This window comes from Lemur catta, chromosome 8, assembly GCF_020740605.2.
Source record: "Lemur catta isolate mLemCat1 chromosome 8, mLemCat1.pri, whole genome shotgun sequence".
NCBI classification, from domain to species: domain Eukaryota; kingdom Metazoa; phylum Chordata; class Mammalia; order Primates; family Lemuridae; genus Lemur; species Lemur catta.
In genome coordinates this window covers 92582779-92717552 of record NC_059135.1, presented here as the reverse complement: position 1 = coordinate 92717552, position 134774 = coordinate 92582779, and the positions used below count along the sequence as shown (strand labels likewise).

The 134774-nt window shown below is 46.6% G+C and overlaps 2 protein-coding genes and 1 non-coding gene across 5 annotated transcripts; 1 reads left to right on the top strand and 2 right to left on the bottom strand.

Moving 5' to 3' along the window:
- The first annotated feature begins 19004 nt into the window (after window positions 1–19004).
- SCTR (secretin receptor) lies at window positions 19005–94573 on the top strand. Of its 3 annotated transcripts, XM_045559145.1 has the most exons (13): window positions 19005–19337; window positions 50059–50179; window positions 60604–60711; window positions 65890–65993; window positions 70676–70773; window positions 72014–72146; window positions 74266–74419; window positions 80813–80873; window positions 82005–82074; window positions 85736–85827; window positions 87958–88084; window positions 92991–93032; window positions 94162–94573. In XM_045559145.1, exons 1-13 carry the CDS (start codon window positions 19266–19268, stop codon window positions 94309–94311), a joined length of 1332 nt encoding a protein of 443 aa, XP_045415101.1. In that variant the 5' UTR covers window positions 19005–19265; the 3' UTR covers window positions 94312–94573. The 3 variants fall into 3 exon arrangements, with proteins under 3 accessions (XP_045415101.1, XP_045415103.1, XP_045415102.1); XM_045559147.1 differs by lacking the exon at window positions 85736–85827 and having other exon boundaries at window positions 19037–19337; window positions 88032–88084; window positions 94162–94303; XM_045559146.1 differs by lacking the exon at window positions 60604–60711 and having other exon boundaries at window positions 19040–19337.
- On the bottom strand, window positions 43266–43372 carry LOC123644181. Its single transcript, XR_006737008.1, has one exon. It is a non-coding gene; the product is annotated as a U6 spliceosomal RNA (small nuclear RNA).
- A 1485-nt stretch (window positions 94574–96058) lies between the features above and the next one.
- On the bottom strand, window positions 96059–102186 carry TMEM37 (transmembrane protein 37). Its single transcript, XM_045559148.1, has 2 exons — window positions 102096–102186; window positions 96059–97442 (listed from the first exon to the last, which is right to left on the bottom strand). Exons 1-2 carry the CDS (start codon window positions 102114–102116, stop codon window positions 96870–96872), a joined length of 594 nt encoding a protein of 197 aa, XP_045415104.1. The 5' UTR covers window positions 102117–102186; the 3' UTR covers window positions 96059–96869.
- Between the last annotated feature and the right edge of the window lie 32588 nt (window positions 102187–134774).

Below are 134774 nucleotides of genomic sequence, written 5' to 3'. Positions count from 1 at the left end.
CATACCCGGCCTCCTGGCTTTCTTTATGCGTATGCTTGTATTTGTAAGTTTACCTCTTGTTTAAAAGCCCAAATTGCTTACTCTTCTGACACTTCTCTCTTCACTTAAAAATATATCTGGATGATCATACCATATCTGTACATGAAGTACCTCTTCATTCTTTTTTATGGCTGCATAATATTCCATAATTTATTTAACCAGTCCAATATTGTTGGATATTTAGGTTGTTCCTGATCTTTTGCTATTATAAACAATGTTATAATTATTTATATAAATGTATGCATCTTTTCTAAAAATTACACATACATCCATTCACATATACATGAATATATCTGTAGAAAATGTCTCCAGAGTTGAATTGCTAGGTCCCCAAATCTCTGCATTTGTAATATTGATAACTATTGCCAAATTGTTTTCCATGGGTGTTGCATTAATTTCTACTCCTATCTGTAATGCATGAGAGTGCTTATTTCCGTGTAGCCTCACTAACAGAGCACACTATAAAACTTTTATATTTTTGCTAATCCTATAGGTAAAAAATAGTATTTCAGTGTGGTATTATTTCATATTTCTCTAATGATGAATGAAGGTGAGCATGTTATCATTTGTTTAGGAGACATGTGTGTTTCCTTTTCCGTATAGCCATTCCCCTGACCCATTTTTGTCCATTTGGTTCTTGGTCTTTTTCTCACTGAGTTGTTGGAACTCTTTATATATTAGGGAAATTTGTCTTTTGTTCTGTGACAACTATTGCAATTTTTTCCCCAAGCTTGTCATTTGACCGTACAGAATTAAAGATTGGCTTTTATCTTACAGAATTAAAAAAAATTATGCTGTGTTTATTATCTATTGCTCCGTAACAAATTATCCCAAAACTTAGTGACTTGAAACAACTATAATCATTTACTCTGTCCCACGGTTTCTCTGGGATAGGAATTCAGACACGACAGCAGAGATGGTTTGTTTCTGCTCCATAATGTCTGGGGGCTCCGTTGGAAAACCTGACCGCTGGGAGTTGGAATCATCTAAAGATATTATAGAGGTCGAAGGGAATTTTTCCCTTCATCCTCTGAAGGTTTGAGTCTTTAAGTCTGCAGGGATAAATGGGCAATGGACAGATGAACAGGAGAGAAAACAGACAAGTTTATTTTCATGTGGGGGCAGGGGTATCACAGGAAAGTGAGTCCCCAATAACTCAATGAGGTCAAGAAGATTAAACAGCATTTTTAGTGACAGAAAGAAATAGTGAATTAAAGGCTTCTAGAGGGTGGTGGTTACAAACTATGGGAGGATGAAGGGGAAACTGCACTGCAAACAAAGGTTGTCTTGCTATGCAGGTAAGGTCCCTCAGGTAGCAGCAATCAAAAGAATAGGTGACTGTGTGTGGTCATCTCTGCTGGGGGAGGTATCAGACCTTTACCCACCTGTAGGCAGATAAAGAGGCCTCAGAGAAAAACCTCTGCTTGCATCTGCTCTTTACCTAACCAAGGTAGTTAGATGTAAGTTTCTTTTACAAAAGGATAGCTTTTCAGAGCTATTCCTGTCTGCAGTTATACTTCGGGTGGCATATTCTGGCCTCCCACAGCATCATCTTGAGGTTGGGTTGACGAAGCTGGGAACCTGAACAACTCTTGGCCAGAGTACTCGCCTGTGGCCTGGACTTCCTCACAACATGGTTCCTGAGTTCCAAGGGCAAGTGTCCCAGGAGAGAGCAGGGCTTATGCTGTATTTCCTTTTATGACCTGGCCTTGGAAGGCAGGCAGCATCACTTCCACCAATTCTATTAGTTGATGCAGTTACAAATGTCCACCCAGGTCTAAAAAGAGGGACATAGACTCCACCTTTTGATGGGGAAGTGTCAACATTTTAAGCGAGTGCCACATTCTCTGCTCTTTTGGTGTTGGTTGTGGATGTGAGGCTATAGAACTGCGGTAGCCACCTTGCCACCAGCCTGAGGTTTTCCAACTCCAGGGAGAGTTCTGGGATCCATGGACAGACAGGATCCATGAATGAGTCCAGCCTGAAGCATGCGGATCTCTGAACTCTCCTTGTGTGAGCCAGTGCACACCCTCATTGCTGTTTAAGCCAGGTTGAGTCAGGGCTTGAATCCAGGTTTGTCTCTTGGCAACATTCTTCTCTGTGTACCAAATGCCAGAAATGTGGGGAGTCTCTGGCATGTTGGGGTGCACCTGACCTTCCTTTTCTCTGACCAGTGAAGATAAGGCCATGGGAGCACTAACAACATTGTCTTTCAGATGTGGTTTTATTTGCTCTCTTTTATTTGATCTGTTTTAACTGTAATAATTCATATAAATATTCAAAAGGTTACTGACAAATGGAGGAGGAAAATAAGAAAAGTAAAGAAAAAATTGCTTTCCTGAGAAAGCCAGCCCACATTTCAAGAGTGTACACAGTGAGCTTGGACCATAAAAACCTCATTAAAATGTCAGCATTATACTTTTGTACTTCAGGACTGAATAGGAAATCACGCTTGTCCCATTATTTATGGCTCATCAATAATACATTAGCTCAGCTCCCAGTAAAGCTGACATTCAAGAGAGGACAGGTCTTTTTGTTTGGTTCATTCAACACCCGGAGGGGCAGAGCAAGTTCATTGCACTTACGTAGTCATTTGGTGAAGACCTTAGACCCAGACACACATGGGTAGCTAATTTCTCCCTCCCTCCCCAGTGCTCTCCTTGCCCCCACCCCACACCCCCCCTCCTGGCCCCAAACTAGTCCCTTCAGCTCAAAGATCACTTCTCCCGGGAAGCCTTCCTTAAGTGTAAGTTAGAGCTCTTTCAGTTACAAGTGCTGGAAGTGGATTCAAACTGTTTTTTTAAAAATGTATGTGTGTGTACATATATATGTATGTGTGTATAGACATATATATATGAGAGAGAGAGAGGAGAGAGAGATGGGGGGATTTCCGTCACAGCTGCATCTAAGTGCTGGATGCTGGTGTCAGGGTTTGTCTCTCTTCATCTCTTGGTTCTCTCCAGTCCAAGTTGGCCTCATTCTCAGCCAGGATCTTCCCATGCCATGGGAAAGACTGCCATTTTGTTTTGAGCTTGATCATAATGCCAACACATAGGTTTTGTTGGTGCCACTCCTGTTGGCCCAGGTTGAGTCAGGTACCCATCCCTGAACAAATCACTGTGGTTAGTTGGTTGGGTATGGTGGTGACCCTCCTTGCCCAGGCTGGGGTCATGTGCTAATTCCTGGGGCTGCTTCTGGTGAGAGCCCCACCCAAGCCACATGGTCTAAGAGTGGGGAAAGGAGGTCCTTGTACCAGAAGAAGGGTGAATAAGAAGGGTGAACGAAGGCTGGACAGCAAAACCAAGAGATGTCTTTTAGCTTGACCTTATAATATTGTTGATATTCAAATATATTTGACCTGCAAAAGTAGTGGGTGACTGATATGACTCAAACTAATACATTAATCTGTCAGGCTTTGACTTGTATCTTTACTGTCATAGAATTTATCATAATTTGCAAGACCAGCCACTACACTCTGCAGTTGCTTATGTCAGCCAACCAATAGGTTTGCTAAATATGTGGTTATGCAAGTCTCTTAAATCTTGAATACAGCCTCAGTCATCTTTCTAAGCCTCCTGGGAGGGGGATGCAATCATAGCACGATGGCTTTATTCACTGGGCTGGGGTTGCCAGTCTCTCAGGCCTCTGTCATCTTAGCACAGCACCTAGAACAGAGTAGGTGCTCAGTAAATATTCACCAAATGAAGGTTAGTTCTCCAAGTGTTTATTGCTGTTGGAAAAACGCAAAGAAACAGAAGACATGGTTGGAAAAGTAATTAAAAATAAGATCTCCTGCCAACCCGGTGATTCTTCTTCACAAAATGAGGAAAACAATGAAACTGCTTTATTATGGAAGAAGCATCAAACCAGACTGTGATGTACATCACTGGCAATCCATAAAAGAGTTTGCAAAGACAAATAGAAATCTCACCCTTTTATATGGCCAGGCAGATACAATCCTTTGCACACATGTTAATACAGAGATTTGCATACATCTCAAAGACACAGAGAAAAAATTTCTTTTGTTTGTTTTGTTTTTAAAATTTTTTTATTGGTACATAACATTTGCACATATTTATGGAGTACATGTGATATTTTGTTATATATGCAGACCGTGTAATGATCAAGTCAGAGTATTTAGGGTGCCCATCACCTTCAGTATTTATCATTTCTATGTGATGGGAACGTTTCAAGACCTCTCTTCTAGCTATTTAAACATATATTATATGTAGGCACTCAGAAAACAATACCCCGACATGAAGGCCTCAGAAGGAAAAGTTCTGTGACCTGCTCCTGCCCTCCTGTCTCTCAGTCCCGTTCTCCCCCAAGGCTAGCCATACAAACTAGACTCCCTCTTCCCCAAGATGGGTCGCAGAAACCAGAACTCCTTTTCCCCCAAACCAGCCATAACACGTAAAAATATTACCCTAACTTTCCCTTCACCTTTCTGTATGACAACTGGCCATAGAGAAATGACCTGGCCTACCTTGTTTGACTGTAAGTCGTGAGCCCCCCGCCCCCATTCCAGCCCAAGCCCTGCACCACACCTAAAGGAAGGAATCTAGACGTGCAGGCTTTGATGGGCACTTCCACTCCTCAGTGTAGTAACATTAGATCCTACGCTTTTTGTCCAATCATGCTTCTACACGACTGTCCACACTTTGTTGAACCTAAGCATAAAGATGGACAGTTTCCCCCGTATCTTTGGATCTTCATTAGGAAGACTCCTGTGTACATGTTAAATAAATTTAAATGTCTTTTCTCCAATTAATCTGCCTTTTGTGAGTCGATTTTTCAGCAAAACTTCAGAGAGCAAAGGGAAAGCTTTCCCTCGGCACCTGCAGTTTTGGAGCAGTGAGCAGGGTCACCAAAGCCACCCTGCTCCTCTGGAAGCGGCAGGGAAGGGAACCCAGACCATCAGCAGCCACATAAGGGTAAGAATTTCCTCCAGCCAGGCCCCCGGCTTCTCTCTGTGCAACCTGGTCAAGAGAAAAACCTGTCCCTTTTCCTCCGCAAGGTTTTCATTAATGAGAGAAAAGGATTTGTGTGACTAGTCTTGGTGTAGAGATTCCGGTGTGCTTTTTGGTACTTCGTGGCATGAATATTTATATTGTTTGATCTATTTCCTTCCAGAAATAATCTTTACCTTTGTCTTTGTCTTTCTGTGTTGTTCTGTCTGGTTTTATGTCCTTAGGAGCTTGACTTCTGGCGAAGGGGAAGGCCTCCCTCTAGGTCTCTGTCATCTTGGGGGGATGATTTTTAGGTCACGTGGGGTGGCCAGACTGAAAATGGCTGGGAACCCGAGACTTGGTTTCGAGTGTGTCAAACTCTCTGGAGAGTTTGTCTTAGTACAAAGTTCCATCCATAAGCAGCTTTTGTCATCTTAGCCCTTGTTGCCTGGGGTTAGTGCTGGGAAAGTTTAATCCCAGGAGGGCCTACCTGGTGTCCCAGATTAATGGGTCTGTGTCGGCTCCTCTTCCACCTCAAATTTGTGGGTTGCTGGAGGCAAACACCATCCTTAACCATCTGTGGCCACCAGGATCTTTGGCTATATTAGCCTATTCATGGAAGTGAATTTCTTTTTGATGGGGAGAGCTTTGGGATTGTTTCTTCTACGCATCTCCAGGAAACACCTCTTTTTGTAAACCTGGAAAATTACAAACTGGGCTTTCCATGGGGAAGCTATTGGATTGAGTCACTATTGGAATAAGTATACCATTGCATATTCAACGACCAGAAATGGATCGTTTAAATTAGACTCCTAAATTTAAAACAACCAAAAAGATTCTAGAAATCTCTTATTCTAAACAATTAATGGGAGGATCAAATTAAAAGACAGACACAGAATAGTGTCATGGTTAGCCTTAAAAATTCTCTTAACTAAATTAAAGCACAAGAATCTGGCCTAAAACACAGTTACAATCCTTTGTACGGTCAGACTGCCTGCTCTGGACCCCTGTGGGTTCAATGATGAAGCCTGCTCCACCTTGTCGTCCAATAGAGTTCTGCACTGTCACCACCACAGCTTGGGTTTGATTCCAAGTCAGGGAACTAGCCCCTTTTGGTTTGATATTTGTATGACTTTTGACTTTTTGGAATACCCATTAACCTCTTTGGAGATGCCTCATGTATCCTTGCTAAAGTCATAATCTTGGCTGAGCCTTACTGATTTCACTTGGGAGGGTAACTTTGGTAAAGCAAAACAAAACAAAACAAAACACAAAAAACCATAACGATTTAAAAGCCAGAAATATCAGGTGTTTATCCTGGCTACAACCTGATAATAAGAGATTTAAAAGGATTTTCTTCAGAGTTCTATAGTCAAAAGTTGACTTAATTAAAACTGATATTTAAGCCACATATATACATAGTGTATGTATGTGTGTGTGTGTGTGTGTGTGTGTATAGTTTTAAGGCCTCTGTTCTCTGTAAAACTTCTGAGTCCACTGAACTCCTCTCTTCTCTTCAGAACTAACCGTATGTGCTCCCTCTGCTTCTCCACTTACTTCTGTTTCTCCCTCCTTCCTCTTGCCACCCCCAATGCCACGTGATGGAACCCAAAACTATTTTGAACAGCCTGGAATCCCTTAAGGAAAATATAAAAGGTGCCACAGACGCTTCTTTTTGGGAGAAACCTCTGCTTTTCCTCATGGAACCCCAAGAGTTGTAAGTGGACAGAGTCCTCTCAGGTCTAAAGCTCTGCTCTCTTTCGTACGGCATTACCTGCTCTGTTTGGGTTTGCGGGGTGCCAGAGATTACTTTATGCTTTGAGAGAGAACCTGGCCTTGGTGTGTGTATGACCGATGAGTCACTGGCAGGAGCTGCAGTTTTGAAGGTGGCTGACAGCAGGTTACAGTGATTGGTTACGCTACGGAGGCTCCTCATTTCTTTGCGTGTTTAGATAAGAAAGGCATGGTCCAAAACCTAGAGAAATGTCTTTATGGTAAAGTGCACTGTGGAAGTGTCACACAGCCCTGTCACATGGTTTCCCACTTTTCAGGGATCTGGGATGCAGTGTAAGAGTGAAATCCATGATTTTTAGAGGTCAAAATGCTCTGCCTTTTAACTGCACCTACTTTTCAAATATTTAAATTATTAGACCCTAAAAACTACAACTGCTTTGTTGTCCCTGTTTCTTAATGGGCTCTGTCCTGAGCTGAATGGTCCAGGTGGAAAACAGAGACTAAATTAAAAGCTACCTATCTAAATGACATTGGTCTCCTTATAAAATCCTATGGTAAATTCCTGTGGTTTTGTGTTACCTTTGCATCCATTTTTCACGTTCCTCTAATGCACCAAACCCCTTCTTACAAAAGCTTAAATGCTCTCTCTTTCTGTGGTTTGAGATGTCAAATTGCCACTCTGTTTTCTCTAAAACTTGGTAAGGGCTTCTCCAGGGGTTTTCCATTTTCCATTTACAAAGGCACGGTTTGAATCTAATTGTCCTTTGAAACTAGTGAGTTTTATTGGTCTCATAGCTAAAATTTGAAAATCAAAACTATAAAGTTTTTCTGTCTGTCTATAACTTTTTTTTTAGAGACAGAGTCTTGCTCTGTTGCCCAGGCTGGGGCGCCATGGTACAATCATAGCAAACTGCAGCCTTGAATTCCAGGGCTCAGGCAATCCTTCTGCCTTAGCTGTGCACCACAATGCCCAGCTAAAATTTTTATTGTTTTTGTACAGCTGGGGTCTTGCTATGTTGCCTAAACTGGTCTTAAACTCCTGTCCTCAAGCGATCCTCCTGTCTTGGCCTCCCAAAATGGTGCGGATTACACGTATGACTCACCACACCCAGCCTGTCTGTATCGTTACGTGTACATGTATGTATGTCTGTCTGTATACTGTCTACATGGGTATCAAATTAACTTATAAATAAATGAATAATCATAAATGAAATATCTAGCCCGAATGTTTTTCAAGTTCACATGATTTTAGTAATCTTTGGTAAATAAAGATAGTTTTAAAATGAAATAGAAACATCTTCAGAATTTTGTTTAGACATTTTTGCCTGGATCTGTTGGTTAGACAGGTTTACACAGTCTCTACTAAATATTTCAGGTCATAAAACGGTTGCTTCTATTATATTTTTGATACTTGCTTAATTTGTCTGTGAACTTGTCTTTGGATTTAGCCTTTAGCTTCTGAGGTCTAGACAGATGACATGGTGAGGCCTGGGCATGACACCCAGGCTCCATCCTCATAGGAACAGGCACAGGCATACAAGCTGTGCCTCTTGGCCATGCTGGGAGGGGTTAGATCCTGCAGGCATTGTCTTCACAGTTCTGTCCTTTGTCCTGGACGCTGCATTTGGTATATAATTAGGATTGCTTACTTTCTAGGTTTTTCTTCTCTTCCTTACAATACCAAGAGTGTGTGTAACTACACTTGAACAGAGTCTTTCATAAGGTAATGTCAGTCTCTCAAACTCATCCAAATTTCAAAGAGAACTATTTACAAGTCAGTGTCTGTTCCCCAATCCACTCATTTTTCCTCCTTATCATTTATTGCGGAATTCCTCTTCTCTCCCTTCCTATAACCCATTTTGCCAGGATCCAAGCCCCCATTCTTTCTGTAACATCAAGATGGTGTAGAGGCTTCCTTTCCCCATTGAGGGGTTGGGTCTTCATTGTGAAGGCTCCCGTGTACGTGTAAAATAAGTTTGTGTGTTTTTCTCCAATTAATCTGCCTTTTGTTTGAGTCAATTTTTCAACAAACCTTCAGAGGGCAAATGGGAAGCTTTCCTTTGATCTCTACACTTTGAAGGCTGGGTTGTAAATCATGATTCTGCCAGGTGTGCTCTGTCTTAGAATATGTACCTTTGGAATTATGAGCCACTGTATAAGAAGTTCACCCATCTTGAAGCTGCCTGAAGCTGAGATTCATGGAGAGAGCACAAAGAGATAGACAGAGATGCATGAGGAGCCCAGTGAGAGTCCTGAGCCATCTGAGTCTTCCTGCCCAGCCCCAGCCACGTGAGTGACACGTCTTCAGGTGACTCAGTCCCAGCCACTGTCTGACTACAACCATGTGACAGACCCCAAGTGAGAACTGCCAAGCTGAGCCCAGCCAACCCCCAGAAAATAAATAATTGCTGTTGTTTTATACCAGATCCCTAGATTTGGATGTAATAAGTGTGATGGAACCGCTCAAGGCTAGGAATCAAAAGACAAAGGTTCAAGTACCAGCAACCCTATAAACCCAGCTGTATGATCTTGAGTTGTAGTCTCAGCTGATCTCAGGTTCTCCATTTGTTAAATGAGTATAATGATATTTCATAGAGGAATTAATTTCATTTTGCCTCATCCCTCCCACATCAATTTTCTACCTTCTTTACCCAGAAGGTTAAAATTTATGCATAGTTTCTCCCCACCTGCCTTAGTTCTAGCTTCTGGTCAGATTTGCCGAAGAGCAGAATTGTGATTTATGAACTAGCCTCAGAAGAGTTAAAGAAAAAAATTATTCAATGATACTTGTTAATGCACAGTAAGGAAGACTTTATTCAGGACCACTGTGATAAGTACCGGGACCGTTGCATGAGGGTCTTGCAGTAGGGGAGAGATCAGGCTCAACTCTAAATACAGCATGGGAAAGTGGGAATTTATAGCCGAGGAGCAGGCTGAGGGTCAGTGGATGGAAAATTATTAACAGGAAACATCAAGAGTAAGGGCAATTCTGGCTGGACCAACCCAACAGTATTCTTGCTAAAGACAGGCCAGGGTGATCAGACATCACCTAGGGCATAATGGAGGATGAGGCACCTGTTCAGCTACTGAGGATGATCACATGTCAAGGAAGGAGGTGGATCCTGGCTAAATGGACTTAGCAGTGTTCCTTTGCTAAAATTAGATTTACAATGAAGTGCACACATGAACTTAGGAGAAGTTTCAGAAGCCTGACTAAAGGTTGGCCAAGTGAAGAATCTCTGTCAGAAGTCACACAGTGCTACTCTGCTGCTTTCCATCGTCAAGACAATCACAAAATCCTGCCCAGGTGAAGGGAGAGGTCAGAGTCTATTTCGTCACTGAAGTGCCGGGCTACAGTTTTGATGGTAGATGCATTCCTCTGTGGTTAAGCAACTATGGGTGTGCAGGAAATCAAAATATATTACTCCAAAATCCATCGTATATTTCTTTCACATATTTTTTGATAGCTGGCAGAGAGCCAGAAAACAGAAATGGTGTTTTGTGGGAGAAATTTGCATCTGTAGACAATCTGCATGATGCAGCCAGGCCTTCCCTTATCTGGATGCAGAAAAGATTAACTGAGAATATGACACCTTCAAAGGCCAGAAAGAAACATTTAGCATCATTCTCTCTGAGGGCTGCTACCTGTAAGGTTTTATTTACATTACAAAGCTACCTTTGCTAGCCACCCTCCTCTTCTTGTTGTTAAAATCACAAAGGGATTTTGGTCTAGGTCCAGTTACTCCTGGCATGAAGATCCAGTTATTGAGACAATGAGGATTGCCACGGAAGAAAGGAATTTTTAATACAACAGATGTCTTGTTGGGAGAATGGGACAAACTGCCTCAAATCTGTCTCTCTAAGGAGGTCATGGGCTCTTAAAGGAGGGCCCATGTGCCCGGGGGCAGATATTAGTAGCAGTGTAACTCACGAGGGGCTACATATATTAGGGCAAGTTGTTGGAGATGGTGAATCTCGGCATCCAGAAGCCTGCCCGGGGCCTTCAGAATCTCAGCTCCTTTGTCTTGTAGAAAATCCATCATTTCAGGATGAGAGTGGTGGTTTATGCCTATAATCCCAGCACTGGGAAACTGAGGTGGGAAGATCACCTGAGGCCAGGAGTTCAAGTCCTTCATTTCTGGAAAACAACTCAAAGGGTCAAGTAGTTAGTTAAGGGAGAAGATTATAAAAATATGTGTATAGGGGTTCAGGGAGCTGGCTATATTCTCTTTCTCCCATAACCTGTCTTGCCACTATCACCTCATTTACCACCATAACCTGTTTTTAGCCATACTCGGAGCCCATTCTCTCTGTAACCTCAGGATGGTAGGTGAGCTTCTGTACCCCATTGGTGGTGAGCAAACACTCTGTGGTTCTCTCATGTGCACGTTAATAAATTTTATAGTTTTGTATGCCTTTTCTTCAATTAATCTGCCTTTGGTGAGTTGAATATTCAGCAAATCTTCAGAGGGCAAAGTGGAAGTTTTCACTTTAGCCAGGAGACTGATAAAACTCACTACTTTAAAAGAACAGTTGGATTCAAACTGTGCCTTTGTAAATGGAAAAGATTAAAGTTTATCTGTTTCACATGTCCAAATCCCTTATTGAATTTTAGAGAAAATAGGGTAGGAAATTTACATCTCAATGCACTGAGAAAGAGAGAATTTAAGCTTTTTTCAAGGGGATTAGGTGTTAGAAAAAGATTTAAAATGAATGTTAAGGTAACACAAAATCATAGAAATTTACCATAGGATTTTATAAGGAGACCAATCTCATTTAGATAGGTAGCTCTGTTTTCTAACTGAGCTCCAGGCAGAGTCCATTAAGAAACAGGGACGGCAAACCATTTGTAGTTTTTAGGGTCTAAGAATTAAAATATTTGAAAAGCAGCTGCAGTTGGAAGGCAGAGCCATTAGACCTTTAAAAATCATGGATTTTACCTTTACACTGAATCCCAGGCCCCAGAAAAACGAAAACGCCATAGGACTGGGCCATGCAATGCTTCCACAGTGCACTTTGCTATAAAGACATTTCTTTAAGTGTTTAAACTGTGCCTTTCTTATCTAAGTGTGCAAAGAAATGAATAGCCCCCTGCAGTATGCCCACTTACTGTAAATGACTTCTGTCAGCCACCACTAAATCTGTAGCTCTCACCAGCAATTCAGCAGTCATCACAGACGCAAAGTTCAAGTCTTCCATTATGACAGGAAATGATCTCTGGTACCCCCCAAAGCCAAAGAGATCTGGTAATGCAATACAAAAGAGAACAGAGTTCTAGACCTGAGAAAAATCAGTCCATGACTCTTCAGACTCCATAGGAATACAGAAGACCCCCAAAAGGGGTGAATAGTACCTATGTCTGTGTTCTTTAATGGGTTTGAGTCATCAGGTGCCCCCCTAGATCCTTTCATGTGGTGCCAAAGATGGCAAAGAGGAGGAAAGAGCAGGGAAGGGTAGAAGGGAGAACAATTTGTGAAAAAGCCAACAGAGGGACCAAACACATAATGTAAAAAACGTTTTCAGTCAACTAAAGAAAAATTTTAGGCTGGGCGTGGTGGCTCACGCCTGTAATCCTAGCACTCTGGCAGGCCGAGGCAGGTGGATCACTCGAGGTCAGGAGTTCGAGACCAGCCTGAGCAAGAGTGAGACCCCATCTCTACTAAAAATAGAAAGAAATTAGCTGGACAACTAAAAATATATAGAAAAAATTAGCCAGGTATGGTGGTGCATGCCTGTAGTCCCAGCTACTCGGGAGGCTGAGGCAGGAGGATTGCTTGAGCCCAGGAGTTTGAGGTTGCTGTGAGCTAGGCTGATGCCATGGCACTGTAGCCCGGGCAACAAAGTGAGACTCTGTCTCAGAAAAAAAAAAAAAGAAAAGAAAAAATGTAAAATAGGATACAAAAGAGAAAAAGTAGAAAGACCTTTAAAAAATATATACATCTTGACTATCAGCTTTTAATTAAATTGACCTTTAACCATAGTTTACATAGGATTTTAACTTTGCTTTAGGTCAGATTCTAGCCCTTTAGTTTAGTTAAGAGAATTTTTAAGGCTAGCCATGACACTATTATGTGTCTTTCTTTTACTTTGATCTCCTCATCAATTGTTTGGAATAAGAGAGCTCCAAAATATATATTTTTTTTAATTTAAGAGTTTAATTTAAAGGACCCATCTTTTTTCTGGCCATTGAATTTCCAATGGTGTGTTTAATCCAATAGTGACTCAATCTAATAGCCTCTTCATGGAAAGCCCAGTTTGTAATTTTCCATGTTTACAAAAAGAGATGTTTCCTGGAGATGCATAGAAGAAAGAGTCCCAAAGCTCTGCCCACCAAAAAGAAATTCACTTCCATGAATAGGCTAATATAGCCAAAGACTCTGGTGGCCACAGACGGTTAAGGATGGTGTTTGCCTCCAGCAACCCACAAATTTGTGAGGGGCCTCTGGTCACAGACCTGTTAGTCTGTTAAATGGAATAGGCCTTCCGGGGATTAGACTTTCCCAGCACTAACCAGGCAACAAGGGCTAAGATGGCAAAAGCCCCTGATGGATGGGATTTCTTATTAAGATAAACTCTCCTGAGAGCTTGAAACACTCAGAACAAAAAGTCTTGGGTTCCCAGTCATTTTCAGACTGGTCACCTGATGTGACCTGAAAATCATACCCCTCCCCTCCAAATGGCAGAGACCAAGAGAGAGGGTTTCCACTTTGTCACAAGTCAAGCTCTTAAGGACATAAAATAAGACAGAACAACACAGAAAGACAAATACAAGGCAAAGATTATTTTTGGGAGGAAAGAGATCAAACAATATGAATGTTCATACCACAAAGTACCAAAAAGCACTCCAGAGTCATTACACCAGGACTAGTCACACAAATCCTTTTTTCTCATTAATTAAAACCTTGCAGAGGAAAAAGAGAGTGACTTTTCTCTTGACCGGATTGCACAGAGAGAGAGACCAGGAGCCTGGCTGGAAGAAATGCTTGTCCTTATGCAGCTGCTGATGGCCTGGGTTTGTTACTGAAAGCTCTGCATTTGTCCCCAGGGCTGCATCAGAAGAATGAGGACAAGTGGTTTGAGGAGAAGGAAAGAGAAGTCTATTAATTTGCTGGCAAATGAGGAGGTTGGCAGACTCCCATCTTAAAGTACCAACATCCTGCTTCTGGGCAGGAACACAGAGCTTTCGAAGGAGAAGTTTTCAGCTTCAGGCTATTGCTGTTCAACTGTAGTTGTTGGTATCTCATGACAAGCTCATGACCTCTGACTGGACAATTCCCTTGAGCCAGCTCCTGTGGTAGAAGAACAAAGACACTCCCCTGCCTGTCTTGAGCACTGGTCTGGGGCAGGGAGCCAGGTTTTAATCCCCAAAAAGAGTGGGGGAGGTATTAGAGAGACAGGAAACATTTTTGTCCTTTTTCAGGCCATTCCCCCGTTACAGGTTGCCTTCCCTGCCACTTCCAGAAGAGCAGAGTGGCTTTGGTGACCCTGCTCACTGCACCAAAAGTGTAGGTGCCGAGGGAAAGTTTTCCTTTTGCCCTCTAAAGTTTCACTGAAAAATCAACCCACAAAAGGCAGATTAATTGGGGAGAAAGGACACAAATGTGTTTTATGTACACTGGAGCCTTCAGAATGAAGACCCAACCCCTCAGTGGGGCACAGAGGCTTATACACCATCTTGACATTACAGAAAGAATGGGGCGGGAAGAGGAATTCTATCAGAGGGGCAATAATGATTACTAGGGACAATGAATGGATTGGGGAACAGACATTAACTTGTAAATAGTTCTCTTTGGAATTCACATGAGTCTGAGAGACAAACATTACCTTGTGAAAGGGTCTGTTCAGGTGTGGTTACATTCTCATTGTCTTCTCTGAAATAGATAATGAGATAACAACTATTGCCCTTGGTGCATCTGGATTTTAGGCAGATAGAGGAACATCAGAGAACAACTTCATCTTATACTTTGGGAGAGATAGTGGTGGCGGTGGGGAAGATCAGAGGGATGTTGAGGATTCTTCAGTTCAACATGTCAAAATGTCGTATTTTGGGATGTCAGTTTCTGAGCCTCAATAGCCCTTAAATGTGACCACTCTCCCAGGGACAGCTCTTGCCAGCTTCTGGGAACACTGCTTTCTCTCCTTGCCTCTTGTTAAAGAAAAATTATTCTGACACTTGCTAAAATGGTAAGGGAGACTTTATTCAAGACTATTGCCATAGGGGTTGAGGAAGAGAGATTACAATCAATTTCTAATACAGCAAGGATTAATGAGGATTTATAGCCAAGGAGCAGGGTTGGGGTCAGTGGATAGAAAATTACTAAGAGGAGATATCAAGGCTGGGTGTTCTTGCTAAACTTACTTAATAGGATTCTTACTGATGGCAACCCAAGGATTTACACATCAAAGGTGGGGGATGAGGAACTTAATCATATATCAAGGGTGATCAGATACCAAGTACAGGGTGGGGGTTCTCACTAAACTAACTTATCAGGATTCTTGCTAAGACTGAGCTAGGGAAACTGAAGTTAGGACAGGAGCCAAGGTCAAGGCTTAGTTGAGAAGAGGGCTAGAGGACCCTGACTAAAGTGTGGTCAAGGAGAGAGTCTTTTTCACTCTTCAGCCCGACTGCTGCTGATTCCTGGAGCCTCACCACCCTCTGCACATAGTCCTCTCATTGAACTTCCTTCAATTAAACCATTTGCGCAATGGTTTCTCCTTCTCTTGCCAAGCCCCTGACTGCTGGTCCCTACCTACCTCACAGAGCTCTTTTTGAGAATCAAATCAGACGATGTGTGCAAAACAGCTTTGGAAGCCTGGAGGGTCAGAGAGTCATCTTCATGATTGAGAGGAATTCCAGTACAGTGAAAAGGGCTGTAGGGGCCAAGGGAAAACCTCCTCTTTGCCCTCTGAAGGTTCGTTGAAAATCAGCTGACAAAAGGCAGATTAATGGGAGAAAAGGCATACAGATTTATTAATGTGCATGGGAGTCCTCAAAGAAATGGCCAGATGGATGATGCTTTTATACCATCTTGAGGTTACAGAAAGAATGGGGGCCTGGATCAGTGGCAAAACAGGTTATGGTGGCAAAAGTGAGGGGGAGAAGAGGACTGGCTAGCAAAGGTGGTCTTGTTGTGCAGAAGAAACTTTACATGTGTTACTGAAACTGCAAAGGAAGTTTCCGTTTAAGTCCAGTTGCTCATTGCTCAAAGATCCAATTATTGAGACAATGAGGATTGCCAGGGAAGAAAGGGATTTTTAATACAAAAGATGTCTTGTGGGTAGAATAGGAGAAGCTACCTTGAATCCGTCTCTCTTTAACTAAGGGAGATGGTAGGCTGTTTAAGGAGGGGCCACATGCTTTGGGGCCCAAGGGAGATGGTGAGTGTCGGCATAAGGAATTCTGCCCTGGGGTCTTCAGAATCAGAACTCCTCTGTCTTGCAGAATATCCACCATTTCTGGGAAACAACTCAAAAGGTAAATAGTTAGTTAAGGGAGAGGACTATAAAAAACATATAGGGGTCATTGAAATTTGTTCCTGCAGACAGAACAGATGGCAAATATTTCTTTCAGACCTTGAAAGATATCAGACTCTCAATTAATCCTTCCTAGATCTGGATGAAGGAGGGCCTCAGAGGAAGCCTGGCTGCATCATGCAGATCTCTACAGTGCAAATCTCCCCCACAAAAGACGGCTTTGCAAGGCTACTTCTATTTGCAGGCTCTCTGAACAGCCATCTCAAAGTATATTTTGGGTGCAATATTTGGTTTCCTTCAGGGCACAGGCTTGGGCTCAGTCCTGGGTTCATATCCTGGCTCCCCCCTTGTTGAGGAGGCAAGCACTTACCTTTCCTAGGGCTCAGGTTCCCAGCCCTCATGTAGTCCAGGAGCACTGGACATAAAAACACACCCCGAATTCTAACAGACTCCCAGCGTATGGCCGGCCTTCTCCTCCTATTATGAAACTGTTTTCTCAGGCAGGTTTTACAAAGCCACTAATTACATCCACGGCTTATAAAAGGGCCTTTCACAGAGCTCTTCAAATCCTTTTTTCAACTCTCTGAGAGGCAGAGCTTCCAATTTAAGGGAGAATGGCTTGCTACAGGCCAGACATTTATTGAATTGCCCAGAACAAATGTTGTTTTGCTTTTTCATCGGAGATCATGAGGCTCTGGTATAAAGTACAGATTGCATTTTTGTGTTGTTTTCTTTTTATTGCTTTCAATCAAAAAACAATACATAGAATCATTACAGAAAATATTCAAGCAGCTCAGAAGTATATATACAGTAAAAATTACAAGTCCTGACCTCATGCACTTTCTGATGTACATTTAGGATGCTGGGGTCTGAGGGGCCTAGAAAATAACATTTTTCTTTTCTAGCCTAAATCTTGACCCAATTGAGAGATAATGTTAGGTAGATATTGAGGGATTCCAGGTCTCCTAGGGACGACAATGGGTGCTGTTGCCTTGGTGCAATTGCCCCATCTGGCAAGAAGGACAAGGGTGGGCCCCTGACCCCGGTCTTGGTCCTGCACCACCCTAATCCTGTCCTGAGCTACTGCCATACCTGGGGGAGGAGGGAATACCCTATGAGTCGGCCAATCAGAACTTAGTGCGCCAGCTGCAAAAGAATGCAGAGGACTGTCTAGCCCATGGGCCAAGCAGCATAGGTACCACAGAGTCCGGAAATTCACCTAGAACAACCTGCATATGTAGTAAGACAGGTCATGAAACTCCTAACTGTCCAATCAAAGTGGCTCTATGACCTCTGAACCATGAGGGAGGTCCCAATCTGGGCACTATGAAACAAGAGGCAGACCATAACCAGTCCCATTATTATCTTTCCTTTTGCTCTTCTTGCTCTCCCTTTGCTGCAACAATGGGTCTGGTGGTCATCTGTGATGTAAACCTATATCTTGCTCTTGTCCTATAACCCTATCTTTCGTTCCTCAATAAACCTCATTTTCAGGCTTGCCTAACTTCAGTGTGTCTGGTCATTCTTTGGCTATGAGCACGTCAAGAATTGACATGCTCACACTGAAACCTGACAAGACCAACTTTATTATTAATAACAGTGGTATTTGGCCCCCTCTGTTTTAATCTTAATGTCAGGGCAATTTCCAGACTAGAAGTTCCTGGAAGGGATCACTGGTTCTGTATACTTTAGGTTGATGTGTACTAAGCCTTGATTTTGGATCTAGGAGCTGAAAGCATTTTTGTTTCCCCTGTTTTTCTGCTGGGATTTACCAACCTCAATTTATTAATAGTCTCTTCTGGAAGGAAGGGCTACTAAGGAGGGGTGGGGAACCTGAAGCCTTGGGGCCACATGTAGCCTTCTTGATCCTTGTGTGTGGTCTTTTGACTGAATCCAAATTTTACAGAACAAATCCCTTCAATAAAGGGATTTGTTCTGTGAAGTTTGGATTCGGTCACAAGTACCTGGCCACTTAATCGATCCTCCTCCACCCCCAATGCCTTCCTCTGTCAAACGGGCTTGATATCACCTAGAGGACTGGGGGAGAATTCAGTGAGGTGCTGTACTTAAAGTGCCTGGGAGGAAGGTCAAGAAAGGAGGAGAGAACAAGGGGAAGGGAGTGGGCAGCAGTACAGAGAAAGAAAAAAATCCTTCTACAAAAGCCATTTAGGGCACCTTGTACTTAGACGTGAAACGCCTACCTCCAGGACAGACGAGTAGGACTCAGGTTAAGCAGGCTACTGGGAATATCTGTCCTAGGCTTAACTAGCCCCCCAGGGATGCCAGGAAGCGCCCCAGGCGATTCCTTGCCAGCAGTCCCCAAATGCCTGGTGCACAGAAGATTCTCCTTGGTCTCACCGGACCATCCAAAGGCTTCTGTGTGATGGCACTCGTGGGAGTGAAACTTCCTAGCATGAGCGCTCATGACTTTAATAATGAAGAAAAATAAGGTGAAAATCGGAAATCAAGTGCAAGGCAGCTGCCCCTCGGGAATAGATGTCATGGGCGTTTACCGAGCACCTGCTGGGTCACAACCCTCTTCCAACCTGAGTGTTGTTAGGGATGAGAACGCCGAGGCTCAGCCGGGTGGCCTAAGTTGCCCAGGGCCCCCAGCAAGCTTGTGGCGTAGGTCCTAGACTACGGAGAGAGTGCTCTTTCGGGTGTCGCGGTGGGAGGCGGGGTTGCAGCGTGGAAGGCTAAGCCGGCGTGTCCTCCCCGGTCTCCTCCGCCCCAGGCCAAGCCTGCGGGGACTGGCTCGAGGCCCCAGCGCCCTCCCTCTGCCTCCTCCCCAGCCAGCCCGCGCGCCGGCCCCCGCCAGTCCCGGCTGGGTGGAGGCGCGCCGGCAGCGCCGCGTCCTTATCAATGGGCCGGGCGGCTTAGCGCGCGGCCGCCCTGTCGGAGGGGGAGCATTGCCCCGGCCCGCTGCGGGTCAGGTGGCCCAGCCATGGCTCCTCGGGGCGCGGTGGCCCGCAGGGGCTCGGGACACCGCGCGGGGTGCTGAGCTCCCGAGCGGGCCAAGCGCACGGGCTGGCGGCCGTCGTGGCGCCCGCGGAGAGCGCACCTGGCACCATGAGTCCCCGCCCGTCCCCGCCGCTGCGGCTGCTACCGCTGCTGGGGCTGCTCGCTTGCGCCGGGCACACGGTGAGTACCGCGCCTCGCGGCGGGCAGGGGCCGGGGGCCGGCGGGCTCGCCCCGTCTCTGGGCTCTCGTGGGAGGGGAGGGCAGGGGACCAGCAGAGCTTCCCTCCCACCCTCCCCAGCGTTAATCTCTACCAGCTCTTCTCCAGCCGGCCCCCTCCCCAAAAGATAAAAACGGTGTATGCCCCTGGCGAGGGCAGCTCTAAGACAAATCCCCCTGCCCTCCACCTCAGCCCTCCCTCCAGCCTGCGCCTCTTGGTCCGTCCTAGACGGAAATTCTGGGGCCGCCCCCGGCAGTGCCTGTTGTGTGCTGGGCAATTTGCCTCCAGTATTTCATTGAAACCTTGTAATCGCTTACCGAGGCTAGTATTAGCACCCTCGCTTCATAGACAAGGAAACCAAGGCTCAGAGAGGGAAAAAAATAAAATAAAATAAAAAATCTTGCCCCAAGTCAGAAAAAGAGGATTGAAATCCACATCCGTCCGCCCCAAAGCCTTGACATTTTCACACAGGCCAAGCTGCAGATGGGAAAACCTCAGAGAATGCTGGCCAGAGCTTCCCGGTCTGTGATGGGACCGTTTGCAGCTCTCAAGCCGCCACCCCCGCTCCTCCGTTGCCAGTTGGCTCCCTGGTGTCTGCATGTCTGGTGGCTCCTGGGAGCTGCTGGTCCCCACAAGCCAGGCCCAGGGAGGGGCTGGAAGGCTGGAAGGGAAAGAGAAGGCGACAGGGTGGGTGGTTTGTTTTTCTTTCCCACAGAAACTCCTGGGTGTCTGGGGCTTCTCCCTCTGGGATTTGAGAGTGAGAGAGTGGCCTCACCCAGATGGGCGGGGATGGGGAGGGGGCACGCGGTCAGGCGTCGGGGGCAGATTCCAGAATCATGCCTTCCCTCTAGCATTCCCTCTGGCATTCCAAACTAGCCCCTGAGGCCTCTGTTCTAAGAAACTCTTCTGGGAAAGCACTTGGGGACCCAATTCTGAGCCACCCGTCTCTGTCCTGGACAAGGTTCTCCTGTGTCCAACAACCTTGCCTTCCTGTACTCTGCTCCTGTCTGATTTTAAGAAAAACCTCTGCTCCTTCAGCAGATGAGAGCGTTGACACTCAGGAGATGCCCATCTTTCTGGCAGCTCTGTGACATTCCAGCAGTTGTAGGTTGGCAGAATGCAGTCTGGAGCTCATTCGAGCTCCCTTCCAACCTTGGAGCTTCTTGTCTTCCGTGGCAGTGGTGACAGGGGAAGGTGCTAGAGCAACAGTACCCACTCTAGTCTTAACTCCCAATTTGAGGAAATGCCACCTGGGACATTGGGGGACAGTTCAAAAGCAGGTACAGCCTGCAGGTGTATTATTCCATGGCTAGGGGCAGGAGAGGCAACATCTTCTTTCTTAGGTCTTTCCCAGCCTCCTTCTTAAATATTTGTAGTAACCCTGTGGCTGTCATAACTAGTACCTGGCCTGCAGGACTGATGGTCAGCCTACGTTTTTATCTCAAGGGGATCCCCAGTTTATCTCAAACATAACAGAGGGGAAAATGAGAGCCTTTGCTTGGTTCAAGTCTTCAGTGTATCTTGGAAGGATGCTTCATTATGCTGTGGTCCAATTCTTCATTTTATAAGTGAGCAAACTGAGATCCCCAGAGAAAAGACACCTGCCTGAGGTCAGCAGGTTAGTAGTAGAGCTGGGACGAGCACCAGATTTCTTGATTCCCAACCACCTGGGCTCTGTCTATTGCACCTTGGATTTACATGTCATTTTCACACACTCGTGTACTGCCTTATATTATTATAAGATGGTTTCCTGTGTATAACTGTGATCCGCTGGTTACTTTATGGGCTTACCCAGACCTGAGGTTGTATCTCACACTTCTTGGCAGAGAACTCCTTTAATAAACAGGAGTGGAACTGACCTACTTTGGCTGGAGTATTTGCCAGCCTCTGAAATCCTGCTTTCTTTCTGTTTGTTTGTCTCTGGGTGGGTAGAGATTTGGTTTTGAAACTTAAGGGTATTCACATTGTCTTTATTCATTTGGGGACCCCCCCTTGAGGGAGATCATAGGCATCTACCTAATGGGAGGTCATTGAGGCCAAATTGCTTATTACTACTCCCCGCTCCATATAGGGAGGTGTCAGAAGGGTCCCTTGCAAGAGGAAACCAAAAAAGTGGTGTGGCCAAAGCCCACCCCCACCCCCCACCCCCACCGCCCACAATAAGAAACACTGAGCACACTCCTTTTGCCACTCCTACCCCCATACAGCTCATGGGAACTTTTACCTGGAACATTATTGTAATTATTTACTGACACATCTGTTCCCCCCCACTACAGACACCCCCCCAGTACACACCCTTGAGCTTGAGCACTGAGACTTCTCTGAGACTTCTTTTAGTTCTTTTTTTTTTTTTTTATGCCCTGTATTTGAAACAAGTTTCCCAGATGATTGTTAGGTACACCTAACTGTAAAAGCACTGTCTTAAATCTAGTCTTGAAAATATGGTGGTAGTGGTAGAAGCAGGATCTGAGCTAAGATCTTCCCACCTTTTTTTTTTTTTTTTTTTTTTTCAAGATATAAGGTCTCATTCTCTTGCCCAGGCTGGAGTGTAGTGGTCTGATCACAGCTCACTATAACCTCAAACTCCTGGGCTCTAGCAATCCTCTTAACTCAGCCTTCCTAGTAGCTAGGACTACAGATATATTCCTCCATGCCTGGCTAATTTTTTTATTTTTTGTAGAGACAAGGCCTTGCTATGTTGCTGAGGCTGGTTTCAAACTCCTGGCCTCAAGTGGTCCCCCCACCTTGGCCTCCCCAAATGCTGGGATTACAGGTATCAGCCACCACACCGAGCCACCCAGTCTTCTTACTTTTAAGTTACACGCTTTCTAATATGCTCCAGGCTGAAATACTCAGTGAATGCTCAGGCTGGTTAGACACCACTTTGTTAAAGGAACTGGACTCAGAATGTCCCAGATTATAACACTTTTGAATCTGGAATCTTAGTTACTTTTAGATTAATGGATGTCTTCAACTCTTACCCTGTCTAGAACTCTGATCTCTGCCTATATACACCTCTAACCCAATTCTGCTGCCCAATATTCAGGTTTTCTTGGGTCAAAATCCAATATTTATTTAAAGTTTTTAGAAAAGGGAACGCTGTTTTTTCCCAAGGCAATTAAACTCAATCTCGTCATTTGTAAAATGTAATTCTTAGGAGGATTAAATTGGTTCATTCACAAATTAATATATGTAAAGAGTCTAATGTGGTGCTGGCATCTGATAAGCTTATTTAAAAGGGGGATAATTAAGAGAGCCTGCACGAAGTGCAGGTCTTACCACTAGCCACCCACCCCTGCAAGTGGTAGCTTACATCTGGGACAAAGGCACCATCCCGAATCCTGGCTGCTTAGTCATCATGGGTTTCTTCCTTAATGTAAACGAGTCCTAGAGTTACAGGGTGCTAACTTAACCATTTCCTTCCTTAAACTCTTTCTGCTTCTTGACAGCAGACGCTGGGGAGCTTAATAAATCCTTGACAGTAACGCTGGCAGGTGGAGGCTGTCACGCTGGCCCCACTGGCTCGGCCTTACCCCACCCTTCTGTGCCTGCTGCCTCTAACAGAAACCCTCATTTCCAGCTCATTACTTGTGATTTTTCCAACTCCACCGGAGTGCCAGGGATGTAAGAAAAAAGTTCTGGGAAACACCCAGCGCTTCCGAAGAAACTGGCCTCTCTCTTCTGCCTTAGCGCCCCCAGGCAGTAGCCTGATGAGAAGGGGTGTTTCGGCTGTTCTGTTCCTTTCTACCATGTTCACAGTCTACTTTTTAAATTGAGGGGTGCTGACTAGAGGGGTTGCTGGCTCTATCATCCACTATCTCCATTGCTTGGAGCAACTGATGTCCTGGGGCCAAAAGTCTGGAGATTTCAGAGTAAGGAAGGCACGAGTCAGGATGAAGAGGAGAAAGCAGAGATAGGAGGGGAGAGTCTGGGGGTTGTGACAATCCACGAGGACAAGAGGGCGAGAAAAGAGCATGTGTAAGGGCTGGGTCGGACCAGGTGAAAGTGAGCGCTCCGGGATCTGACTCGAGCCGGCTACCAGGCACCCTCCGACAGGGGTGGTCACTGGCCCTCGAGAGAGGCAGCTCCAAGGGCGCGGATACTGGGAGCCAGAGAGGGTGCGAAGACCAGGGTGGGAGCAACAAGGTAAGGGCCTCGGAGCGTCAGCGCGAGGTGAGGTGCCCGACGTGTGTGCGCCATGCAGGGAGGTCAGGAGGCCCCGGCAGAGAAGACACAGTTGCTCATTGTTTATTCCTAGGACCTGTCATGGTGTAAGAGGTGTTGAATGAATAACGAATGAATGAGGATGATACAGCAACAAGCAATGAAGAGTCACATCTTGAAAGCAATCATTGCTTGCTAAATTGTACATAAATGTGTCAAACAATGAAAAATAATCATTCAAGGTAGGGCTTTTTCATCCATGGCACCTAGTAAGCTGCCAACCTGACAACCTTAGTGAGTTAAGTGAGGGGTCGGGGGATGTTGTTTGCCTTTAAACAGGGTTTCTCAACTTTGACGCTATTGACATTTGGGCCAATAGTTCTCTATGGTGGGAACGGTCCTGTGCTTTGTGTGATGTCTGATAGCACCCTCGGCCTCCACCCACTAGAAGCCAGTAGCATCTCTCCAAGGTTATGACGACAGAAAATGTCTCCAGACTTTTCCAAATGTACTCTGGGAGTAAATTGCCCCTGCTTGAGAATCGCTGCCTTATTGTCATATTTCAGGAGAGACACATTACCAGAGCTAAGAATAGGTGTTCATTTCATGTTAGATTCAGGGCACTGGGGTTGGTGAGAGGGCATCTGAGTCAGAGGACAGAAATAGTCTCCAAACTGGACAAAAGACGTCCGCGGGGAATGGGTTCCTTGATCTAGTCTGCCCACCCTTCCCGTCTTTCCCCTTCGTGTCCCCATCCCTCCCAGCTGACAGCTCAGACACATAAAAACGCCAAGTGCCAGGTCTGGCACATAGAAGCCACATGGCAGTCCCCTCCCCATTCTGTGGTGCATCTGGGTCCAGAGGCTGACAGGCCCTGTGGCGGCACAGTGAGCAGAATCTTGGGGAGGCCTGCGAGGGTCCCCTGGGGAGCTGGCTATTGAGACTCTTCAGAAGAGGGTCCCTGGGGATTTTTTGTGTATCTGAAAAATCACTTCCTAATTTTCTGAAAAAGTATTTGTGGATTTCTTTTGAAGTTTTTATTATTCTTAAAATTTACAAGTAAATGATGGTGATGATGCTAAAGGCTCCCTTATTGAGCTCTTATTTTATACCACACTCTCTGCTGGGTCCTTCCCAGCACCAGCTGATTTAATTCTCATATCAACAATTATTGCCCCCATTGTGCAGATGAAGAAATGAGGCTTGTAGAGACATTAAATCATTCACTCTCAAGGTTGCCCAGCTGGACACGGTGACATGAGGACTCAAACCCAGGTGTTCTTAGCCAGCACAGGTGTCTGCTCCAACAGAGAGGCCTGCTTGGGGGTGTTGGTGCCCAATGGGCTGTCATAAAATTCTTTCCCAAATCTCAAAATGACATTAATTTTCACTTAATCTAATCAATTAAAGAAGCATAAAAAATGATGAATTATACACAGCATTTATTGAAGGGGCCAGAGATGAGCATGGGGTCACAAAATCAAACAGCAGGAGGTACACTTTCCAAACTGTCTAGGGGAGTCCATCTCTTGGCTTTGGCATCACCTTTTGGAGTCCCCAGAGAGCCCCCCTCCCTCCACCCTTTGTCCCCATTATCCCCATCCATCTGGGAGGGACCAGATTTCCTCTCGTGCTGAGAGAGGGCATAGCCTCTCTTCCTGGAACCCCTTGTTGGAAGCCCAGATTTAATAACCAGGGGTAGAGCCCCACTGCCAGAACTTCCCCCTCCAGTGGGCCCCAAGTTGGTCCCTGCTTCCCTGTCCTTAGCAAGCTGAGGGTTCTCACCACTGACCTTCACTTGGGGACAACCTGCAGCCCAGAGTAAAACCCACAACACTTAGATCCTATCTACTTGCTTACATTACACACAGAGGCTGCCCAGCGTGCACGTGGACTCGAGGAAATGAGACTCTCCCAGGCCCACCCAGCCACAGCACTCTGTGTCCACAGATTCCAAAAGGGGCCAAGGGGCACCGGGGAGGGCCATCCCTGGTTAATTGTGCCCTGCAGTCCCAGCTCACTGTGTCCCCGGATCTCCTGAGGTTTCCAGCCCTCTCCAGATCCCCACATGTCCCCGGTTTCCACACCCACGGCTCTCAAAGGGGCTCCCTGATGGCCACGTGTCCTCTCAAATTCCTGACCTCCCACCTCCCACTCATTTTCAACAGATGGGTTTGCCTTCCGTTTTCTGAGAGTCGAGACTGCTTCGATGAACTTCTTCTGACCAACATCTTGCCCTTTAGATTAATGGATGTGTCTAAACTGTACCTTCTGTTCCCTCCCTTCCCATTTGCCTTAGCCAGGGGGCTGTCATAACAAAATACTGCAGACTGGGAGGCTTAAACAACAGAGATTAATTTTCTCACTGTTTGGAGGCTGGAAGTCTGAGATCAAGATCTGGTAGAGTTTGGTTTCTTGTAAGGGCCTCTTCCTGGCTCACAGATGGCCACTGCAATGGCTCGCAGATGGCCAATTAGGGTGACCACATAGTTTTCAAGAGAGAAGAGATACTATAAATAGTTACATTGAGACCAAAGGCTGAAACCAGCTGTCCCAGGAATCGTGGGCCATGGGACCCCAGCCTCTCGGAGGCACGAGGTGCGGGGCACTCACTCCCTCCCAGCCCTCCCTCCCTTGGCTTCTGCTCTGCACGGCTCCTGGTTCCCGTCCTGCCTGTAGTGCTGCGTCTTCTCAGCCCTGTGAGAGTCGCTCCCCGGCTCTGTCTTTGTCTGCCATTCTCCGCACTCAGCTTGTTCTCACCTAGTCATCTTCCTTGGCAGTCCTGTCACGTCAGCCACCCAACTTTTCTTATCTTACCCCTACTCCCATGCCTACTTCTCTTTTCCCCGTCTTTCCTGTTCTCAAAGCTATCAAAGCACCCAGGCTGGACTTGTGAGAGTCACTGTCTCCTGCCCTCACCCCCATACTCCGTTTGCCACCTGCTCCCCCAAATCTGCCTCCTTAATGTCTTCTTTGCGGGGTTTTGCTGGATGCTGCTGCTCTGGATACAACTGTATTGGTCAGGGTTCTCCAGAGAGACAGAATCAACAGGACAGACACACAAACACACGCAGTCATGTGCTAAATAACATTTTGGTCAATGATGGGCCACCTATATAGTGGTGGTCCCATAAAGTTATGATGGAGCTGAAAAATTCCTATGGCCTAGTGATGTTGTAGGCATTATAACATAGTAGTGCAATGCATTAGTCATGTGTTTGTGGTGATGCTGGTGTAAACAAAACTACTGCGTTGCCAGTTGCAGTCGAGGGCTGTCCTGAAAGTAGCCAGCCATGCAACCATTCTCGTTATATTAACAATGGCTGGATATTTTCTGGACAGCCCTCGTATAACTATAGCACATACAGTTATGCATAGTACATGGTACTTGATAATGACAATACATGACTATGTTGCTGGTTTATGTATTTACCATGCTATACTTTTTATTGTTGTTTTATAGCATATTCCTTCTACTTATATTTTTTAAAAGTTAATTGTAAACCAGCCTCAGGCAGGTCCTTCAGAAGGTATTCCAGAAGAAGGTATTATTATTGTAGGAGAGCACAACTCCTTGCTGTCATGCATGTTATTGTCCTTGAAGACCTTTCAGTGGGATGAGATGTGGAGGTGGAAGACAATGATATTGATGATTCTAACCCTGTGTAAGCCTAGGCTGATATGTGTGTTTGTGTCTTAGTTCCTAACAAAAAGGTTTAAGAAGTAAAAAAAATTAAGAATTTTAAAAATATAAAAAAGCTTATAGAATAAGGACATAAAGAAAGAAAATATTTTTGTACAGTCGTAGAAAAGTTTTTATGCTTTAGGCTGTGTTACCCCAAAAGGAGTCAAAAGTTTAAAAATTAAAAATTTAAAAAGTAAAAACATTACAGTAAGCTAAGTTTAATTTATTATTAAAGAAAGAAAAATATTTTTTATAGACCTATGTAGCCTAGGTGTACAGTGTTTATAAAGTCTATAGTAGTGTACAGTAAAGTCTTAGGCTTTCACATCCACTCACTCACTGACTCACCAGAGCATCTTCCAGTTCTGCAAGCTTCATTCTTGGTAAGTGGCCTCTACAGGTATACCATTTTTTATACCTTTTATACATATTTTTGCTGGCCTTTTCTATATTTAGATATATTTAGATGCACAAATACATACCATTGTGTTGCTGTTGCCTACAGTATTCAGCACAGTAACGTGCTGTACAGGTTTGTCACCTAGGTGCAATAGGCTGTACCAGATAGTCTAGGTGTGTAGTAGTTGTACCATCTAGGCTTGTGTAAATGCACTCCATGACAGCATGATGACAAAATCACCTGATGATGCACTTCTCAGAATGTATCGTGAGCAATACATGACTGTACATAGATATATGAAGGGGGATTTTTTGTGGGAATTGGCTCATGTGATTACGGAGGCTGAGAAGTCCCACAATAGGTCATCTGCAAGGTGGAGAACCAGGGGAGGGAGGAACATGGCTCAGTCCAAGACTGAAGGCTTCAGAACCAGAGAAGCCAGTGGTGTAACCCAGTCAGAGGCCAAAGTCCTAAGAACCGGGCAGGGGTCAGGGGCAGTGGTGCAAGTCCTGGAGTGCCAAGGCCAGAGGACCTGGAGTTCTGATGTCCAAGGGCAGAGAAGAAGGATGCCCCAGGTCCAGGAGAGGGAAAGATCAAATTTGCCTTTCCTCTGCCTTTTTTGTTCTGTTGGGGCCAGCCAATTGGATGGTGCCCACCCACACTGAGGGAAGATCTTCCCCACTCAGTCCACCAACTCATGCCAGTCTCCTCCAGAAACACTCACAGACACACCCAGAAGTAATGCTTTACTGGCTGTCTAGGTCTCCCTTAATCCGGTCAAGTCGACACCTAATATTAACCATCACAAAGACAATCCTCACTTTTTGACTAAATGATCAAGCCAGTCCTGGGCTGGCGAAAACAAAATATTCATTATGTATATGTGCGAAAACAAAATATTCATTAAAAAATTCCACAGATAAAGATTGGATAGTCACATGCTGAAGAATGAAACTAGACCCCTGTCTCTTAACATATACAAAAATTAACTCATGATGGATTAAAGACTTAAACATAATACCTGAAACCATAAAAATACTAGAAGAAACCCTAGGGAAAACTCTCCTAGACATTGGTCTAGGCAAAGAATATAGGACTAAGACCTCAAAAGCACAGGCAACAAAAACAAAAATAGACAAATGGAACTATATTAAACTAAAAAGCTTCTGCAATGCAAAAGAAATAATCAACAGAGTGAAAAGACAACCTGTTGAATGGGAGAAAATATTTGCAAACTATTCATCTGAAAGGGGATGGATGCCCAGAATATGCAAGGAACTCACACAACGTAACAGGAAAAGAAAATACCAATAAAAAGTGGGCAAAAGACATGAATAGACATTTCCCAAAAAATGAAAAAATGCTCAACATCACTAACCATGAGGGAAATAGAAATTAAAACCGCAATGAAACATCATCTTACCCCAATCAGAATGGCTATTATTAAAATGACAAAAAATAATGGATGTTGGTAAGGACTCAGAGAAAAGAGAACTTTTATACACCATTGGTGGGAATGTAAGCTAGTACAGACACTGTGGAAAACAGTATGATGATTCCTCAATCCAGCAATCCCACTACTGGGTTCTACCCAAAGGAAAATAAATCACTATATCGAAGGGATGCATGCACTCACATGTTTATTGCAGCACTATTCACAGTAGCAAAGATATGGAATCAACCTAAGTGTCCATCAAGGGATGAACTGGTAAAGAAAATGTGGTGCATATACACAACGGAATACTATTTGGCCATAAAAAAGAATGAAATCATGTCATGTGCAGAAACATGGATGAAATTGGAGGTCATTATCATAAGTGAAATAAGCCAGACACAAAAAGGCAAATATCACATGTTCTCTCTTACATATGGGAGCTAAAAAATTTGATTACATGCAGGTAGAGAGTGGAAAGATAGATAACAGAGACTGGTAAGAAAAAGTGGGTATGATGGGGAAGGGTGAAAAGAGTGGGGTAGAGGACACAAACATACAGTTAGATAGAAGGAATATATGCAGTGTTGGATTGCAGAGTAGGGTGATCATAGTTAAAGAAAAATGTATTGTACTTGGGTGATGGACACCCTAAATACCCTGACTTGATCACTGTGCATCATACACATGTAACCAAATTTCACATGTACCCCATAATTTGTACAAAAAGAAAAGAAAATTTTCAAAAATTTCAAGGAATTTTCTAGAAAGAAGATCACAAAGACAAAATGGTAGAACAGTAGAGAAAGATGAAAAGATTAGAGGATCAATTCAGATTGTCCAATATTCAACTAATATGAATTCCAGGGAGACAGAATGGAGAAGATGAGGGAGGAAATAAGAAACTGAAAACATATTTTTTTTTTAAATTTCCAGAAATGAAGAACATGTCTTCTGAAATGCCACTGAGTATCCAATTGATGGATTAAAAAAGAACCATTTCTTCAAAGAATTTCAAAATAACTAAAAACAAAGAAAAAATCTAACATATTTCTAGAGAGAAAACAAAAAATTTTTATACCAAAGATTTGGATCCAAATTAGATTTCTTATTAACACCACAGGAAGAAAGAAGGAAAATGCCTTCAAAATTTGGAAGGAAAATTATTTCAACACATAATTTTCTGTCCAAATTATTATTTTGATAATTACTCAAATTCATAAAAGCTTTTTCATTTGTGCAAAGATTAAAACATTTACCCCCCTGTGTACGCCTTCTTAGGAAGTTACTAGAGAATTCTGTGCTTCTGCAAAGCAATAGAACAAACCAAGGAAAGAGGTGGCGTCTAAGGAAATGAGGCTCCAGCCAGGAGATGGGGAGAGGGTTCCCCACCACAGCCAGGTAGCAGGCCTGGGTGAAGCAAGAGGAAGGAGGACCCGAGAAAGAAGCCTCCAGAGGGAAAACAAATAGTACTGTTGATAGATGTACAACGGAGCTGTGGCAGCACTTGGAAAAATTAGCCATGTGTACATAGAAAACTAGTCAAATAAAAAACAGTAATTATTGACCTCAGGAAAAAACAAAATGTACAAGAAGAGACACATAATCATTTTGCATGACTTGACTCAGCAGCGAACAATATTTCATAGTCAAAATAAGTCTTTATATATACAAACCATTCATTTTACTAAAAAATGAAGAGAAGCATGTGCAATACATGGGGAGAGAAGTATATGTAGGGTGAGTTTGAAGCATCTAAGTCTTTATTTTCCATAATAGGACATTTTGGATGTCTCAAATTAATAAACCAAGAAATAAAAGTGTAAGAATATAATTTTGGCCGGGCATGGTGGCTCACGCCTGTAATCCTAGCCCTCTGGGAGGCCGAGGCGGGTGGATCGCTCGAGGTCAGGAGTTTGAGACCAGCCTGAGTGAGACCCCGTCTCTACTAAAAATAGAAATAAATTATCTGGACAACTAAAAAAATATATATAGAAAAAATTAACTGGACATGGTGGCACATGCCTGTAGTCCCAGCTACTCGGGAGGCTGAGGCAGGAGGATCGCTTAAGCCCAGGAGTTTGAGGTTGCTGTGAGGGGGGCTGACGCCACGGCACTCACTCTAGCCCGGGCAACAAAGTGAGACTCTGTCTCAAAAAAAAAAAAAAAAAAAAAAACCAACAACAAACAAACAAAGAATATAATTTTGAAATATGGAGGTAAAAATGAAAATAAACAACCAAAAAGTTGAAAACGATTGCCTCTGGAGAGCAGGTAAAGTTAGGAAAGGGAACTGCTGTTTGTCATTATAAACTCCTTGGTACTAGTCCAAGCAAAAGGTAAAAAAAAACCATGTACTTACACAAACCCATTGTTTTTCTGTTTTAACTGTTTAGCTTTAAAGGGATCTTTTTAGAAACTGTAGCTCTTGTTTTGAGGAAAATTTTATATGAAGTTCAGCAATTCTTTCATCTTCATTTGTTTTTCCTGTGAATTTCAAGTAAAATTATGTTTAATACTTTTAAATTTAGTATTAGATATAAAAACATGTATGTAAATATACATGCATATAGCTACTAAATATCAGCTTCTGCTCCCCCCCTCTAGGTTATTAGGTAATAAGGGGGCTTGTTTCACATCCTCCCACCCAGGCATTTCCCAGGTGGTTGCCCCATCCAGCAACCTGCTCTTCCCAGCCACTCCCAGCAACGCTGCGGACTCTGCTCCTTCCCTGCTGGTCACCACCTGGAAGTCATGGACTCAGTCCTTTCCGCAGAATACTGTTCCTGTCACACAGACACTGGCGGACACCACATGTTTAGTTGGCATACTACTGCCACACAAAATTATCTTGGTTTATTACCTTTTAATGGAAGGATCAAGGACAAAAGGAATGTGGGATGATCAAATCCTGCCCATTAGAGTGGCCATTATAAAACAACATCAACAGGAAGAGAAGAACAAGTGTTGGAGAGGATGTGGAGAACTCGGAACTCTGTGCATGGTGGGAGTGTAAAATGGTGTGGCAACTGTAGGAAACAGTTTGGTAGTTTCTAAAAAATTAAACATCGTATTACCATATGATCCTGCAATTCAGCTTCCGGGGATACACCCAAAAGATTTGAAAGCAGGGACTCCAATAGATGTTGGTACACCCTGGTGCATAGCAGCATTATTCACAATAGCCAAAAGGTGGACGCAAACAAAGTGTCCATTGGATGGGTAAGCACAATGTGGCATATCCATACAATGGGATGTACATTCAGCCTTAAAAGGGAAGGAAATGTTGATACATGCTACAACGTAAGCCAGATGTAAGAAGGACCAATATTGTATGACTTCACTAATACGAAGTACCTAGAGTAGGACAATTCATAGAGTCACAAAGTAGAATAGAGGCTACCAGGAACTGGGGGAAGGGAGGAATGTGGAGTTATTGCTAAATGAGAGTAGAATTTCTGTTGGGATGATGAAAAATTTCTGGAAATGGATATTAGTTATGGTTGCACAACATTGTGAGTGTACTTAATACCACTGAATTATACACTTTGAATGGCTAAAATTGTGAATTTAACGTTATGTGTATTATACTACAATTTTTAAAAAGAAATGTTGGATGAGAAGAAAAAGTTGAACTGTCCTCTGGTTGCTATTTTTCTACAGTCCCAAGGAAAAGTACCAAGAATTTTGAATTTTTCTTGGATTGGACTTCCTATCCTAAGTGTTCTCCAATTTCTGGCCTTGCTCTGATGCCCTCAGGAGAGTCCTCTTTTAGAGTACCCCTTTCTTTAAACTCTCACAGTGCAAACTGCCACCCACTTTTGGGAAACCCCACCCCCTATCCACACACATTGATTCTGCCCTAGAATCTAGCTCCTACCCTGTGTCAGTCAGCGAGGCTGCATAACACAAATCTTGGTGGCATTCGGCAACAGTGTTTATTTCTCTCTCTGAATTTACAGTTGAGCTAGGGTGGGTTTGATCCAGGCTGGGCTCCTCTGGCTTGGCTTCAGGCCCTGGGTTAGGTTCAGGTCTGCTGCACATATCATCATTCTAAGACGAGTAGGCTACCCTAGGTGTCAGAAATGCAAGAGAGCAAGCGCAAGTGGGCAGGCATATTTCAAGCCTCTGCTGACACCAAATCTACTAACGTTCTGTTGACCATAGTCATACGGGCAAGCCCAAGCAAAGAAGTATACTTTGCCCACCATGATAGGAGTCATATGTATAGACTCCTATAGGGAATTGGGACTGGTAATTCTAACTACCGTAAACTCCTTTTCCTGTCCCTGGCAGGAAGTTTCCTATGTCGGAGTTACTTTGTCTACTATTAACATCAAGGCAATGTGATATACAACATGATGACTAAAGTTAATAACAATGTATTCTTGAAAATTGCTGAGAGTAGATTCAAAGTGTTCTCACCACAAAAATAAATAAATAAATAAATAAGAAGTATGTTAATTAGCTTGATTTAGCCACTGCACTATGTATATATATATTTCAAAACAACATGTTGTACATGATAAATATATACAATTTTTAATTGTCAGTTAAAAATAAAATTTTTAAAAAGAAGATGTGGTGGAATGTGGAGGTTTGGAAGCAGAGTCCAGGATGGGTTTGTCCTTTGGGTCCTCAGGAGAGTCAAGCCTAAGGTGCTGCCCTTGTCCCCGTGGCTGAATGTGGCTCGCCACCATATCCACACATGGAAGACGGGCAACCTCCCTTTCTTATTAAGGGCATGTGACAGAATTTGCACCTGTGTTTTTCGCTCCAATCCGTTGCTAGAACCTAGTCTCCTGGGCACACTTAGTTGCAGGGAAATTGGAAACTAGTCTCTAGATGGTAACCACGTGCCCAGTTAAACTCTGATCCCAGCAGTGAAAGGGAAGAATGACGACTGGAGAGACAGAGCAGTCTCTGCCAGAAGAGGTTACCCCTGGAGGTAGGAACAGGACCAGGAGACAGAATGGGGACTCGTGTGACATACGTTATGCCCATAGCAAGTCTGACCCTCAGTTCCCAACCCCTGATAGGAAGAAATAGTTTCTTTTCTTTAAACTAATACATTAACTGCTTCTGAGCCCTTAGCCCATCTCACCAGTCATGTTCACAGGACACTCTTCTCCTATTCTCCCAACAAATGGCAACTCTGTTGACACACTCACTTCGTGACAGGTGAGGTCAATGTGTGTACTCATTGGTTAAGTGTCTATCTTCCTCTGTATATTTACATATTATTTTAAAAGTTTATGATAATTTAGGCTAGGCATGGTGGCTAATGGCTATAATCCTAGCACTTCAGGAGGCTGAGGTGGGAGGATCGCTTGAGGCCAGGATTCGAGACCAGCTTGAGCAAGAGCGAGACCCCCCCATCTCTACAAAAAATAGAAACACCAGCCTGGGGTGATGGCACACACCTGTAGTCCCAGCTACTCAGGAGGCTGAGGCAAGAAGATCACTTAAGCCCAGGAGTTTGAGGTTGCAGTGAGCTATGATCATGCCAGTACACTCTAGCCTGGGTGACAGAGCGAGACCGTGTCTCAAAAAAAAAAAAAGTTTATTATAATTTTCATAATACTTTCATGTATTTTTTCTAGATTTTTCTCTAAAAAGTTAGTACATTTAATGTTAAAAGTTAGTACATTTAATTATACTGTAAATGCAATTTTGTGTCTTGCTTTTCTCATTTAACATCATAGTATTCCCAGGTCTGTCCAGAAAGTATCCAGCCATTGTTAACATCATGAGAATGGTTTGCACGACACTGATGTAACCTGGCAGCCAAGGAGCGTGGACTGGAATGTGCATGCGTGAACAATGACACCCTCACTGTACTAGTCAGTGGGGTGCTAGACACCATTGAGTGAGCGTGTGTACCATGTGGCTGCCATGTTCAAAATGACTGAGCAAACAGAGCAAAGAATCTGCATCAAATTTTGTGTTAAGCTTGAACATTCCTTCTCGGAAAGTATTTGGACGATTCAGATTCAGAAGGCTTTCGCAGATGATGCAGTGAGTGCAGCACAAACAGAAGTATGGCGCAAACGCTTCAAAGATGATCAAGAATCTGTTGAAAGTGATCCACGTTCTGGAAGGCCTGCAACAGGCAGAACACCTGAGAATGTTGTACGTAGACGGGTTAGGTTAAGAGACGCTGGGAGAACTGTGTGAGGTCCTGAGGTGCCTACTTTGAAGGGGACTGAGGCATCATTGTCCTATGTATGATGTTTCTTGTATCTTCCTCAATAAATGCCTCTATTTTTAATATTACATGGCTGGATACTTTCTGGACCGACCTCGTACTATTAATAGTCTGTACTGCTAAATAGTCTTCTTAATCATCATGTGTGATGGCTGAAAATATCCTGTTCAATGGATTCACCACAGTTTACTTAGCTGGGTGTTTCCTTATACTCAGATAATTAGGATGTCTCTTTTTTAAAAAATTAAACTTGTTTATTTTGAGATAATTGTAAATTAACATGCAGCTGTAAGAAATAATACAGAGAGATCCCCCATAACCTTTGCCCAGTTTCTCCCAATGGTAAAATCTCACAAAAGTATCTATAGAGTACAATATTACAACCAGGACATTGACATCGATACAATCAAGATACAGAACATCCTATCACCCAAGGGACCCTTCGTGGTGCCCTGTTACAGTCATCCCCACTTCGGTCCTACTCCTACTCCTTTCATAACTCCCTGCACCACTAATCTAGTCTCCATTTCTACAATTTCGTTATTTCAAAATGCTATATAAATGGAATCCTATAGTGTGTAACCTCTTGGGATTTCCTTTTTTTTCTTTGTTGGGGACAGAGTCTCACTCTCTTCCCCTGGGTAGAGTGCAGTGGCCTCATCGTAGTTCACAGCAACCTCAAACTCCTAGGCTCAAGTGATCCTCTTGCTTCAGCCTCCTGAGTAGCTGGGACTACAGGTGCACACTATGACACACACCTCATTTTTCTATTTTTGGTAGATATGGGGTCTTGCTCTGCCTCAAGCTGAGGATTTCTTTTTTTTTCATTCATATACTTCATATATTCATATACTTCTCTGGAGATTCATCTAGGTTGGTGGATGTATCAGTGGCCTGTCCTTTTTTATTGCTAAATAGAGTTCCATAGTATAAATGTGCCAGTTTAACCATCTACCCATTCAAAGACATCTAGGTTGTTTAAGTTGAGGGGCTACTGTGAATAAAGCTGCCATAAATATTTATGTACAGATTTTTGTGTGAACATGAGTTTTCATTCCCCTGGGATAAATGCCCAGGTCTGCAATTGCTGGATCATATCGAAGTTGCATGTTTAGTTGGGGTGTTGTGTGTGTGTGTGTGTGTGTGTGTGTGTGTGTGTGTGTTTAAAAGACACTGCCAACCTGTTTTCCAGAGTGGCTGTATCAGTTTACATTCCCACCAGCAATACCTGAGTGATCCAGTTTCTCTACAGTCTTGCCGGCATTGGGTGTTGTCACTAGTTTTAATTTGAGTCATTCTGATGGGTATGTAGTGATATCACATTGTGGTTTTAGTTTGCATTTGCCGAATACCTAACAATGTTGAACACCTTTTCATGTGCTTATTTGCCGTCTGTGTATCTCCTGTGAAATGTCTCTTTATAGTCTTTCACACGTGTTTTAATTAGGTTTTTTGCTTGTTTACTATTGGGTTTTGAGTGTTCTTTATATATTCCAGATATTATTCCTTTCTTAAATCTATAGTTTGCAAATTTTCCCTCAGTCTGCCTCTTTTCTTTTCACCTTCATAGCATGGTTTTTCATGGGGCAAAAGTTTTTAATTTTTATAATGTCCAATTTGTCAATTTTTCCCTTTATGAACCGTGCTTTTGGTGTCAAGCATAAGAACTCTGCCTAGCTCTAGTTCTTTCTAGTTCTTGAAGATTTTATTCTATACCTTTTTTTTTTTTTTTTTTTTTTTGAGACAGTCTCACTTTGTTGCCCGGGCTAGAGTGAGCGCCGTGGCGTCAGCCCCCCTCACAGCAACCTCAAACTCCCAGGCTTAAGCGATCCTATTGCCTCAGCCTCCCGGGTAGCTGGGACTACAGGCATGTGCCACCATGCCCAGCTAATTTTTTCTATATATATTTTTAGTTGTCCAGATAATTTTTTTAATTTCTATTTTTAGTAGAGATGGGGTCTCGCTCAGGCTGGTCTCGAACTCCTGACCTCCAGCGATCCATCTGCCTCGGCCTCCCAGAGGGCTAGGATTACAGGCATGAGCCACTGCGCCCGGCCTTATTCTATACTTTTTAATAAAAGTTGTAAAGTTTTATGGTTTGAATTTAAGTCCATGATCCATTTAGAGTTAATTTTTGAATAAGGTGTGAGACTTAGCTCAAGGTTTGCTTTGTTGTTGGCAAATGTCCAGTTTCTCCAACGTCATTTGTTGAAATGAGTATCCTTCTTTCATTGAATTGCTTTGTAACTTTGTCAAGGATCAGTTGAGCATATTCACGTGGATCTATTTCTAGGTTTTATATTCTTTTCCCTTGGACTTACTTGTCTATTCTTCCATTCATAACATGATGTTTTGATTACTGTACCCACGTAATAAGTCTTAAAATCAGGCAAAATGATTCCTTCCACTTTATTCTTTTTTTTGAATTAATAGAGTTTATTTTGTTGACAAGTTTAAGGCTTACAGAAAAATTGAATGGAAACCACAAAGAGTTCCCTTATACCTCCTCATCCTTCCTGTGTAGTTTCCCCTATTAGTAACACCTTGCATCTTTGTGGTTTATTTGTTACAATTGATGAGCTAATATTGATACATTACTATTAACTAAAGTCCATAGTTTACAACAAGTTTCATTCTTTGTGTTGTACATTCTATGGGTTTTGACAAATATATAATGACATGTATCCACTATTACGGATTCATACAGAATAGATTCACTGCCCTAAAAATCCCCTGTGCCCCACCTACTCATCCCACCCCATTTATCCCTCTCTCCCTCCCCTGGCAACCGCTGCTCTTTTTACTGTCACAATAGTTTTGTCTTTTCCAGAATGTTATATAGTTGAAATTTTTTAGTATGTAACCTTTTAGATTGGTTTCTTTTACTTAGCAACATGTACTTAAGGTTCCGCCATATCTTTTGTGGCTTAATAGCTTATTTGTTTTTATCACTGAATAATAATCCATTGCATGGATGTACCACAGGTTTTTTTTAATCCATTGACCTATTGAAGGAAGTCTTAGTTGATTCCTAGTTTTAGAAATCATAAATAAATATTTTACTTCCCAAAAAAATCCTGTTTTAGCTATTCTCATTCTTTTGATTTTCCAAATAAATTTTAGAGTAATCTTGTATATATCTTCAAAAAGCTTGCTGGGATTTTGGTAGGAATTGTGTTAAATCTGTATATCAGTTTGGGGAGAATTGGCATCTTTACTATATTGCATCTTACGATCCATGATCACTGTCTTTGTCTCCATTCATTTAGATCTTTGATTTCATTAATCAGCATTATGTAATTTTCAGCATACAGGTTCTGTACATGTGTTGTTAGATTTACACCTAAGCATTTCATTTTTTTAATCAATTGTAAGTGATATTGTATTTTTAATTTTGTGTTCATGTGTTCATTGCTAGTATGTAGAAATACGATTCATATGTTTATATTTAGCTTATATCCTGAAACCTTGCTGAACACACTTATTAGTACTATGACATTTTTTGTATATTCCTTGTGATTTTCTATGTAGACAATCATATTATCTGTAAATAGGTGTTCCTTTTTTTCTTTTTTGTATTTTTCATTGATATATCATAGTTGTACATATTTTAGGGGTACATGTGATATTTTGATACATGTTTAAAAATGTGTAATGATCTAGTCAGATTAATTGGGATATTCGTCGTGTCAGATATTTATTTTTATGTTGGGAACATTACAGATTTTTTTTAGCTATTTTGAAGTATATAATAAATTATTGTTAACTATAATTTCCCTATTGTACTATTGAAGACTAGAACTTATTCCTTTTATCTAACTGTATTTTTATACCAATTAACGAACTTCTCTTCATCCCTCCCTTTCCTGCCTTCCTTTCCCAGCCTCTGGTAACCACTATTCTACTGCCATGAGATCTACCTTTTTTAGCTCCCAAATATGAGTGAGAACATGTGATATTTGTCTTTTTGTGTCCAGCTTCTTTCTTTACTTTCTACATTTTATTATAATTTTTAATTTTATTTTTTATTGATACAAAATAGATGGATATATTTGGGGGGTACCAATATAATTGGGGGTGATAATTTAATACATTCATATAATTTGTAAAGATCAAATCAGTGTAATTGGGATATCCATCACCTTAAATAGTTGTCTCTTCTTTATGCTAGAAACATTTGAATTATTCTCTTCTAGCTATTTTGAAATATACAATAGATTATTATAAACTATAGTCACCATACTGATCTATCAAACACTAGGTCTCACTTCCTCCCTATCAAACAGTAGTATATTTCTACCCATGAATCAACCCTTCTTCATCCTCCTCTCCTCTTACCCTTTCTGGCCTCTGGTAACTACCAGTCTCCTCTCTGTCTTCATGAGATCCACTTTTGTAACACCCACAGATGAGTAAGAACAGACAATATTTGTCTTTCTGTACCTGGCTTATTTCACTTAACATAATGACCTTCAGTTCCATGCATGTTGCTGCAAATGACAGGATTTAATTCTTCTTTATGGCCGAATGATATTCCATTGTGTATATATATCACATTTTCTTTGTGCATTCATCCATTGACGGGCACTTAGGTCAATCCACATTTTGGCTATTGACAATAGTGCTATAATAAACACAGGGGTGCAGATATCTTTTTGATATATGTATTTCCTTTCTTTTGGCTATATATCCAGTAGTGGGACTGCTGGATCATACAGTAGCTCTATTTTTAGTTTTTTGAAGAAACTCCATATAGTTTTCCATAGTGGCAGTACAAATTTACATTCCCACTAGAAGTGTATGAGGGTTCCCCCTGCTCCACATTCTCGCCAGCATATGTTATTCCCTGTCTTTTTGATAAAAGCCATTTTAACTGGGGTGATATGGTATCCCATTGTGGTTTTGATTTGCATTTGTCTAATGCTTAGTGATGTTGAGCATTTTTTCATACACCTGTTTGTCTATTTAGATCTTTTGCCCCTTTTTTTCATGGGATTATTTGGGGGGTTTTTGCTATTGAGTTGTTTGAGCTTCTTATACATTCTGGTTGTTAATCTCTTGTTAGATGGATAGTTTGTAAATATTTTCTCCCATTCTGTGAGTTGCCTCTTCACTTTGATGATTGTTGCCTTTGCTGTGCAGAAGCTTTTTAACTTGAAATCCCATTTGTCTATTTTTGCTTTGGTTGCCTGTGCTTTTGAGGTCTTACACAAAAAAATCTTTGTCCAACCCAATGTCCTGGAATGTTTCACTGAAGTTTTTTTCTAGTAGTTTCATAGTTGCAAGTCTTAGATTTAAGTCTTTAATCCATTTTGACTTGATTTTTGTGTAAGGTGAGAGATAGCAGTCTAGTTTCATTTTTCTGTGTATGGTTATGGTGTTTTCCGGCACCATTTATTGAAGAGACTGTCCTTTCCCCATTGCATGTTCTTGGTACCTTTGTCAAAAATGTGTGGATATATATCTGGGTTCTCTATTCTGTTCCATTGGTCTATGTATTTGTTTTTATGCTGGTACCATGATGGTGTGGTTACTATGACTTTGTAGTAAATTTTTTTAATAAATTTTTTTTGTACATCATATTTGTACATATTTTTGGGGTACATGTGAAATTTTGTTATATGCATAGATGTAGTCAGGTCAAGTCAGGGTATTTAGAGTATTCATCACCTAAGTATTTATCATTTCTATCTGTCATTTCAAGTCTTCTTTTCTACTATTTTGAAAAATACAATACCTTGTTTTTAGCTATATTCATCTTATTTCACTATCAAAAATTAGTATTCCTTCTAACTAACTACATGTTTGTACCCACTAACCAACCTCTCTTTATTCCCCCTCCCACCCATATACACTTCCCAGTCTCTGGTATCTATCATTCCACTCTCTACCATCCTGTGATCAACTCTTTTAGCTCTTACATGTGAGTGAGAGTATGTGATATTTGTCTTTCTGTGCCTGGCTTATTTCACTTCACATAATGACCTCAAATTTCATCCATGTTGCTGCAAATTACATGATTTCATTCTTTTTTATGTCCAAATAGTATTCCATTCTGTGTGTGTGTGTGTGTGTGTGTGTGTGTGTGTGTGTATGTATATATACACACATTACATTTTCCTTATGCATTCATCACTGTATGGGCAATTAGGTTGATTCCATATCTTTGCTATTATGAATAGCGCTGCAATAAATGTGAGAGTACATGTATCCCTTTGATATATTGATATGTTTTCCTTTGAATAAATACCTAGTAGTGGGATTGCTGGATCATATGGTGGTTCTGTTTTTAGTTTTTTGAGAAATCTCCATACTATTTTTCATAGTGGCTATGCTAATTTACATTCCCACAAACAGTGAATAAGAATTCTTTTTTCTATATATTGTTGCCAACATCTGTTATGTTTTGTCTTTTTAATAATAGCCATTCTGACTTGGATAAGATAGTATCTCGTTGTGGTTCTGATTTGCATTTCCCTGATGATTACTGATGTGAGCATTGTTTCATGTACCTGTTATCCATTTGTATATCCTCTTCTGAGAATTGTCTATTCATGTTCTTTGCCCATTTTTTAATAGGATTATTTGGTTTTTTCTTCCTGTTGAGTTTTTTGAGTTCCTTGCATATTCTGGATATTAGTCACCTATTGGATGAGTAGTTTGCAAATATTTTCTCCCATTCAACAGGTGTCTCTTCACCCTGTTGATTGTTTCTTTTGCTGTGCAGAAGTTTTTTAGTTCCATTTGTCTGTTTTTGTTTTTGTTGCCTGTGCTTTTGAGGTCTTAAAGTCTTTGCCTAAACCAACTTTGGTGGCTAAAGACTTCACCATAAAAACTTTAGCCATAAAGTCTTTGCCTAGACCAAGATACTGAATAGTTTGCCCTGTTTTCTTTTCTTCTCTTTTCTTTTCTTTCTTTCTTTTTTTTTTTGAGACAGAGTCTCGCTCTGTTGCCCAGCTAGAGTGAGTGCCATGGCATGAGCCTAGCTCACAGCAACCTCAAACTCCTGGGCTTAAGCGATCTTAACTGCCTCAGCCTTCCAAGTAGCTAAGACTACAGGCATGCGCCACCATGCCCGGCTCATTTTTTCCGTGTATATTTTTAGTTGGCCAGATAATTTCTTTCTATTTTTAGTAGAGACGGGGTCTTGCTCTTGCTCAGGCTGGTCTTGAACTCCTGACCTCGAGTGATCCACCCGCCTCGGCCTCCCAGAGTGCTAGGATTACAGGCGTGAGCCACCACGCCCAGCCTTGCCCTGTTTTCTTTTAGCAGTTTTATAGTTTCTGGTTTTATTTTGAAGTCTTTAATCCAGCTTGAGTTGATTTTTGTATATGGTGAGAGGTTGGGGTCCAGTTCATTCTTCCTCATATGGTTATCCAGTTTTCCAAGCACAATTTATTGAAGAAGGTATCCTTTCCCCACGTATATTTTTGACAGCTTTGTTGAAGATCATTTGGCTGTAAATATGTGGATTTATTCTGGGTTCTCTATTCTGTTCCACTTGTCTATGTGTCTATTTTTATGTCAATACCATGCTGTTTTGGTTACTATAACCTTGTAATATATTTTGAAGTCATAATGTGATGCCTCCAGCTTCGTTCTCTTTCTTTGGCTATTCAGAATGTTTTGTGGTTCCACACACATTTTAGGAATTTTATTCTGTTTTTGTGAAAAATATCTTTGGTATATTTGGTAGGGATTGCATTGAATCTGTAAGTTGCATTGAGTAGTATTGACATTTTAGTAATATTCATGCTTCCAGTTTATGAGCATAGAATATCTTTCCATTTTTTATTTTTATTTTTATTTTTATCTTTTTTTATTTCAGCATATTATGAGGGTACAAAAGTTCAGGTTATATATATTGCCCATGCCCCCCCATCCCCCCGAGTCTGAGCTTCAAGCGTGTCCATTCCCTAGACATTGCACATCGCACTCATCATGTAGGTATACACCCATCCCCGCCCCACATCCCCCCCCCCCGAGTCAGAACTTCAAGCGTAAAAATATGGAATGCTTCACGAATTTGCGTGTCATCCTTGCGCAGGGGCCATGCTAATCTTCTCTGTATTGTTCCAGTTTTAGTATATGTGCTGCTGAAGCGAGCACTCTTTCCATTTTTTATGTGTGTCCTCTTCAATAATTTTCAGCAGCCTTTTATAGTTTTCCTTTATAACTCTTTCACTCCTTTGGTTAAACTGGTTTCTAGGTATTTTATATTCTCTGTAGCTATTGTAAATGGAATTGCTTTCTTGATTTCTTTTTCAAATTGTTTGTTGGTGGTGAATATAAATGCTACTGATTTTTTTAATGAATTTTCTTTTGTATCTTGCAACTTTGCTGAATTTGTTTATCAGTTCTAACAGTTTTTTGGTGGAGTCTTTAGGTTTTTCCAAGTATAAGATCATGTCATCTGTGAACAAGGCTAATTTGACTTCTTCCTTTCCAATTTGGATGTCTTTTATTTCTTTTTCCTGCCTAACTCCTTTTGCCAGGAATTCTGGTATTATGTTGAGTAAAAGTGGTGAAAGTAGGCATCTTTGTCCTGTTCTAGATCTTAGAGGAAAGGTTTTCAATTTTTCCCCACTCAGTATGGTTTTAGCAGTGGGTTTGTCATATATGGCCTTTATTATTTTGAGGTATGTTCCTTCTATACTCAGTCTGTTGAGGATTTTTATCATTAAGGAATGTTAAATTTTATCAAATGCTTTTTCAGCATCTATTGAAATGATAATATGGTTTTTGTTCTTCTGTTAATATGCTGTATCACATTTATTGATTTGCATATGTTGAATCATCCTTGCATCCCTGATAAATCTCACTTGATCAAGGTGAATGATCTTTTTAATGTGTTGTTGAATTTGGCTTGCTAGTAGTGAATTTTTTGTAGGCAGCATATAGGTGGGTCTTGTCTTTTTTTATCCATTCAGCCACTCTATGCCTTTTAATTAGAGAATTGAGTTCATTTACATTCAGTATTATTGACAGGTAAAGACTTACTACTGCCATTTTGTTTCTTGTTTTCTGGTTGTTTTATAACTCCTCTCTTCCTTTCTTCCTTTCTTACTATCTTCCATTATGATTTTCTCTGGAAATATGTTTTAATTCATTGCTTTTTATTTTTAGTGAATCTGTCATAAGTTTTTGCACTGTGGTTACCATGACACTTACAAAAAAAGTCTTATAGATGTAAGAAGTTAAAGAGAGAACAACTTATCTTAGATTATCACAAAGAAAGAATAAAAACAAACAGAAAAATGGAAAAAAACCTCTACATTTTGACTTTATATTGTCTTAATTTACATATTTTGATATTATTTGTCTCTTCTCAGGTTTCTGGGTATTGTTTTTGATATATTTGTCTTTTAGACTTCATTCTAGAGTTATGAGTGTATTGCATACTATAATTACAGTATTAGAATATTCTGGGTTTGTCTGTGTACTTAATTTTAATAGTACACTTTAAATTTTACACTTTAAACAGTACACTTTAAACTTTCAAATGTTTTCTTTTTGTGTGTCAGGTTTTTTTTTTCTTTCATATTGAAAGAAAGCATTTCTTGAAAGATGGCTCTGGTAGTGGTGAATTCTGTCAGCTTTTGTTTGTCTGGGAAAGACTTTATCTGTCCTTCATTGCTGAAGGATAGCTTTTCTGGGTACAGTATTCTTGGATGACAGGTTGGTTTTTTTTTTTTTTCTTTCTTTCAGCTCTTTCAAAATGTCTTTCCACTTCTTCCTGGGCTGTACGGTTTCTGTTGAGAAGTCTGTTGCCAGACAAATTGGAGCTACTTTATATGTTATTTATTTATTTTCTCTTGCTGTTTTTAGGATCCTTTCTTTGTCCTTGACCCTTGAGAGTTTGATTATTATATGCTTTGGAGTATCCTTGTTTGGGTTGAATCTGCTTGGTGCTCTCTGACCTTCCTATACCTGTATATTTATCTCTTCCTCAAGTGTTAGAAAGTTATTTTTTTGAATAAGCTTTCTACCCTTTACTCTTGCTCAACTCCCTCTTGAACACCAATAATTCTTAGATTTGGCCTTTTGAGATAATTTTCTATATCTTACAGGCAATTTTTGCTCCTTTTTATTCTTTTTTTTTTTCTCCTCTGACTATGTATTTTCAAATAGCCTGTCATCAGGCTCATGGAGTCTTTCCTCTGTTTGATCCATTCCACTGTTGAGAGCCTCTAATGAAATTTTCAGTTCAGCAAATGTATTTCTCAGTTCCAAGATTTCTGTTTTATTTTTAATTATTTAAATGTCTTTGTTAAATTTCTTTGACAAACTTCTGAATTGCTTTTTTGTGTTATCTTGGAGATCACTGAGTCTCCTTAAAACTGCTCTGTTGAACTCTTGGTCAGAGTTCACATATCGCTGTCTCTTTAGGGTCAGTCACTGGTTCCTTGATTTTTCTGTTTGAGGAGATCATGGTTTCCTGTTTGCTGTTGTTTCCTGCGGATGTACCTCTATGTCTTTTCATTGAAGAATTAATTACTTATTCCAGTCATCTCTGTCTGGCTTGTGTTGTTTTTTATTGGGTATGTTTGCTTAGAGATTCTTTGTAGTTTACTTGTTGGTTTTCTTTCTTTTTCATTCCCATTAGGTCATTGCATCCATTTTGGCACTGGGTAGCACCTGAAGCCCAAGTTTGCCTCAGTTCTTTTAAACAATTAGAATGCCATTCATCTTGAATGGGGGCAGTCCTAAAGGGGATATCCAGGTAGTGTGGGAAGGCTGGCTAGGGGTTCTTCTTCCCCAGGGGACCTGTGGAATGAACCTCCTAGTGTGTGATGCTATTGAACGGCCACTCCGATTTGGTGTTTCCTTTTGCTGAATTATAGAGCAGAGCTTCCAGGGCTGGGAATGGTAGTTCCATCTCCCTTCTTTGTCTCTTTGTCCTCAGGGATATTTTTCCCTTCAGGAACTCCTGATGCTTCCTGTGGGTTGAGACAGGGACAGAGCTCCTGCCAGGGAACCCAAGGTGGTGGGAAAGTTGGTTGTCCACTTTGATGTCACTTTTTCCAGTGTAGAAACCATGAGGTGGGGGAAATTTTCCATGCACTTGGTGCTTGACAGATTGCGGGAAGGGGAATCATAGATATGGAAGTCCGATTCTATCATTGTCTGCAAAAAGTTTTTTTCTCTTCTCTATGACCCTGGGAACTATCTCATCCTTGTATTTGAGTTCTACAATTGCTGGTGATAATCTCACTAGTGTGTATTTGTTTTTGGTTTTCTATGGGAAGAATGAAGCCAGCTCACTTCTACACTGCCATTTTGGAGCCAGAAGTCCTTCTGTGCCTGGCTTATTTCACTTAATGTAATCACCTCCAGTTCCACCCATGTTGCTGTAAATGACAGGATTTCATTCTGTTTTATGGCTGAATGGTATTCCATTTTGTATGTATACCGCATATTCTTTATCCATTCATGTGTTGATGAACACTTAGATTGATTCCATATCTTTGCTATTGTGAATAGTGTACAGTAAACATAAGGGTGTTGATATCGCCTCAATATACTGAGTTTCTTTCTTTTGGATATATACTCAGCAGTGGGATTGCTGAATCCATATGGTAGTTCTATTTTTAGTTTTTTGAGGAACCTCCATACTTTTTTCCATAAGGGCTATAGTACTTTACATTCCCACCAACAGTGTACGAGTGTTCCCCTTCCTGCACATCCTCACCAGCATTTGTTATTTTCTGTCTTTTTGATAAAAGTCATTTTAATGGGGGTGAAATGATACCTCATTGTGTTTTTTTTTTTTTTTTTTTTTTTTTGAGACAGAGTCTCACTCTGTTGCCCAGGCTAGAGTGCCGTGGCGTCAGCCTAGCTCATAGCAACCTCAAACTTCTGGGCTCAAGCCATCCTCCTGCCTCAGCCTCCTGAGTAGCTGGGACTACAGGCATGCGCCACCACGCCCAGCTAATTTTTCTATATATATTTTTAGCTGTCCATATATTTTCTTTCTACTTTTAGTAGAGACGGGGTCTCACTCTTGCTCAGGCTAGTCTTGAACTCCTGAGCTCAAACAATGCACCCACCTTGGCCTCCCAGAGTGCTAGGATTACAGGCATGAGCCACCGCGCCCAGCCTTATTGTGGTTTTGACTTGAATTTCCCTGATGATTAGTGATTTTGAGTATTTTTTCATATACTTGTTGGTCATTTGTATTTCTTCTTTTGAGAAATGTCTATTCAGGTCTTTTGGCTATTTTTCAATTGAATTATTATTCTTATTATTTTTTGTTATTGAGTTGTTTGAGTTCCTTATGTATGTGTTCCTCCTTTTTGATTTGCATGTCTTTATTTCCTTTTCTTACCTTATCACATTGGCTAGAATTTTCAGTACTTTGTTGAATAAGAATTATGAGAGTAAACATCCGCGCCTTAATGCCATCCAGAAGGGGAAAGCATTCAGCCGCTCAACATTAACTATGATATTAGCTGTAGAATTTTTGTAGGTACTCTTTATCACATTTAGGAAGTTCCCCTCTGTCTATTTTCTGAACTATTATATAATATTCAATATAATATATTAAAATTATTATGAATGGGTGCTGAATTTTGACAAATAATTATTTTGTATCAATTGATATGAATATGTTATTTTTCTTTAGCTATTAATATGGTGGATTACATTGATTGATTTTCAATATTGAACTCATAGATTGTTTAGAAATATGTTGCTTAGTTTCCAAATGTTTGGAGATTTTCCTGTTTCATTTCTGTTATTATTTTTCATTTGTTTCCATTGTGATTAGAGAACACTTTTTATATGATTTCAGTTCTTTTAAATTTGTCAGGGTTTGTTTTATGGCACAGAATATGGTCTTCTTGGTATATGTTATATAAACACCTGATAAAAATGTGCATTCTGTTGTTGTTGGGTGAAGTGTTGGATAAATGTGTTCATTTATAGGTTGTGTTGTTTTATGGTGTTTTTCTATGTCTTTGCTGATTTTCTGTCCAGTCATTCTATTAATTGTTGAAAGAAGAGTGTGAAGTTTTCAACTAAAATTGTAGCTTTGTCTATTTCTCTTTTCCGTTTTATCAGTTTTTGCTTTATACATTTCACTGCTTTGTTGCTTGGTGCATACACATTTAGTATTGCTATGTATTTTTGATGGCTTGTCTTTTTATTGTTATGCAATGTTCCTCTTTGTCTCTGGTCATTGCTAATGCACTACACTCTACTTTATCTTATATTAAGTGGATCTTTCCACTCAAGCTCTTCTGCTTCCTTCACTGAAAAGCAAGAGAGTGCCAGAGACTATGGGTTTCAGCAAGGACTGGATGATGCCCCACAAAGAAGAGGACAAGGGATGAGTGTGTGGGCTGTGTGCCAATACCAGCTCTCTTGACAATTGCTATATTTCTAGGGAAACTACTTGTTTCAATGTAAGAGTGTAAATGACAAACAATGTGATTAAGACATTTGCTGAATTGTGTTTGGAGTAAAATGGAAACACAGGTCTGAAGGGGGGAAAGGAATGAGCACATTATGATCTAGAGCTGGATGGACCTGGGTGATTCTGTAGCAGCATGCTATGGCTAACCCCAGGCTCAGGCCAGGGAGGTGATGTGTGTGTTTTGTGGTGACCATAAACCCTAGCCAGTTGGTATCGGAGGTGGAGGGAGAGGAATGGTTGCTGAAAGCTGGCAGATTGTTTCTGACTGCATTAATGAAAGGTAGTAAGTTGTGGAAAATCCACAATAGGAGATAATCAGAAGATTAATCATGTTTGCCTTTGGAGTCATTTGAAGACAGGACTACCTTAGCTATCCTTCTCTGGCCCAGAGCTTTTGTTTATTTGTGCCATTTTGGAGTGTGACTTTATCTCCAGGGACTTCTCCCCCTGCTCCATTATGTTGGAATTTCCATTTATGAAGCATTAGTGGGCGATTGAAAAGAGGATATAAGACCTGGTTCTTGAGCTCATGGAAGCAATGGTTGTACAACCCTGGTCATAGCCTCTGACCACCATGGGCCTCAGATTCCTTTTATGTGTCTTATCATGTTATTTTGAGAACTTATGAATTTAAAATGTGTGTAAAAGACTGTGTAATATTAAAATTCCATGCCTATACTTTGTAAGGAAAGTAGGAGTCCAATTCATTCCCGTGATCAGTTCATTCATTAATTCATCATATTTATCAAGTCTCTGGCACCTCTGAAATAATGGAGCCATGCTATGGAGTCTACTCTGGGAAGAGCTGGGACGTGCCGGCCCATCCTCCACAGTGCTGCCCAAGTCCCCAGTGCAGTTGCTGTCCTTTTAGGTTGGATGTATGCTCTCTTCTATGGGACTGGGAGACGGTTAAGAGCAGGTTTCAAAGAACTTTTATTGGGCAGGTGTGGTGGCTCATGCCTATAATCCTAGCACTTTGGGAGGCCAAGGTGGGAAGATTGCTTGAGGCTAGAAGTTCTAGACCAGCTTGAGCAAGAGCAAGACCTTGTCTCTTCTAAAAATAGAAAAATTAACAGGGTGTGCCAGACTCATAGTAAGGTACCGAGAAAGCACATGTCTCACTGAACTCAGGAGCCTTGATAAACAAGAGCAGGATTTGCAGTGGACAAGCTACAGATCATTTGGGTGTCCCGGCTGTGTTTTGAATTCTTTCCCAGGAGTGGTTTCTCCACCTTTCCTGTGGAGCTCCTTGCAGAAAGGAGCTTTGCATTGCTGGTGGGATCCGCATTGTTTGACCCCATTCTTGCCCAGAGAAAGTCCTTGTGTGGTAGGATGGAGTTAGTGCCAATGATGAGCACCCTTGGTTTTGGACTCGTAGGTTGGAGCCCTGCCTCGGCTGTGTGACGTGCTGCGAGTGCTGCAGGAGGAGCGGGACCAGTGCCTGCAGGAACTCTCCAGAGAGCAGACGGGAGACCTGAGCATGCAGCAGCCAGTGCCAGGTATGAGGCTCACCTCAGCGCCATGTCCACCCTTGCATATGGGTTGTGTCTGGTCCCACTGGATGGGGGAGCTTGTCCTCTGGGCCAGGATGAGATGTGGGGGCTGCTCTGGCTTTATCCACTTAGACAATCAGCTGGAGGTCTGGAGAAATCTGGAGAGCAGTCTACATGGACCCCAAAGCTGGATCTTCCCCACACCTCCCTTCTCTGGGCTTGTGAGTACAGCCAGAGTTTTCTCACCATCAGCGTCTGTGTGGCTTGGTTAGGGTAAGAGTTTGGTGGGAATTGCTTTGCAAGGCAGCCTCCCCCTTATCCATTCTTCTACCTCCACTGCCAGCTCATGAGTGAGGAAGTGGGGAAAGCAGTGTGGGGTCAGAAAAACGTGGGCTCCGACGCGGGCTGACACTCCCTGGCTGTGTGACCACAGACAAGTGATTTAACCCTCTGAGCCTGTTTCCTCATTTACAGAGTGGAGGTGATGATGTCTACTTCAGGATTATATTAATAAATGAGATAAAGTGTGTTAAATGCAGATGCTTTGTAAAAAATGCAGGTTTAGATATACTTATTATTAATCAACAGTTTAAATATTGATTTTATATTTAAATGTTAATGTTATTTCTTTTCCCTTCCTTAACTTATCTTCTTTGTTATTTATCATCTAAGAGTTAGGCGGAATATAGTATTAAGAAAAGAACCTGTTGCAGGTACTCAAACAAACCTCTGTACACGGATGTTCATAACACTCCTATTCACATTAACCAAGAAGTGGAAACAACCCAAATGCCCATCAACTGATGAATGGATAAACAAAAATCTGCTTTACCCGTACAGTGGAATATTATTCAGCCTTAAACAGGGAGGAATTACTGATACATGCTCCAACATGGACGGACATTGAAAACATGGTGCCAAATGAAAGAAGCTGGATATGAAAGGTCACATATCGTATGATTCTACTCACATGAAACATCCAGATTAGCCTAATCCATAGAGACAAGTTAGATTAGTGGTTGTCAGGGGATGAGGGGAGGGACAATGGGAAGTGATTGCTTGATGGGTGCAGGGGGTTTTTTTGGGGGTGGTGGTGAAAGTATCTTAGAACTAGATAGAGTTTGCACCAGAGTATACTGTGAATGTATTAAACGCCACTAAATTGTACATGTTAAATGGTTAATTTTATGTTATATGATTTTATGTCAATTTAAAAAGAAAGACAGAAAAAGAGAGCAAGATAGAAAGACAAGAAAGAAAGAAAGGAAGGAAGGAGGGAAGGAAGGAAGGAAGGTAAGAAAGAAAAAAGAAAAGAACTCAGCCTTTTAAATTAGACAGACTGTGTGATCTTGAACAAGTTACTTAATATCTCTGGGCCTCAGTTTCACATCTATTTTATAAGATTGGTGTGAAATTAAAAGCATTTGTTCAAAAAACACTTATTTAGCACTTAGTGGTATTGGGTGGGAATGGTAAGAACAAAGGATCAAAGAAGAGAAGGAAGGAACACGGACCCTCTCCTACCACTTAGGAATGCACTTTGCGGTACGGGGCAGGAGCTTGAGGAATTGGTTTGCTGCACGTTACAAAAAGTCCAGAGCTGGTGCAAAGTTCCCGGATGTCATCATATTCCAGATTCCTTCTGTCTTTTGGCTGAATGTGTGGCTCCTGTCCTCATGGTCGTGCAATGGCTGTTGTACCTCCAGAGAGGTGAGGAGAGGACCTGTTTCCGGCAGGAGGAAGAAGAAAGTCACAAGAAGGTTCCAGGAGAGATTTTGGAAGAAATGAACAGTGAAACAAAAGAAAACAAAAAGAAAGTCACAAGAAGGAAGGGTGAGATATCTTGAGAAGCCAAACTTTCCTGAAACTCTCCAAGTGCCTTTTACTTCTACTTGATCAGCTGGAACTGGACTGCATGGCCAGTCCTGGCTCAGTGGATGCTGGAGGTTGAATTTTTAGCCGTGCATGTGGCCTCCTTGAACAAAATCAGGTTCAGCGAGAGAGAAATAAGAGAATAATGGCATTGGGCAGCCTTTTCTGTAGTCATCATGACTCTGCCTGGTGAGGGAGACGTGAATCAAATCATCGCACATTCGTGTAAAACAATGGCAAGATGAGGACAGGGTGCGGCTCTGGCTGAGTGTATAACCAGGGGTCTTGGCCTGGTCTGGGACTCCACGAGGGCTTTCCTGAGAAAATGACGTTGGCACCAAGGCCCGGCCATGCCTAATAGCTGCCGGGCACACAGATGCAAGGGAGCCTGCCGCAAGACGAGCACACAGGGGCTCCTTGGCCCCGTGGAGGGGTTTCATCCTGATCCTAAGAGCGACGGAAAGTCCTGAAGAGCCTTAAGAGGCCAGTGGTGTCACCATCTGCATTATGAAAAGATCTCCCTTGCCGCAGCGTGGGAGGTGGGTTGGAGAAGGAAATGAGAGAGACCCACTGGGTGCTGGTGGTCTGGGCGAGAGACAGTGATCCCTGGGACCGGATGGGGTGTCTTTGTTTGGGCTCCTCAGAAGCTGATGATTCCAGGCAAGAGCAGCAGGGCCGTGGAACTGAGACGAGCAGGGAAGGAAGCTGGGAAATGTCGCATTATCACTATGGGCACCTGGAGCTGGGGCCACGGGCCCACTTGAGGAGCCAGCGTGGAACACACACCTCGGAGTGTCAAAGGGGCTGGAGTGCGTAGCCACCGGTTCCCATCAGTCAGAGGCAGGGCTGCAGCGTTCCTCCCCGTGCTCTTCCACCTGCCGTGCTGGGGGCCAAATGGCTCCCATAGCGGAAGAAGCCCCCAGACAAAGCGGGGTGGCGTGCACAGGAATGGGGAAGACCAGGAGCTACAGGCAGGGTCTGCTCAGAGGGGTGCAGGGGAGCAGACACGTGGAAGAGCTGTTCCAGTGGGAATGTAGACCAGACAGGGCAAGGAATCGGATCGGGAATGAGGTGGGAGAGGGAGAATCCAGGATGAGCTCCAGGTGTTTGACTTGAGCAACTGGAGGAAGAGGTGAAGGAAGACCGGGTACTTGGGTGAGAGGAGATGGAGATCACAACTGCAGCCTTAGATGTGTGGGGTGGAGGCTTCAGAGGTGGGGTCAGGGCTGGGGAGAAACTTCGAAGGTGGCAAGTGAGTCCACGGCTGCGGCTGCGAGGGAGAGAGTGCGGGGGTGGAAAGACGAGAGGACCCGGGGCGAGCCTCAGGCACCCCAGCCCTCATCCATCAGGAGCAGCTGGAGGAAAATGAGGGTGTGTGGGTGGCAGAGGCCAAACAGTGTGGACGCTACAAGTGTGCTTTAGCCAATGCACTCAGCCACCGTGTGAGGGACAGAGATGTGACAGCCGACTCTTTCATAGTTTGAGCCTTTCCTTCCCTCTACTGGCTCGACAGCTGTGCTCGGGGAGCCAGACTGTGTGGTCTTCTGTCACTCGCAGGGGTGCCACTGAGAGCCTCCTGCCACCCCCAGGAAACATCTGGAACAGCAGGAAGCAAGGCACCGACAAGGCCAGCCTGTGGCACAGCTGCCCTCGGCCCCATGGCTCCAAGGAGTTGCCTAAAATTCCAGTGACCAGGTGCCCCGAGAGATAAGGCCTAGAATGCCAAGCCTCTGGGAGAGATGACCGTGAACTCCAGCTCACACTGAGAAGGAAGGGATGGTTATTCTAACATCTGACTGTTTAAAATGTCCCCACTGCTCTCCAGTGGTTCCAGCTGACTCAGCCTCTGACTAGTGACCCCGTTGGCTGGGGCCTGGGCGGCATCTGGGTGCCCCGGCATTCCTGTTGGGCTCCCGCGGTGCAATGACTAGACGCGCTCCTGCAATGGCGGGAAGGCCTGTCGCGAGGCTGGTGCCAGGCTGGATCTGGTGGGACGCACAGGGGCTGGGCACAAGGCTGGGGGCAGACAGAGTCGGCCGGATCAGGGTCGGCATTGCTGCTTCCTCTCTGGGGATCCGGGCTAGCGGCTCCCCTTCTCTGCTCTCTTTAAAATGGGGATGATGATCTTACCACCTTCATGGTGCCGTTGTGGGAAACGAGCGAATTAATATCTGAAGAAAGCAGGTGTCTCATCACAGCAGGAAGCTCCTCTCATGGCCGCTCTGCCCCAGCTCCTTGGTGCACCCAGGCGGGTGAAAGGGTGGCCAGGCGGGCCCCGCCCCACCCCGGTCAGCTCAGGCCACGGGGATCTGTTTCACATATTGGCCTTCTGCAGTTTTCATTTAGGAAGAGGGTCTGCTGCTTTGAAAACACAGTTTGAAAGCCCCTGAAGCAGAGGGTGTCCCAGGACCCCGGCTGCTGGAGAAGACGCCAGGCCTGCCCTGCTGCAGGGGTGAGAAAGCCGGGCCAAGGGGCCACCGGGAGTGTAGAAGCGAGAGTGGCTGAGGGGAAAGTCCCTGACAGGCTGCGAAGAGAGGACAAACGGCCAAGGGGCAGAGCTGGTGCCCAGAGGCCTCCACCCGCACCAAGGCCCTGTCCTGGAGCCGGATCGGGGCGGGGGGCTGCGGGACTCTCCACTGGGGGTACAGGGTTAATGGTTAAGCTGTCCGGTCCTCCCTGGGGTGCAGGTTAATGTTTGAACCTCAGACGGGTCACAGGAAATGCCGCTCACGGAGCTGTCACCGAGCCCAGCACACTTATCACAAATAAAAAATTAACTCTTCAGCTATTCCGGGTTAGGTGGCCAAGGTTTTCCCAGCATTTTGTGGGAATGTTTCAGCGTCACCCTAATATCTGCATGGCCTGGACCACTGGGCTATTTATTACTTTGTTTACAGAAGCCTGTACCCCCTCAGAGCTGGCTGGTAGATGGGCTCTGGCTCTCCCTTGGGGAAGAATGTTCCAGAAGGACAGTGTGGTGGCACCGCAGTAGAGGTGCGTGCTCAGCAGTCAGACCCGGGCATGTGTTCTGCTCTGTCATGTAGGTGCTGTGTGACCTCGAGCACAACACTGGTCCTCTCTGGGCCTTAGTGTCCTCACCGTCAGATGGGGACATGCCCCCCCTGTTCCTTCCTGTCTCTGTCCTGCTGGTTGCCCACTCCCCAGAGCACCCGCAGGAGGAAACAGGCTTTTTATTGTGTGCCTCTTAGTGAGTGACATTCTCATAACATCGAGCATTTAAAGCGAACAATTCCATGGCATTTGATACATTCACAATGCTGTATGCAACCACGAACTCTAGTTCCAAAACACTTTCGTCACCCCAAAATAAAACCCTGTACCCACTAAGTAGGGATTCCCCATTCTCTCTCCCCAGCCGCTGGCAATTACTAATCTGCCTTCTGTCTCTATAAATTCGCCAGGTCTGGACATCCCATATAAACAGAATCATATAATAGGTGACCTTTTCTATCTGTCTTCTTTTAGAGAGCCTAATGGTTTCAAGGTCACCCACGATGTGGCATGAATCAGTACTTCACACGTTCTGGCTTTTAATGTGCTTTTCTCTGACAAACGTTCCCAGCTCTGTTCGGGACTCCCCCGGGCTCCTGATGCCCTTTGGCAGCCACGCCCTGTCCCCCGGGGGCAGGCTGCAGCTGAGCTGGCAGCACCCTCCGGGCCTCCCGTTCCTGCAGGGCCTGGGAGAGGAGGCCAGGAGTGAGGTCTGAGATGCTCCGCTTGCACCCTGGGAGCAGCACAAGGGGGTCCCTGCAAGCAGCCAGCAGGCTACAGAGACCACCCAGCTGCCCCAGACCACATTCCCTCCAGCCCAGCTACAGCCACGTGCCACTCTACTGTGATTTCCTTCATATTTTTTCCTTTAAATCAATAGACTCTTAAAAAATTCAGCCTCATCCTAAATAATAGTAGCTATAAAATCACAGATGTGATATGCTAGTTTTGTAATTTTCTAATGCATGTTAAATTTTCTAAAAATGTGTAATTATTAAAATAAAGTATGCTCAACCGTGTACCAGCCAAAAGCACAGGCCCCCTGTGTGTGATAGGGTCATCGCAGGCTGGGGAAATCTGGGTCTGTTCTGTGCCCAGACAGTGGGGCCAGGGCTGGGAGAGAGTGACACCGTGTCACGGGTGCTCAGGGAATGAGGGACGCTGTGTGGGGTCAGCAGCCAGGCTTGCTGCCACCGAGGGCCTGCCTGGTGGGTGGGCACCTGCCCTGGGCTGCAGAGATGGGAAGGCTGGGTGGGGTCCCAGCCCCACCATGACCAACTCTGTCACCCTGCACTTGTCACTTTGCCTCTTGGATCCTCAGCCTCCTCATCTCTTACTGTGGTGCAGTGACCCCTGGGCTGCTGTGAGCACAGGCCTGGCTCATCCCCAGTGTCCCTGTGGGGCCTGCCTGACGTGACCCAGGTCAGGCAGCCTCTCAGACTTCCTGGCACCCCCGCATCTGTCTGGCCATCAGGCATGTGTTGGCAGCCTCATGGCCTGGTGCCCTGGCTGACCCGGCCAGCCCCAGCCAGCCCTGAGCCCATTTCTCCCCAGGGAGGTAGGAGGCTCCTGCTGTTTCCGTACTCTGGCACTGCCCCCCTGCTTCCAACACAAGATGCCGGCCTGAGCTGGCAACAAAGTGGCACCTTGAACGAGGCGTCCTGCTGCCGCGCCGAGATGGCTGCATACAGAGTGAGGTCTCCGAGTCAGCCTCAGCCTCCTGTGACTCTGGACACCGGAATAGCTCAGGGTAGAGAGACACAGCAGGCCACCCGTAAAGGGCCATCCCAGGCTTCCCAGACCAAGTCACCATCCCACAGGCATCTGGGGAGGCCTGCCGAGTGCCGGGACCCTGCTCAGGCCCGGCGAGCAGCACCGTCTCTGGGATCGTGGCAGAACCCTGCCTGGGGGAGTTCAAAATAGAGAGGACCTTTCCCCCTCCTCTGGCAGGGCGAGATTCGAGGTGAAGATTCAGGAACATCCAAGGAGTTTCTCGTCTCCCATATTCCTTGAAGGACACAGAGCCCTGGTCCTTGGCCTCATAGATGTTTCCACTGTCCTCGTGGGAGCCCCATCCAAACCCTGCCTTCTGCCGTCTATGTCCATCTCCAATTCCACCCTGTTCCCATACCCTCCCTTGCCCAGGGCCCCAGTCTGCCTTTGTCACTCCCAGGGCTGCCTCACTTTCAAAGCCCCCACCAGGCATCCTGATGTCAGGCCCGGACCCTCCCACGTCCTGGTCCCCTTTAGGGGCTGGTCCTACCTCCAGGCAGAAACGGGCCACACCTGCCTCAGCTTCCCAACTCTCCAGTCGGCCCTCCCCTCTGCATGCCCCTGACCCAGCCCCTCCTGGCCCAGCCCACCCCTTACCTCCCCGCCTCCCTGCCTCTCCCGCCCCCAGAGCCTGTCTCCAGCAGGGAGGGCTCCAGGCAGCTGGGGTCCGTGTCACCTGGAGACAGGTCCGGTGAGTAGAGGGCTGGAAAGGTCAACTCTCAGCCCCTCCATTTCCTGGCTGTGTGACCCCCGGAAACCCCTCCTCCTCTCCCTGCCTGATTGCTGCCTGTATGAAATGGGGGTAGGGCAGGAGCCTTGGGATGGATGCTGCTGTGGGGTTAAAGGAGCTCATGTACAGGAAGCACAGGGCTCCTCCCCATCAGCACCAAACCACAGATGGCAGGTGTCAAGGTGAAAGTGCATTTAGGAGGATGCTTGATGGGGCCTGGTGTGGCAGCCAGGGGCTCTGGCATTCGTCCATTCATTTGTTCCTTTGCCACGAGTGTTGAGCGCCTGTGCTATGCAGGCCCAGGGGCCCCAGCAGTGGGCTGCCAGAGTGTTCCTGCTCTTGTGGGCTCTCTGCATCTGCGCCCAGGCCCCAAGGTGGAGACACTGACTGGCAGTGACCTCCCCCGGCCTTGAGGGGTGGGTCCGGGCCTGCCTGTCTGAGGGTCTCAGAATTGCTCCCAGGAGCCAGGCTGAAGTCTGAGCCTGGAAATAGGGCGCCCTCAGCTGGGGGAGGAGGGAAGTGCAACGTGGAAATTCACAGAGCAAGGCTTGTTGACCAAGAGCAGCTCCAGGAGTTCATAGAATGCAGAGTCCTGGGTCTGGCCTCATGAGGACTGAATTAGAATCTCCTGGGGTGGGGCCCAGAGATTTGCAGCCTCTGACACGCTCCCCTGGCTGGTTCTAATGAATGCTGGAGGCCAGACTTCTGCAGCGGGACAGGTGGCCAGGGAGACTTCACTCAGAGGGGAGGAAGGCATCAAGGAGGATACTGATGCTTTGAGCCTGGTGGGATCAATACCTTACAAAAGCTGGGGATTTGCTCTCTGGGGACTCTAATGACCCCTGCAGGCTGCACCTACCTCCCAGTTCCCGGAGCTAAAAACTGCAGTTTGGAGGACCCAGCTTGGCTCACCCTTTAGATGCCAGGATAAAAAAGGGACAGGCCTTGGGCAGACAGTGGGGAAGGGGTTCCATCCACCACTGCCTACTGTGTGTGGGCTCCATGGGTGGGCTTTGAGCTCCTCCTCTGGACAAGCTCAGGAGGGAGGCACTGGTTCTTCCAGAAGAGATGGGGGAATGGGGCTGGGGCAGCTGTCATGGTGGGGCAGGATTGGAACCCAGGTCTGCAGGCCCAAGAGTCCTGGCTCTTTGGGGTGTTGTGCTATGCACTGTATTTCATTCTCCAAGCTAGATAAAGGGTGCTCACTTCATGAGTGTCCCTCAGCTCATTTCCGGCCCTCTCTAAACCTGCCCCAGGGATGTCCTTCCAGAGGGCACAGGTCTCCAGAGCTTGTTGCGGGAAGCAATTTCCCTGGGTTGCCACCATCTGGGATCAACTTCGGGAGAATTAGTGGGTGGTTACGTGAAATGATAACTCTTTTTTTTTTTTTTTTTTGAGACACAGTCCCACTCTGTTGCCCGGGCTAGAGTGCTGTGGCGTCAGCCTAGCTCACAGCAATCTCAAACTCCTGGGCTTAAGCAATCCTCCTGCCTTAGCCTCCCGAGTAGCTGGGACTACAGGTGTGTGCCACCATGCCCGGCTAATTTTTTCTATATTTTTAGTTGGCCTGCTAATTTCTTTCTATTTTTAGTAGAGACGGGGGTCTCGCTCTGGCTCAGGCTGGTCTCGAACTCCTGACCTCGAGTGACCCACTCGCCTCGGCCTCCCAGAGTGCTAGGATTACAGGCGTGAGCCACCATGCCCGGCCAATAACTCTTAAAAGACAGTATAATTCTAACTCGTATACAAATATAAAATGAATACTTGCCAAACATTTTATTTTATTAGTGGGAAAATCAGGAAGATTTCACCACTGGTTCATAGAATTCAAAGCACCATACATATAAAGCAGAACAGTAAAATAAATTTACAAATAGATGTAAAACTAGCTGAATACGAGGAGAGGAGAATGGAAATCAATTGTATTTCTACTGGACAAGAATCATTTGCATTGCTACCAATTATCTACAACTTACAAAACTGCAAAATAGCTCAAAGACAATAAAAGGCCTGAGACCCCATAGGATCAGATAACCCAGAAGGCTGTGCTTAGATAATGTCTAATTTTGCATTGAAAACACCCAGCAATCTTTTTGATTCATTTCAAAATCTTTCCATTACCAAAAGTGGCCACAAACCTGGCCCTGAGCTTCCTAGCAGCTGAATCAAAGAGGAAACCAGCTTCCAATTCAGTGTCTATAAGGACAGATATATATTAGTTGTTCACAGTAAGTTCAGCTTCTCACTGCATTGAAAGCAGGTTCTCCTAACTCCTTGGGACCAGGAACCAGTGGTATCTACTGCATGAGGGAGGGGCCTCGTGTAGGAACACAGAGAGATAGGAAGCAATATCCTCAACAATATTCGTGCCACAAACACAGTGGTGACTGGTGGAGCTGCCAGGGTGGTGGTTCTCGAAGCATCAGTAACACCTGGGAACTTAGAAATGCATGTTCCCAGGCCCCACCCCAGACCTGCTGAGCAATCTGTGTTTTAGAAAGCCCTCTGAGTGATGCTGATACAAGCTGCAGTTTGAGGATCATGGGACATCACGTTAGAATTACCTGCAAAGCTTTCATAAGATATCACACCTGGGCCCCATCCAAACCAATTCGATCAGAATCCCTGAGTGTTGGGCACAGCTGTGTATACTTTAAGGCTCCCACGCAGCCAGGAGGGAGGGCCACTGCTACTGAGTTGTTTAATGCAAGCTGAGGCCACGAGATGTGCCATCTTCTGCTCCAGAGAAATCCAGACCTTCACTTGCAAGGCCTATATGAGATGGTATGTGTGCTTGCCTGCCACCTGCCTCCTTCCCTCCCTCCCTTTCTTCTTTTATGTCTTCAGCACTCAGCACTCACCCTGGGAAGGGGAATTAGACACCATTGGTTCCTGGTCCCAAGGCGTCAGTACCTGATGGGAACTTTGGAAGTGTCTAGTGGGAATTCCAGGCAGGCAAGGGTGTCAGGGATGGGAACAGGGTGGTGGGGCAGCCCTTGGTCCACGCTCCATCCCTGTCTCATGCTGCTGCTCTTCCTGGCAGGCTGCATGGGGCTGTGGGACAACACGAGCTGCTGGCCGTCCTCTGCGCTGGGACAGACTGTGCAAGTGGCCTGCCCGAGGTTCCTCCAGCTGCTCACGAGCAGAAACGGTAACCACGCGGCCCATGGGGCCTGGCTGGGAGGCTGAGGGGTGGCCCCCTGCGTGGGGCCTCGGCCTAGAGGCAGGAGGCCAAGGAACCTTCTCTGAGGACAAGTAGGGGGTAAAATGATGGGGGCAATTTTTGTAGGGGATGGAAGCCTTGCTTGAGAATGTAGGGTGGGCTCAGTCCTCAGGTCCCAGCAAAGGGGCGGGAGGCAATGTGCTGGGAAGGTGAGAACGGAGGCTGGGCTTGCTTCTCTCTGCCCTGTGCCCCCCATTCAGGGGATCCCCTCCTTCCATCCATGTTTCTGCCCCTTTAGCAGCCAGTGGCCTTGTGCCAGCCCCTGTGTCTGGATCCCACCCTGGCAGTGCCAGGCCCCCAAATGTCCTGGCTTTCCGTAACATTTCCTTCCTCTGTGCCCATCCTGCCAGGCCCTGCTGATAAACTGTGGCCTCCCTGAGAGTCCCTGCCCTCCTGGGCCATCTCCTAACCCCCAGCTGCAGTTTTAAGGGTTTTCCTAATTGACTCACATTGGTTAAAGGTTGACCAAGTATTTTTTTTTTATATACACGGGCTCATTTAGTCATCACAAACCCTGCAAATCATGTAACTTTTCTCTTGACCCAGTGAAGAGTAATAATAACAGGGACAAGAGAGGCTTAGCAGTTTGCCTCAATGTTCATAGCAACAGGTGGAGAAGTTAGGACTCAAACCTGATTCCTCCGACTTCAAAACCAGTGCTCTGACCTTGAGGTCATGGTCAAGGCAGGTCTACGGCCCTGTGGTCAGGGTGACCCTGGGTGGAGGCAAGGTAGGTTCCTGGCTTTTGGTCCTGCCCTCCATGGGGTCCTTTATCATCTGAAGCCTGCCCTGGCCTAGCCTGCTGTCCCTCTTCCTTTGTCCGTGCAGGACAGAAAAAGCTGCCTGCTGAGGCCCTGAACAAGAACAAACTAAAGGATGGGTGATCTAGCACTAAGACCCACCCGCCTTCCAAAGCCAGGCAAGGCCAGGGTCACCATGGGTCAGAGATGGTGGGGGAGGAGTGTAGATTCTTCTCCCTGTAACTCTCCAGTGCACGTGGGTGCACACGCACGCATGCGTGCACACACACACACACACTCACATACACACACACGCACACACACTCACATACACACAGAGATTTGGGAACATGTTGCTCACTGGCCCTTGCAGCCGCAGTCAGCACCCCATCCCGTGGGAATCGGAGGGGCCGAGGCAGGCAGGTTGGGACCCCACTCCTCCTCTTACTGGTTTGGTAGTGCTAGCTGCTGTAACAGACAAATCCCCTGAATCTCAAAGCCTTTGTACGATAGTTGTCCACGTAAAGTCCCAAACAGGTGACCCTGATTAGCAGGTGGCCCTCCTCCATGCGTGACTCTGGCATCCCCACCTCATAGCTGTGGCTTCGACGCAGCTTCCAGGCCGACTGGGCAGGGGACAGCACCCAGAGGACCCCACGGAGGGAGCTTGGAAGGGCCCGGCCTGAGAGGGACACCACTCTGCCCACGTTCCTTCGGCCAGAACGCAGTCATATGGTGACACCTAACTGCAAAGGACACGGGGAAATGTCATCTAGCTGGGTGCCAGTCAGCCTCAGGGCCCAAGTTACTCAGTGTCTCTGAGGCTCAATTTTCCTGACTATAAAATGGAAAGAATAAATAACACCTGTCCTGCAAGGTTGTGCTTGGAAATAAATTTTAAATATATTCCTCTGTCCCTTCTCCCCCACCTCGTTCCTGTCTTTGTTCTCCTCCTCCTCCCATGCTGCCCCCACCCCACGCACATGCTGGCAAAATGACCAACAGTTGTTACCTCTTGGCATGACCCCTCCATGTCTGGGAGCTCAGGACACAGGGCAGTAGTCCAGACGGGGCTGACCTGGAGCAACATGCCAGTCTGGTGCAAGGCCAGGGCCGGACTCTGGTTTCTGACTCCCGTCCAGGGCTCCTCCACGGCTGGCCAGTGTTTCTCCTGCAGGAGAGGACTTGAAGCTCTCCTCCTTCCCAGCCCCAGCTTCGCGCCTTCCTGGGGTCACAGTGCCTCTGCCCACCCCACCCCCACCCCTCCTGCCCTTCTGCAGGCGGCTAGGCAGAGCTGGTGTTGCTTGTGGCCACAGGGTGCCCAGCTGCCAGTCCTGTCATATACTTCCCCAGTTAATGGCTTGACTGTCTCATTCACTAGAAGCCCACTGCCTCCCTCTTGAGGCTCCCCCACCCTTGAACTGCTCACAACCCCCCGGGGGAACCCCAGAGGGTCAGGAGGGTCAGGGGGTCAGTTCCATGTCTGCACATTGTGAGGATGGAAGCTGGAGTCCTGTGCCTGCCGTTGTTTCAGTTTCTCCTCGCCGCCACACGGTGTCACTGTGGGGCCGCAGGTCCACTCTGAGGCCCTGCTTACTGGGTGCCGGGCGCAGCTCCTGGGGTGGTGGGCGCGTCCGTCTCACCCCTGGGGGCCATGCTGCTCGCACACAGTCTCGGGGTGCTGGCCGGCCCAAGAGCAAAGGTCAAGACTTCTCCGGGTCAGTGCATCACCAAGATCTCCCACTGACCCCACCTTCTCCCCAGTAGACCTAGGGGCTAGATTAGCACCCTGCCCCTGACCTCCGCTCAGGAAGGAAGCTCCCCAGGTGGGGTCCTCCTCCCCACCCCAGGGTGGAGCGCACAGTGAGGACAAGGTGGTATTCTGGACCATTCCTTTCGAAAGAAGAAAAAGAATAATAAATTAATTCTTTCTCAGGGCATCTACTGGACGGGCCAGACAGGATGGGTGTCCACGTGGCTGGGTGAAATACAGCCTGGATTCTGCCCCCAGATGTTTCTGTCTTCCTGCCAGGCCTAGCATATTCTCTCTGGGATGCATTCCTTTGATTCTTAAAAGGGCACTGGTCTTCCAGAGTTCCTTATTAAAAAACACATTTCCTGGGGGAGTCAGGCCTGGGCCCTCTTTCTCCCCTGTCTTAGCTCAGATCTGACTTGAAGCAGTTGTGGTTCCCGATCTGCGTAGGGTCCTGGAGCCTTTGGGAAATCGGATGAAAGCTTTGGACTGGCTCTTTCCCACACTGCACACATGCATATGCACAAACACTGACTGTACTTCCAGGGGTCCCCTGAGGCGTAGATGGCCTGCACCTGGTTAAGGACCCCTTACCTAGTAGGAATTAAGCTCTGGGAAGTGCGTGGGGCTGAAGGGACCCCAGAGAGAGCCCAACCTGTCTCCTCTGCCGAGCGCCCCATCAGCACGGGCACCTAGCCTGGATCCCACGCAGCATCTGTCTTGGGGATCCTGCCGTATCAGGGAGGAGAGGCCCCCAAACAGGCAGGCCTGCTGCCCTGGGTGAGCCTCTGGGCTGCCTGATAATCTTCCACTCTGGCCTTGGGGCTGTTTGTGTTCCCTTAACTCGACTTCCCATCCAACCAGCCTAAATATGACCACCATTCTTTCCAGTCTGACAATCTAGCTCCCTCGATGTAATTCTAGAAACCTTCCACCCCTCCCCTAAATTCCAAGACTCCAAGCCCCGCCCATTCCTGCCTAGTTTAGAAAGGCCAAAAAGAGAGGGGGGTAATGCCTCGGTGCCCGCTCTGTGCCTGGCACCAGCCTGGGCATTTTGTGTGTGCTGTCACGTTTCTGCTCACTCCCGCAGCATGGGCGATTATCTCCCTGTGGCACAGAGAAGTGATGCCCCTAAGGTCACACAGCGACCAAGGGGCAGAACTGGGTTTCAAACTCAGATCTGGCAGCTTCTAAACCTGTGCTCCAGCCCTCCTGAGCCTGCATAGTCTGCACCTGCCCAGAGCCCAAAAATCACCATCTCCTGGGACCGCAGGGAGAGGGCCAGGTGGGAGGGCGGTACAGTGATGGGATACACCTGGCTGGGCACTGTGCCCCCCCCCCCATCTGGGCCTTGGTTTTGTGGTCTGTGTATGGGCAGGAGCGCCTCCCTCAGTGGGACACTGTGAGAATCCGTATGTAAAGCACTCAGTGCAATGACTGGTTCTAGAAAAGCCAGCCATATTTCTCCAGCTCAGTGGTGACTGTTTGACCTTAAACCCTGCGAGCCAGTGTCCCAGCTCCTAGGGTCTGTGGGAGAGGAGCATGCCAGGCCCATTGGGGGTTGTCAAAGTGCCCCTGGACAGGGCTCGTGGGACAGCAAAGGGGCAGCAGGGCTCCTGCCCACAGGACTCGGGGGTCGGCATCCTGCACCTGCAGCGCCAACACCGGGCAGAGCTGGGAGCTGGATCTCAGCCCTGCTTTGCAGCCCAGAGCACAGAATGCAGCTGGGCCGTTCAGCCAAGGAGGGGAACTCCTCCGGGTGGCCCTCCAGGACTTCCTGGCTGGTGGCTCCCTTCCCCAGGCTGGGCCCCCGCTCTGAGAGCTCCGGTGAGAGTACGCTCTCCTCTCCTCTGCAGAAGGGCTCAGAGCAGGCTCCTCATCCCCACACATCCGCCTCTCTAGCCAGCCAGCCATCGTCTGATGAGCCAGGGCTCCGGGCCGGGCACGAGGGAGGCGGGGAAACCGTTGTCCGCGTGGTGAGAGGGGCGCAGCGTGCAGCCTTGTGCCGGGGGTGCAGGGCGGTGAGCAGCAGAGCGAGGGTTGTGGTGGTCTCGTGATCTATCACGCGGAGAAACGCAGTGGGCAGCCTCGTTGTCCTGGCTGGAGGACTAATAACTCCATCCCTTCTGTGAGAGGCGCTGCCTGGAAGCGTTTATCTCAGTGGCATTCTGGTGGTTTTCAATGACTGGCCGAGCAGGGCATGAAGTTACATATAAAACTGAACTTTCTTGGAGCGGAGGAGTGACAATGGGAGCCTGAGGAAAGATCATCATGGCAGTGGTCAGGTCCTCGCCAGCCCCCACAGACTCCCGGGAGACCCACCTGCTAAATGGCAAAGGACCCGGCATCGGGGGAAGCACTGGCGGGGTCAGAAACGGGGTTAGTTCGTGGTGTGTGGTCTGGCAGGTGGGCTCTGGAGCCCAAACCCCAGGGTTCAAATCCCTTTCCCCCATTTACTAGGGGGTGATCTCGGGCAAGCTATTTAACCACTGTGTGCCTCGGTTTCTGCAACTAGGAGGTGGTTGGAGTATTTACATGTTACAGTAGATTTCATCATAAAAATAACAGTGCCCAGCCCCCACTGCTCACCTACAGGACGCTTGGCACCCACAGGTTCCATGTTTCGAAACTGCACACACGACGGCTGGTCAGAAACCTTCCCCAGGCCTGACCTGGCCTGTGGGGTTAACGTGAATGACTCCTCCAACGAGAAGCGGGTAAGCCTGCCAACCTCCACCCCCAGTCCCGGATGGGAGAGGACAGGGTGGAGCCAGCCTGGGGCGGCGGTCAGGACCTGGGGGCTGCCCTCTTCCCCCCACACCCCGGCTCGCCTGCGGTCCATGGGCTGCTTCACTGACCTTGTCTATCAACCTAGAGATGACATCCAGGAACTGCCTTATATGAAGACAGGGGCTTATGTGTATCAAATTTGTAAAATCTATAAAACTAAGAGAGGACATTCTTATGACAGGTGGCAGGATGGAGGTTCAATGATATGCTTTGGGCTGCAAATAGCAGAAATTTCTAAATGGTTGAGTAAGTAAATGTGGCTCACGTAACTGAGATGCAAACAGTGGGCTTCAGGATTCTTTGATGAAGCAGCACCAGAAAATCTCCAAGGACCAGATTATTGCCACCTCTCTTCCTGCTATTCCGGGGGCTTCTTCCTGAAGCTGTCACTCCTTCCACTTTAAGGTGACTGCCGTCAGCAGGCAGTCACCAATTGCAGCCATAGAATTTTCCACTACTGCTTGTCCAAGAGGAGGGGCAGCCTGGTTTCCTGTGGTTCTTTCCTAAGAGCAAGAAAGCTTCTTTCTCAAACCCACCCCCTAAGCCTGTCCTCACATCTCATTGGCCCAAACCTGCCCATCCCTGAACCAATCATTGGCAGAGGGCAGTAGTTCTCAAACTTTTGGGCCTCAGGACCCCTTTACACTCTTATGAATTACTGAAGACCCTAAAAAGCTTTAGTTTTTGTGATTTGTATCTATCAAAACCACACAATGAGAACCGCTGGTTTAGACTAATCAGCTGGGAAGAATGGAGTCTGGCGCCCTAACCACAATGTTCATGGCAGGATTAAAACTAGAAAATCCAAAACCTAAGATTTAACAAAGGGAAATGTAAAGTTCTGGACTTAACTCAGAAAATTAATTGTCCAAAAATGGTGGAAAGGAGACCTAGCTTGGCTTCAGCTCACATAAAACAACAACAGCAAAAACAACTCTAAGACTGGAACAGTTTCCAGACCACGTGGTTCACTGGTCCCTATATACTGGTTCACAAACTGGCACAAAATTTTGTTCTTTATTCTGAGATTTGAACCATCCTATTTCTTATCATTAAAATGTCTTCTTTTTGTCAACTGATGGTGAAGATATGCATTCACTGGTTTTGTTTGTTTCCTCTTTTCTTTTTTCAACGTCCTTTCTTGGCACACACCACTATACTATTGACAAACGCCAATAGTGGACTCAGATTGGCAGAAAGACCAAGCATAGATGCCACATGGGTAAATATTATAAAATGGGGTTTGCTTATCTAGAGCAGGGGTTGACAAACTACAGCCCTTGGGCCAAATGCGGGCCCACCACTTGTTTTTGTAAATAAAGTTTTATTGGAACACAGCCAAGCCATTTGCACCACAAGCCTTCTTTTGCATGACAAGGGCAGAGCTAAGTAGTGGCAAAAGAGACCAACCAAGAGGCACCCAAAGCATAAAACATTTACTGTCTGTCCCTTTAAAGAAAGTTTGCTGACAGCTGACGAAGAGGCTACAGAAAGCAGGTGTACAGTTAGGACACACAGCACAGAGAGGCAACAGTATCCCGCACAGTCGGCAGTGAGGCTTCTGGACCCCAAGGACTCTGGGGGTGGTGGGATTCACAGATGTTAGGAGCTGAGGGACGAGGGTCCCAGCAGGCCTCCTAGGAGAAGGGCTCTCTCTGGGTCAGGCCTTACAGATACAAGGCAGGAAGAGCTCTGCTTGGGAGCCAGGCTGCAGGTCACCTGGCAGACAATGACTACAGCCACAGGACGGTACAGAATACTGTGTCTAAACACTCCACGCCTGTCACCCTGCGCCTTGTCAGGCTCCTGCAGGCTGGTCTGGGCATCCCCAGGAGCGAGGCTGACACCCTCAGCTGTGGAGCTCAGCCTGTGCATGGCAAGATTAGAGGCTGACACATTGGCCCCCAATTTTTTGACATATCACAGAGCTTTGACGTCCCAAAGTCTATAGGGACCATTAATCTAAGGCAACCTACTGCCCTTCAAGGCCCTTCCCCTCATCCCTGAGAGGTGACTTCCGGCTTCTGGGAGAGTGGTTATGTCAGTGGGGAGGCTCAATGTCACATGGCAGCCATCTGTCAAAGGCCACCCTCCGTGGTCAGAACATTTTTGGTCACCCTGAGTCAACGTCTACCTCCTTTCTGGTAACTGTCCCCCACTGCAGTGCACGTGAGGTCTGGCCCTTCTGCATGTCAGTCACTCTAATACTTTTGTCCCCAAAGTTTGTTTTTCTCCCCTCCAAGTGTAACGTAATCGGTTTTCTTGGGCACTCTTCAGATGACACAATCACCCTCCTCCAGAAATGCTCCAGTTTATTAATGTGCCTCTTAAAATAACATGCCCAGACCTGGACAGAACACTCCAAACATTCCTACGTCGCCAGCTGCTCACAGCCCTCCATCAGTGTAACTGAGAATAGATCTAATTTTTAGCAGCTACATTATATCTCAGACTTCATACCATCTTATACCGGGACTCACTTTGAAGGGGGGTGGTGGAATGGGGAAAAATTACCATGCACTGAGCGTCTTCTAAGTGCCAGGCTTTGTCTAGATATTCCATTTGATACCTTATTTGTTCTTCCAACAAGCCTGCAAGATAGGTATTATTATCCCCATTTTGCAGATGAGGAGTCTGAGGCTCAGACAAGTTGAGTAATTTGCTCAAGGTCACACAGCTGGTGAGTAACAGTCCTGGGTTTGGAACCCTTATCTCCTGGCTTTGACGCCTGTGCTCTTTCTCTACAGTACACTGCGTGACATCATGGAGCTGGGGCCATTCTACCCTCAAGGTCATTTTCATATGAACAGCTGTCAGCCAGGTTTCCCTATACTATTCTTGTGCCTTTAAAAAAAATTAGTTACCCTTGTCTTTTGGTTATAAAATAGCACTTACCCATTGTAGAAAAGTTGGAAGTATAGAAAAATTACAAAAGAAAATAACCACTCTATTCATAAACCTATTATACAATGTAGAATTGACCATTATTAACATCTAACATATCTCCTAACAATCTTGTTTCTATGCGTGTATAAGATTGAACCACAGGAAATGACTGATATTCAATTATTTCTGATCTACAAAAAAGGGACAATTTCATGTAATTCAACCTAACACTTTTTTACATAAAGCTGGAGTCACGTTACACATGTAAAATTTCTATTCTGCCTTTTCATATAACAAGACATCATCAGTATGTCCTGACTTCTTTTAAACTCTTGGTAAACAATATTTTACTAGTGGTATAACATCAAAGCTATTTGCATTTAAAATAACTTGGTTAACTATTCTTCTTTTGTTGGACATTTGAGTTTTTTCATCACAAATAATTCTGTGATAAACATCTTTATATATACATATGCTTTTATATTTCTGATTGTTTCTTAGAATTAATTCCTGGAGGTAGAAGTGAGGTCAAAAGGAATGCATATTTCAAAGGTTCCTTTTTTTTTTTCAAGCCAGTCAAATTTAGCAGTGGGGGGTTGAATACCAATGTTAGTGACACTAATGTTAATCAGTTCTGATAACCCACTACCATCGGACCAGCCTCAAAGGTTCTTGATACATATTTCCATATTACTTTCCAGAAAGAGTAGAGCAATTTTCACTGCCACTAAACTCTTCAAAGAAAATTATTACTTTTAAATATTTGTTAATTTCATTGGTAAAGAATGATATAGCATTATTTTTAAAATTTTTATTTCCTTGATTCTTTTTAAGACTATTGTACTATTTATTTTTTGAACCTAAATGCAGGTTTGCAATCTCTATATTTCAGTTTAATTTTTTGCTCAATATTCTAGTCCACTGTGATCTTTTGGAACCAAAGATGAGCCGACAGAGTGAATTGGCTGCTGACAGTGAATGCCTGCTTGGCTACATTAACAGAAGTGCAGCAGGTAGAGCAGGGAGGTGATGGTCCCCTTCTATTTCTTCCGAATCAGAGCATACAACTGGAGCTTTTCAGCTGTGTGGTTCTGGGTGTCTTATTTAAAAAGGACATTAACAAACTGGAGCATATTAGTTGAGCAAAATGGTAAAAGACTGTGGAAAGAGGTTGAAGACAAAGGGCATGTTTAATGCTGAGACGATGAACCAGGGACAGACGGGCAGAGTAGCTGTATTAGAAAATGACAGGCCTCCGTGTGATCTTCATAACTTTTTTCTATAAAACAGGCCTACGTTTTATATTAATTCAGTTTATTTTAAGCAGCTCCAAAAGACAGAAAAGGGACGAATAGGTGCAAGTAATCAGTTCTAGCTTCACATAAGAAAAAAAATCTAATATTTTGTACTGTTGTACATGAAAGGACTTCCTCAAAAGGCGTGAGCACCTTGTCCCTAGAGGTGTGGGAGCAAAGGCTTGAATTCAGAATGTCGGGAAGGGGCCTTGTACGTGGGGTGGAAGTTTAAATTGGCATCAGATGATCCCCAAGAGCTTTTCCAAAGCCAAGATGTTATAAGTCTGTGAATTGGTGTCCTTGGGGCAGGAAGAGAATAGCAGGCAGCGTTGGTGGGGTTCAAGCTGCCTGCAGCAGGTGCACTGAGGCAGAGAAGGGCAGAGCCAGCCAGGTGGGCAGGTGGGGCTGACACGCACCTCTCTCTGCAGCACTCGTACCTGCTGAAGCTGAAGGTCATGTACACGGTGGGCTACAGCTCCTCCCTGGTGATGCTCCTGGTGGCCCTCAGCATCCTATGCGCCTTCCGGTGAGAACATGCTGACGCCTTCCATCCCCCCAGCCCTCTCCAGCCACAGACTTTTGGTCTCTTCTTAATTGCTCAGGACAGAAAGAGGAAAGTCTGGGTGAACTACCTTGTCACCTCTTGATCTAAAGGTTATCTGTGGGAAAACACTGAAGCTCCTGTAACCTCACTCATTTCTTTATTTGTTTAACATTTACTAAGCATTACTGCGAACTCGCTGCAGCCAGTTGCTTTACGTATACTATTTCTAATTTTCACACAGTGCTACGAGGTAGGTAACATTACCCCCATTTTCCAGGTACATTAGCCAGATTCTTGGTTGCCAGAGACAGAAATCCACCTCAAAACAGCTTAAGAAAAGCAAAGGTGACCTCATCTACATAAGTGACAAGTTCAGGGGCATCTGCTATGGGCATGGCTGCATCCAGGCGCTCAGAGGTATCAGCAGAAGTGGGTCTGTCTCTCTCCATTCCCTGCTCTGCATGGGCCTCATCCTCTGGCAGGCTTTCTGCAGGGGTGGCCGAGACGACCACCAGTAGCTGCAGGGGTATACGCTACCGGCTCGGCAACATCAAGTGCAAAGAGAGAGTGTCTCTTCTCCATTTGTTCCGGTGAAAGTCCTGGAAGTTCTCACAGGCCTGGCTTAGGTCAATTGCTCAACTCTGAGCCCACGACCATGGCCAGCGGTGGTGCGCTCTGATTGGCCAGGTCTGTCACAAGAGTGAGGAGGGGGAGCCGTTTCCACCCATGGCTGGAATGGGTTCCCGATCAGAAAGCCTATTTCTACCAGAAAAAGCAGAGCAAGTAACAGCCTTCTGGCCCCTACAGGAGAGGAGGAAGCCGAGGCTCTGGGAGGTGCACAGGCTCGCTCAATGTCGTATAGCCACTGCAGAGCTGGAGTCTGCTTTCCCCCTCGGCCGTGTTCTTTCTGTGCTGCTTGCCCCTCCCATTCTGGTTACCCGTCCTCCCCTCAAACACTTCTGTGAGTTGGAGACGGTGCTAGGTCCAGGCAGAACATAATGTTGCCCCAACAGTCCCAGCTTTTATTTATTTATTTTTTAACTGCAGCATGAGGCACCTGGGGGCCCAGATCCTCATTTGGGTTCTGTTCACAGACAGGTGTCACCTGGAAAGAGCTGATGTCCAGGGACTTGGTTTCCCCAGTGCACTGAGGGTGGGCAGGCTTGGCTGGGTCCCAGCCCCTCCCGCTCTGGCGCTATGGCCCTGCATTCTCTCCCTCCAGGAAGCTCCACTGCACGCGCAACTACATCCACATGCACCTGTTCGTGTCCTTCATCCTGCGTGCCCTGTCCAACTTCATCAAGGATGCCGTGCTCTTCTCTTCGGATGACGTCGCCCACTGTGATGCCCACAGGGTAACAAGCCTGGGTGCCCCACTGTGTGGCCAGACCTGCCTGCCTTCCACACCCTAGCTTTGGAGAGGGTAGTAGCCCAGTTATCCTTCCCCCAGGTCTGCTGAGGCTGCACTTAATGCCAAGGGTAAAGCGGCTGGGCCAGGAGGTTCAGGGAGCGCCCGTGGCCACACACGCACAATCTGGGTCGCGTATGACAGCAGTTTACTGGGGAGCTGTGGGGGTTGCTGCTCAACCACGTGTCCAGGAGTGAATTAGTGACTCTGGGAATTAGATACACAGTGAGACCCCTCTTTTCCCTGCTCCTGCCTGGCTGTAGACAAATGACCAAGTGCAGAGAGGTTGGGGTTGGTTGGAAAAAGAAAAGGGTGAGCATGTGCCTGTATGTCTGTATGCATGTGTTTGTAGGAAAACAATTGTGTTTCATTAAATCTAACCCCCTTCCTCCTTCCAAATGCCCAGATGACTCTTAATTCATCTCAGTCATCCCATGTGTCAGTTGGGAATTCCTTTGCTGCAAATAAAAGGAAACTGTACATTAGTGGCTTAAACAGATGGGGACTGTTTCCCACAAAAGCTGTCCACAGATGAAAAGCCAGAGGAGGCATAGTGGCTTCATGATGCTATGAAGGACACACTCTCTTTCCCTCTTTTTGCTCTGCCATCCTCAGTGTAGGCCTTTGAGCTCATGCTTCACACCACGTGGTTGCATTATGGCTGCTGCAACCTGTCTCATTGTCCGTGTTCCAGGCAAGAAGAAAGAAGGTCAAAGATGAAGGATTTTTTCCTTTTGGGTGGCTTTGCCTTTCTATTTGGGAAAGGATGCCCTCCCCGGAGACTCCTACCTACATCTCATTGGCTAGAATTATGTCATGTGACCACACTTAATTGCAAAGGAAGCTGGGAGATGGCGATTTTACTATCACAGTCCTCATAGTAGAGGCAAGCACGGGAGAAAGAGATTGAAAATTGAGATTGGTTCAGCCAACCTGCCTGCCACTTCCCACCACTCACACCAGTTTGTGTTGTTTCTAGTTTGTGTGTGTGTGTGTGTGTGTGTGTGTGTGTGTGCGCGTGGTTTCTGACTCAGACTGAGAAATCCCTCAAGTAGGATCCAGGTCTCTCAAGGAGATCTCCAGGATGAAAGGAGAGCACTCAACTGGGAGTCAGGAGCCTTAGATTCTGGCCCTACCCTATCCCTGACCAGCAGTGCGCAAGTCCAGCAGTGCCCAATAGGGAATCCTCTTGGGTTTCACCAAACATCAGACTCGCAAGCTGACCATGGGCCTTGCTGGGAATCGGAGCCTCTGGGAAGCTGTAGGGCAAGAAGCACAGTGGCCTGCTGGGCAGCACTGGGTGCTCCTCCTCAGGCCTGTCCTCGCACAGTCCATGCAGCAGCCCTAGGGCCATCCCAGGAGCCGTCCTCTCCTCAGGGGACAGCTCAGTGTGAGGAAGGCAGACTCACCACAGCACAAGTACAGGAGCCACGCTGGCGTGGAGGCCTCATGCCCCACAATCTCGTGGGCATAGCTTCCAGGGACCCCTGCAGGGGACATGCCTGTTGAAAGAGTCACTGCACTGGGGAAACTCAACATTATAGCAACCCTTGGGGACATCTGGAGGTCTCTAATCCTCATGCAATGTACCAGTCAGGGGCCATTTTTACCATAATTGCCTCCTAGCATAATTGGCACATCGTTTCATTATCTGTTTCCAAGGAAACTGAGCTTGGAAAGGTTTTGTTAACCCTTTGCTCAGAAACCCCTTCCCTCTCTAGGCCTCAGTTTCCTCATCTGAAAAATGAGGGGTGTAGGCAGTATCTGACACAGTTCCTCATCTAGCCTGGCAGCCAGCTCCCGAATTCAAACTCATTTTCTGCTCCTGCAATGGCTCGTTGACCATCTTGGCTGAACCCACTGGGCCTGTGGACTTCCACTCTCTAGAGAATTCTGTGGGCCTGGTATGCTGATGGGGGAAGGCCACAGGAGATGGCCTTGAACCCCAGAGGCTCACTCTGTGGCCTGGCTCCTCTCCCCAGAACACCCTGTTGCTTTCTTTGGGGCTGGGCACTAGGGGGAAGGCCAGTCACCCAGCCTGGGCTCACCTGCCTCTCTCTGTCCAGGTGGGCTGCAAGCTGGTCATGGTCTTCTTCCAGTACTGCATCATGGCCAACTACGCCTGGCTGCTGGTGGAAGGCCTCTACCTTCACACACTCCTTATCATCTCCTTCTTCTCAGAAAGGAAGTACCTCCAGGGATTTGTCGCCCTCGGGTGGGGTAGGTTTCTCCATGGATATGGAACCTGGGTTGTTTGTGGGAAGGGGCAGCAAGTTGAGAGTCAGAAAGATTTGGCTGCTAGTTCCCGCTCCACAGTTAACTAACTTGTGTAATATTAGGCAAGTTGCTTGATGATTAACCCTCTGGTCTCAGTTTATTTATCTGTCAAATGGGAAATAATAGCTAAAATGTAGCCCCAATTCCTGGCATCCAAAGCCTTTCACAATTTGGTACCACCCAACACTGTTGCCTCATCGTCCTGAGACAGACATTCCTATGTCCTCTTTCTTGCTTCCTTTCCGTAGCAGGATGCTTTTGACTGCTGGTGTCAGAAAATTGGGCTGAGACAGGCTTTAAACATAAAAGAAATTAATTGGTGCATGTAACTGAGAAGTCCAGGGATTGTCAACTTCAGGCAGCACTGAATCCAACAGCTTAACAATGTTTCTTTCTGTCTCCACTTTGGCTTTTGTAACATCAGCTTTGCTGTTAGGCTGGTGCTCCCAGCCTAACTGCCAGCAGCTTCTGCTACTGGCTTCCTTGCTGCTGAGCTCCAGTAGAGGAAGGAAGAGACTGTGTTCCAGCGTTCTGAGCAAACATTCTGAGGTTCACTCTGATTGGACTGCTTAAACTCATACACATCCTTGAACCAATCACGGTGGCCTAGGAGTAAAAAATATGCTGATTGGATTAAGCTATTCAAACCGCATGGCTTTTCAAGGAGAATTCAGAACTCAGTTTCCAGGAAAGAGGGGAAATGACGGTAAGACGGCCAACTGCAGGCCCCCAATCCATCTCTTCCTTTCCTTTCTGGTCACTGAAGATGATAACAACCCCCCTTTCCTGAGCGCTTACTGTGTGCTGGGCACTGGGTTCCATACTTCACACATATCATTTAATCATCACAACAGCCTCCAGAGGCCTCTCAGAGACCTCGGCTCAGAGATGTGACAGAACATGCTCAACTCACACCGTAGACAAGGGCAGACCCAGGACTCAAACCAAGGCCTGTCTGTTTCCAAAGCCCATTAACTTTTATCCTGCCATTAACAAACAGCCATCCACCCAGCCACCCACCCATCCACCCATTCCTCCATCCATCCATCCATTGTTCATCTGATAAACAAATGTAAGTTACCCACTGGTTCTACACAGAGAGCTAGGTTCCTATGAGTAACTCACAGGCTTACAGTGATAGTCATGTGCCAGCCATTAGCTTCCTTTAGTTTCTTCTTGGTGCCTTTAATTAAGAGGTGTCCCTGCCAGGATGCCCTCCACTGCCTTTTCTGCTTGTCTAAATCCTTACGTGCAAGGGCCCTGTCTCCTCATCAGGGAAGCTGCCAGAGCTGGCAGAGCTTACTGAGACCCCCTGCTTCTGGATCTTGGCAGCCTGGTTAGCACATGACCTTCAGCCAGGAGGAGCTTGTAGGGTTGTGCAGATGTTTGCAGAGGCCAGCAGTCCCAGAGCACCCAAGGACCAGGGACTTGCCTTATACAACTGACTCTGCCAGAACAAGTACTCAGTTTGGAGCCCAACTCACTGAACTTTAAATCTCAGATCTACCAGGATTTAGCTGTATAAACATGGACAGTTTCCCCACCTATAATATCAGGATTGTAATTGATTTAACATTCTTTGAGCACTTCTCTGTATTCAGAGATTATTCTCTCTCTCTATATATATATACCAGTTCCATTACCTAAAGAATTTGTAGTCTAATGGGGAGATAAAATTGCACTTTGAGAATATCTCTGCCACAGGTTTTTAAGAGGTTGGAATGAAATAATGAGAGCCTTCCTTTCTTTCTCAAATATTTACTGAGCCTCTACTATATGCCAGGCCCTGTGCTGGGTGCTGAGGATTGAGTAGCACATAAAGCAGCAGTGATTCCTTTCCTCCTGGCCTTTCTGCCTGCCAGGCCCCAAAGAGACCCTGAAAGAGCCCTGGGAGGCCTGAGGCCCCTCCAGCCATCCTGAGAAGCCTTTCTCATGCAAAGGTGATGGTCCCAGCCTCAATTTGTATTAGGTTGCCTAAATGGGTACATATCCATTGTAAAACTTTGCAAAAATAATTGCTTTTTAAGTAGAAAAAAAAAATTACTCTAGTCCCATATAGTGAACTTTTTCTGGGATTTCTTTCCAGGCTTTGTGTCTACCCACAGTTTTTCCCCATATAGTTGTGGTTATTCCGTGTGTAGAATTTGGAATTTTGCTTCTTTCCATTAACACATAAGCGTGTTCTGTATTATTTCAAATCTTTCACATTTTTAATCACCATGTAGATATATTTAACCAGATACCTATTGTTTCGACATTTAGATTGTTTCCAATTTTTCACTTTTATAAATAGCACGGTGATGAGTACTTTTATGGGCAAAGGTTTTTCTGTATGTAATACAGAATCCCAGAATTCAGATTACTGAATCAAAAGGAGTGAACTCTTTCAAGACTTTTGATGCTTATCCAAAGCTTTTGCTTTATGCCCAGAAAAGAATGATAGCTCTGGCTTGTACAGGGGATTAACCAGGTTCCCCCTCAGCGAGTGAACTTGGACGGGTGTTTCTGACCACTTTGCATCTTGCTGGGCCCCATGCCCAGAGTCCCTGAGTCAGTGGGTCTAGGGGGGGCCCTAGACTCTGCATTTCTAACAAGTTCCCAGGTGATGCTGGTCCAGGGATCACACTGAGAACCACCGACTTAAAACATTATCAGTTTTTCAAACTTTCCAGCCAAGTTGCCAGTACAGATGGAAGGCAATGAACAGGTGCCCCTCAAAATCCATGTTCTTTTCCCAAAGCACCCAGAATTGAGGCAAGACATTTTTTAAATTGTTATTTTTACAGAGTCATATTTGTAGTTGGTTTAAAGAATTAAATAGGACTATAAGGTTTATAAGGAACATAAGCAGCTCCTGCCTCCACTGCTGTTTCTGAGCTCTGCTCCCCGGGGGTCAGGCCCTGCAACTCTTGTAGCTGCTCCTCCTAAGCCCACTCATGTATTTCTAAACAATATACTTCTATTCCTTGATGTGTCTGTTTGAAGCATTAGTTGTTGGCTCTTTATGATGGAAAATAAGGATATAAAATTTTTCATCCACTATTTCTGGTTTCCAGTACAGTTTCTCACAATTTTTGGTGAAATCATATTTAGTGTATACATTATTATATCTATGTAAATATTGCTTACTACTGAGCCAAGTGGCATATAATGATTTTACATCCAATCTTATTTAACTATTCATTTTTCCTGGAATCATTTTTCATTTATTTATTGTTTTATATATATTGCTCTCATTCACTCTCCTGAGTTCTCTGGAAAACCCACCAGTGCTATTTTCCAAATCATCAAATGCAGTACGAAATCTGTCAGTTCCTATTAGTTTCTTCCTTTCCTGCTGTATTAGTTTCCTAACGCTGCCTTAACAAATTGCCACAAACTTGGCTTAAAACAACAGAAGTGTATTTTCCTACGGTTCTGGAGGCCAGAAGTCTGAAATCAAGGGGTTGACAGGGTTGGATCCTTCTGGAGGCCTTGGAGGAGAACCTGTTCCCTGTCAGTCTCCCAGTTTCTGCTGGTGGCTGGCAGTGCTTGGCATTTCTCAGCTTGTAGCCACATCACTCCCATTTCTGCCTGTGTCTTTACTTGGACTCCTTCGTCTGTGTCTCCTGGCCCAGTCTATTATGGTCTTCTTATAAGGATGCCAGCTGTTTTTGGAGTAAGGACCCCCCCAATCCAGTGTGGCTTCATCTTAACAATTAGATCTGCAAAAACCTATTCTGAGGTTCTGGGTAGACATGAATTTGCAGGGCTACACTATTCAACCTATTATATCTGCCAGTGTTCTTTCTAGAGCTTTCTATCTTCTTGTTTGATTTGGGCTAGTTGTTCTCTATACTTGTTCAGCTCCCTTCATGCTGAGAATTCCTTTCACTTTCTTTTGCAAATCCTGTTTCCTTTCTTTCTTGTCTCCTTCTCTTTGGTTTACTCTCTAGTTGTGTTGGAGCACATCCTCCAGTATCTGTCTAACAAAGAGTACCTGGAAGGAATGTTTTTTGTATTGCATATCTGAAAATCTCTTTGTTCAACTTTCACACCTAATTTGTTGTTTTGTTGGCTATAGAACAGGTTGAAAAATCATTTTCCCCCAGAATTTTGACGGTCTTGTGTTTTGGCATCTGGTGTTATGGGGAGCGTCATGCCATTTTGCTTCCTGAACCTCTTTACTCACTTCTCTCTACATAAGCTGCAAGACCTTCTCTCTGTATTTTGAAATGTAATATGGATGTGCTCTGATGCAGGTCTCTTTTCATCCATTTTGCTGGCACATGGTGGCCTTTTGATCTGGAAACTCAGGTCCTTCATTTCTTGAAAATGTTCTTACATTATATATTTGATCATTTCTTTCCCTCTGGTTTCTAAACTCTTTTCTGAAACTCCTTTTATTCAGATGGGGCACATCATGAAATCAACCTCTCATTTTCTGATTTCTTTTCTCCTGCTTTTTAGTCCACTGTCTTTTGTTCTGCTTCTAGTCTTTATCTTCTAACCCATCTATTGCATTTTGAATTTTGGTTATCATATATTCAATTTCTAAGCCCTCTTTCTTGTCCTCTGAATGCTCCCTGTTGACAACATCCTGTTGTGTCTTATAGATGCAATCTCTTCTCTTATCTGTCTGATGATATTCCTTAGGGTTGTTTTGCTCAAGTCCCTTCTGCTCCCTGTATGGTCTGTTTCCTCTAAGTTCCTTTTCTCTGATTGTTTTGGTTTTTGTCTTTTATGTAATAAGATGTCAGTGACCTCGGCTGTCTGTTCCTATTTAAGAATGAATCACATCAGAGCCAACTGCAGGCTTGGGGGAGGGGGAGCTTTTCGCTCTTGAGAGAGACTGAGGTGGAAGTGGCCACTGTGTTGAGGGTGTCCCCAGCACTGCTATCTATAGGCCCTTTGTCCCAGCCTGCTCATTTCCTCTAGGAAGGAATCCTTAGTCTGCTGCCTGGGTGGGGGGCGGGTAGAAAGCTGGCTGCTAGAGGTCTGAAAACTAAGTGGCCCAAGAACCCGGCTTTTACCATTCAGCCTATAGATGAATATGTCCATTAAAAGTGCGATCTGAACCACACATATAGCTTTAAATTTTCCATTAATAGTAGCCACAGTAAACACAGTAAAGAAACCCAGGTGATATTGGTTGCAATAATGTATTCAATTTAACCCAGCATAACCCAAATAGTACTACTTCTCTGTGTAATTAATATGAAAGTTATTAGTGACATATTCTATATTTTTTTATTCGTACTAAGTGTTCAAAATCTGGCATGTAGCTTCCACTCACAGCGAAGTTCAGTTGGGACCAGCCAGTGGCGAGTGGTCCCCATGCTGGGCGGCACAGGTGGAGACCATCACTTCATTCTCCTGTTCAGCAAAGCGCCCCTCCCGCCCTCTGCTGGCTGGAGCCCCAGGTCTCCTGGGCTCAGTTTCTCCAGAGAATAAGCCGTCAGGGATTCACATGTAACTGTTTGGCCTCGTGTTGGCCACCTGGGGTGGTTACCTGTGTTATATCCAGACCTCCAAACCACCCTGCTGTGCAAGCCCTACCCCCGCTCTCGCAGCATTGCCCCAGGCACACTTCAGTGTCAGCTTTCTACCCCCCCACCACGTGCTCTGCCGGCTTTCCTTGTTCCTAAATGTGTTGACATCTCTGTCCACTCTGCCCTTCCTTCCCAGTCTTTGTGCTTATGGGCTTGTACCATTTCCATTTCCTTACTATTATTTTGGAGGGGCTTCAGGGGCAAATAGAGATAAATGTATAAGTTCAGTTTGCTGTGTCTAGCCAGCAGTCAGGAAATGTATTTTGTCTTCTAAATTCTCATGTACTTTCTCTTCTCTAGTCCAAAGTGTATTTTTGTTTAATATGATAGTGACAGCTTACGTTACCAGTTAAATGGCCAAGCTTTTTACAAACCAATATTTGTGTAATATTTATGCTTCTACCACGACCTGTGTTCACCCCCCACACTGCCCGCACCATCAGGCAGATCCTAGCTCATGAAGAAGCTCCACCAGCTGCCTCCACGGGCTCCACGAGCCTGCCCAGGGGTCCCAGTCCCCTCCTCTGCTGAGGTCCCCTGGAGTCTGGCCCAGGCTCCCAGGAGACCTCAAACCCCAAGTGGCCTTTGGGATCCGTCCGATCCTGCCTCAGTTCCCAGGACATACCTGACACTCTTGAAGCATGTGACTACACATTTACATAGGGTGGCAAAGGAGTTTCCATGGAAACCAAATCTTGACTGCTGCTCAGTACCCGGACAGGGTAACCGATCATTTTGCTTCTCATCCATGTGTTGGAAACTGAGTCCTCTCTCCTTTGCCCTTCCCTTTATTTTTAATCCTCAGGTTCTCCAGCCATTTTTGTTGCTTCGTGGGCTATCACCAGGCTCCTTCTGGAAGATGTTGGGTAAGCTATCGGAAGGAGAGGTAATAAGAGCGTATTTGCCCAGTTTTTCAAACGGCATAGATACTTCTTTGGAGCTACGTGGGAAAGGCCTGTTTTTCACATTAGGGGCCACAGAAGAGCTCTCTGGAGTAACGCCCATCGCTCCCCGGGCATGAGTTTCCAGACGGGCTGCCCTCTCGGCCTTGGCCACGCCTGCACCCTCCGGGGCCTCCCAGTCTTCTTGCCCACCTGCCAGCTCTGTGCACAGGTCAGGCGCCACACGAGAGCCATCAGTCAGGTGTTGCTCTGCAGAGAAGGCTCACGCAGCTTTTCCCTCCTCCTGGGATCTCCCTCCTAGACGCCTCCCCAGCCCCGGGTGCTTAAGAGCCCTGCAGAGCCAGGATCTAAAGAAGTCAGGCTCTGAGGGTGGAGGTAAGCCCCAGGGACTCACCTGGAAGTAGGCACGTGGGTGGCAGGTTTGACAGAGCTGGGAAAGAAGTCAGGCAGCCTGATGCGGTGGGAGTCGGTCTCTCAGGGGCATAAACACACAGCCAGGCAAAGGAGTGGACTAGGTCAGGTGAGGTGTCTAAGTCTCTTATAGTCCAAATTCAGCCCCAAATAATTGCTTCAATATAAATTTTTTTAATTGGATAAATTGACTTTTTTAAAAAAAAAACCTCTATATTTGGACTCTCTAGAAAACAATGGAAAGGTCTGTCAACATTTCCCACTTTTCCTTGTAGCAAAAATCAGCAGAGCTGAGGCTGCCTTGAACCCCAGTTTGCCAAGTACCCCCCACCCCTGACATGCCCCGACCCTGAGGTCCCATGCAGCCACTTCGCTCACTGATGTCATCGGCCTGGCCTCTGTGAGCAGCTGACTTGTCGTTGTGCCCCCCAGTGAATTCCGCCGAGCTAGCTTTGGGATCTGGGGTCTCACAGACACGCACAGAGACAGGTGGCCACTCCCTTGGGCCCCACAGTACTCCTGGGTGGCAGGAAAGGGGCAGGTTCTAACGGTGCTGGGCACAGCACCGCAGCAGCGCAGGGCCACAGGCCTGGGTCCTTCATACCAAGGGCCACCTCAGGGAACGATTTCCTGCTGGCCAGCCCAGCCTCCACTCCTAACCATGCCTGGCTGTCCCTCCCACAGGTGCTGGGACATCAACGCCAATGCGTCTATCTGGTGGGTCATTCGAGGGCCTGTGATCCTGTCCATCCTGGTGAGTGGCCATCCTCCCCTGAGCCGGGGGTCAGCAGGAACGACGGGAACTGGCCTGCAGGGGCAGAGGGCAGGCAGACAGGGCTCCCTCCAGGTGCCAGGAGGTTGGCAAGCGGTGGGTGGGAGTGGGGAGGGGGTGGGCTAGAGGCAAGAGTTTGCAGACCTCGCTCTTTTCCAGGAGCAGCAGCTGAAGTGTGGTGAGCAGAGCTCCTTGTCCTAAACCGGTTGCCTCCACCGGCCCGAAATTCCACCCTCACTGGTTCAGACCTGTGGGTCTTGGTCATTTTCCTAGGCATTCTCTGGTTACCCTGGGATGAGTCGCTGAGCAGGGATCACAGGAGAAGGCCAGGTGCAGCTGGGGAAAGCTGAGTGAGGCCTGGCCTTGGGACTTGGCAGTCTGGCGCAGGCCCAGAGTAGTGGCCCCAGGGCAGAAGTGCAGCCCGTGTGCATCACCCGGGAGCTCTTTAAAAATACGGATAGCCAGACATTTGGCCGTCATTGTGCTGGGGAGGGGGCGGGGCACCGGACTTATTTTTAAGTGCCCAGGTGATTCTGCTCTGCACCAGGGTTGACAGCCCTGTAGCTGAGCCCGTGGGTGTGGGTAAGAATAGCCGGTCGGAGGAGGGGGACACCTGTGTCAGGGTGTGCCAGCTAGTGCACTCGGGTTTTGAGGAAGAGTTCTCCAGACAAAGATTAGGATAGAAAGAAGTTTATTTACTTTTTCTTGGGTGGAAAAGGGCCAACACAGAAGCAAAGGAGGTAGAAAATGTTGGGAGAGAGAATGAGGTATTCAGCCTTTTTATTTAGGGGGTAAAGAAGGTTTATGGCCATAGCCAAATTAACAGGGTACTGCTGCGCCTGCTCCCTTCTTCCTTCTCGGCAGCAGGATGATAACAGAAACTGCAGCAGGATGTCAAAATCCAAGCGTTGGCTCCCCCGCCCCACCTTTCCTTAAAGACAGGATTATCTCTGCCCTGCAGATATGGCTGAGGCCTGAAGCTCGCACCCTGCTGTTCACTCAGGAACTCTGTAAAAGTAGATTCCCAAAGCAATTTTGAAAGAGAGAGATGGACATCTCTTTTCCTTCTGTTCAGCTCTTTTCAGAAATTGTGCAAAACAGAACTTCAGCAGGGTGCCTGTTATCGAGAGGATTCATAAGATTGATCTCTATTTCTAGGAAATCATGGGATTAGATGTTTTCCTCTTAAATTTTGCAAGGCCGCCCCTTTCACCATGGGGACACACGGTGTCACCTCATGGGTGGAATCAGCCCCACAGCTGGAACTAAGGCCCTCACGGCTCAGAGGGTGCCCCAGGCTGCAGAGCCAGTTGACAGAAAGTGCCCTTCACAGCTCACTGGGGTGGGGGTGGGGGAGGGCACAGGACAGGGTGGCAGGACCCTCCTTTTCCACTGGCTGACTAGGGGGCCTTTTGGGACTGGTTGGGAGGAGGGAGCCATTCAATGATAACCTTTTTTTGCCCCAAAGTCATCAAATTCACACTAAAAAATTGCAAAATACAAAATATATTTTTAAAAACGCAATAAAATCACTCATTGTTCTACCACTTAGATACACGTTATGAGCATGTTGTGCTTTTCCTTCCTATATTTTTCTTTGAGCATACATACTTTTCTTTTTCAAAATGCTTAATATAGTTTTGTATTAGAGCTCGATTTTTTTTCTCCCACCTAGCAATAGATGTGAGCTTTCCCATGTCATTTGAAATTATTTGAGAAACTGATTTGCTATGGCTGCATAATATTCCTGCAGGAAGCTATTTCCTCATTAGTTAATTAAGCCAGCCCTGCTGTTATTCTGGGACTTGGACGTCTCATCCTGGGAGAGCTCGGGGCGGGGGTCACCCAGCCCCAGTGTCCGGGGCTGGTTTCAGAGAATTGTGGTCTACCTAGTGATTAAGGATGTTGGGTGGGCACTCCTGATGCAACATATCTCCCCACCAACCTGTCATGGGGCCTGGAATTCCACTATTTAAAAATAGGCTCATTCTTCGGATCTTAAAGATTTTTTTCTTTTGCCTTCAAGTGCTCCCTATTAAGTACAACTCTAAAGCAAACTAAATTAAATTAAGTTGTCCTTAGTTGACACCATGCATAGGCAGCTCAGAGCAAGACGAGTACAAAAGTTGCTGAGAAGCAGGGTTTCCCAAGAAGCCCGCTGGGCCAGGAGTCCTAGACAGCCGCTAGTCCTGTGTCTTTGGGCCAGTGCTCCCGGGCCCCAGGCAACCTAGGAACAATGAGGGTGCGGGCTGGGTGATCGCATTGATCCCTGTCCTGCTTCTGTAAAACGGTACTGGAGCAGGCGGGTGAGAGGGAGGAGAGATGCTGCCATGTGGGCAAGTCCATAACGTTGCTGGGGTGGGGAGGAGGGGACATCAAAAGAAATAAAAAGACTGCATTCCTGTCCTCAGGAAGTTAGGTTGAATTGGCAGATAAGTGGGCACACACGTATTTGACAGATGCATGTATTTGGTCCCTTTAAGATATTTTAACACGTGAGTTGTATTTAACTCACGCTAGTTTTGAGCCCAGGGCCTCATGAAGCATATGTAACTCACACGTCTCTTCACCTTGGGAGCCCCAAGAACTAGTTTTCAAGTTGCATATAACTCATACACAGAAAACAATAAAAAAATTACAGATTTTTCATTAAGTTAGAAAGGATCATTTTGTTTTTGAATTTTTCATTCAATTTTCGTAATAAAACACCACGGCCCCAAGGAAAAAAAAATTATTTTTCTAGTGCGGCAGTCAATGTGTTAAGTGCTCTTACACAATAAATGCAATGAATCAGGAAAGGCAGGTAATCAAAGGTGGCTTCCTGGAGCTGGCGATTGAGCTACAAACTGGTCCCTAGCAGTGTTAGCATCACCTGGGAGCTTGTTAAAAATGCCAATTCTTGGCCCCCCAGGCCAGCCTTACTGAGCCATAACCTGTAGGCGCTCAGCAAACTGTTCCCTAAACTTTGAGAACCACTGATGCAAAGCTGATCAGCTCTGGCACTACCTGGGAACTTGTTAGAAATGCAGAGTCTGGCCCAGCGCAGTGGCTCCCGCCTGTAATCCCAGTACTTTGGGAGGCCTAGGCGGGAGGATCGCTTGAGCTCAGGAATTCGAGACCAACCTGAGCAAGAGTGAGACCCCATCTCTACTAAAAATAGAAAAATTAGCCAGTGCTGTGGCACACACCTGTAGTCCCAGCTACTCAGGAGGCTGAGGCAGAAGGCCCAGGAGTGTGAGGTTGCAGTGAGCCGTGATGACACCACAACACTCTAGCCTGGGCAACAGCTCTAGACCCTGTCTCAAAACCGAAACAAAACGAAAAACAGAATCTCAGCCTCTCACACCCTCCCCAGACGTGCATTTTAACAAGATCCCCCAGGGAATTCCAACACGCTGCAAGTCTGAGTGCTCTGCCCTGCCACGGAGCAGACCTGAGAGTGCCCAGGGATGGGAGGGAGTGTGGACTCCGGACAGTTCGTTTCACCAGGACTCCGGGGGGCACAGGTGGGCAGCAGTGATGTGCCTTCCTGGCTGTGGTGTCTGCAATGCCTTCTCTGCCCTCAGGTCCAGGGGACAGGGCCAGGAGAGATGGCTGGGAGGGCAAGGCACCTTCAGCCCCACCTCTGCCTTATGTTTTGCAGATTAATTTCATCCTTTTTATAAACATTCTAAGAATTCTGATGAGAAAACTTAGAACCCAAGAAACAAGAGGAAATGAAGTGAACCATTATAAGTAAGTGGAGCCCAAAGACCTAGGCATGCTCAGGCAACAAGCATTTACTGAGCACCTACTGTTTACTCAACTGGTGCTAGCTGTTGGAGATGGAGGAGAAAGGAAAGCCGTGGACCCAGTTCCAAGAAAATGGGGGCAGGTTGGGGGAACGGGTCTGATTGTGAAGCCTAAGACACTACTTGAGGGGGGGAATTAAGAACTCCCAGGCTGGAAGCCTGGAAGCAGAGATCTTACCCTGGGGGCAAGGCTAGTGAATCTGAGAGTAGGCTTCAGGGACCCAAATTCAGACGATGTGTAGGTACTATATATGTGTATTTTTCGGGGGAGAATGACCTTAGCTTTTTAAGGAGATGTGTGATCCAGAAATATTTAAAACCCGTAAGATGTTAAAGAGAGATGTGCCAGTTTGCTAGGGCTGCTATAACAAATGCGGCAGACTGGGTGGCTTAAACAATAGGCATTTTTCTCACAGTTCTGGAGGCCAGAAGCCCAAGACCGAGGTGTCGACAGGTTTGGTTTCTTCTGAAGCCTCTCTCCTTGGCCTTGCAGATGGTCCCGTTCTCACTGTGTCCTCCTGTGGCCTTTCCTCTGTGTATGGGCGTCCCTGGTGCCTCTCTGTGTGTCCAAATTCCTCTTCACAGGACACCAGCTGATTAGATTAGAGCTGTCAATGGAAAAGTAGCCAAACTCTGTAAAATAATTTAAAGAGGTTTATTCTGAGCCAAATTTGAGGACTGTGGCCTGGAGCCACACCCAAGAAGCCTTGAGCAAGCAGACTCGCTGTGGCTGGGTTACAGTTTGGTTTTATACATTTCAGGGAGACAGCGGTTACTGGTAAAGTCATAAATCAATGCATGCAATACATGGAAGGCGTCCATAGGTTTGGCTCCAAAAGGTGGGCTAACTCAAAGTGGGGGCCTTACAGCTTATAGGTGGGTTTAAAGACTCTTTGACTTATAATTGGTTAAAGACATGAAGCTTTTGTCTAAAGGCTTGGAATGTTTTAAGATAAGGAAGTCGGCTAATCAGAGACAAACCGCCAGACATATATTTGTTGTGTAAATTGAGGACCTGCAGGTTTGCCTTGCATAGCCTTAGGCCTGTCAATGAGTCACAAAGGATGTCTCCAATAAGGGAGGGGGCATGATGAGGCTTGTCTGACCTCCCTCCTCCTGGCAGACAATTCAGTTTTAGGATATCCCCTTGGCCGAGAGGGGACGGGGTTCTGGGGGTGAGCCTTAAGATTTTATTTTAGTTCACAGAGCCCACCCTAGAGGCCTCATTTTACTTAGCCACCTCTTTAAAGACCCTACCTCCAAATCCAGTCACGTTCTGAGATACTGGGGGTTAAGGCTTCAACATATGAAATTGTGGGGCAGGGCACAATTCAGCCCATAACAAATGCTAAAGACAAATGAGTGTCCAATAGAGGCTTTTCCCACGGTGTTTTGAATCCGAGAGCCTGGCAGTGGCCCAGATTACGTGGCGACAGATTTCCTTCCACGTCTCTCCAGACACAGGCTCCAACGTTGGGTGGAGCTAGGGGTCCAGGATGTAGTTGCCAAATGAAACACAGGATGCCCAGTTACACTGACATTTGGATAAACAACAAATAGTTTTCTTGTGCTTATACTCCCCAAAAGTTTCCATTGTTTATCTGAAACTCAAATTTAACTGGGCATCCTATGCTTTTCATTTGCTAAATTTGGCAACCCTAATGTGGGAGAAAACACAAGACCTTCTCCTTATAGATATTTACTATCTAACAAACAGGAAAGGCAGCTTTGCTCATATGGTGTTAGACACAGAGTGGCAGTAGTGAAGTACACTTATAAATAAATCAAGTTATTCAGGTGGGTGCTGATTTTTTTTTTTTTTTACTGATAGAGATATATGATCAGAAAGTTCTGGGATTGGCCATGAGTTGATAAGTGTTATATCCAGGAGATGGGTACGTGAGAGTTAGAAATTTTCCAAAATAAAAAGTGAAAACAGAAATCTTTGGGGACACTGTTGCCAAGCCTCAGCAATCTGTTGGAGCCGGGGAGTGGCAAAGCCGAGTGGCTGTGGGGAGGGGAGGGGGCAGGAGGGCGGCTGAGCAGGAGGCGGCAGTGCAGTCTCTGTCCCCAGGCGGCTGGCCAAGTCCACCCTCCTGCTGATCCCCCTCTTTGGCATCCACTACATCGTCTTCGCCTTCTCCCCAGAGGACGCCATGGAGATCCAGCTGTTTTTTGAATTGGCCCTTGGCTCATTCCAGGTAAGTGTCAGGGGCTGTGACTGCGAGCTGAAAAGAGTTCTCTCTGGCCTCAGAGAGAAGTGGAGGCCAGCCAGACAGCAAAGCAGGTCCTCCTGAAGTCCAGCGGACTTGGGAAGGGGGCTGCCTCATTTGGCAGAGACCCGGGGGAAGGTGGCGTAGGACCTGACTGTGCCGTGTGACCCTGGAGTGGGACCCATGACCCCAGGAGTTGCACGGAGGTGGGAGGTAAAACAGAGACTGCCAGGCGCGGTCGCTCACGCCTGTAATCCTAGCACTATGGGAGGCCAAGGTAGGAGGATCGCTTGATCTCAGGAGTTCAAGACCAGCCTGAGCAAGAGCGAGACACCGTCTTACCAAAAACAGAAGAGAAATAGAAGAGGAAAAAAAAAAAAAAAACTAGCCAGGTGTGTTGGCATGAGCCTGTGGTCCCAGCTACTCGGGAATTGAGGCAAGGAGGATCGCTTGAACCCAGGAGTTTGAGGTTGCAGTGAGCTATGATGATGCCACTGTACTCCAGCCTGGGCAACCAAGTGAGACTCTATCTCAACAAAACAAAACAAAACAACTGAGAGACGAGGGATTGACTCCAGGGAGGACAAAAAGGAAACGTAACCCCAGTACACTGTATTACACAGATCTCAACAGCATATCCGTAGTCAGCGGAACGTCAGTTCCGACAGCTGCGTCATCACTAGATCAAGCAGGAAGATGAGCCATGGGGGAGGTTAGAAAGACAACAATATCCTAAGTCTTCATACTGGGAAGTCCGTGGAAAATGCCCCAAACCAAAAAAATCCAGAAGTAGCAACATCAGCACATTATTTAGAATCAGTTAAGAGAGTTTCAAGCAGTAGTTGCCTCTGAGGAACAGGAAATAGGGGCAGGGGTGACAGGAGGCTGCTGGGTTTTGTAACAAAAACCATTTGACTCTTTAAAACCATGTGCATACAGAAATTAATAATAATAATAACACAAGTTATTAAAACTAAAACATGACTTAAAAAATAAAGAGAGAGAGGTGGAAAATCATCTACCTACTAATGCAACAGGATGTTGTGAGGTTAAAAATAAAAGTAAATGTATTTGCACAGAGGGAGCATTAACATAAATCCCAAACTTCACAATGTCATTTGTTTATCTACTCAAGGCTATTTCCTTCCAAAAATAATGTGATGTTGCTTTCAGGAAAAACATAGAGAAGATAAAAAAAATAAGTAGATGAAGGATCAGTGAAGAAAAAAGAATATAAAGATGGTTGAGGCTGAGCACGGTTTGCTCACACCTGCAATCCTAGCACTTTGGGAGGCCAACTTGGGTGGCTTGCTTGAGGCCAGGAGTTCGAGACCAGCCTGAGCAAGAGCGAGATCCCATCTCTACAAAAAATAAAAAAATATTTCTGGGCATGGTGGTGCACGCCTGTAGTCTCAGCTACTCAGGAGGCTGAGGCAGGAGGATCACTTGAGCCCAGGAGTTGGAGGCTTCAGTGAGCCATGATGACACCACTACAGTTTAGCCCCAGCAACAGAGTGAGATCCTGTCTCAAAAAAAAAAAAAAAAGGATGATTGAGTTCACACACACAAACAAATTTGATAAAGTCCTATAAAGGTGGGAGAGCTGGGTCATAAGTTTGGTTTGGAGCTTCCCAGTAGCCAAAGCAAAGACAGAAACAATTTGTTTCAAGATTTATGGCATCCATAAGATGAAGACAAACTAAGAAGCCCCATGATTATAGACTCTAGGGCCTGAAAGAAACTTCTTCCAGTGGGTTTTCCTAAAGGAATCAGGCCATCGTCAACAAGGTTTCCACAGTAGAATAGTATTGTCCAGCAGAGCCTTCACTGGGGAGGCCTTGGCCCCCAGGATGCTCCCCTCATCCCTGGAGCTCTGTTCAGGGCAGGGTCCTCCTCTTCCAGGTTCCAGGAAGGACGCATGGGAATACATCATTGAGCAGAACCAGGTCTTGCCCTATCCACCTTCAGACCTCACCCCAGAATGTCGCAGCACCCACTGCCAGCGACCCAGACCTCCAGAGAACCCAGCCTCTCGCCTAATCCATGATTCTTTTCCACTGGGCCAGACAGCCAGGGAGCTTTCACCACCTCTTGGTACCTCCAGCGGGGCCGGGCTCACAATGGCCCATTTAGCAGGTGGGGGTTTGAGGTCTAGTCAGGTGAAAGCACTGGACCAGGCTCAGAAAAGGGACCATGCTGAGAGCTTGGAGACCAGGTCTGCCTTGCCATGGATGGGACTTCCTGTGCCCCAGAGTTGGGGCATGTGGGTCGGGCTGTGAACCACCTCCCTGGGAAAATCTTTGTCAAGCAAAAACCAAAAGCATTTTCTTAATGTCCCTGTAGGAAAGTTTCTGAAGAAAAAGTATCTTTAAAATTTTATACATACATCTGTATGTACATGTTCTTATGTATATATACACACATATAAATAAAACACACGTGTGTGCGCATAGTCACATAAGAACATTTCTTTGACATACAGAAGTGAAGAGAATAGGATAATGAAGCCCCTATACCCTCCCCGGCTTCAGAAACGTCCCCTCACAGCCTGTCTTGTTTTATCTCTGTCCCCACCCACGTATCACATTATTTCATCTGTAAACATTTTAGTATGAATTTTTAAAAGACAGGGACTTAAAGAAGAACACACATACAACTACACTACCATTAACACTGTCATGCTTTTAGTACAGCCGGCTCTGAAGAGTTTTAATGACATTAAGAAATATTCATGGCCAGGATTGAGGCCAGGAGATGAAAACCAGCCTGCGCAACAGTGAGACTCCCATCTCTACAAAAAAAAAAAAAAAAAAAAAGTTAGCCGGGCGTGGTGGCTCATGCCTACAGTCCCAGCTACTTGGGGGGCTGAGGCAGGAAGATCACTTGAGCCCAGGAGTTTGAGGTTGCAGTGAGCTATGATGACGCCACTGCACTCTAGCTGGGGCAACACTGTGAGACCCTGTCTCTGAAAAAAAAAAAAAAAAAAAAAAAAAACTTTTTCAGAGCTGGTGGCACCCCTGTGCCTGTAGTCCCAGCTACTGGGGAGGCTGAGGCGGGAGGATTGCTGGAGCCCAAGAGTTCAAGACCAGCCTGGGCAACATAGGGAGACCCAGTCTCTTTAAAAAATATATATGTGTGTGTGTGTGTGTGTGTGTGTGTGTGTGTGTGTGTGTGTGTGTGTATGTATATATTCTTTAGTCCTCATTCTTAATGATCATAGAATAACTAGAATTTAGTGAACCTGCTGGCTTGTGTGAGGCTGGCCCTGCTTACACTTGGAGCACAGCTAACTCCCCCCTCCGAGCAGTGACAGTGCACCCTTGGATCCCAGGGCAGGTGAGACTTAGGCACGCTGCTGGCTCTGAGCTAAGAACACAGAGCTCCAGTCATGCTAAACCCCTCTGTGACTCAGTTCCCTCACCTGTAAAGTGGTGATCCTCCCACATTCCTCCAAGGGCTTTGTTGAGGATTAAATGAAGCCCCTGGAGCCCAGAATCCTACAATTACTTGGGCCAACCTGTGATCCTTGTCCAGGTTTGCTGTATTTCAAAGCCTGCCTTGAAGTGCTTCCCCTTCCCCCTCTGACAGTGGCTCCCAGACGGTGCAACCATCTGGGGATCTTTAAAAGCTGCTGATGCTCTCGCCCCCAAACATCTGGATTTGGGGAGTGCGACCTGGGCAAAAGCTCCGGTGATCCTAATGTGCAGCAAAATCTGGAAACCACTGCCCTGAGTAAGTGTTCCTGCCCCTCAATAGTCCTCATTGTACGCAGCAATCACTGATGCCTGAGATTCTAAGCAAACCTTCTAGTTTCGTCACTAACTCTTGTTAAAATGCCAACATCCCTGAGCAGTCGTACATATTGAGCCCACCAGAGACTTAATCCACAGGGTTGGTTCATCACCCCTTAGGGTCCTTTCCAACGTGGTAAGTACTATGGGCAGGCCTGGGTGGGACTAGGGAGGAGGGGTTGGGCCACCTAAGGTCAGAGCTGTGGCACTTGGGCCTCGTGGGGGACCCTGGGGGCAGTCCTGTAAGAGAGGGAAGGGTGGCCTGGGGTGCGTCCCTGAGAGAGGTGAGTAGGGAGGACATGCTGCAGAGACATCGCTTCCGGCGCATTCTGCAGGCCTCTTAGGCTCGAATCAGGCATCCCAGACTGAAGTCCCTCCCCCACAGAGCTCCACGCCAGGATCCTGGGGGCACCATCAGGAAGACAGGGAGCTCCAAATACCAGGGAGGGAGGGTCCTGATAGGCATAGACCCCTCCACGCCAGCGAACATAAAGTCCTGGCTGTGGAGATACATCCACCAGTCCGTTAAGCAGGGAGGTCAGACCCCACTGCTGGCTGGCTGGGACCTGTACCTAGTTTGTTCTGAACACATATTAGTTTTTCAATTTGAATTTGTTGTCCATGTTTAAACAGCTTCAGATTTCCGCCTTATCTTGAAAACAAGACCACACTGGGTGGGCCCAGGGTCTCACTCTGGGTGGACCACACCCCTCCCGCTGGGGTGGGCACACTTCGGTGCCGCCACCCCCTGCTTCCCCAGGGGCTCACCCTACTAACTCAGGTGAGCCGCCCGTCCCCACTGGTCCGAGGTAGCAGCCCCTGACACCATGTGTGTTCAAGGGCCTATGCTGGACACCAGGGACAACAGATAAGAGGGAGCTCGTCCTTGGCCCCAAGTTGCTCAGTGTAAGCCGGGTGTGCAGGCACAGCCAGGGGTGCTGTGGGTGGCCCACAGTAGGTAGCCCAAGCTTCCTCGAGGTAAGAGAGGTAGGGCAGTGAGCTTGGAGCTAGTGATTAAGGGCTTGGGGAGGAGGTTGGCCAGCTGTCCAAGCTGGGTGCTGAAGCACCTACACTAACCCTGGCTGCCTCTGCTCCCCTCGCAGGGACTGGTGGTGGCTGTCCTCTACTGCTTCCTCAACGGGGAGGTGAGTGACCTTGGGTTGCTTGGATGCCTGGGGCAGCTCCTAGCCCCGGATCCTGGTTCAGAAGGAGTCACCTGGGAAGGGTAATGGGGAGCGGGGTGGAATGGGCAGAGGGTGGCCCGGGCCTCAAGGCAGGGTGCCTGGCCATTCTTGTAGGAGTCTGAGCTCACTTAATGGGAGTAGCAGAATCACCTGGTAGGCTTGTTAAAACAATTGCTGGGCTCCACTCCCAGTTTCTGATTCAGCAAAAGTGTATTCTGTAGGTCTGGGCTGGGGTCTGAGAAAATGTTTTTTAACAAGCACTCTGGGTGATTCTTATCCATGGGCAAGTTCAGGAAACACCCGAGGAAGTACAGGCACCGCAGTGAGAACCCAGGCTCTACTGCCCTGCTGCTGGCTTGACGGGTGAGCTCAGTCACTCCCTTCTCTGGGCCTCAGTCTTCCCATGTGGGAAACAGGCAACTTGGAAGAAATGTCTGCAGCTCAGTCCCCCGAGACCACCAATGAGTGTTGACCCCTCAGGAGACTGCACACCCACTTTGGGGACTCTGGCCTTGCACAGAGCATTTGGGTCAGAACACGAGGCTCCGGGCACACAGAAAAGCTGTGTAATCAACACTAGTTACACTACTGCACACAAGTAAAGCCTTTCTGTGACTGTTGACCCTCTGTCTGGTTTGCCACACTTGAATGGGCATGACCTCTGATGTTTCCCAAACATCCGTTATCAAGGCTAGCCTCAAAGGTTGGGCTGTTCCATTTGGGGATTGTGAACAAATTTCCAAGAGCAACTCCCTAGGTCCTAGATAAGTTCAGAGCTTGGGTGCCTTCGTGGGAAGGAGTATCCAATGGTCCCAGGTACAGATCTGGATGTACGAGTTCTACAGTTTGTGAAACAAACCACAAGTCCTTTCGTTGGGATACAATGTAACAAGATCCCAGGTGTCGGTGCCTGGGGTAGAGTGTCCCTACTGGACAGAGGGGCTGGAAATGGTCGCGTGGCCTGCAAGTGAGGGGACAGCAGGACCGCTGCGCAGGAGTGGCAGGGCCTGTGCAGAGGCCCCAGGGGAGTGTGTGGGGCTCTGGGCACAGGGCTGTCCTCTTCTGGGCTGATGGCTGGTCTCTGGGGCAGGTGCAGCTGGAGGTTCAGAAGAAGTGGCGGCAGTGGCACCTCCATGAGTTCCCGCTGAGCCCCGTGGTCCTCAGCTCCTCCTTCAGCAATGGCACCAAGGCCAGCACCTCGGAGCAGAGCCAGACCACCTGCAGGGGCAGTGTCATCTGAGAGAATGGAGTGGGGCCACCATGGACAGAGGCTAACATGGCTCCTGAGAGGGCTGGACGCTGATCCCGGACAGCCCGTCTTCCCAGATGACACCCTGTGTGGGCAATGACCCTCTCCCAGGCCTTGGATTCCTCAGAACTGAACAGAAGGGACTTGGGACACCATGGCACAGGATAGGGCCTGGGATTTGGTCTGTTTGCTCTTCTGGGAAGAGCAATTCGGGGGTCCCCAAAGGTAGCAGGGAAATAAATGGGACCTGGGACGAGGTCTGGTCTATGTCCATCCTTTTGGCTTGACACAAGGTGAGGGAATATGCGCTGGCTCACTCACAACCCTTTCCTGCAGGAGGAGGGGTCCTCCCTGGTCCCCCAGCTGCAGTTTTTTAGGGACAAGCTTAGAAGCCCAGGCAAGGTGAGAAATGAAAGCCCTTGGCTCTAGGCAAATCCTGTCCCTCACTGCAACTCACCTGTATAGTAGCTCTCACCTGAGCTAAATTAATCTGATAAAGTCGCAGTGGAGGTCAGGGCAGCCCGAGGGCCCCCAGCCCCTTTTTAGTATCCCTGACATGGTATGAGGCACACCCCGGTTCTTCCTGCTCTTTTATAGCTGTCCACAACCTGGGAGGCAGGTGCAGCAGAAAATGGGATAGGATATTTTACAGATGAGAAACAGGTCCACCAAGACCCCATACTCACCAAGCTACTCAGCAAGGAGATGGAGTTTTGATCTCAAATGCCCATGCTCCCAGGCAGGGAGGGACAGAGGCCCGTTTCCTGCCCCACAAAGCTTTTAGGGACTTTCGTCTCACCCTGCACTCTGGCTCTCAGTTCCTCTGAGTACCTGGGCTCCATGCCCCCAAGTGAGGATGAAAGAGGACTAAATATTTGAACCCTTTTAAAAAACAAAACCTACTAGTGCTCAGGGTGTAGCGTTCTGGAAAGCAGAGACAACTCCTGCCAGTGTTGAGGGAAAAGCATCTTGCTTGTGGGTGGGCCAGCTCTAGTCCTGGCTTTGGGTGACCCTGGACAAGTGTGTCCCTCTCTGGGCCTGGCTCCCCACCTCCACACCTCCCCTCCTTACCCCCTCCACCCCTTAGAGACTGCCCCAGCTTCCTACTTCCCAGGCTAAGGTGTGGCCTGTGGGTTAATGCGCTCTGCTCGCCGCAGAACCGAGCAGTCCACAGACACCCTTCTGGGGTGATCACAATTCTGCCCAGCCTTGGAGTCCACACCTTACATACTATGCCCACTGCCTCCTGACTCCGCGTCTGGAATAAGAATTTTTAAAAATCGCAATAGAGGTAGCTATAGGCACCCAGGCCAGCCCAGGAAGGGGACCTGCAGTGACAAGGGCAGGGAAGAGCCCCAAAACCCCATGCAATGGGAGCTAGAACGCAGGGAAAGCCAGAATTTACCCAGTGGGGGAACGGAAGGGACCCGTGTAGAACAAAATGGGCTGAGGGCAAAGACCTCACCTACTTCTGGGCAGAAAAGGGACTGGAAAGGGAACAACTTGAACAAAAACGCAGAGCTGCTGGCAAGGATGGAAATCTCCACTGGTCCCCGGCCGCCTTCACCTCCACTCATCCCAGGACAGCTGTTGATCATTACCCAGGGCTGGCTGTAACCCGCACCCCCTGGGAGTCCAGCAGGTCCAGGTACGTGCTCTTTGAAATGTGTTCTAGGATCGGAAATGGTACCCTGAGGCTGCTGTCTGACCCCTACAAAAGAGGAACACGCACACACACTGGCCTTGGGGAGGACTGTGTATTCAGAAGTCAGGTGGGCTCCTGGGAGGGCTTGCTCAAGCAAGAACTCTTCTCGAAGGAGAAAGGAAATCCACCTTCAAGCAGGATTCTGACAGGCAGAGTCCCCAGTCCCCAGGGGGGGGACAGCCAGCTGCTAGAAGCTAGGGTTATCCACAAGTTGTGAGGCTCCCACAAAGGGCAGGGGTCAAACCAAGTCAAGTGGTTTGAAAACTACTACGTGCAAGACATTCTGAGGGAATCTTGAACTCTGCGTCCTTGACATGGCCAAAACTAAAGCCAGGGACATATGCATGGAAGCCCTTTCGGCTGGTGGAAGAAAGTCCTGGGCACTGATTGGACCCTCAGCTGCAAGAATGACCCATTCTTAGCAAGCCTGGGCACTCCTGGGATCCCATAGCCCATATCCCAGCATGGCGTCAATAAAATAGGCGTGAACCGGGCTTGGCTGTGCAGCTAGCCCAGGCACCAGCTACTCAAGCTGCTTCCAAATCTATTCCAGTCCAGGGAAGAAAACTCAAGAAAAGTTTAAAAATGTTTTTCTTCTTCTATAATCAATGCCCTACTAATTTGGGCGAGGTTGTGCAGCCGGTGGCACTGACGCACCCTCCTGGCCTCCAGGCCTGCAGACCAGCTGCAGAGGCCCCTGGGCCATTTCCGGCCGACCACCCAAAGGAGCAGCAGTCTCAAGGTCACTGTCCTACTCCAGCCCACCAGAGGCCACATGTTGGAAAAGTCCCATCCTGACCACACTTTCTTGTAGAACCTGATGTCCCTGGGTTGCGGGGGGGCCCTAAAATTTCCTTGGTTGTTGCCAGGGATGGGTGATGCTGTTGATGTGAAGGCCACTGACGGCGTTCAGGAAGAAGAGAAAGGAGGCAGTGAATTCGCACCAGAACATCAGGGTGAAGCCGATGAGCGTGACCTGGTTCCTGAGCAGGATCACAAAACCCAGGAGCCCCCCGCAGGAGAGGACAAAAGAGACCAGGAGGAGGACGGAGCCCATGGCCCACTTGCGCCGTGAGTGGACGTCGTCATACACCTGGGACACCATGAGGAGCTCCAGGCCAAAAATGGCGGCCACCACGGCCAAGGCGCTCACGGTGCGGGCCAGGCCCACGCCCACGGCCAGCCCGGGCACGTGGGCCTGACCCAGGTCTCTGAGGCAGCGTGGCTCGCTCTGGTTGGTGGCGGTGCAGTAGTGCCACAGCCCGAAGAGCCGGTCCCCGGCCAGGAGCCAGTGCCCATCACAGATGGAGACGGAGGACAGGACCACGGCCAGGGAGGCACACGTGATGATGAGGGTCCGGATGAAGGATTCAAAGAAGGACCGGCGGGGCCTCCTTTGGCCCAACAGCCTCTGGGCCTGGAAGACACCACGGGAAGCACTGTGTCAGTGAGGGCCCTCCAGCCCCTCCAGGAAGACCCCCGAACAGGTCTTCCAGCTCTCACAGCCTCGGTTTCTCTCAGTTTCTCTCTGGTCTCATGTGAAGCCTGGATGCCCCCTTTCCTCATGGCTTCCGCAGCACAGACCCACCTTCTCGGGGAGCCCTTTCCCACTCCACCTGTCCTCCGTCCTCCACCCTAGACTGTACGTGTTTACAGTCCACGATTCACCAGGCACGAGGAGTGCCCTGACCTTTCTCCCTTTCACGATCTTTATAGTGGGTGAGAAATCCAACGGACTGGCAAATCCTAGTCGGTTCCGAATTCAGAAAACCTGCTTGCCTGGACATGCAGCCGGCGTAGGTTTCTTTGTGTGTAAAACAAGAATCCTGTCTGGCAGGGCTGGAGGGTGTACCAAGCGTATCAACACCTCCCCAGGACACGGCCATTCTGTCCTGACCCCCACTCACCTGATCCCACACCCCCTACTTCGGTGCAGGACTCCATGTTACTGCCTCCTTTCTGTCTATCCTCAAGTGATGTTTGCACCTTGCCCTGCAGACTTGCACAGCCTGCACCCCTCCCAGAGCTTGCCAACCACACTGTTCTGGCAGCTTCTAGGTGTGGGGAAGCCACTGCGGCTCCCCTCAGCCTCTGGTGCAGCCATGGAATGGGGCACCCCCACCTTGGTCTCCTGGCAAGCCAGGCTAGGTGTCCAGTGAGAAGTCTCTTATCTCCCAGACCTGCGACACCACCTGGGCACCGATCCCAACCCCTGACCCAGAAAGCAAAAGAAAGAAATACTTCAAAGAGTAAAACTCCTTACACAGCCCACAAGCCTGCATGATCCTCTCCCTCCTCCTCCAACTTCAGCTCCCAGCCAACTCCCCCTGGGCACGCTTGGCCACAGCAGCCCTCTTCCCATGCCTAGAACTCTTCCCTAAGACCTACTGGCCCCTTGGCCTGAAAAGGCTCTTCTGTAGCTTCCTCTGCCCCTCCAGGACGACTCCTCTTCTCCATTCTCCATGTCTCAGCTTAAAGTCTCCTCTGCAGCGAGGTCTTTTCTGCCCACCCAACCCAGAGCAAGTCCCTCCTGGTATTCTGCGTCAAGCACCTGTTCGTTCCCTTCACCATTCTGACCGCAGTCTGTAGTTACGTATTGCTGTCTGTCTCACGCAGACACTACGTTCTCCGGGAAGGCAGGGCCCCTGTGTTTAGCCACCACTGTGTCCCCAGTACCTGGCAGTGTTTGACCCGGGCATTCAGTGGGTGCTTGAGGAAGAGCTGTGGAATAAATGATGGGTCAAGTTCACAACCACTGTCATTTCTACCTGAAGCTCCCTTCAAACCACGTCTCCTGCCCAGTCACAAATGAAATCATCCTCTTTACAGCATGTATAGAAGTAGCCAGGCTACATCCCAGTTTGGGAGGTAAGCAAAGCAGACAGTCACTGCTAAGAAACCAGAGAATGGAGAAATGAGGACCTTGGAGGGTGCACCCCAAGCCATGTGCCAAAGGAGACTTCCAGAGGCAAGTCTGGGCCACATGTCTCCCTGAGGGACATAGGGCAAAGCCTTGCTCCTGGGAGACTCCTGTGGCCAGAGCCCAGCAAGCCTGTCTGCAAACATGCCACAGATGCAGGCGCTACTGCTGATTTCAACCCCAGGGATACAGGAATAAGGAAGCAGTTTGCTTTCAGCACCTCTAAGGAGGATCCTATTTTATTCTCAAACCTGTGAGGTTGGCAGAGTAGGAAGCTCTGTTGGGAGTACGTAAAGAGGGAAACTATGCCAAGGGCAGGTGACTTGCCCAAGATCACTCACCTAAATCAGAACAATGCTTGTTATAGCTGCCCAGACAATTGTATAATGTGCAGGAGGTGGAATCCATTCAGCTAAAACATACTGACTCTCAAACTGTCCCAACTGCTTCCAGGAGGGGCTTGCAGGCACTGAAGTGGGGGTGCCTGGGGAAGCTGAGCAGGCTGACTCTGGACCCCCTTCCTCACTTCAGCCACCACAGATCCCTGCAACCTGCTCGAGACACTAGGGTTCCAAGAATCTGTTTTGCTTTTTATTATAAAAAAAAAAAAGGATCTATTGGTAAGAAACAAATCAAAAAAAAAACCTTTGAACACCTCTGTGTCTACTCTACGAACCATTAGAGGTGTTTGTCTTTGGGGAGTTTCTTAACCTCTTTGCCCCCTGCTTTCTCATTTATAAAATGAAGTTGGTGACACCTGCAGGAAAGCAGTAGCCAGGAAAGCACCTGGTAAGGTTACAACATCCCTAGAGATTGACATGGTTCTAGGAGGGGAGAGCCCCAGATGCAGAGAACAAGTCAGAGGACCACAGCACCCAGAAACCTTTTAACTCTAGACACCAGGCTGTCTGGAAGAGGCACATACTGTTCCTTCCTCAGCCCCACCTGTCCTGGACACAGACTGGACTTTAATCTCCAGGCCCTCAGACCTCATGCTGGGATCAGAAGGCAAAGACAGCTGACCTCATTTCATCTCTTTCCCCTCCCATCCCAAAGCAGGGCTTCATTCGAACTCTCTGGCCACGACTACAACTCCCAAGGATTAGAAGAGATCATGTATATTAAAGATGCGTGTGGCTATAAATAATATTAATAACACGTACTGGAACCTTCATTCCTAACCACTGGGCACTGCAGCCCATGTTGTGGGTGCCTTTGCCAGCAGCTTTCAGTAATTCTGGGCTTGGAATGAGCAGCTGGAGGGCAGGTGGGCAGTGGAAAAGAGGGGAAGAGGGCAGTCCTGCCCCTATCCTGCCGGCCCCCAGCTGGGTGACTTTGGGCAATCACTTAAATCTCTCTGGGCCTTGACTTCCTCTGCTAAAAAAAAGAAATGCAAGTGTTTCCCTTTTTCATCTGCAACCCTGAATGATTTCCAGTGACCTGTAGAACAAGGTAGCTTGACACCCGGGCTACTGAGTTCAATGCCATGGTCTTGTCCTCCTCTGTAACCCAGGCCCTCACCTGCTCCCCTCAACCAACAGCACCCCAAGTAGACCCTGGGCTCCTCCCTACTCATTCCCTGCATCCACCACATGTTTCCCATACTGGCTCCCCTCACCACCCACTCTGCCCAGGCCCAGGTGAGGCCATCGCCACCGCCATTGCCGACATCCTGAAATTTCTCCAGCAGCCTTCTAGTGCGTAGGCCTGCCTCTGTTCCTTCAGCCCCAGCCTGGCCCACCCCTCCCTGCATGACCCAGCTCTCGCTTTGTACCTGTGTTTGACCTCTGCCAATTATGGTTGCTGTGGGGGTGCAGAGTTATCCCCCTAAAGTGCTTAGAACAGTCCCTGGCACGACCTCCCTCCCTGGAGCCTGTGGCCTCCCACAGCCCAGAGTTCTCCTCACCTTGCTACCAGTCCTCCTCCTCCTCCTCCCCTGCTGAAGTTAATCCTGCCGACAATTTATGCACCTTTTACTTATGCATTCACTTCTCCATTCCTAGTTTCCAAGTCTCTCTCCGCAAATGGACTGCAAGCTCTTGAGGGGAGAGACCACACCTGGTCCCAGCCTTCTGACGGTGTCCCAGAGGGCTGCCAGGTCACGTTCAAGATAAGCCCCAGAACAAAGAGGAGGAGCTCGCTGCCCCCCACTCCCTGCCCCACGCGATGGGAAGAGGTCCTGGCTAAAGGCGGTTTGGGGGCTGGCCTGCGGGTGGGGTTTCTCCCATTAGAGAAGGGCCGAAGGGGGCCAGGGGGATTTGGAGCCGGGAAGTCCAGGGTCTGAATGATTCTGTGACTTGGCCGCCCGCTTACTTAGCAGTGGCCTGTGGGTAGGTTACTTCTGAGTCTCAGCTACGTCATCCATGAAATGGGCGAAGCAGGACCTACGAGGTCGGAGGCTCGGGAACGCCGAGCAGGTGTAGCCCGTCAACCGGCTCCGGAATGGGTCTGGAGGCGGGACGGGAGGCGGCGAGCTGGTGGGTGCCGGCGCCGAAGGGAAGCTCGCCCGCCGCCACCGGGCCGCGACCGCCACCCACGGACTTCCCTTCGGAGAGCGGCGGGCCGGAGGGGAGGGGAGGGGGTAGGGACGTGTAGGTTCTCGGCCAACAGAAACATCTGGCACCAAGCTAAGGAGAAACCAAATCTTGGGGATACCGGCCCTCCGTCACCAGTCTTTGCTCTGCGGTGTCCCGCGCCCCGGCGAGTCCACCCCACGCCCAGCACCCCAAACGCGGCCCCGCTCCCAGAAAGTTCCGACTTCCCAAGAGACGCACCCCCCGTTACATAAGCCTCACTTTGCAAGTCGATTCTGCCCGCCCGACACCCCAGACGCGCCTCATTTCTGACAAAGGAGGGACCCCCTATGGTGAACCTGACCGAAAGTTCGCTGGGGACCCCAAAGAGAAGCGGAAAAATCCTTCCCAGGGAAGTTTGCGAGCCAAGGGCGCAGGGGGCGTCCGCGCCGCAGGAACGGCGTTGGGGGGCGGGCGCCCCGGGTCGCGTCCCGCGCGGCAGGTTCGCTCGGGACCCGGCAGGTTTGCTACGGGGGGCGGGCTCGCGGGGCGCTGGCACCCCGAGTCCGGGGCTGGAGCGCGCAGCGGTGCGACCCTCCCTCCTCTCCCGCCCGCGGTGGGGCAGCACCCGGGGTACCTGCACAGCGATGGCCGTCATGCTGCGCCGGGGTCGCCGCGCTGCCGCCGCTCGGCCGCCGCCGGGCCACCGACTCCCGACGTCTCCCCGGGGGCGGAGCGGGCGGCGGGGGCCGGGCGGGGGCCGGGCGGGGGCAGGCACCGCCGAGCAATTAACCCGGGCGGGCTCCGCTGGCCCCGCCGCCCTCCGCGGCTCGGGAAACGCTGAGTCGGCGAGAGCGGGAGCCGAGGGGAGGACCCGGCCCGCGGGGGGAGGGATCCCCGGGTCCGAGGGAGGGGCCCGGGAGTCGCTACGTCGCTCCCGAACCTCCGAGGGCCGCTTCGCCTGGGGCGCAGATTCCTCGAGGGCCGGGCTGGCGACGGAGGGCCCGGAGGATTCGATTCCAGTCCCAGCGTGTGGAGTGGAGCCTCTGGGCGAGGCGGCAGGGTCCGCGGGGAGGAGGCCAGCGTCCGGGCGCTGCTACCTTCACCACCCGCTGTGTGACCTTGGGCTGCTTAGTTAACGTCTCGGAGCCTCGGTTCGTGAGATAATATACATGAAAGGTCGGCCTCTTGCGGGGGCCCTTGGTAAACGTGGACGGAGTGGAACCTTTTGGGGATAATCCTACTTAAGTCGCTAAAAACCTGCGTTCCTTCTGGTCGCCTCAGGAACTACCAAAAAGGCAAATATGCCAAACAATTGTAATTGTTCTTTCTGCACTTTGATGGGACCTGAGTTCTTAAGGAGGCAGCACATAAAGGTCCCCACCCCAAAAAGGGTGGAGGTGGGAGGAGGGACCAGGGGCAGCAAATTTCTACTAACCACGTCCCCTCCCCCTTCCTCAATTGTGGGGAAGTGTGCGGTGGTGGAGCCAGGCTTCCTGCTTAAGGGAAAGCATGACCCCTAACTAAATGGGGTAAATTATCTGGCTCATTCAGGCAGGCAGGCAGCTCCCCTGTGACTTTACCCAAAGTCATTCAAAGCAACTGCGCTTACCTCTGTTTTCCTGCTACAGCCCTGTGACAACTGTCTATGCATCTCCCACTTAGATGTTCACTGGATTCCATCCCTGCCTGGAAGACCTTGTAAAACCCTTTAACCCAGTCCTGGGGCTTGACAGATGGAGAAACGGGGGCCCAGGTACAGGAGGAGGGCTTTGCCCACAGCCCCCCACGTTCAGAGTTCACGGGACAACCAGGACTCCACTTAACTGGCAGGCCCAGTCTGGGTCTGAGTTCTTGTCACTATTCTACATGGGAATCACCTGGAGGGTTTGTAAAACACAGGTTGCTGGGCCCCACCCCAGAGTGTCTGACTGAGTAGGTCTGGGGTGAGGGCGAAGCCCCAGGTGATGCTGCTGCTGGTCTGGGGCCCCCTTGGAGAACTGCTGAGCTCAGGCAAGGGGCCGCTGGCCAGGCCCAGCCAGCTTAGCCCTCTCTGCTCTCGGGCCTTCCCTCCATGCCCCCCACCTGCCTCCGCCCCCATCAGGGATGTCAGAAACCAGGCACCCCTCCTCCACAGCTCTAGGCTCTGGAGGAGGGGCTCACGTGGGAAAGAAGGACCTGGCCCTGTTGGGGGTCCCTTACACTAAACCCTAGAACACTCTGTGGGAGGGACGTTCTGAGTGGCAGCATTTCACCTGACCAGGAGGGGAGTGGCCGGGATTAAAATGAGGAGGAACTGTCAGGCTGGGTAATCTGCACCCACCATGTGCCTTTTAAGATTTCGTGTATGTGGTCGGGCATGTTTGGGGATATGTTGCCAGTTATGCTTTGTTGGTAAGAATAGAAAAGTCTTGAATCAGTAGAATTTAGAGCAACCTGTCTTGTCAGCAAGACAGCTGGAGAAGCAGAAATGACTTAGGAATAATAAGGAGGAAGTGACTTTCTAGTTCCAATCATCTTATGCTCATAAGAAAACAAGGGACATGGGGCCGGAGTCTGGGTGGAATTTGAGCTAAGAGGCTAAGATCTCAGACCCTCCTAGGTATTTCCTCTGTCTTGGGGGGTTGGAGTGGAGCAGGAAGTGGCAGGACCCCATCCCTTAGTGTACTCCCAACCCCTGGGGAGAAAGGCAGATGAAGGCCAGGGGATGAATGTCCTAGAGGCAGGGAGTTTTAGTGAGATGTGGCCATGGCAGAGGTGGGGGTTGGATGACAGGGTGAGACCCCAGATGTTAAAACCAGAAACAGTGTGGGTATGGGTGGTGGGCTCTGGGACAGCACAGATCCTCCTATTGCTTGACTTTCTCTACCTTTTCTCCAAATTGTGACGCATTCAACACCTGTCCCTCCGTGACCCCAACTCTTAAGCCTGGCTAGGGTTAGGGAAAGAGGAATGGCATAAAGAAATGGAGGAAGTGGCCCGAACCCCACCCCTGTGACCACTCTTGTCTGATGAGGAAGACTCAGGCACGTTTCTGAGAGAATTCCAAATCTAATGGTAGGGACACAGGTACTGATCAGTGAAATCAACAAGCACTAGATCCATTGGCCAGTCAACAAGCACTCTCTCACCTCTGGGCCTTTGTACTTGCTGCTTCCTCTGCCCGAAATGTTCTTCAAGATATTCGCATCCAAGGAAGCCAGTGCAGTGGCTCGTGCCTGTAATCCTGGCTACTTGAGAGGCTGAGGCAGGAAGATTACTTGAGCTCAGGAATTCAAGATGAGCCTGGGCAACATTGCGAGACCCTGTCTTTTAAGAAAAAAAAAAGATATTCCCATCTAAGACTGACCACCTCACTCCTTTGAAGTCTGAGCTCAGATGTCACCTTATCAAAGAAACCAACCATGACCCCCATGTCTAAAACAGTCCCCCATTCTCTTTTCCCTTCTGCCCACACACATATATTTATTTGTCCCCTCCCTATGGTGTGAGCCCCAAAAGGCCGAGGACATTGCTGTGTTCACTGGTATATCCCTGGTGCCTATGACAGAGCCAGGCATATAGTAGATTCTCAATAAATATCCATTGAATAAATGAATGAAATGATTGAATAGCTACTGTGTACTCAACACTGTCCTGGCCAATGAGGGGCAAAGAAGAAAAAGACACGTTACTGTCAGTGGTAAAGTGCTTGGCTTTTAGGGTCAAAACCTGCCTCTCCATCATTTCTGCTCCCTTCCTGGCCTCGTCGGGTCAGGCCCCACATCCTCCATCTCTTTTCCCTACACCTCGAATCCACTCCATCCCCTCCTCTCTGCCCCTCAGCTGCTAGCTTCAGTGCAGTCCACTCCCCCCATCTCTAGGCTGGATGCCTGGGGAACAGCTTCTACTCCCACCTCCTCCGTCCCCTCAAGCATCTTCCCATCCCCTCTTTCTCCAGGTGCCTGAGGCTGGAGCACCCTGGCCCTGCCCACCCTTCCCTCTGTCCCATCTCCTGCAGCTCAACTCCTCTCCCCTGGGCACCAGCTACCCTGTCTCAGGGCTCCTGGGCTCCCTGCTCTCTCTGGCAGCCCTTCCCCTGGGGTCTGAGGGCCAGCCAGGGTAGCTTCCTCCCCCGCTCACTACTCTATTACCTTTGCGTGTGCTTGATCACTAGCTGAGCTCTTCTATTTTCCTCAGTTGTCTCTTTCCCTCTCTAAAATATCGTAAGCTTCAGGAGAGCTGGGACTTTGTCCCTCTTTCACGGCTCTGTGCCAGTCCCGGAGTAGGGGCTAGTGGATAAAGTTTGCCGACAGACCAGGCTTCAAATGCGGCTGGGCAAGCACTTCCCGTCTCTGTGCCTCAGTTTCCTGTCCAACAGGGAAACCTCTCCCTGCTGGCGTTGGGAGGATCGTGCGGCAGTGTGTGTGCAGTGCCCAGAAGGCTGCCCTGTCCAGCACACTGAAGTCCTGGTAACTCATGATCTTGGCCAGGGAACCTGAGATCGCAGAAGCAATTCCATCTGTGCAAAGCTTTTGTCTGGGGTGGGGGATCCGGGCACTGGAGGTTTCTCCTTTGAGGATTGGGGGTAGGAGGGGGCCAAGGGCTCCTGGTCTTAGGGGTGAGGCAGGGCAGATGTGCTCCAGAGGCCCCGAGGTAATAGCAGGGAGTCTGCAAGGAGCAGCCGCTAAGTCCACTGGGCAGTCGTAAAGTGGTGCTAGGATGACTAACCCTCCTGCCACCCGTGCCTTGTACTTCTGACCTCTCAAGTCCCGCCTTGCCTGTGGCCTTGGAGAGAGCAGGGCACCAGCCCCGTGGCCTCCCCCAGCCCCGCTACCTGCCTTCACCCACTAGGTCTCCTCTCCTCCCAGCCCCCCTCCCTGCGATTCCAGTCGCTGCAGGCTGGTTCCTTTTGATCCACACAGGCCTCCCCATGCCCTTCGCCTCCTCTGCCTCAGCCCCAGCCCTGCATTCCTACCTCCTCTTTGGCACCTGATTGCAACACGGACCTTGTTTCTATCATTCTAGCACAGCTGGGTCCAAGGACCTGCCCTGCGCTGCCTGGCTTTCCTCCTTGCCTTCTCTGGGTGTGGCGGGGCCACAGGTGTGATGCTTACCCTGCGTGTGAAGAAAGGGCCTGTGTCAGTCAGCAGCCCATCCAGCACGACACCCAGCCCTGATGATGGGGCTGAGGGCGACTGGCTGTGGTTGGAGCAATGAACGAGCCATGCAGGAACTGGGTATCTTTCCCAAATGTTTCTATATATTGGAAACTTCCCGCACAAAGGCAAGTCCTCCTGAGGTGGGAGCCCTCCAGGGCATCAGGACCCCGCAAACTTCCAGGCAGACCTGGAACCCCTGTGGGGGAGACTTCTATGAACTTTTTCTTTGCAGACTTGAACATTGGACTTATCATCACACTCTGAGACACTCAGCCTCTTGGCAACAGTAAACAAATACACCCAGAGTCATTGTATGGCACAGACTGCCAGCCCACCCCGTCCCAGAATGGGTCTGTACTCTTCTCTCATCAGGGCACCCTTATGGAGATCAAAGTGTGCAGGAAGCAAAATTAGGCCCCAGGAGTTGGTAGGTGAGCACAGAATGATGACTAGGGGAGTTAAAGGCTTAGACAGGGCTTTGCCTAAGCTCTGGGAAAACCAGGAAATACCCCACCACCCGGTTTGTTAGATGTGATGTTTACAAGGAAAGCAGGCTGGGTCAAAGGATCTGAGAGGAGCCATAGGGAAGACTGAGATCACTAGGGATTCACTGGGGGAGGGTGGCTGGCCTTTGGGTTCCAGCTGGCTGCATGCCCATCACTCTCAGCCTGCAGTCGTACTTCGATTTGTCCACAAACTTTTTCCAGGTTAAAAGCAAACAAACAAACAAACAAACAAACAAACAACAATAACAAAAAAAAAACAAACCAAGTTGTTAACTCAAAACTTGAAGATTTTATGCTAAACTCTGGATTTTTGATGTAGGGGCAGAGTGAAAACTTTACCTTCATCCTCTGAAGATTTGTTGAAAAATCAACTCACCAAAGGCAGAGTGATAGGAGAAATGGCATATAAATTTATTAGTGTGCACAGGGGGAGATCAGAGTGATTGCCTCCCATTATACACCCTTCTTAGAGGAAAGGGAGATGGGGAAGTATGGATGATTTTAGGGGGATAGTAAAGGATTTTTCGGGGAAAGCGAATGGACTTGGAGAACGTACCATGGCCTGCATTGGTTTGTGACAGAAGCTGTCCAGGTGTGTTGCAGACTTCAGTCTTTGTTCCTGCGATATGAGTTCAGTTCATAAAAACTCAGGGAAGGGACCAGAGGTCATTGTTTTCTTCTTCAGCAGGTCCAGACTTTGGACAGATAAGGAAACCTCAGGGAACAATTTCATCTTGTGCTTTGGGACAATTAGAGGGCTGAGAGGCAGTAGCCAGGGGAGATCAGGGAGATCTGAGGCTGCTTCCTCAGTTCCGCGTGTCAAAGAACCATATATTTTTTGGGGGGTCTCAGTTTCTGAGCCCCAACACTGGCTTCTCTTGAAAATCAGATGATTTGGAACCCCGTGGGTTTTTCAGCATGGGGACAATGGCCACTGCTCTGCAGGGCTGCCCTGTGGCTGGTCTGAGCTCTGTGAGCCCCACCAGCCTCCCCCCCGCCCCCGCCCCCTCCTCTGTGCTGCCCGGGTCTTGCAGGAGGTCAGCCTGCAAACCCAGCTCTGTTGTGCTGGTGAGATGGCCCAGCAGGACTTTAGCATCTACGTCTTTCCCTCCCACCACCGCCTGCCTTCCCCAGCCTGGCCAGCCTTCCTGTTCCTCATAACTGGTCGCTCACCACGCACCCCACCTCTCCTGACAGGCTCTGCCTGTGACCTTTCTGTTTCCCTAATGACAAACCACCTCTCCACTTCCGGGTTCACATTCCTGAGGGCCAGGCTGCTCAATTTAAAGGTAACCCAGCAGCCTGAGAGCTGGTTACACGGGGGCTCAGGGGCCCAACACTGTCCCCAAAAGCTGTGACCATGGGCTAGGGGCAGGGTCATGTGGCAAAAAGCATGGCCCCCCTGGGCCACAGGAACTATGGGCAAGAAAGGGTGAGCACAGAGGCAGGGGCAGTCCACCCAGCAGAGAGCCCTTCCTTGGGGCCAGGCGGCCGATCCCAGCCCCCTCCCCTGAAGCACGCTGTGGTACGCTGGCCAGCCTTGCTTCTCTGACTCGGCTGTCCCCTGTGTTGATGGGGAGGGGACCCGTCTTCCTGTCTTCCAACTTTGCACTGGAAGATATTTTGTCTCTGACCGTTATGAACTGATTTTAATAATACATTTAAAGAATCCTAAATATCGCATCCTCTAGCCCCTTAATATTTTCAGGATATTTACATGATTCTCAAACTTTTCCAGCAAGAGACCCATCTCCATCTTTTTGTTTGACTGGACCTGGGTTCGGAGCCCGTTAACCATTCGCAGCTCATGGCACATTGACGGGATCCTTCCAGGGTTTATCTTTCATGTTCTTCCACCAACTCTTCTTTCAAAGCCCCCAGTGGCACTTCCTCTAAAGTGTTTGATATATATCTTTAACCGTGTGTGTATCCTTGTGTGAGGATGTGAGGGTTTTCTTTCCTAAGTTGCACTGTGCTATAAATCTTGTTCTGTTTCCTACTTTTCTCACCCAACAGTATGATTTAAGACCATCTCTGTTGATGTACATATACATGCAAGTCAGTGTTTTATAAACAATAAGTTAGGTCTCACTAGCGGCTAGTGAAATCGATTTGGTAGAGTCATAAGTGGTGTTTATAAAAAATGAATAGAAAATATCAGAGTGCCTCAGACTTAACTAAATACATTTTAATGAATTTCTTTTCAACGTTAGATCAGTTCTGGGTTACAATGTAAACAACATTTCCATATTGTGGGTCACAGTAAGGAAAGTTTGCAAGCTCCTAATCCAGTTCATTGCCTCTCACTCTGAGATTACCCTACTATTCATCCACTGCATTTTATTTGTTCATCTTAGTGATGAACAATTAGGTCACTTCAGAGTCCCCTACCTCCCACCACACTGATGAATATCTTTGTCCATGTTCTGTCATGTGGAGAATTATCTTTATGCTATGGAAGCCTCCAAGTACAGTCCCAGGCAGGCTGATACAGAGGCTGGATCACAAGGCTTGTCAGATCAGTAAAACACAGCAGGGCGGCAGGGGAAGAGGGCGAGTGGGTTAACATGCCTAGGACAAGGTGCAGGTGGGCGGAAGGTGTGCACCACCTGCTTGGATCTGGGCGCGATGCTCACGTGTCATGCCTACCCTCCCTGTGGCATCAGCCTTGCCCACTGAAGCTGACTGATGAGGGCTCCCACTGGGGCTCGAGCAGGGGGGGCCCAGCAGACAGAAGGTGCCCAGGCCAAACACTTACACTTGCTTTGTTAGAGTCAAAGGACAGCAGGCCTCGCCACAGATATTTCATAGTGAAGGGGTCCAGAATATTCCACTATAACATACACCTTATTCTGAGTTGAAGACATTTGAGCATAATTTCGTTTTAATTTTTCCTGAACTCCCTCATCTGCCTAAAAGCAGAGTCTCCCTAAGAAGTAACAGAGGAGGAAAAACTACCTATCTGAGGTTCGCTGGCACCCTGTAAATTAGAAGAATAAAAGAAAAGTTAACAAGAAAAAAATAAACAGAAGTTTATTAACGCGTGCATCACACTCGTAAGGGCAAACTTAAAGGAGTGGTTAGAACATAGGCTTATACAGCATCTTATAAAAAGGGCAATACATTTTTAGAAAAGTGACAAGACAGGAAAATGAGTGAGTTTCTAGGGCAGCAAATCGTGGGAAGGGAACTATCTGGGGAAGTTAGTGGGGGATGAGGGCTGGCTAGTAAGGTTTTGTTACCTGCGCTCCTCTGGTGAGTCTCCAAACCAGGATGGGTCTAGAGCTATCTCTGCTGGGTGATGACTTCTGTTCTTCCTGGTAGTGGGGGGAGGGGGCTCCTTTACAAATTTATGTCCTGCTTTTAGGCAAATAGCTGGAGGGCAGAGAGCTTTTCTTATATCTGCTTCATTCTCAATTGCTTTCAGCTCAAAATAATTTTATGCCAAAGTGGCATATTTTGGGGTGGCATATTCTGCTACCATTCAAACTCAATTGTCATAAAATGCTCCTTTCCAGGAGGAACGGGGACAATTGATTTTTATCACCATAGACTAGAAGTCAGCACTACTATTGTCACAAGACTATGATATCGCCCATCTGTTTTTTTTTTTTTTTTTTTGAGACAGAGTCTTGCTCTGTCTCCCAGGCTAGAGTGCAGTGGCTTCAGCACAGCTCACTGCAACCTTAAACTCCTGGTTCAAGCAATCCTCCTGCCTCAGCGTCCTGAGTAGCTGGGACTACAGGCTCACGCCATGACGACTGGGTTATTTTTCTATGTGTAGTAGGATGGGGTCTCATGCTTGCTCGAGCTGGTCTCAAACTCCTGACCTCAAGCAATCTTCCCACCTCGGCCTCCCAGAGTGCTAGGATTACAGGTGTGAGGCACTATGCCCAGCCCCACCTATTCTCTTAAGGGCGCACTTATCTTTCAAAAAAACCATTTTTTTTTCCTACAAGTACCCTTTCTTCCCTAGTAATATGGTATATAAACTTCCAATTCTAACCATCTCCTTGAGGCACTTTTTTCTTGTGAATTCCTGTACATATGTTATTAAAATCTGATTTTTTTTTTCTAATCTGTCTTTTGTCAGTTTAATTTGCAGACCCCCAAACAAAGAACCTAAGATGGCAGTGGAAAAAGTTTTTCCTCCCCGACATAGGTGAAAAGAGAATTTCCTTTCCACCTCTGAAGACTCAAATCTTAAGAAATGACTGACAGTCGGCCGGGCACGGTGGCTCACGCCTGTAATCCTAGCACTCTGGGAGGCCGAGGCGCGTGGATCGCTCGAGGTCAGGAGTTCGAGACCAGCCTGAGCAACAGCAAGACCCCGTCTCTACTAAAAATAGAAAGAAATGATCTGGCCAACTAAAATATGTATAGAAAAAATTATCCGGGCATGGTGGCGCATGCCTGTAGTCCCAGCTACTCGGGAGGCTGAGGCAGTAGGATCGCTTAAGCCCAGGAGTTTGAGGTTGCTGTGAGCTAGGCTGATGCCACGGCACTCACTCTAGCCCGGGCAACAAAGCAAGACTCTGTCTCAAAAAAAAAAAAAAGAAATGACTGACAGTGGACAGATGAACAGGGGAAAAGACATAGGAATTTATTGGCATGCATAAGAACAAGAGCCATACAAAATACGAGATTCAAAGAAGGACCAGATGGCTGAAGCTTAAATAGCACCCTCTTCATGGGAGAAAGGGAGATGGGGGTACAGGCAGTTGTGAGGGGTAGTGAATGGTTTTCAGGGGAAATGAATGGGCCTGGAAGACAGACCATGGCCTTGGACAAAGTTCCTCTGAGGTCTGGGGGAGGCATTGGGAAGTGAGGGGCAGAACCTCACTGTGAACAAAATCTTACTGTGCAGATAAAGTCTCCCAGGTAATCTCTCAGAGCTGCCTTCAAAGGAATCGCTGAGAAGTCTGTCTGGGCATGATGGCCACTTCTAGTCTTTTCTCTTCTCCAGTGTTGAGTCTTTCCTGGTTATCTGATGAGATTCCTAGGGAGAGGGTCTTAAGACAACCGTATTTCTTTTAGAAGAAATTTTCCTCAGTCACATAAGGGCACTTCCAGAGAGAGCCCCTCCCTGTTCTTGGCGGGGGTGCAGAAACAAGAGAAGATTTGAAAGTTCTTGGTTCTGAGAGAACTTCTAAAGCCTTCTAATGTCTTTTAATTCAAAAGTGCTCAGCGTGCCAAACCACTATGCTTTTGAGTATCATTCCCTGAGCCCCAAGACTGAGGATAGGCAATATCTTCCCATCACACTTCCTACTACTATTCTACTTCCTGATGACTTTCTCCCCCCAAACCAGTGGTCTACAACCTTGGCTGCTCAGTGGATTCCCGGGGATTTAAAAAAAATATGGATGCCTGAACTCCACCCCAGAGGTTTGGATTTAATGCTTTGGGCTGGCTAGTTGACAGTCACTGTCCCAGACTGCTGAGTTGTGGCTGGGGCACACCCAAGCCAGGTACACTCCACAACATTTTCCAACTTCTTTCCTTCATTAACTTGGAACTCAACGGGGTGTGAAGAACTAATTAAGCTGCGAATGGCTTAATTCCTTAGCTTAATTCCCTCTAGGAAGTAAATTTTTAACGTGAAGATACTGGTTTGCAGCAATGAATCTCTAATTCTTAGACTATCTGGCAATGTAGAAAAGTAAAGTGAAACTCCTTCAGGGTGGGGAACCTGTGGCCTTCTAGGTCCTTAAATGTGGCTTTTTGACTGAACCCAAATTTTACGGAACAAATCCTTTTATTAAAAGGGGTGCAGCAGAGAAAGATGAAGCTTTGTGCCTCGTTTGGTGCTCGTAAAAGAACAATCTTGAAATCAGAAGGCAGAGGCCAGTCTAAGCCAGGGTTGCCAACTCTAACTGCCCATTAGAATCATCTGGGGAGTTTAAAAAAATTATTTATTTATTTTTGATTTGTGGGGACCTCAGACCAAAGAACTCAGCGTCTCTCTAGGATAGGACACGGACATTTTTAAAAAACTCCCCAGGTGCCCCTAATGTGCAGTTGAGATTGCAAATCTCTGGCTTCAAGGCTTTCTGCTTTCCTTAGTTTCTTGCTCTACCCTCTTCCTCTGTTCTGGGTTCTCAGAAGATGGTTTGATCTTGAAGTTTTGTTTGTTTCTTGTTCATTTACAATGGCCCCAGAGCAATGTGCGCTCAGCAGTGGAGGGTTAGGGTTGGCTCCTAAGTCAGAGACTGCCCCTGTGTGTGTGCACGATGGAGATGCAGCTGCATCTGTCTACACACACATCATAAGAGAGAAGTTATTCTTGCTTATCTACGTGCAATTTACTTGGCAATTTCACATGCATCCAACACAAGTGAGAACCAAGAAATAAGCTCTCCTGAGGTTCTTCTGCTCTCAAATAGAGTTGCTGAAATCATTACAGGTCGAGCATCCCTAATAAAAAAATTCAAAGTCCAAAATGCTCCAGAATCCAACATTTTTGGGGCACTGACATGACACCACAAATGAGAAATTCCACACCTGACCTCATGTCATGGGTCACAGTCAAAATCCATGTGCACAATGCTTAGTTTATTCAGAGTCCCCAATGGAGAAAAGATATTCCTAGTCCCCTTCAGCTGCAATGAATGCTTAGAATCCCCAACCCTAGCATGGCCACGATGGGTAATAAAATGACACACATGCAGGCTGGATGCACCAACAGCAGGTTCTCTGTGATGTGCCACGTGGGGCCAAGACCTCACAGTATATGCGTTACTCACTGTGTTTTTTGCTTATTCTCTGCTCTGTGGTGTAAAGATATTGTTGAAAATGTCAAAAAGGCCTGCAATTACCTTTATGGGTAACAGTGATAAGAAAAAGAGGAAGCATTTGTGTTTAGCAGAGGAAATGTGAAACATCTTATAGAAGAGTACAGGGTCGGAATGACCACCACGTGTGACTTGACGAAACAGAAGTATACACTGTTGAAGTTCTGTGCTGAAGGTAGTGAACAGAATTTAATGAAAAACAGAAAAACACTGCATAAGGCTAAAAATGAAGATCTCTAAAGTGTATCAAATGAGGATACATCAGCGTAGCAGTGGGCACATGCTGCTTAATGATATGGTGATCGCGATGAACTGAACATTGAAGGGAACTGTGACTATTCAACAGGCTAGTTGCAGAAATTTAAGGCAGAGCATTACATTTTTAAAGATTCATGGCGTTGAAACATCTGATCACAAAGCAGTGGAGAAATTCGAAGATCAGTTTGCCAAGGTCATCAATGATGAAAATCTGACGCCAGAACAAGTCTATAATGCTGATGGAACATCACTGTTTTGGGATCATTGCCCCAGAAAGACAGTGACTACAGCGATGAGACAGCCCCTACAGGAACGCAGGGTGCCAAGGACAGAAGAACTGTGCTGGGATGTGCTAATGCAGCAGGCATGCATGAGAGTCAACTTGCTGTGAGAGGCAAAAGCTTGTGTCCTCACTGTTTTCAGGGAGTGAATTTCTTACGAGTCCAATATGATACTAACCAATAGACAAATATCACCAGGGACATCTTTTCTATTTGTTTCACAAACATTTTGTACACTAGCATCTTGTGCTCCACTGCAGCTGGTCTGGATGATGGCTACATGATTTCATTATTTCTTGACAACCGTTCGGTTCATCTTCCAGCTGAAATTTCCATAGAAATAATGTTTATTCCATGTACTTTCCACCAAATGTGACATCATTCATTCAGCCATGTGATCAGGGTATTCTTAGATCAATGAAGGGTAAATATAAAAACACTTTCTTTTTTTTCTTTCACTTTCTTAGAGTCACAGATGAAAACACTTTCTGGAACAGCATGGTAGCAGCCATGAACAGAGGTGTGGGTGTGGAAGGTTCAAAAGGAGTTTAGCATGAAGGATGCCGGGGATGCTGTTGGCAGTGCTTGGAATATGGTGACGAAAGACACAGCTGTGCATGCCTCACACAACCTCTGGCCTGTGACTAGGTTCAGTAATGATGATAAACAAGCTGGTAGCTTTGAAGGGTTCTGTATGTCAAGTAATAAAGAAATCATGTCCGACCTCCTTACATATGCAAAAAATATACCTTCAGAGTCACTCAGTAAGCTGGAAGAAGTGGATATCAAAGGAGTTTTTACATTGATAATAGGGCTACAGTTGTTCATTCATTGACTGGTGGTGGAATAGTCAAAACGGTTCTGAATGGAGGAGATCATGATAATGATGACAATGAACATGACATTGTTAGCACTGCAGAAAGTGTGGTGGGCTTATTGAAGGACTAGAGCAGTGTGTATTCTTAACAACAAGAAATCATGTCAGTTTAGAAAGTCCAAGAGAGACTTCTAAGACAAAAACCATTGTTAATGCGGCAGATGACTCTGGAGGAAACATTTTAAAAAGCCATCCAGCAGAGCGCCTCCTCACCTCTAGCGGACCCACTTCCTGGTGACTCAACAGCCTCTCCTGTTTATTCTCACCTAAGAAGTAAAATACAGTGTACAGTAACTTTTTAATCAAAACACAGCATCTCGGGTGGAGACCGAAGCCTGCCGTTGTTGTTGTGTTGTGTAGCTGATCCAGGTATTTAGGTGATGCCACTGTGCTGCTTACTCACCCTGAACACTTATGTTTTCACTGTATTAATGGCATGTCATATTTGTTGCTGTTAAGTACTTATGTGTGAATAAGAGTAAGAAATGTTTCTTGTTGGCAGCATATAAACTCAGAGTCAGGAATGACAGAGATGCCAAACACCCCTAGATGGTCCACATGGGTGGCTGAGGTAGTGACACCTTTGCATTTTGATGTTTCAATGTACACAAACTTTGTTTCAAGCACAAAATGTCTTCAAATATTGTATAAAATTACCTTCAGTCTATGTGTATAAGATGTAAATGAAACATGAATGAATTTCATGTTTACACTTGGGTCCCATCTCCAAGATATCGCATTATATGTATACAAATATTCCAAAATCTGAAAAAATCTGAAATCCAAAACACTTCTGGTCCCAAGTATTTTGGATAAAGGATACTCAACCTGTATTGAATTAAAATAGTTTATTTATTGATGTTCCTGTGACCTCAAGTCTGTTAACTTAAAAATCACACTATTTATTTATTTTTTAGAGAGAGGGTCTTGCTCTGTTGCCCAGGCTGATCTTGAACTCCTGGACTCAAGTGATCCTCCCACCTCAGCCTCCCGAGTAGCTAAGATTACAGGTGCTACTGCACCTCACTAAGAATAACACAATTTTTGACTTTGGAAAGGAGAACTTTATTTCTTATAAAGGTTTACAACCTGCAAGGTGGCCATTCTGACTGGCTGGGAAGTGAGCCTCTGGCCAACACCAAAAGACAGGCACTCTGAGACAGGGAGGGATAAGACAGGAATTTATGCTAACAGTTGCTCCAGTGTACATATTCAACAGGATATGGAGGAGCTATGAATATTCATGAAATGGGGTTATGGGCACGTGGGATAAACAAACATGCATGTTACACATCATCCTTGGTCACTTTTGGGTGGAGACTAACAATTAAATGTATTACGATGAGGCCCTATATGTGAAAAGGTGAAGCAGGGACATAAAGACAATCAAGTGCTCAGCCTCTATACATTGGCCAGAACCAGTCCATGGTTGGTGGTCTGTTATAGGGAGAAAGTTACTGAAATCAGACTTTTTTCCAATCAAAGCTGTAGGTATTGCTTGTGGAACAGGAGGTCAGTTGTGTCTAAACCACAAAAGGGAGGGAGTGTAACAAGGTGTGTCTGACCTCCCATCCTGTCTTGGCCAGAAACTCAGTATTAAGATTTCTCTGGGGTCCCCTTGGCCAAGAAGGGGTCCATTCTTAAGACTTTATTTTTTGTTCTCACGTCAACAGAAAAACTTGGGTCACACTTGCTTAAGAAGGCAGGGAGCCTGAAGGCGTTTAAAAAGGCTTCTACCCAATACTGATGGACTGTTGGAGCCTGAAAGGGTCGGCTACAAATATTTTGGAGACAGATCTATGTGCAAACAGATAAATAGGGTATTAATATGTGGGTTGTGTTAGGGATCATAAAAATATAATAATATTATTATGTACTAGATACCGTGCCAGGCATGTTAAAACGTCTGATTTCATTTATTCCTCACATCAATCCTTTAGGCAGGTACTACTATATCTCCATTTTAGACAGAGGAAGCAGAAGCACAGAGAGGTCAAGCAACCGACCCAGGCATATCTGGTCAGAAATGGGCCTTGGAGGTGTTAAATCCAGGGCTTTCTGCAGGGTGACAACTCTGAACCTCAGCACCACACCCACACCCTGGTCTCGCCACTTGCAGCCTGGGTGCCTGTGGTTGATTAAAGAACCTCAGTCAGGCTCAGAGGCTCATGCCTGTAATCCTAGCACTTTGGGAAGCCGAGGTGGGAGGATTGCTTGAGGCCAGGAGTTTGAGACCAGCCTAGAGAATTGCGAGATCGCATCTTTAAAAAAAATTAAAAAATTAGCTGAGTGTGGTGGTGCATGCCTGTAGTCCCAGCTGCTTGGGAGACTAAGACAGGAGGATCGCTTGAGCCCAGGAGTTTGAGGTTGCAGTGAGCTATGATGACGCCACTGCACTCCAGCCCAGGCAACAGAGCGAGACCTGTCTAAAAACCAACCAACCAAACAAATAAATAAATAAAAGAGGAATCTCACAAATCTACCACTGGCATTTCCTAGACATCTTCCTTAATGCTCAGCTGCCTAGACAGTGAGGAGAGGACCAGGAAATGGCTCTCCCTGGGGAGCAGCTAAATGGGGACTGGAGCAGGCAGGCAGTGGTGGGTCCTTGGCTCTCAGCCTGCCCGCCCACGTCCCAGGCAGGCTGGCTGGGCTGGGTGGTGCTGACATCTCGGGAGGAAACATCTGCTACTCTCCCTTCCTTAGCCATGCACTCCAAGTCACCACGAACAGAATTGTCTCAGCTGGGAGTAAACCTGGCCTCCGAGATTCTGTCTGTGGGCAGGGGACCCCACAAATCCCAACAGATCCCAACATCTCCCTCTGCTGGCAGCTAGGTGACATTACACTCAAAGACTCCACATTCCCTCACTGAAACCTGGCACCCCACTGCCTCCCCAAAATACACATCTGGCAGGCATGTGAATAAACATACGTGGCTACACATATGTGACCCCAGGAACACTTGGGATTAGCAGTGAGGAGCCGGGACCTAGGAATGAGGAACACCTGGGGTCAGCACACAGGTGTGTCAATACACAAGTACACAAATAACTTGCAGGCATCTCCCCTTCTGTTAGCACTGCCTAGACGGGGGAGACCGGCCCTCTCCCACCGCCCATGTCACCCGATCCCAATGCGGCCACAGTCTCAGGATCCTATCCCTCTCAGCCATGGCAAGTGCATGCCCCTGGTGTTGCAGGCACACAGGGAGTGAGTGCTCACAGCCTAAAATAGGCAGAATCCCCGGGGGAAAACAGGTCTGCTCCCTTGCTTACCAGTCTTGACTATCTTTTTACGGTGTAATTAACCCCAGAAGCTCAAACACTGAAAATTCTGTGTTTGAGCCACTGACCTTGATAGTGTTCTCTGGTTCTGGGATTCTAGTTTCTTTGTCTCACAGTCCAAATCATTGCTTGCTTTCTCCAGCTATTGAGAAGCAGCTCTCTGGATAATTTAAGGATAAAACAGAGGTAATTTGCCTCTGCTTTCTGTCAGGATCAAAACTTTGATCCTGGACAGGAATGAGGCACTATTCTCTAAGAACTTTCAGTGAAAACATTGCACCAAACTTTTGTTGAAGCTTCAGTGTTCTGTTATGTCAAGGAAACATTTTGTAGCCAAGGTAGGGTGCTCCACATGTTCTTCTTGGGTTAGTGAGTTGGTTTTTTTGTTTGTTTGTTTCTGAGACAGAGTCTCACTTTGTAGCCCCTGCTAGAGTGCAGTGGCGTCATCACAGCTCAGTGCAACCTCCAACTCCTGGGCTCAAGCGATCCTCCTGCCTCAGCCTCCCGAGTAGCTGACTACAGGCATGCGCCACCATGCCCGGCTAATTTTTCTAGTTTTTGTAGAGATGGGGTTTCACTCAGGAGGGTCTCAAACTCCTGACCTCAAGTGATCCTCCCTCCTTGGCCTCCCAAAGTGCTAGGATTACAGGTGTGAGCCACCGTGCCTGGCCAGTTTAGTGAGTTTTTTAGTCTCCTTTAGGATTCTCAGAAAGGCCCAGCAGTCCGTCTCTCCAGGCAGGCACCATCCTCCACCACTCACGGCACTGAATTTGCAGCATCTTTGGTGCATCTTCCATAGACTGATGGCTGCAGGACCTAGCCTGAAATTGCTTCCTGAACATTCCTTCAAACCCAAGGAAGGTGTTAGAAGAGGCTTCAGCCTATGAGGAAACTCTGCAAGAGGATTTCTTTGGGAAGTTTAGGAGAAACCTATGTACCCTGCAGTTGGGTTGAGACACAAGTGCACTGGTTGCCTATTTTATTTTATTTTATCTTGAGACAGAGTCTCACTCTGTTGCCTGGGCTAGAGTGCTGTGGTATCAGCCTAGCTCACTGCAACCTCAAACTCCTGGGCTCAAGTGACCCTTCTGCCTCAGCCTCCCGAGTAGCTGGGACTACAGGCGTGCACCACGATGCCCGGCTAATTTTTCTATATATATTTTAGCTGTCCATATAAATTCTTTCTATTTTTAGTAGAGACAGGGTTCCATTCTTGCTCACGCTGGTCTTGAACTCCTGAGCTCTAACAATCCTCCCACCTCGGCCTCCCAGAGTGCTAGGATTACAGGCATGAGCCACCGTGCCTGGCCTGGTTGCCTATTTTAATGAAGTCTTCAGTGGAGTTCTAGATCTATTTAAGCCCAGGCTCAGGGCCTGTGCTCTTAATTCTAAACAATTATTGCACAGACAGAAAGTGTGCCCATCTCCCCGCTAATATGAGGGGGCAGGAAGAGAATGAGAAAAGCTTCTGGAGAGGACTAGTGGGCAAGGGAGCCACTGGCCTGCTGGCCTCTTCCAAGCCAACCCCACAGTACCCACTCCGGGGGAAGCCCAATCCCAGAGCTGTGGGTCATGGCCATTTCTCAGGTAGGGATTAGAAGCAACTCCCCTCTCCATGGTAGTCCACCCGGCTTCTGGTCCCGCTCTGCCCTTGAGGTCCAGGAGCTGGGGCCTGCCGTGTTCCTGTGGCCCCGTGTTTCTCCTGCAGGCCAAGGTCCAGCTCGGCACTCCTGTTGCTGCTTGTGCGGTGACCCAGCTCCCTCAGTCAAGGGTCATTCCTTGACCTCACTCCCTTCCAGCCCATATTTTACTAGGGACAGCAATTGCTATGGCTTGAATGTTTGTGTTCCCTCCAAAATTCATATTGAAACTTAACCCTAAGGCAACAGTATTAAGGAGTCCATAGAGCTGATTAGGGGCAAAACCAAGGCTCTGTGTTTCCACAGCAAACTGCCCATGCCCAAGCCGCTCCTAGGAATATCATGGAGGCAAAGCCCAGTGCCCACCCCTGCAGAGGCAGCCCCAGAGCCCAGTGGTGTCATCAGATGAACTGGAATCTGATTCCTAGCTGTGGGGTCTTTGACAAGACTCTCAGCCTTCATGTGTCCTCACTGGAAAAATGGGGATAACACTCAAGGCTGTTGTGGGGCCTCCGTGGGGTACGGAAAGGACTGGTCACACCCTGTAAGCTTTTCAGTGTCAGTTCACCTTGCTCGGTCCCTCTCCCTGGGGACAAGCTGCAGCATCTCCAGCTTGGATCGCTGCTGGACCCAGAGCATTTGGGGGGACTTTTGGACTCTCTGTGTCTGGGCTGGGTGGCTCCTCTGTGGGCTAGCCCTGTCCCTGCACTGGAAGGTCTATTGCCTGTCTGGCACAAGGGCATCGTGGAGCAGGGCCCGGAGGCTCCTTACTGGGCTGGCCTTAACGCTTTGTGGCTGGAGTTCGGGGACTCCTCAGGAGGGGAGCAGGGGGAACGATACACTAGGGGAGTGGAGGAAGCTTCCTTTTGCCAACTTGTACTAAAAGCAGCCCCATTCCATCCTTAATCTTTGCATTCTCAGCTCTGGGCTCTGTCAGGGGCACACAACCACTCTCAGCATTGCTCAGTGAGTGAAGGAATGAATGGATGAATACAGAATGTGAACAATGCCTGGAAGGAGGGAAATGAATTTAGCAAAAATGCCTTCAGGCTCTGTTTCTGTCTGGGTCTGTATTTCAAATGCTGAGCAGAAATTCCCTTGAGGCCCCTGTAGGGAGTGGAGTGTAGCTGAAGGGGCCATAAACCAGAACTTTGGCCCTCCACTGCCTTCTAGACTCCAGGCACATGGTGACAGCGTTAGTGCTTAGGGAAGCACTACCTTATCGCTTCTGCCCTCTGTGTCCTTGCAACCAGGGTGTTCTGGCTCCAGGCTCACGTGGCTTCTTCCCACTGGGTGGCTGCTGCAGGGTGGGGCCAGAACCAGGCAGTTGAGTGCAGAACTGCAGTTCTCAAACTGCAGTGAGCATCAGAATTACCAGGAGGGCTGTTGAAACCCCGATCACTGGGCCACCCCCAGAGTCTCTGATTCCACAGGTCACGGGTGGGCCTGAGAATTTGTCTTCTACTAAGTGCCACACTTTGAGAACCACGGGTATTGACCGTTGGGCCAAGAACGTGGAGACTGTTGCTTGGCTGTGATGTCCCCATGTGACCTGGGTAACCCACCTCTCCTCTTTCTGAAGTGGGGACGGACAGTCTTGCACTTGCTCAGGATGACCTCGAACTCCTGAGCTCAAGCGATCCTCCCGCCTCGGCCTCCCAAAGTGCTAGGATTACGGGTGCGAGCCACCATGCCTGGCCAGAAAACCTTTTCTTTCTTTGTAAAGTGAAGTTTTCAAGATTATTGTCTTTCTAGGATTAAAAAAAAAAATCAATTTGAAAGGTGAGAAATGACACGTTCAAAAGACATCTTTTTTCCAGGTCAGCAACTTCAATAATGATTCAGCAGGAGTATTTTGCCTAATTCTAGGTGCCCACATTTCATAACTCTAATATAATTCTGCACCAACAGGAATCGGGACTGTTAGAAGGTAACTGATGTCCTGTCCATGTCCTGGGAGTAGAGAAAGATCAGGATGGGCCTCGAATATCCTGCGGTTGGCCCTAAACAACCTTCCAAACAATGGAAGGTTTCAAAGATTTAGTGCCAATAGAACAAAGGAACCACTTGGCCAAACTGTAACAATTGGCAACAATTCATCATAATTTGAATGTCAACCTGAACAATAATCGTAGTTATTAAGAACAAGCCTAGTCTAAAAAGACATGGGAGACTATAATGATACCCAGAAGGGGAAAGTTTATAAACAGTGTACAAAGACAGCATTTTAAATATTAATAAATTTCAATGATGAGAGTGTTGATGCTTCTGTTACAAAAGCTCTGTGAGACATGTTTTCCATTTGTAAGCAGTAAAGGACGAACAAGGAAGTGTGAGCAAGTGGGAGATGACCAGGAAACGCAGGGAAACACCTATCAGCATTGAAGGTCACACAAAGTCCCAAAGCACGAGGCCCGAGAGTGCTGCGGAATGACGGGCCAGGCAAGTTTCCAAGAGGGAATGACCTGCCTGGACTGCATTCCTTGACTTCTGGGGGATGAGATCTCTAGTTGTCCTGATTAATCAAAATGAGTCCTAATAAAACAAGTGTAATTTCCTCTGTCCCTCCTCCCTCTCTTCTTTTCTCTCCTCTTCCTTCTTCTCCTTTCTCTCTCCACCTCCTCATTTTTCAGAGTCTTTTTGCTGTACCCCTTGAAGATATCAAAATAAGCATTACCGTAGAAAGGTAAAAGAACCAGTGTACGGATGCTTATTATAAGAGGAATCCCATGGTGCTGGTATTTTAAAACAGGTTTAAATGTAAATGTAGTAGTTAGTTCTGCTGTATTTGTGGATATTTTGTTTCAGGCTAAATCTTTTTCTTGAAGGGCCAGATAGTAAATGTTTTTGGCTTCACAGGCCACCGGGCCTCTGTTGAAATTACTCAACTCTGCCATTGTTCAGTGAAAGCAGCCACAGGTAAATGTAAACAAGGCTGTGGCTGTGTGCTAATAAAACTTGACTCCCAGACTAGAATATTTGCCGTTTGAAATAATCAGTCATGATAACACTGTAATTTTAGCTCAAGCACCGTCACTCACACCTATAATCCCAGCAATTCGGGAGGCCAAGGTGGGAAGATTGCTTAAGCCCAGGAATTTGAGACTAGCCTGGCAACATAGAGAGACCTCATCTCTATAAAGAAAAAAAAGCCGGTGTGGTGGCAGGTGCCCGTAGTCCCAGCTACTCGGGAGGCCGAGGCAGGAGGATCATTTGACCCCAGGATTTAGAAGCTGCAGTGAGCTATAACAAGGCTGCTGCATGCCAGCCTAGGTAACAGAATGAGACTCTGTTGTAAAGAACAAACAAACAAAAACTCCATAATTTTAATTTAAGTTGTTTAGGGAATTTATTGAATTAAGTCTGTAATGAGTCTTCAAAGATTATGAAAAATTGTTCTCTAAAATGTGGTTTATTAAGATTGTGCTGTGTTTAATAAAGGCAGTATTAATGTATGAATTACCAAACGAGGGTGGTAAATGTTCCTTTCTACTCACAAAACCCTTCCAATATTAAAAGTAGTCTACTGATGACAGTGACAGAGCTGAAAGTAAATTCTCAAATCTTTCAACTGGTAAAAGAATTCCCATTAGAGTGGCGTGACAGAGACTGGCCACTAAGCAAACCCATTTCCTCATCTCTCTGGGCACACACAGCTGGGCTACATTTCCCAACCCTTCTTTCAATGTGGATGTCGTGTGACTGCATTCTCGCTGATGGAATGTCAGCAAAAGTGATGCATGTGGATTCAAGACCTGGAGCACAAACACCTCCATTGTCTTTCCCAGTCCATAGGCTGAAAACAGAGGAAAGCAGGGGTAGAACCTGGAAGGAACCATCCACTGAGCAGGAACTCTGTTTTGGGCTCCCCATGGTTGAGCAATAAGATTCTATTGTATTGAGCCACTGAGATTTTTCACTCAGCAGTTACAGCAAATAACATTATAGTCATCCCCCTTATCCACAGGGGATGCATTCCAAGACCCCAGTGGATGTCTGAAATTGCAGTTAGTGCTGAGCCCTATATATAATAATGCTTTTTCCTATACGTGCATACCTATGATAGAGTTTAATTTATAAATTAGGCACAGCAAGAGATTAACAACAATGGCTAATAAAAAAATAGAGCACATATAACAATATCCTGTAATAAAAGTTATGTGGATGTATTTGGTCTGTCTGTCTCTTTTGCAAAGTATTTTATCATGTATATTTGACCACAGTTGACTGAAAACTTGGAAAGCAAAACTGCAGGTAAGGGGGAGTGCACTGTCTTAATCATGGTAATGACTGATGGCAGTAGGGTTTACTAACATCATTTGTTTTAGAATACTTTGAAGGGGGTAGAGCTGAGGAAGACAAGAAGGAGACGGAGTTTTGACATCCATCTGCTCATCCCTTCAATAAGTATTTATTGAGGATTTACGTGGCTAAGCTCTGAGGATGCAGAGATAGAGAAGATACAGCCCTGCCTGGTCTCTGTCGTGTAGTGGTATCATGAGAAGGTACAGCCCTGTCTTCAAGGACCTTACCCAGGAGGGAGCAGACGGTTGTGTTGACAAATACTTGTAATACAGCATTTACGGTTCTGTGATGGGAATGTGTCCATGTGGGTGGGTGGGATAGGGGAGAGAGTTGCCAGTTTGAGGAGAGGAGGAAACAGCTTTTTCAAGGCTGTACAGGGGTGCCACAGCCTGGGGCCAGCTGGGCAGGGGGAGGTGGGGATGGGGGAGTGTACCAAGAGGTGAACCAGAGAAGCAGGCACCGCTCCCTTCAGGTCCCACCAGACAGGTGGCAAGAAGCAGGGGTGGGGTGCAGGATTGAGCTCTGCATAAAAGTTAAGGATTCAGCATAAATCTACTCTTGCAGTGCAGATTCCAGGTATCAAAAGGAGAGGCCGCAGGGTCAGCCAAACAACAGGACTTGGCGTAACCTTGCAGGGACCCCTGCAATGATGGCTGACTCAGTCGTAGTTCTTCACTTGGCCTCCAGAGGGAGCTCCAACGCTGCCTGTAAAGGTTCATTCTTTCAATGCACCTATGGAATGTGTGCCAGGCGCAGTTTGAATTCCACTGGCCGGTTGGCAGTGGGGCCAACAGATCATTTAGAGTCCATGCACATTGTTATTCCACTGAGAGACTTGTACATAGGATATTGTAGGAACTCAGAGGAGGGGTCGGCTATATGTTGATAACAGCTGAGGACTTCTTTGTCTGCCTCTTCTGGAATTTGTACATCAAGTTCTCATTCCCTCCACACAATAAAAATCTCCCCAATTACTGAGCAGGTGCTGGATGCCAGGCACTTTTTATATCTGAACACATTTGATTTCATCCAATCCTCATAATAATCCCCTTTAGAAATGAGTAAATTGAGTCCTGGAGAGGTTACTAGCAAGTGGTAGAGCCAGGATGTGAACCCAGGCCCACTGGCACTGAAGTGACTCCCACGCTCTAAGCACCATGTCCTGGAGCTCCCTGTCTGGGGGGCTGAGCGCTGTGCTCATCAGGCCCCAAGGGCTTCCTTCCTCCAGATCGGGGTCCGCACACCATCTCTCTACATGTCCTTCCTGCAATGCATGAGGTTGCAGTTTGTCCATTCATTACTGTATATTATTCCATTGTGTGAATATTCCATATTGTTTAATTTTAATAAAGTCCAACTTATGTCCAGTTGCTCCAGCACCATTTGCTGAAGATTTTTCTCCATTGCATTGTCTTTGCTCCTTTGTCAAAGATCGGTTCACTATGTTTATGAGGTTCTATTTCTGGACTGTCTATTCTTTCACCATACTACACTGTCCGATACTACGCTGTGGAGCTTTATAGTAAGTCTTGACTTTAGGTAATGTCAGTCCTCCAGGTTTGTACTTCTCCTTCAATATTGTATTGGGTATTCTTGGCCTTTTCCCTTTCCATATAAACTTTAGAGTTAGTTTGTTGATATGCACAAAATAACTTGAAAAGATTTTGATTGCAACTGCATTGAATTTATAGATCAAGCTGAGGAAGAACTGACATCTTGACGACACTGAGTCCTCCTATCCATGACCATGTACTATCCCTCCATTTATTTAGTTCATCTTTGATTTCATTCATCAGAGTTTTGTAGTTTTCCTCATAAAAATCTTATACATATTTTGTTAGATTTATAACTAAGGAATTCAGGGGGACATTAATGGAAATGGTATTGTGTTCTTAATTTCAAATTCCACTTGGTATATAGGAAAGTAATTGACTTTTGTATATTAACCTTGTATCCTGCAACCTTGCAATAATTGCTCATTAGTTCCAGAAGTTTTTTTAAATTCTTTCTGATTTTCTACACAGACGATCATATCATCTGTGAACAAAGATAGTTTTATTTCTTCTTTCCCAATCTCTATTCTTTTCACTTTCTTTTCTTGGCTCATGGCACTAGCTAGAATTTCTAGTACAATGTTGAAAAGGAGTGGCAAGAGGGGATAGCACTGGCTGCTTCCTTATTTTCTTAGTGGGAAAGCTTTTTTGTTAGTTGGAGACTTTTTGGTAGAAATTCCTTATCAAATTGAGGAAATTACTCCTTATTCCTAGTTTACTGAAGGTTTTTTTTTAATCAAATTGAATTTTGTCAAATGCTTTTTCTGCATCTGTTGATATGATCATGTGATTTTTCTCTTTTAACCTGCTGATATGATGGGTAACATTAATTGATTTTTGAATGTTGAACCATCCTTGCATACTTGGGACAAATCCCACTTAGTTTTGGTATAAAAATCTTTTCTATCAGATTATTGGGCTAATCTGCTAATATTTTGTTGAGGATTTTTGTATGTATGTTCATGATATATGATATATCAGTCTGTAGTTTTGTTGTTAATATCTTTGTTTGGTTTTTGTATATGGGTACTTCTGGCCTCACAGAATGAGCTAGGAAGCCTTTGCACTTCTTAATGGTGTTTCCCATTGTCATTTTAAATTCTGGTTAATGGGAAAAGTTTTCTTTTGTCCTTGAATGAAAACACGGTCCTTGCAGGCCCAACAGTGTGCCAGTTTCCTCTTTGTAATGAGGCGTCCTTCGAGTAAAAGAAGCCTCACGCAAAGGAATACAAATGTATAATTTCAACTATATGAAGTTGCAGAACAGGCAAAACTAATGTATGGTAGCAAAAAATTGGAGCAGTATTTGCCCCTGGGAGCTTAATGACAGATATTGACTGGGAAGGGGCATGAAGGAACTTTCTGGATTGATAGTAATGTTCTATATTTTGATAAGGATCTGGATAGTATAAGTACATGCATTTATTAAAACTCATCACATGGTATATTTTAGATAGGTGCATTTTTGTTTTATGTAAATTTTGCCCCAAAGAAATCATGGAACTGTAAACAAATATGGAACTTTAGTTAATAATATACATGCTTAAGTCTTTAGGGATAAGCATACTGACATCTGCAATTTACTTTGAAATATATTGAAAAATAATTCAGGTTGCTGAATAGATAGAGGGATGGAGGGGTGGACTGATATATGAGAAAGGCACAGGATTAAAATGCTGTGATAAAATCTATGGTGTTGTGTTTTTAATTTCAAATTCCATTTGGTATATAGGAAAATAATTGACTTTTGTATATTAACCTTGTATTCTGCAACCTTGCTATCGTTGCTTATTAGTTCCAGAAGTAGTGAGTGTTTGCCGTAAAAGTTTTTCACTTTTATGTATGTTTGGAAAGTTTCATAATGAAATGGAAAGAAATAATAAATGGAAAATCCATTAATGTTTTGCATGGCTAAGAGAATGATCTCTGTTCTGCAGATCCTCGGCTCCCTCTGTGTCCTGCCATCTGTGCTGTGGCTCCCTCTGCTGGAGAGTGGCTTCCTGACTCAGAGCCCTGAGCAGCATTTCTAGATGACTCACAGTCTCTGCCCACGCAAGATCTCCAGGCTCCAGTTTCCTTTTTTTTTTTAACCACTCCTAGATGACTCATAATCTCTGCCCATGCAAGATATCCAAGTTCCTTTTTTCTTTCTTTTTCTTGAGACAGAATCTCACTTCATTGCCCTGAGTAGAGTGTTGTGGGGCCAGCCTAGCTCACAGCAACCTCCAACTCCTGGGCTCAAGCGATCCTTCTGCCTCAGCCTCCCGAGTAGCTGGGACTACAGGCACACACCATGATGCCCGGCTATTTTTTTTTTTTTTTTTTTTTTTTTTTTAGTAGAGACGGTGTCTTGCTCTTGCTCAGGCTGGTCTCAAACTCCTGAGCTCATGCAATTATCCCACCTCGGCCTCCCAGAGTGCTAGGATTACAGGTGTGAGCCACTGTGCCTGGCCTCCAGGTTCCTTTTTAAGCATTTGAGCCTTGATCGCATGCACTGTTAAGGAAGTTTGCTTCCTTGGATACTGTTGGCAGTGATGCTAGTAGGCGCATGGCTTTTGGCCCCCTCTGTGGGCTGTATCCAGCCTGCCCTGCGAGGGGGAGGCTGCTGTGCTCCACTGGGGAGAAATGAGAACAGGACGATAGCGCTTTCCTGGGCAGGCACACTCAGCACCTCTGCTGGCTCCAGAGGGTTCTTGGTTAACCATTTAACAGGCACTACCTTGGTTAATGGAAAATATCTGACCTGCTGCTCCTGACAGAAATAGACTTTGGAGAGCAGAGCTGGAACTGAAAAAGAAAAGTCTGTCAGAAGAGCTCCTAAGTCTAACAGGAAAGAGAATTATGCAACATGGCCCAGAGGATAGGGGGCTGGGAGAGGCCACGTCAGAGGCCACTAAAGAGAACCCTGGAGAAGGCAACTACAACCCTTTTGCACTTTCAAGGGAGCCTGAAACTGCAAGATACCATTTTTTATTGGCTAAATTATACAAACAACAATTTTTAAAATGATAATACTTGATGCTAGCAAGGAATTGATGAGAGGGCACTTTTATACATTACTTCACGGAAATAATTAGAATGTAATAAAAGGTCATACATTTTGAATTAATAAGTTATCAGCAGTCCCCAACCTTTTTGGCACCAGGGACAGTTTTCATGGAAGATAATTTTTCCACAGACCAGGGAAGGGGTGGGTTGATTTTGGGATGATTCAAGTGCATTACATTTATTGTGCACTTTATTTCTATTATTATTACACTGTAATATATAATGAAATAATTATACAACTCACCATAGGTTGGGGACCCCTGAGTTATATCCAAGGATATATCTTTTCTAAGGGCAAAAATAAAAATGTTTTCAAATATCTACATATATAGATATTTATTTAACAAGTTATTATAGTGAGAGAAAAAATGGGTTTGCCTACCAGGGTGCTAACTAAATTAAAGTTTAACAATGTGATACAAATATTATACAGATATTTTTCATGACATACTTTTAGGAAAGAAAAATCAGGTTATAAAACTTATACACAATGGGATTCCCATTATACACTAAAAGATTATAAGAAATTATTTGTTCCCTTTTTCATAGTTTTCAGTATTTTCTAAGTTTTCCGAAAGGTATGCATATTGCTTTTCATATTAGGCAAAATGCAGCAATCTAAAAATGGGATATAAAGGAGATTTCTATCCAGGGATTGAGGATGTGATGTATTTAAAGAAACCGTATTGCCAAAGCCTTCCTTAAAATCTCTTAAATCTTTTGCTTATAATTCTCTTTGTTGTTGAACCATTCTCTCCTGGCAGGGGCCATAGGGAGAGGCTGCAGTGAGCTCCAGGCTTGGGTCAGTCCCACTAGTAACACTATGAGGAGATTTTTCTTCTGATGTCCAAATACAAGCTGAGGGAAGAGCTAGTCTGTTGAGTCATATGCTCACCTCTGGAAAGTAGCCATGGCCAGAGGAATGGGATTCTGTGACTGAGGCTGCCATCAGTCCACTCCAACATACATTCTCCCTTGTCCCTGGGATTGATATCCTGATGGCATCCAGGTTGGCCATGTGCCTGGTCTCCCCTGGAGCTAGGCTACGTGGTGGGATTCTAGCCAATGATATGTAAGCAGAGGTGTGTGTGGGCCTTTATGGAAAGATCCTGTATTACTCTCCTATCGTTGTAGCAGATCGCTACACATTTAGCCGCTTAAAACAACACAAATTTATTGTCTTCCAGTTCTGGGGGCCAGAGTCTGATGTGGGTCTCAAAGTCAAGGTGTCAGAAGGGCTGTTTCTTCTGGGGCTCCAGAGGAGAGTCCGTTTCCTCACCTGCTCTAGTTTCTAGAGGCTGCCACATGCCTTGACCAGGGAATCCTTCCATCTGCAAAGTCAGTGATGGCCGGTTGAGTCGTTCTTATGTTGGGCCACTGGCATTGACTGTTCTGCCTGCCTCTCCACGCTGAAGGGTCCTTGTGATCACAATGGGCACATCTGGATAATTCAGGATAATCTCCCCGTCCTAAAGTCCGTAGATTAGCAACCTTACTTCTCCTTTGCCTGCAGCCTCACGTATTCGCAGGTTCTGGGGATTCAGACAGGAACATCTTTGGGGAGATCAATATTCTGCTAACCACAGATCTTTAAAAAGAAGGGTGCCATTTTATCCTTTCTTTCTCCTTCCTGCTGCTTTGAATGGACTCATGAAATGTCCACTTCTGGGATGAGGTACTGTGACCAGCCATCTGCCAGAATCACCTTTTGGCAGGGTCCCAAAAGAAAGGAAGTATTATTAGTAGAGTGCGAGAAGGGATGCCAGGCAGGCAGAAACATCAGATGTCTAGTGTCAATGTCTGCTGCAATAATGCTGCGTTATCAGCAAGGCCTAAGACTCAGTAGCTTACAACATTTGTTCATCAATTTCTAGCTCACAGGTCTTCTGCTGATGTGGCTTTGCCAGGCTTGTCTGGGATTATTTGGACTTGACTCTAGGCTGTGGGTATGTTCAGTTATGCTCTACCTGTCTCTCATCCACCTGGCAACAGCTGCTCCTTGGCACATTCTCGTGGCAGATGGCAGAAGTGCCAAAGGGCAAGACAAGCCAAGTAAGCACATTTAAAGCTCCTGCTTGCATCATGCCTGATCACATTTCATTGGCCAAAGCAAATCACACGACCAAGCCGCAGTCAATGGTGGGGATGACCATCCCTCTCTTATCGTGGTGGCTCTCCAGGGTGGCACAGGGAAGGGCGCAGGTACACACTTCTTTACAGGGAAGGTCTAAAGGGTTGGGAATAATCATCCAATTTACCACAATGATCTAAGCCAAAGCACTTCCCTCAACAGTTTGTAGGGATCCTTCTCATGCCCATGTGACCTGGAGGATTACTGAGGTATTATCTCCCCCTCCCCCACTACTTTAAAAAATACTGAAAACAGAAAAGTGCAGAGACTAATATAGCAAATACTGAAATATATACTCACAACCCAAATTTAAGAAATTTTTCTTACTCAAAAGACCTCCCTAAATTTGTACCCTATTCATTTTCTACTCCTGGAGCATCAAATTATTGAGACCCCCTCTCAGATAATGATAAATGCAGTAGTTTCTGTTCCAGAATCCTGGGTCCCATACGCTAGGATTTTACCATACTTACTTTATATGGGCACAGTCCTGACTAGTCACAGTACCTGGATCATGTGGGAATTGCATTTGGCTGCGTGTAACAGTGTCCTAAGAGGTTCCAACACATAGGGATACCTCTGCTTATGTATCATTGGCCAGAATTTAACTACAAGCCTATTCTCTTACAAAAAGAAATCTTCAGGTAAGCAGTCCAGAGATAATTCAACATCTTCAGATGCATCAGGAATCAAGATCCTTCTATCTTTCTGTTGCTATCTTCAAGTTCTCCTCATGGTTCAATATGTCTCCTGGAACTCCTTCTGTCACATCCACTCATGTTTTCTCTTTCATCACTCCGTGTGTGTTCTTTCCAAAATGAGACACTTGGTTGGAGAGGATGACCTTTGTGGACCAACAAGGACATCCTTTGGTCAAGGGCATTAGTGGTGGACCCGTGATTGTGATGCAGGACTGCCCAGCTCCCATGCCTATGCTCTTTTCTAGATTATTGTTCTCAATTTTTCTCTGTGTAACAGAATTACATATTGCTATGATTCAGATATGGTTCATTTAGCCCCACCAAGTCTCGTGTTGGAATTTGATCTCCAGTGTTGGAGGTTGGGTTGTGGGAGCAGATCCCTCATGAATGGCTTGGTGTCATTCTTGTGAAAGTGAGTTCCCACTCTTAATTCCTAAGAGAACTGGTTGTTAAGAAAAAGCCTGGCACCTCCTCTCCTCTCTCTCTTGCTTCCTCTCTCACTATGTGATCTCTGCACACACTGGCTCCCCTCCCCCTTCTGCCATGAGTGGAAGCAGCCCGAGGCCCTCACCAGATGCAGATGCCAGTGCCATGCTTCTTGTAGAGTCTACAGAACCGTGAATCAAATAAACCTTCTTCATCAATTACCCAGCCTCAGGTATTCCTTCACAGCAACACAAGTGGACTAAGACACATATCCGTGTCCTTTGCAATGAAACTCTGTAGCGTCTCCCAATGGAGCAGGCAGAGTGAACATCCCTGCCCCGTTGACTTGGGGCTTGGCCATAGACTTATTTTGACCATGAGCAGATAAAACCCAAGCAAAGTCTTTGACAAGGTCAAACCACTTGATTTGGCCTCTTGCATTTTCTGCAATCTTCCAGGAGAACATACGCCACATAGCTACTGGTTCAAGAATGAGGAGACATAGGGAGCAGTATCTGAAACCATACCTCAACCAAGAGTCAAGCTCAGCTGATCTCAGGGAAGTCCATCAGGGTTGGGGTCATGGCTGCACTGCAGACCCATGAGTGAGAAATACATACTTATTTTTATAAGGCACTGAGTTTGAAGCATTACTTATTATAGCCTGGTCACCATATTTGCTTTTTGCTATTATAAAGCTCTATAACAAACAGTATTTTGAAAGAGACCACATTCACATAACTTTTACTAAAGCATATTTTCATAACTGTTCTATTTTATTATTGTTATTAATCTTACTGTATTTAATTTATAAATTAAACTTTATCATAGGTATATATATAGGAAAAAATAGTGTAAATAGCATTCAGTACTATCTGTGGTTTCAGGCATCCACTGGATGTCTTGGAATGTATCCTCCAGGGATAAGGAGGAATTACTATATTCTCAAGAGAACACACCAGGTAATGGTGTTCCATCTGCACTTGAAGAAAGATCTTCACATGGCCTTAGGTGGAAGGTACCAGTCTGTTGGCAGCTGCACAGAGGTGGTTAGCTGTGCCTTGTTTCCTAGGGCTGCTGCACCAACATACCCACTGGCTGACTTAAAACCACCAAAACTTATTCTCCCAGAATTCCTTTGGTGGGGTTGGTTCCTTTGGCAGCTCTGAGGGAGAATCCGCTCCATGTCTCTCTCCTAGCTTCTGGCAGTTGCTGCAATTCCTGGCATTCCTTGGCTTGGAGGTGCATCACTCCAACCTCTCCTCTATCTTCATGTGCCCTTCTCTGGGTCAGTCTCAAATATCCCTCTCTTCTCTCTTGTAAGGACACCAGTCATTGGATTAGGGCCCACCCTAAATCCAGGATGATCTTATCTGGAGATCCTTATCTTAATTACATCTACAAAGATCTATTTTCAAATAAGGTCACATCCACAGATATAGGGGATAGAACTTGGGCATGTTTTTTGGGGGACAATTCAACATACCACAGTGAAGTATTTTGGGGCCCCACAAAGCAAACCCTTGGGCTATTCAACATAATCCCTCCTAAGTGCAGCGTCCTGTGCTACCTTTGATATTTACCAATTTCCCTGGAAAGACTTTATGGGGCTATTTTTACAGCTACATTAAAAAAGAAAATATTTACAGTCTAGACTTATGTTCATTCATTACTTAGCAAGGTTACTATTGACAATCACAAAACAGAAGAAAAAACTAGACCAATTTCTCGTCTTCTAAGGGTTGAGTTGTGTCCAAGGCAAGGGGTGTTGCCAGGGAGATACTCTCTGCTTGCAGTGGGTAGAGAGGGCCTCCCAGGGCCCTTCTGTTGTGCTGTGGTTTGTGGTTTAGAGCTCTTTGAGACTAGCACGAGTCTTAGTTATCTTTAAACCCTAGAGTCCAGCAGAGGACTTCCCTTAATTTTGGTTTGTTCTTAGTTACCCCAGGTCCTTTTGAAAGAGAGGTTGGCTGTGCTCATAAAATTAAGCGAAGGCACATACTGATCTCTTCCATGGGAGCTGCAGAGGGCACAGGCCTTGTCTTGCCCTGACTCAGACCCCAAGGGTGCAACTCTGCGATAGCTCCCCCTCACTGGTGATCTCTCTTGGCTCATCCTCAACTCCAAATACCTGTAATTTTATTTTAAGCACCCTTAATCACATGGGTGCTTAAGCCCACCCCCTCACTTCTCAGCGGGATTCCAGTCAAGCCAGCCAGTCCTGGGAACTTCTCTTCCCTCCTCTGACTTTCAGTGGACACTTTCTGCTCAGCACCATTTTATTGATGGAGACACTGAGGCTTACAGGTGACATAACTTGTCCTACATCTATTGAACTTGGGCAGGGACTGATGCCAAGGCCCTCGGGATC

Excerpts from the sequence above, each read along its gene's own strand:
- SCTR (XM_045559145.1), top strand. The coding sequence starts at position 19,266 with ATGAGTCCCCGCCCGTCCCCGCCGCTGCGGCTGCTACCGCTGCTGGGG. Across the intron at positions 70,774-72,013 it reads AGCATCCTATGCGCCTTCCG|GAAGCTCCACTGCACGCGCA; the intron begins GTGAGAACATGC and ends CTCTCCCTCCAG. Across the intron at positions 82,075-85,735 it reads CTGTGATCCTGTCCATCCTG|ATTAATTTCATCCTTTTTAT; the intron begins GTGAGTGGCCAT and ends TATGTTTTGCAG.
- TMEM37 (XM_045559148.1), bottom strand. The coding sequence starts at position 102,116 with ATGACGGCCATCGCTGTGCAG. Across the intron at positions 97,443-102,095 it reads TGACGGCCATCGCTGTGCAG|GCCCAGAGGCTGTTGGGCCA; the intron begins GTACCCCGGGTG and ends GGTGTCTTCCAG.